Source organism: Durio zibethinus, chromosome 1, assembly GCF_047325235.1.
Source record: "Durio zibethinus cultivar Kanyao isolate XHJ-2024 chromosome 1, ASM4732523v1, whole genome shotgun sequence".
NCBI lineage: Eukaryota > Viridiplantae > Streptophyta > Magnoliopsida > Malvales > Malvaceae > Durio > Durio zibethinus.
This window is the reverse complement of record NC_143162.1, coordinates 7,737,086-7,840,591: the sequence shown is the minus strand read 5'-3', so window position 1 is coordinate 7,840,591 and position 103,506 is coordinate 7,737,086. Positions and strand designations below refer to the sequence as shown.

Below are 103,506 nucleotides of genomic sequence, written 5' to 3'. Positions count from 1 at the left end.
TTTAGCTTCTATAGTGACTGATTGGGGGCACAAGGAAGAAGAGAAAGAAGAGAGACGAATAAAAACCCAAGGGTTATAGCTATTTTAGAAAATAAAAAATTACTTAAAGGCACGATTGGAATAAAAAAATTTAACAGGGATAAAAGGGAAAAATCAAAATACACTCCCATTTTCTCTCTAGATAATTGCTATTTGTATTCCAACATTTACTCAATGCACTTCACTACTTTTAACATTTTTTTTTTTATTTATCATACCTCATACTTAAAACTAAAATTTACCAAAAACACTCAAACACTTTTCTATTTTCTTTTTCACACCCCATCTCTTCTTTCTCACACCCTATCTCTTTTCTCTCCTTTCCCAATTGTAAAGTTTAAAAATTTGAAGCTAAATTCAAAGGAAATTTTACACATTTAAAGTTAGAAAACTTATAATCAGAGGTAAATCATTTGTTTTTTGTTTTTTTTTTTTTTTATTTCAGTGCGATTTAAAACTTTCAAAAATGAATTTTTGGAAGCTTTTAGAAATTTTAGAAATAGATGTTCAGAAGTTTTTAAGAGTTTTTGGAAATTGATTTTTGAAAACTCTTAAAGGTTTTTGAAACTAAATGTTAAAAGCCTTTAAGAATTTTCAGTCGCCCTTAAGAATATATGAAAATCAACTTATCTAATCTTCATTTCCAAATTTTTATTGTTGTAGTTTGATGCCAGAAATTGAAGTTGGAGATATGAAGATTAACTGTAAACAGAAAAAATTTACAAAAAAGACAATTCACAAGAATTTGAATAATGATCGAATATGATTATTTGATTAAAAGGGATAAAAGTTCACCACCAAGACTAGAAACTAAGGGATACATAAACACCATCTTAAGAATTCTAATCAAGGACACAAAACAATAAAAGTTCACCACTCTAGGAAATCTACTTAAGAAATACAAAACTTGAAGAACAATAAAAAAGATTGTCTAAGGATAAATAAAACTCTATTATGCCTTTTACCAAAGAATAATAAAAAATATATAGACTAAGAACATCCCTCCAAGCATGAAAACTTTTCAGATTGCATTGCTAGAATCATGCCTAAAATCATGAGATTTGCATGTGAACATAATCTACCAATTTACTCTTGAACCTAACCATAATCCTATTCATATTCATGATCTTTTTTTTTAGCTGGTGTGAATGCAATCTTCCTATTCCAGCCTACCTTATTTATGTATGAATTTAGACCAAGAATAAGCCCATCTTATTTTTAGATAAGTCTACCTTAGTCTCAGCCCAAATTGTATGATGTGCAGACACTCCAGTGTCAATCTCCTCTAGTTGAAAAAGACTTATCTTCAAGTTTGAACTAGTATTTTCGTCACGATAGGGTGATAAATTAGCAACATTGAAAGTCAAAGATACTCTATAAGTGTTAGAAAGCTCTATCTTATAGGCATTCTCTCCAATGCATTTGAAGACTCCAAATGGACCATTTACCTTAGGTTGTAATTTGCTAAACTTTCCTGGAAAAAATCTCTCTTTCTGCAAGTTAATCCATACTAAATCACCTTCTTTAAACTCTATATATTTTCGATGCTTATTTACTGTCTTTTTATATTTCTTGTTTTGCTATAAAATCTTAGCTCTTACTTGTTCATGTAATCATTTGATACCTTTAGCCATCTCCACTAAATTGATGATTAGTAGGGAAATGAACTATATTTAAAGGGCTGATTGAATTTTTATCATATACCACCTCAAAAGGGCTGCAACCAGTGGTTTGGCTTAGTGAGTGGTTATAGGCAAACTCTACTTGAAGTAAAATAAGATCTCAGTACTTGATATTTTTTCCCATATAACTTCTTAGGAGGTTGCCCAAGCTGCGGTTGGTTACTTCAGTTTGACCATCTGTTTAAGGATGATAAGAAGAACTATACTTGAGATTGGTGCCAAGTTTCTTTTAAAGGGTGCGCCAAAAATGATTAAAAAACTTGAAATCTCAATCAGACACCATGGATCTAAGAACTCTATATAGCTTTATAATTTTTTTGAAATATAGATTAGAAATATAAGAAGCATCTATAGTTTTGGTATAAAGAACAAAATGGGCCATCTTGGAAAAATGATCCACAATCACCATGATGGAGTCTTTGTTCCTCTAAGTTCTGGGTAGTCCAACCATAAAGTCCAAATTAACATTCTCCCAAGAAGTGTTAGGTACAGGTAGTGAAGTATATAATCTAGTGTTTTGGCCATGGCTCTTGACAATGTGGCACATTTTACATCGTTTAAGGTGTTTCATCACATCTCTCTCCATTCTTGGCTAATAAAATCCATCTTACAAAAGAGCAAGTGTCCTGTTTCTTTCAAAGTATCCACCCAGTGCACTATCATGAGCCTTATTGATTAAGGCCTATCTTAAGAAACATGAGCGAATGCAAAGGCTATTAGCCTTAAAGAGATATCCATCATGTAACAAAAATCGATTGTGTGATCTTTGCTTGTATTCTTCTCAAATTCGACCAAAGTAAAGATCTGTCTCATAGAGCCCTTTAATCATATCAAATATAAGAACTTCAACAGCCATAGTCTCCAATAAGGAGTACTTTCAATACAAAGCATCTATCACCACATTTTAAGTTCTCGATTTATGTTTAATAATGAAGTTGAAGGCTTGAAGCAACTCTACCCAAGTTGTATACCTTCGGTTGAGCTTGTGCTAGCTATTAATAAATTCTAAGGCCTCATGATCTGAATATAGGACAAATGGCTTAAGAAAGAGATACTGACTCTAATGGAATAATACTCTATATATGGCATAGAACTCTTTGTCATAGGTTGAATACTTTCTCTTAACATCATTAAGCTTCTCACTGAAAAATGCTATAGGCTTTTCTCTTTGACTTAAAACAACACCTATTTCAGAATTGAATGCATCACATTTCATCTCGAACACTTGATCAAAATCTAGTAGGGACAAGATAGGAGCTTTAGTGATCCTGGTCTTGATGAGCTTAAAGTTGTGTTAGGCTTTTTTTGTCCACTTAAAATCTTCATTCTTCAAGCATTTAATGATGAGAGCCACAATTAAGCTAAAACTCCTAATGAAGTGCCTATAAAAAGATGCAAGGTCATGAAAACTTCGGATATCATGCAGAGATACTGGTGTTGGCCAATTTAAAATTACCTCAACCTTGCTGGGATCCATCTTTATTCTTTTTTTTGACACCACAAACCCTAAAAACACAAGGCTGAAAGTAAAGAAACTGTACTTTTTAAAGTTAGCACAAAGTTTTTGTTATCTCAATATGCAAAACAGTTGGTGTAAATGATTCATGTGTTGGTCCTCATCCTTGCTGTATACCAGAATATCATCAAAATAAACTATTACAAATTTGCCAATATAAGGTTTAAGAATATGATTCATAAATCTCATGAAAGTACTAAGAGTATTGGATAAATCAAAAGGCATTACCATTAATTCATAGAGCCTATCATTTATCTTGAAGGCTATTTTCCACTCATCTCTAGGTCTCATTCTGATTGATGATACCAATTGCGTAGGTCTATCTTGAAAAAAATAGTTGTTTCATGTAGTTAGTCCAATAAATCATCTAAGCGCGAAATAAAAAAATGATAATCAACTGTGATTTTGTTAATTACCTTACTATCCACACATATGCATCACGATCCATCTTTCTTAGGCATAAAAAAGGTTGAAATTGCACAAGGGCTCATGCTTTTACGTACCATTCTTTTTCTCACCAATTCATCAACTTGGCGTTGTAACTCTGCATGCTCTTTAGGACTCATCCTATAGGTTACCTTATTAGGTAAAACAACTCCTAGGATAAGGTCTATGCACTGTTGAATGTCCCTTATTGGTGGTAGACTAGCTGATAACTCTTTTTGAACAACATCATAAAATTCTACCAATAATGGTTGTATCACTGCATGAGACTTTTCACTATCTTTATTCTTCTCAATCAATACCAAAGCATACATAGTAGCACCCATTTTAATTTTTTTTTGTAATGGCCATGGTAAACAAACTGCTTCATTCTCTTTTGGTTGGTTTTGACATCATCATGGGCTTTGTAGGGCCTATGGTGATTTTGCATCCATTATTCACAAATGTATAAGTATTGTGGTAACCATTATAAATAACTTTTTTGTCATAATACCAAGGTCTTTCGAGCAGTAAATGACAAGCATCCATTGGAGCTACATTACACCACATTTTCTCTTTGTATTACTTTATTATGAAAAAAGAAACTAAATACTTCTTACTAACCTTGATTTTATTTTCTTTCTGTAGTCAAGATAGCTTATCTGGTTGGGGGTAATCCACTACTTTAAAGTATAATTTTTGCACCACAAAGGTAGAAACAACGTTTTTAAAATTTTTACTATCAATTATAGCATCACATACCTTTTCATGGGTAATACATTGAGTGTGGAACACGTTTTTACGCAACCAATCTTCTTTCTTAGTAGGTGCAGTACTCAAGCTACATTATATGACTAAGGATGCTCCACAATCACCATAGGTTACCTCTTCTTCCTTTTTAAGGTTCTGATTCTCTTTAGCCAACTCCTCTTTATTTTCCTTAAAGTTTTCCTCTACTAGAGTCACAATATTCTTGTTTGGATGTTTTGAAGTAATGTGTCCAAGCAATTGACATTTAAAACACCTTCTGATTTGTGCACTAGATTAAGGCTTGCTTATTGAGGTTATATTTTTCTTTTGGGGTTACTTTGGATTAGGCTTAGAAGAAATAACAGTTTTAGATGAGCCACCTTTATTGATATATAGCTTTCTCTGGACCCAAATCTTGAGCTACTATCATAAGCCTCTTTTTGTTGTCTCTCCACCTTAAGAGTAATCTTACATACATCATTGAAAGTCTAATAGGGTTATAACAACATCACATTAGCTATCTCAATCTTTAATCATTCAAAATACCAGGTAATAGTTTACTCCCTCTGTTTCACCAATCATACTTTAACATGAGATGGTCAAACTCAACCGTATACTCATTCACTAAGAGATCTCTTTGCTTCAAGTTATGAAGCGTAAGAAAGACATCTTATCGAAAGTTATCTGAGAGATACTTTTTCTTCAACTCTCTTTTCATCTTCTCCTAAGTTACAATTTTTCTTTTGCCTTTTCTTTCCCTTTGCTTCTTCAGATTTTCTCATCAAAAGAATGCATGCTTTTTGAGTTTGATGGCTACTAGCTTAACCTTACGATTTTTAAGGGCATCATGATATTCAAATATGCGTTTTACTGTATGTAGTCAATCTAAAAATTCTTCTGGTTGCATTTTTTCCTTGAACTAAAAAATTTTTATCTTTGGATTGAATATGCTAGGTTGAAGTTAGTTTTTGCATAGATAGTCTCTAACTTACCGTGGGTGAAATAAGGTGCTATAATTAGAATCACTATTATTTTCATGGAATGGATTGGTTTCTCCTTTATCTTTTTTATTTCTCTTTCGTTGTCTTTTTATCTCCTCTCTTTCTTCTTGTATATGCAGTTGATATTGTAGTTGAATGATCTGTTATCGCATCTCCTCTATAAGGGCATCAATTGGGTCAACATTGGTAGTTGCTACAACGTTGGTGTTGACTTCAACATTTTCTGTTGGTGTTTGACGACGATGACCTGCCATAGCTTTGATACTAATTTGATGCTGAAAATTGAAGTTCACCATCAAAACTAGAAACTAAGGGATACAAAAATTTCATCATAAGAATTCTAATCAAGGATATAAAATAATAAAAGTTCACTACTTTAGAAAATTTACCTAAGAGATACAGAATTTGAAGAACAATAAAAAAGATTACCTAAGGATAAATAAAACTCTATTATGCCTTTTACCAAAAAATAATAAAAAATATATAGGCTAAAAACATCCCTCCAAGCATAAAAACATTTTAGATTGCATTGCTAGAATCATGCTTAAAATCATGAGATTTGTATGTGAACATAATTTGTCCATTTACTCTTGAACCTAACCACAATCCTATTCAGATTTATGATCTTTTTTTTCAATTAGTGTGAACACAATCTTTTTATTTCAGCCCACCTTATTTATATGTGAATTTGGACCAAGGATAGGCCCATATTATTTTTGGATAAGTCTGCATTAGTCTCAGCTCAAGTTATATGATATGCAGACACTCCGGTGTCATAGTTGTTTCTCTCAAGTTCACTTTTAATTTTGATAGTATATAAGATAATACAAATTTTAGTTGTAAATTTTAGCAACAATATGACTTGTTATTGGAAAGAATAAGAGAATAAAGCTCATGTTTGTCAAGGATGAGAAAAAGAGAAAAGAAGAAGAAAGGTGTGCGAAGGGGAAAAGGATAATTAACTAATGGATATTTTAATAATTTCATTAAAAGTTAAATTTTTAATAAAATTTTTAGAGTATATTCAGTAGTTCTTAGGGTGCAAATAGAATTCTTCTTTCTTTATACACCTCAACTTTTTTTTTAAAAAAATTTATAAATAAAATTATTTAAATATCTTTCTCATAAATTTTATTAATTTTAGAATGCATTTTCAAGAAGTAATTTTCAAGAATTCATAACACTATTTGAAAATGTATTTTTGAGAGTATTAGAGTGAAATTTTATGAAAATTTATAAAAAAAAAATTTGTTAAAATTATTTATAAATAAATGTAATGAAAACATGTATTATTAAAAAAATCATAAATATTAAAATTAATAAAAATGTTATTTTTATTACTTTTATTGTAGAAAAAGATAATATCTTATGAGATCCTAATTAAATTAAAGACAAAAAAATTAATATAATTTTTTTTTATAAATTTTAAATTTATCATTTTTAATAAATATTTTTTTGTATATTAAAATTTTATAATAGCTTAAATTAAATTAAATTCATTTTGAGAATTTTCTCCATCTATCTATTACAATGGGTTTCTTTAATTAGCATATTAAATGTTGATAAAATTATATAATATTTAGTAGTATTACATATATAATTTTACGAAGTTTTAACTTTTAGATGTTGATAAGATCTAATAGTTATTTCATCGCTCTTTATAATATTGAGATAAAATATTTAGTTAAAGTCATAAAAAATTTTATTATTTCTTTAAAATATAATAGTAAAAATAAATTTTTTTATTAATTTTAAAATTTATGATTTTTTTAATAATAACTTTTTTATTATACTAATTTATAAATAATTTTAATAGAAATTTTTTTATAATTTTTCATAAAAGTTTACTTTTCCGTACTCAAAAATGTATTTTCAAAAAATATTATGATTTTTTAAAAATGATAAATATTTAAAAACGTTGGTATTTAAATAATTTTATTTATAAGAAAGTTAAAAAAAAAAGGGTCGCAGGGAAAAAAAAAGAACGATACATATACTCGCTCCGGGCTAAAAGAGTTCAATTCAAACACCAGTGGTCCATTGAACTTTTTTCTTCAATGAAAATTTAGGTTTCAGCGAGGCCAGAGAGTCATTCACACCGTTAATGATGGTGTCCGAACATCATTGATAATAGTGCCATTGGGCAATAGGTAGGCCTAATCGCGCCCCACTGAAACTCCAGTTAAAATAATGGAGGCCCTATGCTAACTCGCCAATGTCGGAGCGTCTGTGTGGTATGGTCTCAAACATTAGAGATCCCTGGTTCGAAACCGGATTCAGACGTGGTCATTTTTCATTTTTATTCGCATAACATAATCACTGAACCTTCTTAATTCCTTCACGATTCACCATTTTTCATTATTCGACCAAAAAAATCTCTCCAAAAGAACTCTCCACAAAAACGCTTCCAAACAATCTATAGAGCTTTTCCCATAAAGAACTCCCCATCCCCTGCCCTCCCTCACAACAACCGCCATTTCATTGCCCTCAGAGTTTCACTTCCTCGTAAAAGTACTCCTTTTTCGCCGCTTTTTTTTTTAATTTTTTATTTCTAGGGTTCCATAGAGTGAAAAACAAGTAGAGGATCGAACATAATCAAATCCAATGGATTGGGGAAACGTAACCGCAGAGGATCTGATCGACGCTCTTCGTGAAGTTGACTGGTCATCACCGCCTAGACCACTCTCCGAATTCTTCTCCCGTTTCACCGTTCCTCGATCATATGCCAAATGGAACAGCCGCCTTAAATGCAATCTCTACTAGTAAATTTTCTTTAATGTTTTTAATTTTTTTTTTAATTCGAATCAGTTTGAATTTTGATCGCCGCTGTTTGTTTGCCGAGACGGAGAAGAGAAATGAAAAGAAGATCTTCGAAAAAGAAGAGAATTCTTGAATCTTGATCGTGAATGTGCTTTTGCAAAATCTAGATAAAAAATATCATTTCTTTAAGTTTCTTACTTGAATTTTACGCTTTGTTTTTTGGGTACAGCTATCGAACCAATTATTTCATTCTGATTGTTCTTATTCTTGGTAAGTAGACAAAACCTGCAGTGGGGCTCAAATTCATTATTACTACATTCTTGTTTTATTTCTAATTTTTGTGATTTTGCAGGGTTGGGATTCCTGAGGAGACCGGTTGCTATTTTAGCTGCGATTTTAACAGCGCTTAGCATCGCTTTTCTGAATGATAGGTAAGCTATGTTACACCTCCTCTTTGTTTAGTGTTCTGAATTCTAGTCACTGAGGTTGCTATTTTGAATGTTACCTTGGAGATGGAAGGGTGAGTGCTGCGTCTGAATATTGAATGTTACCATATGGTTAGATTTAGTTTTCTCATCCGTGGTTGCTAATGAGTGTTTTTCTGTGCAGCTTTGCTGGTACTTTTAGTGAGAAGGTGACAAGAACTGTGAGGCAATTCTCTCCACATTTAGCAGCTAAGATGAGGCCTCCCCTTACGTGAGTTTGATCTACCTATATTTGTGTCTGCAGAGTATAAAATCTTGATTTGGTTATTAACTGTTTCATTATTACCAGACCTGTTATTCGTGGACATCCGTCAGCTAAAAGAGCAATTCACATATGTGGTTGGCCTCGATGGGTGTTTGTCTTCATAGTCTCTTCTGGTATTAATATGTTTAAGAAATGTTTACTTTCTCAATAAAGCAGAATTAATAAGTTTGTCTTCCAATGTAGTATAGGAAGCAACTAATTTTACCATTCTTGTTGCAGTGAGTTTCATCCTTTGGTATTTGTCCTGTGATCTCTTGACTGTGCTATGGGCACTTGCCATTGCACTTCTTGGTAAGTCACCTCATGTCTTTTTTCTTATTTCCCTCTTAAGCATGCTACTTTTTAATCTAACTCTCTCTCTCTCTCTCTCTCTCTCTCAGCCACCATCCTCCATGCAAGTTTTAGAACACCAAACCTGAAGGCTCGTCTTAACACATTCCGTGAGGAATTTCGTGCTGTTTGGCGCAATTACAGTGAGCTGTAGCTTGCATAGTTTATATCATGTGAGTATATTTGCATCCAATGTTATATTGGATTCTGGTTTCTTTCTTTTATTTGTATTAAGATTTTACTTTGCTTAAGCGGGAGTGCTTGTTTTCTTGTTTATTACTCTAGTTTTCAGCTGTTGATTAACTTCACCTTCTTAATTTTATTAAATTTTGAATATTGTAATATTTACATGCTTCGCTTGTATATTCCATGATCATGGACATTTTATTTCACTGTGATGATATGCACGGTAGTGCATTGATCTCTCCCCTGAATTCTTTCATTTGTCTCCACACATTTATGATGATGTGAAACCTTAGGTCTCTGTATGGTGTTACTGGTTGCTGAGTATCTATAAGTATCATTTAGTGCTTTATTTCCATCTGAGTATGGTAACTTTACTATTGAAATGATGCTTTGTACTCTAGGGTTGAACTAGTTGATAAAACACTTTCTTGTGATAACCTATGTGAATTGAAATGGAGGTATTCGAGGGGTCAACTTTCCAATTTTAACAACTCTCTCTAACCTTCTACGTGGTAGGACTTGGGAGGACTGCTTGTTCAAAATTTTATTTTCATGGTGCTGGTGTGTCGGTGGTTTTAATTTTATCATTTCTGAACTCTGCTATATTCTCTTATAACTTCTACCTTCAATCTTTATCTTCATCAATGTAAATTCTTTAATATTTGATTTATAGTCTGCCTCTGGCATGTGGGTGGTATGGCTTAAAGATGAGGGAGAGTATGTGGTGTTCCATTTTATGAATCTTGTTACTGTTGTCTTTGGTTTCAGGCGGAGATGATTCTGATGATATGAAACTCGTACAGCTTATTATTGTAAGGTTGCATCTAGCTGCTGTTGATGTTTCTACAAAATAATTTCTTTGGCTGGATTGAACTGAAGGCTGCTAATCTTTGCACATAAAGGACAAGGTGTGAACGGTCAGGGCGTCTTTGCTTCTGTAAAGCGGACCGTTTTTGTTTTTTAGTCTATATTGGAGACACATTGGAGGATGTTTTTATTGATACCCCTCCATTAAGGAAGAAAAAACAAAAAAAAAATGCAGAATTTATACAATCATACAATCTGTTAGCTCAAAAATACTTATAGTTCTGGGGCAAGCTGTACTTGATTGTTAATTTACTTCTAGTAGTTTCCTAGTGTGAGTTTAATGCTAAGATAGTGTAAACCTCTGCGTTTAGAAAGGATGTTTGTTTGTTTTGAATGATTTGACGCGTATACATTCATTTCCGGCTATCGTTTATTGTTCCTCTTGTCTATGGTTTCGAATGGGGTTATAGTCCATGCCATTGAAGTCGTTTTTGGCCAAGTGAATGGATCGTTCAAATTTATATTGGATGCGAGATTGGAGATTACATAACAAACCTAGATAACATGAAAAAGGGTGGTGTCTCCTTTTTTAACACGTTTGGATCACTTTTGTGGTTGGGAACTCTTTAATCGTGTCTGAGCCTAAACACTCGGTATTGTCCGTTCAAGTACTCTACTTTGGAAGCGATAAAAGCGGCCAATACTTTCTTTTTCTTTTGGTAATTTCCAATTGCCTTCCCCTTCTACCCCACCTTTCCAACCTGGTCCCCATATCTAGCGACAATGGAATCGAGTCACATTATGCCACTTGCTTGAATTCATTGCCTGGAAATATTATTTTTCGCATTTGCTTTACTCTGTTTTGGAGGTAATGTAAAAAATTTAGGGTCGATATGTTGACTCGTGATATTTTGCCATTTGTGAACAATGTTTTGAATCATCAGTTCCGTGGGAAGTGGAGGAAAGATGGAGCTTTTTTTTTTTTTAAGGTACTTTTGCCAATGAATATTTATATAGGTATTTGCATTATTAAAAAAAAAAAAATTAAGCCTTGCCGTAGAGATTTGATCTTGTAAAGAAGGGTTGGGTTTGTAAAAGCAAGTTGTGCACTAAGCTCTTTTTATCTGCTTTCAGATCCCTCTTTTGTCCCTTACAATGATACCATAATTAAATATAAAAATGAACATGATTCCAATTCCAAAAGCGTGCAATACCTGTTATACTAGCAATACATACAAATTTCTATTTTCGAGAGAATTATCAATGCAGAGAGCAAAGAAGAAGCAGCACGTAAATTCCGTTTCCAAATTGACAACCAAGAAAACCATCAATATTATACAAGTAAGCTATATGTGTGCGGCTTTAAAAAGAAGTTGGAAAGCCTTTTTGCCCCTGGTTAATTTCACAGGCTGTCCCGTTTTATATTGCCTTTTTTTAATCCATGTGCATCACTGTATTTCTCTTTCCTGTCTAAGCAGCCAACAAAAATCCTTAATTATTTTGTACACAAAACAGCCAACTAATGTTACAAATCTTTGTAATGAGAGACAAGAAACTTGGCAGTGAAGTTGTGAGATAATGAGCGGAAGGAAAGGGAAGGAGCAGAGTTGGAGTAAAGGGAGAAAACTATGGAGCATTACCTGAATTGGGCACAAGCTTTAGCATCAGCTTGGGGTTTCATGTTATTGGTAGGTCTCTTGTGCTGTTGCCTCAGCACACAACCACGCCAACATGGTGACATAAACAGCAGCAACGGCAGCTGTTCTTGCTATGGAGGATGTGCTGGTGTTTGATGGTGGTTTCCATCTTCTGAACAGCGCTTCCTTGTTGTTTTGTTTTTTCCCTTTTTTTTCCTTGTTTTGCACACTTATACCTCCATTAGTTTTAGGGGGGGTGGAGAAGAACGTCTGGTGCATGGAACATGAGTTGATTTTGGTTGATCTTTTGAATGGTATGTTTATATATTGCACGGAATTTGTGAATTCAGTGGATTAAGAATTTTTTAAATTTCATTTGTGTTCTTCGTATTCTCATGATTTTTCTTATTCAGAACCGTCTTCTGCTTTAGAACATGAAGAATTTAGTTTATTTTGCTTTAGAACTTGGAAAACTTGAGGAGCGGAGTTAAAGCTGTTTTTTGCTTTCTTTGCCTAAGCGGAAAAAGTTTCATGTTTATTTAAGAAAATGGGACTAGGGTGGGGTCTGAAATATTAATCTAGCCTCGGCTTTGGTGGTCATCTTCGGTTTCACGAGAAAAATGAACTATTGCTGAGACTGGGTGACAGCCATGTACTATACATCTGCTTATCGGACTCTAGATTTCACCCCAAATCTCCCTCTACATGACTAAGGCTGCTTGGTGCTAAAAATGCTTAATTTGATCTGTCCATGTCTCAGTGGAATATACAACTAGTCCATTAAACAAAAGGAACACAAAAATGAATTGCATAGAAGCCGTATCTTAACCCAAACAGGAAGAATGATCACTGCAGCCTTTAAAAAAATAAACATGGTGCCTGTCACGCCAAAGTTTGGCTCAGAGGTTTTAACTAGAACAGGACATCACATAATTAAAAGAAGCTATTTCCATATTTTCACTTTCCAAGATGCTAGGAGACACAGTGGCCGATAATTTTCGTTTCTGCACCTGGCAGATGGCTGATGATCTGATATCTTCGGGCCCTTTGCAACTTGAACTTTTGCTTTCGATTCTCCTTTCAAGTTCAAGATGCATAACCTGGCGTCACCCTGGCAGAATGATTGTAGTTGCAGAAGTGACCCAGGGGCCTGGGCCTGGGTCTGAGCAAACCCTGAATTCCTTTTGAGGATTTTTGTCCAACACAGTACAATTTGGGGTCTGCTGAAGAAGAATGATATTCCTTCAGCATCCACCAAACTGTTCCGATTCAAACTCAAATTTGACTTGTTTTTAATGGAAAAATGGCAAGCAACGCATAGTAAAAATAAGAAAGAAATGCAACCAAGGTGATTAAAAGCAATAATGTTGTAATTTGTGACCATACCTTGCCGAAAAGACATTTTAAATTTTCAATCACATGAACTAACAATCAAAATTAAGAATTAAATAAATGTGACTATGTGAGACACATTCATGGTCTGGAAGGATCCACTAAAATAAAGTTAGAAACACTACATTTCACCTGGGATAAGTATTTTCACCAATTAATTTCTTGCGCATTTCATGGATTACTTTCCAAATGAATCTGCTCAATAAATAAGGAAATATTGCCATATACGTGAAGAAATCAAGAATTTTAGATAATATTACCCGGGGACTTTTCCTTTTTTACTAAATACATGAAGGGATGTTTGGCAAAATCAAATTGCATTTGCTAGCAATACAAATTGATTATAGGCTAAAGGGTTAAAAAAATTCCTAAACTATAATTAAAAAATTATCCAAATCCCTATTTTTTTATTGCAATAAATCAACTCCAACTTTTTTTTTGTCCAGCCTTTATTTAGGTAAAAAAAATAATTTCATTAATTCATTAATTTTTTTACTGGCTAAAATAAAATTTCTTATAACATCCATAAAATAAATTAAAATTTATTACGTAACATAATTAATATATGTAAAAATTAAATAAAACAATATTTTATCTATTTTCTCTCTCTCTTTTTCTAAAATTCCTTTGAAAGTTTAATTGACTATAATTTAGAGGTTGATTAATTAAATTTTGTCACATGACTAGATTCAGTCAATTTAAGAGTTTAATTGAATTGAAAATAAAAAATTAAAGGATTGATGTATTACAATAAATATTAAAAAAATTAAATAATTATTGAATTATAATTTAAAGTAAACTTGACAATTCGTATTTTTATGTCATGTCTAGTGTTGTGTTTAACACATGTAATAACATAAATTATTACTATACGAACATGACACAAATTATAAAATATATTTAAGTCACAAACACAAACATGGTATGTTTATTATACGTGCTATACGTATCACGATACGATTAATATATATACAATTAATTCATTTAAACACGATATAAATAAACACAAATAATATGGATATATATGAATAGATATGACTAACACGAATATATACAAATAGACATGACTAATACGAATATATTCAAAAATAAGACTAAAATAATAAATAATTATAAATTATCCATCATTTACAACTTAATAAACTTGGCATATTAATAATATAAAAATTTACTTGCATATTAAAAAAATAAAAAAATTTGATTCTCATTTAATATGTTATTAATATATATTTAAAATTTAATATATATTACATAACTATATCTATTAGTTTTTAGTGTCGAATTCAAAATAATGAACTATTAAATATTAAAAAATAAAATAATATATATGACTCATATTAATATTTATATTTTATTATATGATTAATATAAAAAATAATTTTATAATAATTATTAAATGAGTATCATAATTAAATATTTAAAATAATCCTTATATGATATTGAATAACTAATTAAACATCATAATTAAAAAATTAAAAATTAAAATAATTTTTATATGTTTGTATTAAATTAAAATAAATATAAAAAACATATTAAACATATTAAATGTGTACTTGTATGATAAGATTAAATTAAACATATTTTTTATGTCATGTCATGTCATGTATTAAACATATAATCGTGTGACGCATTTTATCCAGATATATTTTTCATATCTTATATGTGTTCAGATATGTTAATATGTAAAAGACACCAATTATGTTATATCGAAATTCATTTTGACACAAATAAATAACAAATATATATTTTTTAAAACATGTATATAAATTTTTTTATGTTATTTTTATATCATATCACCTTCTTATATTTAAAATTATCAAATCTAATTTAAAGACCTTTTTAAACCTTTAATCTTAATTACATATTCAATATATTTTAGGCATGGTGATGAGATAAAAACCAATTATGGTACGAAAAAGTAGGAAACTTTTTTCGTGCATTAAAGGAAATTAATGCTAGATCAGAAAACCCAAGTATCCATGCATGATGCATGCATTTCAAAAGGTAAAAACATCACAATAAGACAATTCGTGTATTAAAGGAAATTAATGCTAGATCAGAAAACCCTAGTATACATGCATGATGCATGCATTTCAAAAGGTGAAAACATCACAGCAAGACAATAGAATTCAAGAGATTGGACTGTAGATAAAGCATAATGCAATTAATTGAACTGAATACAGGTCAAATGTCAAAGGGCAAAAACTCCAGGACTCTGGAGGCTTAATTTTTCCAAGTCAATCGTATTTAAAGTTAATCGAATTGATATACTACCAATTAAACACCGTGTTATTCTGGCAGAACCAGTCAAGCTCCGCCCACCACCACGGCCCTCCTACAATCAATTCAGCTTATTTTGCTTTAATTTTTATATACAAGAGAAATTATAAGAAGCAACCCACAGGGATATAAAACACAATGGGAAAACTAGCTTCCTCCATGCTTCATACATACCACTGTTCTTGACTGCAAAATATTTAGGTTTGACCCTTTAAACGTGATGCTCATAAATTCTACTCCATTCTCCATAGTCTTTTTTTTTTTTTTTGAAACTTTCAATATAGTCAAACACGTTTTATGAATTTTTTTGTTTAAAAAGTAAGATAATTAGATAAGAGATTAATTCCAACTTACGTCCTTTCAAACTATAAAAGGAGTTGATGAATAGAGAATTTGTTCATCATCAAGAAATCAATCCTTTTCAGTACATTTTGAAACAAAGAAAGGATGGAACCTTGGGCAATTCCTCTTATTTTTTTCTCAGTGTTCTTCTGTATGATGCTTCTTTTTGCTTGCCTTAGTCGATGTAGTTACCTAGGAAGTAATGTTGGTGGTGGCGCTGCTGGTGGTCATCACTTTGGTGGAGGTGGTCATATGCCTCATGACTTTGGCGGAGATCATGTAAACATAGATATTGGTGGCTCTGACTACGGTGGTGGTGATGCAGGGTATAGCAGTTGGGGAGGCGGAGGTTTTGATGGTGGAGGTGCTGGCGGCAGTGGTGGCGGTGGAGGAGGTTGTGATATTGGTGGTGGTGGTGGTGGTTTTGGTGGCAGTGGAGGAGGTTGTGATAGTGGTGGTGGTGGTTTTGGTGGCGGTGGAGGAAGTTGTGACAGTGGTGGCGGTGGTGGCGGTGGTGGTGGCTGTTAAATGAGACTAAACACGTTTGTTAGAAGGCCAAATGGCTAGCTAGCAAGAAGCAAAGCTTTCTTGGTTCACTGCGTAGGGAAAACAAAACAAATACATAGCTATTTTGTAAATTCTTGCATGAAAATAGATTTAACGGTTTCATTTATTCGTTATGTAAGTAAATACATAGTGCTTTGTAACTACGTAAGCTATTATTAAAGGAAACTGTATATGATTTTTTTTTTGGGTATTTGAGATTTTTAAAATTGAATCTCAATTATTGAAATTTAAGAATTTAACATTTTAATTACAAATTACACTTATTGGTATATGATCATGTATCCATTGAAGTATAAATGCAAGGAGTTGATAATAATTTAATTACATTAATTTCTTAGCTAAATAAATGGATAACCAAGATAATATATATTAATATATATCGGCAAAAATACGAGAATATATAATTATATACCAACCTTTGAGATGAATTATCTAACAAGAATGTCTCTCATAGACAAAGAGTAAAATATAAAGAAAAAATAAATATTTACATTTGATGCATATAAATACATTATCAAGAATAGATGAATCAAATTATATTATTTTATTAATAAATAAAATTTTTTAAAAGTTAAATTTTTGTTTATTTATTTCAAAATTTTATATATATTTATTAATGCGATAACATCATATGATTTACTGACAATTTATAAAATTTATATATTGATAATATATAAAATATAAACTCAAAAAAAAAAAAAAAAGACCTTATCTATAAGTAATTGTTGTTGTTAGTAAATTCTGGCTTGAAAATCGACATAGAAACTTAATTTGAAGAGGTATCGAAACATCATAGGAAAAGAGATTAGGGTTTTAGATAAAGCAGAGTCTTGGGTTTAAGGGCTTAAGGATTAAAACGGTGGAGCCGAAAAAAAAAGAAGTTAACAATGTTTAGGTCAAGGGGCGGACGCATATTTAGAACAGAAGCAAAGTCAACCGTATTTTAAATTGAACAAATTACTAAGATGATTACTTGAACGTCAAGGCCTCAGCGCCCTCTACCAAGTCTTAAAATACTCGTAATAATTGATCGTACTGTCAAACATTGCATTACTTTGGCTGAATTAGTCAACTCTTCGTACAGTCAATTCAGCTTGATTGCTTAAAAGATCATGAGAATTACAGCAAAAAGGAAACCTAAAACCCACAAGAATTATATAAAATAAAATAGCTAATCTACTTTGAAAGGACTAAATAAAATTATTCATACATATATGATTTTTCAACAAATATAAAGATTTAAATTTCATTTGGTAGAATGATGAAAGAAATTTTCATTACTTATATTGCATTTTTGTATGATTAAAATTTTGACGATCTAATTATAAAATAATATTAGGATATGATATGAGTTTTTTTTATCACATTATCAAATGATTCCTTCGTCGATTGTTATGTATATATTGAACTATATATATTTAATTTAATAATTAAGTGCTAGCTCGAGTGAATTAAATAAATACTTTAACATGTAATTAATTTATTTTAGAATTTTAATTCATTAGTATTCTTAAACAAAAGTTCCTAGCAGTTATCTGTTATTTTTTTTTTTGAATGGTCCAACACGTTATCTTGATTAATTTTTGTTTCGAAAGATTAGATTCATAGTCCTAATTCTAACTATAAATGAAGTTGAATAGAGAACTGGTTCATTAATCCTTACTCCTTAGATACAAGAAATAAAGAAAGGATGGAACCTTGGGTAGTTCCTGTTATTTTTTTTTCTCTGTATTGCGCTCCTGGCTGCTTGTTCTTTTTGCTTGCCTTATTAGTCTATCGGGTAACAGAGGAAGCTCTATAGACGGTGATCATGGCGGTCATGGCTTTCGTCGAGGTGGTTACAGGTCTCATGGCATTGGCAGAGGTGGAGATATAAGCATAACAACTACGAGCACAAGGGGAGGAGGTGGTTTTGGTGGTGGTGTGGTGGCGGTGGAGGAGGAGGTGGTGGTGGTGGTGGCAGTGGCTGTTGAGGAGACTGATCTCGTATGTAGAAGACCAAATCTTTAACTTTTAACCGGAAAAGCCAGCCATCTTTATTGGACATTAATTCATAGGGAAAACATATGAAATGTGGAGCTATTTGTAATTGTAAATTCCATTATTAAATGTACATAAACATTTTCATTAATTCTATTATTTTATATAAATATATAAAAAAATAAAATTTTTTACCAAAAAAAAAAAGGTGGATATAGATACCTAATTTGGATCAGGCCCAAATTGGATCTAGTACAAATGGATTAGTTAAACAAAAAAATTTGGATTTAATTGGTTATTATTATTTTTATGTAATTTATTGATTTAATTATTTGTTTTTCTTCTAGATTTTTTTTCTTTCTCATCTTTTTTTTTTTCAGACTAATTTTCGGTTAAGAGATAATAATCAAAATAATTAAAATAATAAAAATATGAATGAACTCTGCCATGAATAAGGGCAGTAGGGAATCATAATTAGATTAAAGCAGTATAGGATCAATTCAACGATTAGTCTGATAATTTAGAAACCCAATCAAAAAGGAAATCCGGATTAATCAGGGATTCTGAGATTGATCCTATAAATACCTATTGATTAGAAGCAAAGAACACACGAAAGAGAAGAAAACAGAGGTACAAAAAAAAAGTTCTGGTGAGTTAGAGGCAATTTTAGGATTTTTTTTTTGCAAATTTTCAGAATTTTTGATGATTTTTTTTTCTAGGAATTTTTTGAAAAAATCAAGATTTCGACAAGCTTTCTGGCCAAACTTGAGATTTTCAGCTAGATTTTTCAATTTTCGGCTAAACATTCAACCGAAAATTGGGTTCTGTTAAAGAGAGAGGGAGAGAAAATAGGAAAAGAGAGAGAAGGAGGAAGAGGCATATGCTGAAAAGAATCGGTTTCAACATTATATACCCTCTCCAAAATGACATTGTTTTTGTGTTTAAAAAAACCCAAGATCCGTGTGTTTTTTATTCAGGTGACCCGACCTGAGCGCAACCCAAACCGCTGACCTTTCGCGTTTTGAGCCATCATTTGTGCCTCAAGCCAAGCTATTTCCAATGCCGAACCGAGTCACGCAAAAGGTTTTTTTTTTTCATTTATTTATTTATTTGTTATTATTATTTTTACTTATTAATTAAATCAAAATTATTTGGTATTTCTTAATTTTTTTTATTTTTATCTTAAATTTTTTATTTTTTTGTCAATGATTTTGCTAAAATAAATTTTTTTAAAAAAATATTTTTGAGGAAAAAGTTGAAAGTATCAATTTTTTCTTGAAAATAAAATTGTTAAAAAAGTTTTAAGAAAAAGTTGAAAGTGTCAATTTTCCTTGAAAATAAAATTTCTAAAATAAAAATTTTCAAAAAGTATTTTCAGGAAAAGTTGAAAGTATCAATTTTTCTTAAAATTAAAATTTTAAAAAAAAAATATTTTGAGAAAAAGTTGGAAGTACTAATTTTTCTTAAAAATAAAAATTATCAAGTAAAACATTTTAAGAAAAAGTTGAAAGTATTAATTTTCCTTAAAATAAAAACTTCCAAATGCTTTAAAGAAAAGTTAAAAGTATCAATTTTTCTTATACGAAAGCAATGGATTTTTTTTTATATAAAATGAAAAGAAAAAGATTTATATCAAAAATCGAATCACTATTTTTTTTCCTTTCTTTCTTTGAAAAATTTTTAAATGTTAAATAATCTGACGACGGAGTCTCTGCAAGGGAAACAATAGTTTTCTTATATACTTTTGAAGTGAAAAATTTTCTTAATTTTCTACTAAAAGTATTGGAGTTAATTAAGAATAATTTTCGATAATTAATTACTTGGTAAGATCTTTAAGGCTTAATGGATAACAAAAAAATTGAGCTGGTACCATCTTCTGATGAGCGTTGTAAGGATGCTATAACCTTCATCACACGTAACCGTACTCCTGAATCCTATTCTAGTTAGTAGACACAAACCTATTCTTTTAGGGACCCTTCGTCAATCTTAGGAACTCTTTAAAGGAATAGATTCATAAGGTGACCAATCACACCTAATTAAAAAAGATTTGTGTCAACTCTTCAAGTCAATGTCAAGGATAGATTCATAAGGTAACCAATCACACCTAGTTAAAAAAGATTAGTGGTGACTCTTCAGGTCAATGTCTAACAATAGGTTCTCTGATCTAGACATTATGACAGTGGATGATCTATTATTTTGATATGTGTACGATTTTAAACAATTGACATGTATCTTGTATTTAATTAATTTTATTTGATTTTACTTAAATTTTAGAATATTTTTATGCATTAATTATATTTAAATTATTTTTAAAAAAATTAAATTAATTACATTTATTTTCTATTATTTTTTTATCTTAAATCACTTTCAATTCAATTAATATTAAATATAATAAAACTTTAATTGCTGACATTATAGGATAATTTTGTATTTTCAATTATAATATTCAACTCTTACATTGGATTTGTGTAAAAAAAAAAAATTCACTTTCCAATTTTGAAATCTGTGACCTATTTATTTACTCTACCCTTTAAGCTGTGTATATACGTTGAATATGTATATATATTAATTTTAAAATGATTAATAAATGATCAAATCAAGTAAAATTAATTTGGAATATATCAAATAAAATGAATTTCATTACCATTATTATACTTGACTATGCTAATTATCAAGTATAAATTACTCTCAATTTAAGGTATTATTACTCTTGATTAGATTCTTAGTTTATTTAAGTTAATTAATCATTTAAAAAAATATTAATAAGAATCATTGAATATGTTTTATAATAATAGAATCAAGATATTTTAAATTAAATTTATTTTACTGTTAAATTTTAAATTTTAAATGCAATTAATTTTAAACACATTAATTTTTTAATTGTCCACATATCGAAAATATATACTATTCAGATTAGATTATTTCTTCTTTTGTTAGAGATTATGACTTTTATATATTTATATAAGATAACGACCATTATAAGATTTACGGTAAATAATAGTTATTTTTACCAAATAATTCAAAAAGGTAATTTTTAATTCAACATTTTACTATGCTATTATTATTTTTTTTACAAAATTTTTAGGGGTGTGAAAGTTTTTTAAAACATTTAGAATAAGTTGAATTATATATATATATATATATATCTATAGTATCATTGGGATTTAATAAAAGTTAAATCCAAATGTGAACATTTATTACCTTTGGAATATATTGAAAAATACAATCCTAAAAAAAAGTTAAATATGCATCATAAATTATTAGTATTATATATATTGAGGCCAATAAGTTTAATTTGTTTATAACAATACTAATAATGTATTTTATCATTAAAAAATAAATTTTTACCAAAATTATAAATATAATATTTCTTAAAATAAAACATGCTGATGTTTTTCTAATAAATACTCTAAATTTTGGCTTAAATTTGATAAAAATTTCTAATTATTAACAAAATTCAATTACAAATTCAAATAAAAAAGAAATTTACTACTCATATATTCAAATATTTGTATTTACAATCATCTCTCAATTAAAATTTTAATTGATTCTATTTTTATTGTCTTTTATTTTAAGATGTTTATAAATTAAATGAACATTATTACTATTTTTTTTTGTGTAATTATTTTTAATCTATTATTATTGTTAGTCAACTATTAGCATTTAAAATTTTTATTTTACTTTATTTGAAAATTATTATAAAATAAAATTATCACATGTGTATCGCACAGGCTTAAATTTAGATGTTAATAATTAAAAATTTGTAAGCATGATTCAAGAAAAAAACACCAAAAAAAAAAAAAAACAGAAAATCTGCTATAGAGTTTTCGTTAAGTAATACATCTATGTCACGTTCCTTTTTCTTCTTCTATTTGTAAAAACTTGAGAGAAACAATTGGAAATAAATTCAAGTTTAAGGTCAATGACTCAATGATTATTACAATTATTGGGAGAATAGTCAGCTCTTTTGCTAGCTTAAACATGCATAGTAAAACTAAAATAGGAGGCAAATTAATCCACGGGGAGAACATGGAATTTAATTCCAACATAGTTTCCTCCAAGCTTCTTCGCTTAGACCTCTCTTCTTTGACTGCAGAACATTCACGTTTGAACATAAAGCCTAGAATTCTAGTACAAGTTTGAAACTTCAACATCCGTGTAACATTTTGCTTTGTATTGTATGAGATATTTCCTCCTCGCTGTCGATATAAAATGAATACTTGATGATCGATAAACATAATTAACAAAGAGAAGGATGCCATTCGAGCTCATAATCTTAACTATTTTTACCTTTGTTGTGCTGGTTATGGTAATTGGTTTTGGTTGCCTCCTTCGATATGCTAAAGTTGCCCCTAGTGACGGTGGTGTTCATGGCTTTGTTGGAGGTACACGTCTAGGAGGTGGTTTTGGCGGCAACAGTGGCGGTGGGGGAGGTGATGGTGGTGGTGGCTGTTGACGAGACTAATCATACATGGAAAATAGCCAGACAGGTTTGAAAAATATAAAGCTTGTTCCTAATTTCAGGATATGATAACTTTATCCAATTTTGTAAATCTAATGTTCTGCTATACAATTTGAATTCAACATTTTTTATTCCTTGATGCAGAGCAAAACAGAAAGAGTTGAATCTTTGCAGACTTCTGCTGATCATAGTTAACAATTGTTTATCAATTCCCTATTACCATGACATCCTTGATTATTGATGTTGTAAAATTAATTACTATTAAGAACATACTTTTTCAATGCAGTGTGTCTATTTTCTAATACTATTAACAGTAACATGATATGTACCAGATAAAACCAGCTCCAAAATTATCCAGACAAGAAAGAAAATGGGTTAATGGCAAGCAATCAAATATGCACAAAACGATCTTAATTGATAAGATCCATCACGACAAGAATTTTAATTTTGAGTGACGACTTCTAATACATGGCATAATTAATTTGCATATGATTGAATTATATATTCCAATTTTTTACATAAAATCAATTTATAATTATGAATTATGAGTAACTGTTATGAATTAACTACAGAGGAAAAAGTTATGAAATAACTAAGAACTACAATAAAAATGAGTGACTAATGTTTTCCCATTCAAAAATTATATTACATTATAAAGAGCTAGAGATATCTTTTGTTTATCATGTATTAGGATAGAGATATCTTGAACATATACATGGTAACGTTAATTTGGTCATCTTTTTAATTGCAAAGTAATGGATGATAATAAGAAAAATATTGTGGTATTTGCTGAGTTGGGATTGAGTTTACTGTTTTACGGAGGTGACTCGTAGCCCACACGACAGAAGGACACTTTGTAATTATAACTGTAGTTTTTATAAGTAGGAAGTTTTTAGAAATCAAGGGAAAAGAGCGAGTCATGAAGCAAACGTACGATGTAAGAAATCTTGAACCATCCTTGTACAGTCCATGCAATTAAAGCAGTTCCACTTCCATCGTAGTAATGGCAAAAGTACGTAGAAGAAACATCGCAGAAGCTAGCTCTCACCATGACTTTAAGAATCAAGTTTTCGACACCTCACATCTGAAACTTGAAAAATCAAAACGAGTGTAACGTATATATGCGTAAAAGAACGAACAGCTATGGGAACTTATTTGCAAGAAATTATGAGTGACGATCGAGCCTTTACAGTCGTGATTGTTGGATTTTTATTGCTCACTTTATTTTGCCATTTAGCTCGTATCAGCAAGTGTTGCCATGACTGTGGAGGCCTAGGTAGTGCTTACGGGGACCCGTTGGATATAGGTGTAAATAGCATATTAGTGCTCAAAAATTATTTCGCTTTAGTTTGGATAAAATTCAAATTTAATTCGATTATTATCGAATCGAATTCGAATAGTTTGATTTATCAAGTAAGTTGAATATAAACATCCTAATATCTCACTCAAACAAATCGTAAAACTAATTGAATTTTAATATTTTAATATATTTTTATTATTTTAATTAAAAATTATTATTTTACTCATATATATATATATATCAATCTGAACTCGAATTAAAATAATCGAGTTTGATATCAAGCATGTAAATTGAACTTACTTTTTATTCAGTAAATAAGTCTAATTGAGTAAATTTGAGTAACTTAATTTTTATATCGAATTGAGTTCAAGCTTAAAAGTTAAAACTTAATTAAGTTTAGGTCATATCTAACCAACAAAATATTATCTATTTTGATTTGAAAGTTGTCATAACATCTAGATCCGGAGATCTATCGCTAGACATTGACTTTTAGGGAGTCGCCACCAATCTTTTTTATCTGTGTGCGATTGACCACCTAAAGAATCTGTCCTTTCAGGGAACACTTAAGTTTAAGAGTCCCTAAAAGAATAAGTTCAGGTCTACTAACTAGAACAGGGCTCGGGAGTTCGATTACGTATGAGGAAGGTTATAGCACCCTCACAACGTCCATCAAAAGATGGTACCAGCTTAATTTAGTATCATCCAATAAGCCTTAAAATTTTACCAAGTAATTAACTATTAAAAATTATTCTCAATTGACTCTAATACTTTTAGCAAAAAATTAAAAAAATCTCCTCACCTCAAGAGTATGCAAGAAAACTATTGTTTCACTTGCAGAGGCTCCATCATCGGATTATTTAACATTAAAAAAAATAAAAAGAAAAAAATAATTGTTTTTATGCAGGAAAAATTGATACTTTCAACTTTTCTCAAAAAAATATTCTTTTGAAACTTTAATTTCGAGGAAAATTAATACTTTCAATTTTTCTTCAAAAATCCTTTTGAAAATTTATCTTTAAGGAAAATTGATACTTTCAACTTTTTCCCAAAAATATTTTTTTGAAAACTTTAATTTTGAGAAAAATTGATACTTTCAACTTTTCCTCAAAATCTTTTTTTTGAAAATTTATTTTTAAGGAAAATTTATACTTTCAACTTTTCCTAAAAAAAAAACCTTTTTTTTTGAAAATTTATTTTTAAGGAAAATTAATACTTTCAACTTTTTCTCAAAAATATTTTTTGGAAAACTTTATTTAAAGAAAATAAAATAATAAAACAAAATAAAAGTGAAAATAAAAAATAAAACAAAATAAAACAAAAAAGTAAAACAAAAATAAAATAAAGATAAAAGAATATTAAACAAACCTAATCTAATAATAATAAATTAATTAATTAAAAAAAAACCTAGAGCGAGTCGGAGAACGGCTCGGCTCGGCTTGACTTAAGGAAGAAAAATGGCTCAGAGAACGCGGCTCGAAATGTCGGCTCGACTGGCTAACTGCTCGGGGAGGCAGATCACGCGCAGGTCAAAAAACGGGTCGACGCTTGGGTCAGGTCGGATCTTGGAAAATGTGTGGATCCTCTAGGTTATTTAACGCAAAAACAACATCGTTTTGGGAGGGTATATAAGGTTGAATCCTTCATTTTTTCTGCAGACCGAACCTCCTCCCTCTCTCTCTTCCTTTCTCTTCTCCTCATTCTCTCTAGAACACCCAAAGAACTCTGGTTGAATATTCACCGGATTCTGGAAATTTTCATCAAAATCTGGGTTTTTTGTCGAAAGTTCGTCGAAAAATTGATCTGTTTCTGGAAATGTTACCAGAAATTGAGAAGTTGGTCGAAAACTTCAAACTTGGCCAGAATTTTCATCGAAAAATTCAAGTCCGCCGAAAAATTCATCGAAATTTGGAAATTTTCCAGAAATTTCCAAAAAAAAATTTCGTTGAAAAATCTCCAAAAATTTTTTTTCCGATTCTAACGCCTGTAAACCCTTTTTAGCCTTCAAATCTCTTCTGTATGCCTTTTTTTCTTAACTAGTAGCTTTTTTTCTCTCTGTTTTTTGTGTGTTTTCTTCTATTCCTGAGGATCCTTTTTATAGGGATTGATCAGAAGAGTTTCTGATCAATCTCAATTCCTCTTTGGATCGAGATTCAATAATTGAATCCAACGTGGACTCTTCTGATTGAATCTCAATCCAATCTTCAACTGGATAAATCAAAAAAATAAAATTAAAATATTAATGAAAATAAGTCAGATAAATAAAAAAATCTAACAGATAAATTAAAATTAAATAACAGATAAATTATAACATATAATCTGATATACATATAAATATTAACAAAAAAAAGAAAAAAAAATAAAGATATATATATATTAATAAATAGTAGTAATGAATAAATAAATATATAAAATAAAAATAAAAGAAAAAAATATATAAAAACAATAATAATAATAATAATAGAAATAAAAATAAAATAAAAATATAAAATACAAAAATAAAAAAAAATAGACTTACCTATTTGGACCAGGCCCAATTGATCCGGGCCTAGACCAAATTGGGTGTCTACAGCTGCCCCTCTTTGCACATTTTCTGTGAAACAGAAATTACGCAAAGACGTAGACACCCAATCAAGACTCAACTCGTCATTTTTTTTTTTAAGATCTGATCAAAACTCCTCTAAGCAGAGGCTCAACGACTTTGAAAAAATAAATGACTCCTCTAATCGGAGGCTCAACGTCTTTGAAAAAATAAATTGCTCATCTAATCAGAGGCTTAACGACTTTGAAAAAATAAATTACTCCTCTAAACAGAGGCACCACGACTTTGGAAAGTAACTTTCTCCTCTAAACAGAGGCACCACGACTTTTGAAAAGTAAATTGCTCATTGACAATCATGTCCAAAGGAGTTGAAAATTATGTTTGAAGGAATTTCAGGAAATTATGCCCAAAGGTCTTATAAATCAACCCTGATACCAAAAGACATCTTATTTCAAGGATTAGGAACTTACCTGACAAGTTTCTTCTCAAATTTAAAAATATCTTCACATCTGTCTTCTCTATATGGGATGTTGGAGCACCCCTGCTTCTTGAATTTATACACTATACTTTCCTGAAAATAGTATATGCTATGCCATGCATATGAATTTCAATGCATGTTATGCAAATGTTGGCCAATTAATTCCTATTCAGTATGGTACTCAAGTTTCTCAAGCTCTTTTCTTAGGCATCAAGCCCTTTGATTCTTCAAAGATCCAATTACACTGCTCTTCTAAGATCGAGCCAGTGTATCTCTTAATTATCTCTTCCACTCACATTATTCTTCCCAGATTCAATATCTTAATCAGAAACTGAACATCTCGATTCTGCCTTTATCACTCTTGACTTATTCAATGTAATGTAAAAAAAATCTTTCATGTTGTTATTCATTCATCAATCATTATTTTAAACTTAAAAAGTAAGAAAGCATTTGTACATTTCTTCCATGGTGAGGTATTAGGAAGAAAAGAATATGAATGGTTGAGAAACAGTCATCAGAAAAAGACACAAAGAATGAAATATAATGTCTCTTATTAGCAAAATGTTGGCTAATTTCAGTCAAAGGAGAATTACAAGGATAAGTATGGCGATAAAGCCCAAAATGAACAATCAGATAATCGTGATAACATATCTCAAAGTTTTTTTTTCTGAAAACCCAACCCTCTGATGTATTTAACAACTTGGAACTCTTTCAAATTTACTAGCCTCCATGTTAGCGGACTTTTAAATTCGATGCTGTATTCTCCTTATCTAAGCTGCCTTTTCAGGTTTTCAACTTAGACAAACCCCCTATGACTCAAATCGCCCTTTTAGGGTTTTCACCTTGAATCCTCCTTTTTCATTCACTTTTTTTTCTTTTTTTCTTTTTTTATTTTTTTATTTTTTCATTTTTTCATTTTTTTTTCAAGCATAGTATTTGTTCACAACATCAGAATTTATAGGATGAGGTAAATCATTTTCATACATCTCAATCAGTATCAGCGCTTCACCCGAAAAAGTCCGTCTCACCACATACGATCTTTCTTAATTCAGAGTCTATTTTCCTCTACTATCGTGCTAGATTGAGAGAATTCTTTTCAAGACCAACTCTCTTTCTCGAAAACAACGGGGCTGAATCTTCTTATCATGAGCCCTCATCATTCTTCTTTAATATAGCTGACCATGGCACAGTGTAGTCAACCTTTTTTCTTCTATAAAATTTAACTGTTCATAACGTTCTCGAATCTATTCAGCTTCTTCCAACTCAACTTCTTTTAAAACTCTCAAAGAGGGGATCTCTACTTCTACTGGTAGTACAGCTTTCATCCCATAAACCAAAGAAAATAGAGTTGCCTCAGTAGAGGTACGAACTGACGTTCGATATGCATGTAATGTAAATGGTAACTTCTCATGCCAATCTTTGTAAGTCTTGATCATCTTCTTCAAAATCTTCTTTATGTTCTTATTGGCTATCTCAACTGCCTCTCCAAAACCAAGTTATGATGCTTGATCTTGTATTGAGTACATATTTCTTGCATCATCTTACTATTTAGATTCTTGGCATTATCTGAAATAATTCTCTCTGAAAGCTCATATCTACAGATGATCTCTCTCTTTATGAATTTACAAATCACAGATCGTGTCACACTTGCATATGATGCTGCCTCTACCTATTTTGTGAAGTAATCTATCATCACAAAAATAAATCTGTGCCCGTTAGAAGCCTTTGGGGTGATTGGACCAATGACATCCATACCCCACATTGAGAATGGCCATGGTGGTGCCATAACATGTAAAGCAGATGGTGGAGCATGGATCTTATCAGCATATATCTGGCATTTATGGTATTTACGAGCATAATCAATGCAATCATTCTCCATCGTCAACTAGTAATATCCTACTCTCATGATCTGTCTCACCATTGTATGTCCACTGGTATGTACCCCACATATTCTATCATGCACCTTTTCAATGATTTTCTTCGCTTCAGTCTTACTTACGCATCTCAATAATACTTGATCCCTGCTTCTTTTGCACAGGACATCTCCATCTAGGAAAAAGCTCATAGCCAATTTTTGGATGACCCTTTTATCATTTTTGTTGCTTAAATTGGGTACTACTGATCCTTAATATACTGTAGGATGTCATAATACCAGGGCTTTCCATCTTCTTCTTCCTCTACATTAGAGCAATAAGTTGGTATATCCTTAACATCTAACTTGATAGGTTGAATGTTAGTATTATCATTAATTTGAATCATTGCAGCTAGAATAGCCAATGCATCAGCAATCAAATCTCTTCTCAAGGTAAGTGGTCAAACTGGATATCTTTAAATTATTTCGTTAACTCTAGAATATACTTATGATATAGAACGAGTTTTAAATCTCTCGTCTCTCATTCTCTTTTCAACTGATATATAACTAGAGCTGAGTCTCCAAATACTTTTAGTACTTTTACTCTTCTATCTATAACAGCTTGTAAGCCCATGACACATGCCTCATATTCAACGATGTTATTTGTGCAATTAAAATTTAACCTTGCTGTTACAAGACAGTATTGTTCTTCTGGAGAAATTAAAATTACCCTAATTCTATGCTTCAAGGCATTAGCAGCTTCATCAAAGTACATTTTCTAACATTTTTCTCTATGTTCCCCTTTCTCCAGTTGGGAAATAGTCATTAGGTCTTCATCAGAGAATTTCAACTTCATTGGCTCATACTCTTCAGTAGTACGATCTGCAAGAAATTTTACTATAGCGCCTCCTTTTATTATTTTTTAGCTCATGTATATAATATCATATTTCGAGAGCATTACTTACCATCTAGTAATTCTTTCAGATAAAGAAGACTTCTCGAAGATATACTTAATTGGATCCAGTTTTGGTATGAGCCATATAGTATGATAGAGCATATACTGTTTGAGTTTTTTGGTAGTCCATGCTAATGCACAACACATTTTTTCCAATGAAGAATACTTGGATTCATATTCCGTGAACTTTTTACTCAGAGAGTAAATAGCTCTCTCCTTTCGACTAGCCTTGTCTTGCTGCTTCAGTACACATCCCATTGAATTTTCACATACAGTTAAGTATAAAATTAAAGGTTTCCCTGGAACAGATGGCACCAATACTAGAGGGTTTGATAAGTATTGCTTAATTTTATCAAACGCCTCTTGACATTCTTCATTCCATTTTCCAAGATTATTCTTACAAAAAAGCTTAAATATGAGATCACATTTGTAAGTAAACTGAGAGATAAATCAAGAAATGTAGTTCAATCTCCCTAGAAAACCTTGAACTTTCTTTAGTGTGCTGAGAGGTGACAGATTTTGAATGGCTCGTATCTTATTGAGATCGACTTCAATTCCTCTTTCACTGACCACAAAGCCTAGCAACTTCTCTGACTTGACCCCAAAAGTGCACTCGACTGGGTTTAGTTTGAGCTGAAATCTTCTCAACCTCTCAAATAACTTTTTGAGGCTGGTGACATGATCTTCATTTTCACACGACTTTACAATCATATCATCTACATACACATCGATCTCTTTGTGCATTATGTCATGGAAGAGTGTTACCATGGCCCTTTGATATGTTGCCCCAGCATTCTTTAACCTAAAAGGCATGACTTTGTAGCAAAAGGTTCCCCACATGGTCATGAAAGTAATCTTTTCTATATCATCTGCAGCCATTTTTATCTGATTATACCCTGAGAAGCCATCCATAAAGGAAAAAATTAAATGCTTAGTCGTGTTATCTACCAGTGTGTCGATATGAGGCAAATGAAAGTTATTCTTTGGGCTAGCCTTATTCAACTCCTGATAGTTTACACACATTCATACCTTTCCATCCTTCTTAGGAACTGAGACTATATTGGCTACCCATTTTGGATACTTAGCCATTTGTAAAAAACTTACATCAAATTGTTTCTTCACTTCTTCTTTAATCTTTAGTAGCATTTCGGGCTTCATCCGTCTCAGTTTTTGCTAAACCGGCTTACATTCTGGCTTTAAGGGTAATCTATGCTCCACTATCTCTGTCCTCAGCCCTGGTATATCCTGCTAAGATCAAGCAAATACATTTATAAATTCTCGAAGTAGATCTGCCAATCGTTGCCTATCTCCTGATGAAAGTGAAGTGCCCATTCTGACCTCTTTTTTATTCTCTTCATCTCTCAGATTCACTAAGTCCACTACCTCCTGATGAGGCTCAATTGGTTTATTTTCTTGTTCAATCAATCTCATTAGGTCTGGAGGCATAACATATTCTTCAGAATTCTTTTCATTGTCAAGTTCATCAGTGTTAATTGAATTCTCAAAGCTAACCTCTTGATTGTTATCATGATTATCTTTATGTTCATTTAAAGATCTGAAATTGAATGAAATGGGATATGTTAGCAAGATGTGCTTGGAAAGATGGAAATGAAGACACAAGAAAAAATGAATGAAAATACATCATTCATATTTTTTATTAAAAATAATAAAAGACAAATGGTCCAAACAAAAAAGATCACCCCAATGCCTTAGGCAATAGCTATTGAGATGTTACAATTACATTGTATTAGAATCAAAAGTCACAAGCATCTTGATGGCACTTCAATTATTTAGCTCATAATCTGGTGGATAAAGATGAACCCACTCCTCTTGATTAAGCCCCACTTCATCTTCAACAGCATTAATGGCTAGCTGGGCAAAAGCATTTTTCACATTTTTTTTCATATCTGGGTACATGAATCCTTCAGGTCTGAAAGTCTTATAAAGTGTGGGATAAATATCAGTCTTGCTATCTTTTTTGATGGCCTTCTTTTGACTTTCCATTCTGTCATCTTATAGACCAGGCCTAACCTGTCGCTATTGTCTATCACCATCGGAGGTTCCTTTATTCCCTGTAAGTTTTTACCTAGCCCTAGTCTTGGATACCAACCCTTGTTGATGACTTGGCTCATCACTATCCCTGAAAAAGATTGATTTTAAAATCCTTCACCTACAGAATTAACCAATTCAAAAGATCGATAGGAGCATTCCAATGCTTCTTCAACAGCTTCTACATATGGAGTGTTTAATGGTTGGGTCACTAGCATGTCTTCGTCCCCAACTACCACTACTAATTGACCTTCTACATTGAACTTGATCTATTGGTGCAAAGTAGAGGGCACAGCTTCTGTCATGTGAATCCATGATCTTTCTAACAGATAGTTGTAGGATGAAGAGATATCTATCACTTGAAACTTTACATTGAAAATGCATGGCTCAATTTATAAGGGTATCTCAATATCTCTCAGGACTTCTCTTTCGGTCTCATCAAAGGCTCTCACAATCATCTGACTGTCCTACATATGAGTAGTCAATGGATAGTCTTGCCAAAATTAACATAGGCATGACATTGATAGCAGAGCTATTATCGATAAGGATCTTGGCTATGATATGGCTCTTACACTTGACTGTGACATGCAGAGCCTTGGCATTTCCTTTTCTCTTCAAAAGAATCTCATCATTGCTGAATGAAATATGATTTAGCATGACTAGATTTCCAGTCAGGTGATTCACATATTCGTTATGTTCCACATATGCTTGATTCAACACTTTCAGCAGGGCATTTTGATGTGGCTCTGAATTCAACAACAGTGATAATAATAATATTCGAGCTGACATTTTATTCAACTGTTTCATAATTGAATACTCACTATGTTTTACCAGCTTCAGGAATTCACAAACTTCTCTTTTTGATATTAGCTTCGGACGATCTTCTTTAGGTTTTATTTCAGGATTATTTCATCTTTCTCTTTCTTTAGCCTTCTCTCTTTTAGCCTTCTCTAACATTTTTAGAGTATAACACCTTCCACTTCGGGTAATACCTCCTACACCAGTTATATTGAAAGCGTCGACTTTGGAGATATCTTTTTCTTACCCCTGAACTACAGTGTCACAGCCATATCTTTAGGGTACAGCTTTATCATCCTTATACGAGAAAAGAGTCGAGACTTTAAAAGTTACTGGTCTGGGGATGAGTTTGTCTATGATTGACTTCGATTTGTTCCCACACTGAATTGTCATTGGTTTTGGAAATAGCTTTACAGGCCTATCATTCATGGACACCTCAACATTCTTTAAGTCTTCTCTTCCTTTATAGACCTTCATCTGATATGAATCCAAGAGTTTTTGCACCTCTTGGTGAAACTGCTCACAAATTTCAATGGAATGGCCTATTATCTCATTATGATACTTACAACTAGTACCAGCTATATGTGCTCCATGATAGCTATGTAGACTTACTAATTGTATCATGTCAACTCTTCGTAAAATATCGAACAATTGGTTGAGAGGTGTCTTAATATCTGCCACTCTTTTCTTCACATGACGCTCTTGATTTTCACTTATAGCATTCACATTATGATTCGATAAAGGATTGCCGCTAACATTCGGTGTAGTCACCCCTCCCATGTCAAAGTAAATCATTCCATCTTTGATCAACCGTTGCACTTTGTGTTTCAGGATGGTGTAATTTTTGGTGGAGTGATCGATAATCTCATAATGGTAGTCACAGTAGGCTGTGAGATCATACCACTTAAGGTAAGGTGGCTTGAGGGGTTCCAATTTACTTGGAGCAATCAAATTACTGTTGTAAAATTCTTTATATAATTCTGTAAAAGTCATTGAAATTGGGTCAAACACAGGTTTCTCATGGGTAGTTCGTTGCTCTCGCGAACCATCAATGGGGTTAGTTGGGCGATTTTGGGGTCTTGGAGTAGGCTGAGTGTTAGGACTGTACATGGTATTTTGAGATCTATGAGGGATTTGATATGTTTTGGGGTACAGTGATTGTACAAAATGGTTGATATGGGTAAGGGGAAGTGTTATTTACAGTAGGATAATATGGCAGATATTCTGGTGGTGAGTAAGGTTGATAGCCTCTAAATTATTGTCTATCAAAGCTCACAACCTGAGCTTCAGTTTCTTTCTTTTTCGGGACTCTCTTGCTATATGCTTCATTTCCTTCTAGCTTGTCATTCTTGATGGCACTCTCAATAATTTCTTCTGAAATTATCATATCAATAAAGTTTTTCATTGCATTCCTTATCATCTTTTCATAATAGGGAGGTTTTAAAGTGCTAACAAACAGCACTGTAGTCTCTTTCTCAGTCAGAAGAGGTTGTACTTGAAAAGCAATATCCCTCCACCTCTAGGCATACTCTTTAAAAGACTCATTTGCCTTTTTCTCCAGATTCTGTAAAGACAAACGATCAGGGGTCAAATCGATAATATATCGATATTGACCGATGAAGTCATGTGCCATATCGCTTCAAGAGCGAATACGGGTTCTGTCCAGCTGAACATACCATCTGGTCGCAGAGCCAGTAAAGCTATCTTGAAAGACATGCGTTAATAGTTTTTCATCATGAGCTACCATCTTCCGGTAATACATTGTGATGTGAGTTCTAGGGCACTTTGTACCGTCATATTTTTCAAATTTTGGTACTTTAAACTTATGAGGAATGACCACATCAGGGACTAGGCAGAGCCCAGCAGCATCAACTGACCCATAAAAATTAAATCCTTCCACAGCCCGTAGCCTTTGCTCTAGCATACTAATCTTAGGGCTTTCTTGAGTTTCCACTCTTATCTTTTCTTTTTCCTTCTCTTTTAAATCATCTAGATCAAAAATTGGCTCTATCGTCTTTTCAGTAAAGATAAAATTTACATAACTATTATAATACCTTGGGTTGGAAGCTGACGGTATTCCAGGATATGTTAGATATATGAAGTGTTACGATAGAACCTCTTGAGCAGACTGGGCTTGAGGTGGGCCAAAACTTGGAGGATATAAAGGGTCAGCCACTTCTTGCAATGGGGAAACTTGTTGGCTTGCATTTTTTTCAACTCTTTTTCCTTTATTCAGGTTATTAAGAACATCTAGAATCTTGCTCAACTCACTTTCAATCTTTTTCTGTGCTTTTTCTATCTTTTCAAATCTATGAGAATTTTTTTGCTCCATTTACCTTGCTCTGGATCTTGTGTTGTATCGATGGACAGGGTTCTCACTAGATGGAGCTATCCTTGAATCTTGAGTACCATATCTTAGAATTAGTAAATTTGTATGACTATCACATGATTACTTTATTAAGTGTAATGAATGAGAATGCAATGAATGAAAAATACATGTATGCAAAGAACATTTACCTTAAAAACGGTGTTCAACTAAAAGATTTCATTTATTCCAAAAAACTTTTATCTACATTGAGTTTATCATCCTAGAATTATAATCATAAAATTGTTTGATCTGTTCATACTGGGCCTTGGCTTCTTCGATGAAGTTCAACAGACGCTGTCCATGTTCTCCTACTGGGGTCACCATTTGTCTCAATGCCTCTGCCTCTGTCTCTTCCACCATCTCTCTTGCCTTGCATACCCCTTTATAGATTTGGGTCGTTAGGTGCTCAATATATTTTTATCTTCCTAAGTTCTCTCTTTTACCATATCAGACTTGGTATGATAATTCTCTATGCTCCCTGACCAATGCAGCAATGTGGTCTCCTTGTTCATTCAACTTTTGACTTAGCCAGCTCAAGTAACTGTTTAACATGTTATTTTTTGCCTGTGTTTCATACTTTTTCTTCTAATTCAGCATACTCTTGCTTCAATCTTGTATTTTTCTCAGTCAGCTCAACAATGGTTATCTCTTTGGCCCTTTCTCTCACACATAACCTTTTATGCTCTTGGTGTAGCTTTGCTAGGTCTTCAATAGCTGTATCACGTTCTCTAGCAATCTTGTGAACTTTAACTTCATGACTTTCGACTCTATCTTTCCACTGGACTTTTTCTTCTTGAAGCTTTTGGATTTCTTACTTTAACTTACCCTTTTCAGACTCAAATTCTTTTGTTGCCAACTTTAATTCTGATAGTGTCTTTTCAAGTTTTTCTTCTGTTGGTGGTTGAGAGATTTCATAAGTGAATACTATTTTTTGTCTTCTTTTTGTTCTCCAAACCAAGTACCCTGGGGTGACTCTATCAATAAATGGTCCATGACTCACTCTTCGGGGATTTTTTTATGCTTTAATCATCTCATTCATCTTTTAAAATGCTTTAGGCTCACTGTAAGAGAAATCTAATTGATAAAGCCCATAAGTCATAGGAATGAATTATTCTTCCCCAAATTACCTTCTTACTAAGAGTGGTGCATAATTTATTACTCCCCACATTGATACAACATAGGCTCACGATTCATCCATGGGGCCAACCATCTCACCTTGGCGCTTTTCAACTTTTGTAGAAAAGTTATCCATTCTTGTTTAGACTTTCGTTCGGACCACCCACTTTCACAGAATTCCTTGATCGAAACACGATTACAGATATAAAGCTTCGAGAAAGCACCATTTCCCTTTTCAAAATGGCTTTTCATCCATAAGTACAATAATTGTATGTAACCTATAAAGCGCCCTCCATTTCGACAATAATAACTCAAAGATCTGATAGTCTCTGTTAATATTATCGTTGAAAAATTATAGCCATTGATCACACTCTCAAAGAAGTCAACCATTGCTATCTCAATATATCTCAAAACCTTTGGAAAGATCACCAGTTCGTATATGGCCAAGGTAAATATATCTAACCCCCGTTCTTCATTGGCATGTTGAATCAGAAACTCATGAAAGAACTTCCAAGGTAGGCAAACTTGTTCTTGTTTTTTCTTTGTATGAGAATCCACAATTTCCTTATCTATCCCCATGAGTCGAGCTAGACCTTTACAAAATCTTGACTTGTATTTTTTGACATATATCTTGTTAGGAGCTTTGAGGTATAAACCTAACGAAATTGAATATTCTTCGATGGTAGGAGTCATATCTGCTTCATTAAAGATGAAATACTTATATGCAGGATCCTAGAATTATGCTGCAGCTTTGATTAGTTGATCATCAACAACCACTGCTAGAACGTGTGCTACATGCCTGTGTCTCTGACAAAATTGCTCTTGTCTTGACGGACTCATTTTCTTCTAGATATCAACCAAATCCTCTAAATTATTCTGTTTGAAGAGGATAGATGTTTCTTGAGACAGAGTAGAATCATACCCGATTGGTAAGCAATCTCTCATCTTCAGTTGAATCTTTTCTAACTGGACCCTTACTTCATTGGGTATCCCACAGGGTGCTAATACGGATGAAGAACAAACTACTCGTTCATTAGAGTCCATGAAAAAAATTTGTTGAAGATCGTTTTTAAGCAAATGTTCTTTATGCAACTTTATGATATGCATATGAACCAATGCAAAAGAATAAGAAAAAGGTTAGTATACCCAAAAAAAGAATAAATAAATAACTAAGTAAATTTAAACATCACACAGAGTAAAAGGGATGAATCATATGCTTTTGGTCAATTCTAAAAGGGAAGAGTGACAGCTTTATCTATAGGTTAGGCACACTTAAGGTTCACTATATGATGTTTTAAGGTCAAAGTCTAAAGGTTTCCAAACTGCTCCTTACATCCTTGTCTATCACAGACTAGTAAGGTACCCTAATCCTCACCCATTACAGGCTACAAGCGAAAAAGGTTCAATTTGAGTGAGAGTATTTCGCTAGCCACTGCGAAGGCATTAGACCTCACGAAAGCAATAGGTACTTTACTCCCTCCTAGAGGGACGGTGCTCGGGTGTAGAGCTCATGTTATGCACATGCATATGTATGACATAATTAATAAGGTAAATAAACATGAATGAATAATAACACATATATACAAAGAAGTTCAATTTTATTAGACTTTTGGATAACACAAATTATTTGCTGGCTTGACTCTCAAAGTCTCCAGTGGAGTCGCCAAACTGTCATAACGTCTAGATCCGGGGATCTATCGACTTTTAGGGAGTCGCCACCAATCTTTTTTATCTAGGTGCGATTGGCCACCTAAGAAATATGTCCTTTCAGGGAACACCTAAGTTTAAGGGTCCTTAAAAGAATAGGTTCAGGTCTACTAACCAAAACAGGATTCGGGAGTTCGATTACGTGTGAGGAAGGTTATAACACCCTCACAACGCCCATCAAAAGATGGTACCAACTTAATTTAGTGTTATCCAATAAGCCTTAAAATTTTACTAAGTAATTAACTATTGGAAATTATTCTCAATTGACTCTAATACTTTTAGTAAAAAATTAAGAAAATCCTCTCACCTCAAGAATATGCAAGAAAACTACTGTTTCACTTGCAGAGGCTTCATCGTCAGATTATTTAACATTAAAAAAAAATAAAAAGAAAAAAATGATTGTTTTTGTGTAGGAAAAATTGATGCTTTCAACTTTTCCCCAAAAATATTTTTTTGAAACTTTAATTTCGAAAAAAATTGATATTTTCAACTTTTTTCCAAAAATATTTTTTTGAAAACTTTAATTTCGAGAAAAATTGATAGTTTCAACTTTTCCTAAAAAAAAGCCTTTTTTTTAAATTTATTTTTAAGAAAAATTGATACTTTCAACTTTTCCCCAAAAATATTTTTTGAAAAACTTTATTTAAAGAAAATAAAATAATAAAACAAAATAAAAGTGAAAATAAAAAATAAAAAAAAAATAAAGAAAAGTAAAACAAAAATAAAATAAAGATAAAAGAATATTAAATAAACCTAATCTAATAATAAAAAAATTAATTAATTAATTTAAAAAAAAACCTGGAACGGCTCGAAAAACGGCTCAGCTCGACTTAAGAAAAAAAAACGACTCGAAGAACGTGGCTCGAAATGTCAGCTCGGCTCAACTAACGACTCAATGAGGCAGATCGCGCGCAGATCGAAAAACGGGTCGACACTCGGGTCGGGTCAGATCTTGACAAAACGCGCGGATCTTCTAAGTTATTTAACGTAAAAACGACGTCGTTTTAAGAGGGTATATAAGGCTGAATCCTTCATTTTTTTTGCAGACCGAACCTCATCCCTCTCTCTTTTCCTTCCTCTTCTCCTCTTTCTCTCTAGAACACCCGAAGAACTCCAGTTGAATATTCATCGGATTCTGAAAATTTTTATCGAAATCTGGGTTTTTCGTTGGAAGTTCATCGAAAAACTGATCGATTTATGGAAATGTTACCGGAAACTAAGAAGTTGACCGAAAACTTCAAACTTGGGCGAAATTTTCGTCGAAAAATTCAACGTCCACCAAAAATTTCATCGAAATCTGGAAATTTTTCAAAAATTTCCAGAAAAAAATTTCACCGAAAAATCTTCAAAAAAATTTTTTTCGATTCCTAAAGCTATTCTAACGCCTCTAAACCCTTTTTAGCCCTCAAATCTCTTCTGTATGCCTTTTTCTCTTAACCAGTAGTTGTTTTTCTCTCTGTTTTCTGTGTTTTCTTCTATTCCTGAAGAGTTTTTGATCAGAAGAGTTTTTGATCAATCTCAATTTCTCTTTGGATCGGGATTCAATCATTGAATCCAACATGGATTTTTCTGATTTAATCTCAATCCAATCTTCAGCCGGATAAATCAAAAAAATAAAAAAAAATCAAATAAAAATATTAATGAAAATAAATCAGATAAATCAAAAAAATTAACAGATAAATTAAAATTAAATAACAGATAAATTATAACATATAATCTGATATACATATAAATATTAACAGAAAAAAAAGAAAAAAAATAATAAATATATATATTAATAAATAGTAGTAATGAATAAATAAATACATAAAATAAAAATAAATATATATATATAAAAACAATAATAATAATAGAAATAAAAATAAAATAAAAATGTAAAATACAAAAATAAAAAAAAAATAGACTTACCTATTTGGATCATGTCCAATTGATCCGAGCTTGGACCAAATTGGGTGTTTATAAAAGTCTTACAGTTTTTTTTCACTCACTTTGGATGTAGCATTTAACTCTTGAACTTTCATTTGGTGATCATTTTAATACCAATCATGGAGATCTTATCCAATTTGTGATGTATTATTCATTTTAATTTGAAAATCTTATGATTGTCTTATAAAAAACATATCATAAGTATAAGGTTAGATCTCTAAATAATATATATCAATATTATTATTATATTTATATATATATATATATATTATATCATATCTTCATATTTCTCAATATAAGATTGGGGAGATTATAATGTAAGATGACGTCTTTGTCTATAATTAAATGTTGAGATTTTAGACACAACTTTCATTGTATAGCAATTAATTCATAAAAAAGCTTAATACTAATTATGAAGACTCGCAACTAATTTTTTAAGTATTATTTATTTTATTTAAAAGTTTTGATAATTTTATTTCACAAAAAATATCTTATAAATACGAGTTTAAATATCTTTATTTATATATATATAAAAATAAATATGGGATTGAAAACTTCATAATATTGGTGCTATTAACGGAGAAGGAATGGGTGGACATGGGGACAGGGATGATGGTAATAGAAGAGGAAGTGCCAAGGGGTTTGGGGGTTAGTGATGGAGGAAGAGGAGGAGGAGGCTGTGGTGGTTGGGGTTTTGATGGTGGAAGTGGCGATGGGGATGATGGTGGTGGAGAAAGAGGAAGTGGTGTCAGTTAAAAGCCGGATACCAATATACCATAGAGCCAAGTTGGATAACTTTCGTTCTACTCCCAGTTAAATCATTATTAGTATTAGAGATTGCCCTTGATGTAATTAATTTACTACTATTATTACTCCATCGATTTAGGTTTTATCATTCTCTCTATATATATATACGAAAATAAAAATCCCAAGTGCAAGCTTTTTTTTTTTATCAAAAATTTATTCGAAATGACATCATCTTTATTAATAAAATGATATTTATTGATGGTATATGCATTTATATATTAATAAAACATCATATATAAATTTTTTTTTAATCTCAGGCAAGTATTGAGACACTCGAAAGTACTTAGGATTGGAAATATTTCAACTTTCAATCCCTTCAGTGATAATTTTGAAGTTGCTTTTGAGTTAAAAAAACTGTTTTGGAAGGCGTGAAATTGCTTTGTCTTTTGAGTGAAAAATAGCAAATTGACCGTTTGATTAATGAAAATACATTTTCCTTTACTGGTTGTCGCACACTTGACAGTCGACAGTACAGAAAACAAGGCTTTGTTTTGTACAATTGTCGAAGCTTGAAATTCTTATCAGTAACTGAAATTGTAGTTTTGTCTTTGCACTTATCGGGAAAAAGAGACAAAAAGGCAAATGATGAAGCAAACGTGGCAACAGAAATCTTATAGTAGCCGCAACAACTAACTAGAAGAGCCATTCATGAAGCTCTGACTGATGCCTCTTTAAGCAGAAACTTTTCAGCAGGTCGTCCGCAAATCTTGACATAAATTGGAAAAACCAAACGATTTCTGGAGAACTTCTTCGCCAGAAAAATTAGAGTTATAATGTATTTATATCATATAAAATATTTAAAATTTATATATTTATGTTATATTTTATATAAAAATTATGTATTATAATTTATATTAATATAAAATATTTTTTTTATTTTATTAAAATTTATATATAATTCATACTAAAATTTTAAATCATATTATTTTTATATTATATTTTAAATTATCTATGTAAAAATAATGACGAAAACCTAGAAGAGCATACTTTAGGCCTTTCTACGGTCGCTTTTAATTTCCCTTATGGGTTGCACAAGCACATCTGATAGATGCAAGATACGATTTGGTATGGGCGATGGTCCTAGGGTAGGCGGCAGATAATTGGTTTTGGTGGTGGTGAGCAAGGGATGGGGCTACAGTGGTGGTCGTAGTGGAGAAGGTGGGGGTTATGATGGTGGTTGAGGAGGAGGTGGAGGGGGAGCAGGTGCTTGTCAGAAACTGGATTGAGATGGTTTTAACATTTCGGAGAGTTCCATGCTTCCAAAACAATCGCTCCTAAGGCTAAGCACCATTAACTAATGCTACAAATACTAAACACCATACCAAAATTAAAAAGATTATTGATGGCCTTTGCTTTGTGACACGTAAAACAAATAATAGTTGGACTGTTTGAATCCATGACACAACCAGATGCTAACCAAAGTAACTAATATTTCTACTTCAAGGCCTCAGCTTCAGTAAAACACAATTTCTTTCACACAGAATGAGAATAGTCCATTTCAAGCAATGCTATGAAGTAAGCAAATCTGCAAAGCAAGTTCGCCAATCGAATAGCTCAAGCCTTGTAAATTAGGTGATGGGCTCCAAAAATCAAAATTACATATGGATAATGTTTTTCTTGTTTCCATTTACACTCATGTACCATAGCTCCGATCTCCTGCATCTCCAAGTCCAGGAATGATAAACCTGAAAGCACCGAAATAACAGTGGTCAAACATACAACCCACTCAGAATGTCCATAAGCCAAGTCCTGTGGAATGACAGAGCTTACCCTTTCTCATTGACAGTGGGATCAATAATTCCAGTATACACATGAAGTCTGAAAATCACAAAACCAGCAAAAATTTAAAATGCTATACAACTGCACAAGTTACTATACATGGATTTTATATTTGAACTTTACTTACCCAGGAAATCTCTCGCTGAGCTTTTGAAGAGCTGGAGGAGCTGCCAGAGCAGATATCTGTAATAGAGCAGCTCCATTAATTAGTAAGTTGGCATAAAAAATGTATAATGAAAATGACTGTTTCTGTCTAAGTGAGTTGAAGATAGGAAAATATAAACAAGATAATCACATTTGATCTAGAGTTTTCGCGGTCTGCGTTTGCTTGACACATAGGAAATTTAATAGCTGAGGCTCGACCATTAAGAGGGGTCAACCTATCACAATTTTATGGAGGGGGTATGTAAAAACTTCCAAGAAAGGCATGGTCTTCTATTTATTTATGTTGACACAAGAACATTAGAACAATAGAATAATCTATTAACGGCAGTTCAGCCTGATGCAATAAGATTTGATATCATAAAACAAATGCATTAGTAACAAAGTAGGAATGCAGTAATTAACTACGTATCTGATAAACTGAAATCTTTAACACAGCACAAGCATTCCAACTGCTAAAATATAAATTCACTGAGAACAGAAAAGATTCTTCCAAATTATTTACCACTTTCATTTGCTTGTTGTTAATTCCACGTTCCCTTAAGAGGTCAAGTGCTGCCACAATTGTGCCGCCTGAAATTTTTAACAAGACAATTAGCAAAAAGTTTGCAACAGAATGAGCCTCAGTCTCAGGAAAAACAATCACTTAAAACACAATGCATAGAAATGTAAATGCACTGCTACAAGGATAATAGTTATATAATCTTCATTTTGAATGCAAAATTAATGATTTTCTTCACTTTGATAGCTGAAAAAAGAGGGAACAATGCCAGAAAGCTTTTTAGTTATATAGGATGGGATTTCCAGCTGTTTATTGAAGATTAGTACCTGTTGCCAGCATAGGATCTACCACAAAAACTCGAGATCCTTCAGGAAATTTATCAGGCAGCCTGCACAGGACATTAACATAAGTTACACGAACACCCTAACATAAAATGTAAACAGCCCATAATGAGACCCAACTAAAAATTAAGCCCGCACTAAAGCAAAGCAAAAGGATGAAATGAAGCTGACCAAACTAGAATGTTGCAGTTCTAAAAAGGTTTTTCTTAAAACGAAACGATACTTCAACTGTAAGGCAAAGTTCCAATTAATCATGCTTTGAAAACGCTATAAGGTAGGAAACACATAAAACCAAGAGAAGTGAAGTAAATTCTTACTTATTTAGATAAACTGTTGGCAAAAGTGTCTCTTCATCTCTGCTTACCCCTTCATTCACAAAACCATTAATAATCATCAACAAGTAAACTGGTTGGCAGCATAAAGAACATGAAGTGCTGATAGCTAGTCTTGAAGAACAAGTAGGAATCAAAAGCCTAAATAAAGAACCCTTTGAAATTTGAAACACATGAACTATAGCAATTTTTGTGGGTTGGGATGTGGAGTGGAAAAATTGTAAAGATTTGCGTCAACTTTACCTAAATGGTACGTTTTCGTAGCTGGCAAAATGGATGACGCGTGTTCAGCCAGAGCAAGACCAGCTCTCAAGATTGGAACAATCTGAGAAAACAAAAGAATAAAGTATTAGTTATTGGCTCAAAATAAACTTTTGCTCATCCAACAGAGACATCAGGAATATAATAGCCAGAAGTAGAAACTAACCGCTATAGGTTCCCTTGGATCGATAAATTCAACTGAAGCAATAGCCATTGGTGATTGAATCTCTCCTGTTACAGTAGGCTGCCAGCAGTAAACCCCAAGATATATAAGTTCCATATAGAAAAATACATCCTTGATGCCAATACAATTTAGCAGGAAAAGAAGACAAATGTAAAATTTTCCCAAAACAAGAAAAGTTAAGACGTGGAATATTTTGATTGAAAAAAAAAAAGGCATGCACAATGTAATAACTTACCAACCAATCCCTTGAAGCTTCATACATAAGTAGCCTCCCCAATTCAGCCATAGCATTTCCTGAAAACCAGAAAGAACAAAAAAAAAAAATTGATATCTTATCCTAATCCAAGACAGGCTTATCATCCTATACTTTAAAAGAAAAAGATTCTGCAACTGACCCAGATAAGTAAAAGCTAAAGAAAATCTAAACTGATGCTAAATTCGAAGAAAACTCACTGAAAATGGAGCAAGGAGTTTGCTCATTTCTCAAAACCGAAATCCAGTGCTTAATCAAAGGATGTGGAGGCACAAACACCTTAAAAAACATAAAATATAAATCAACCCAAACTCAAAAACAAAGAAATTACGCCGTTTCAGCCTAACAAAAAACAAAAAGAGAAGAAGAGAACTGACAAGCATTCTATCCTCTGAAATAGACTTTTCCTCGGTGGCCATATGAGAATTCACCGTCACAAAGCCCATTCGCCGCCTCCGCAGCCACCGAGAAGTCGAAAAAGAAAGCTTTTAAGAAAGGAAAAGGGAAGATTAGTCGAGTTTAATGAATAAAATACGTTTTTTATTGTTAAGTTACAAGAATATTAAAAAACAAAAAAAGGGTGGGGGAGGGAGAGATTACCTTAATGGGATTGTTGGTGTTAGGTTTAAAAGGAGGAAGGAGAAGAATAGGGTTTTTGAAGGGGTGGGATGTGGGCACGAAACGCGGCGTATCGGAAGAAGAACACCGGAGACTAAAATTAATGCGGCACGCCATGCATCCGATGATATCGATCTACCAATTGCAAAATACTACTACTACTAGTTTACTCCCAGTTGGAATTTCTTTTTCGTTTTGCCTTTTGCGAGCGATAAGACTTTTTCTCCCTTTTGGATCATATTTTTGGGTCCAGTTTGGACCATTACTGCCCATCATAGCAGACTTCGGGTCTCAAAACTCAAGTAGATTTGAGTTCTGTTTTGGGGTTTTAGGTTGATTTTAGCCCCAATGGGCTTGTCTCTTCTTTGATTGGTTCATTGCCTCTTTTTGCATTGCATGAACTATTCCCCCTTTTCCAATCAGGACACCGTCTGCGGGAAACTACAGGGTTTGGTGAGAAACTTCATCTGGAAAAAAAAAAAATTTACATGTGAAATCAGGACTTGGTGAAGATCTTTCTCTATTCCAAAATCATTGTTCATTAGTAGATAAAAAAAAAAAAAAAAACTATTTTGAAGTTCTGAAATCCAATTTTTGAATCAATAATTTTGTTACGAACAAGGAAATATGTGATTTCTTGTTAAAATGTTTGATTTTTAATAATTAAAGTTAAATCTTTAACAATTTCAAAAAAAAAAAAAGCTAGTCACAAAATTATATTTATGTACTTGTGTTTGCTTAATTTTTGAGTTTGAAATGCACTTCATGGCAGTATAGTTGCTCTGTTTTATGAGTACTTCTGTGCATATCTATACTACTATAAATAAAAAGGATCCTTCGAGGATTTTCGGGTTGACAAATGTTTTTTTTTTGGTAAAATTTTTATATTGGAAGGGAAAGTAGCAAAGCAAAAAAGAAGTTGTCGCTTAATAATGGATTACTTAACCAGCTTTGTTTCTTTCTTCGAAACTTCTTTCCCAGTTGATAGTTATATTTACACCCGACTTTCGAAACTTCTTTTCTACTTTGTATTATTAATGATATTAAAAATAGTTTGAAAGAAAGGAAGGCTAAAAAATTATTAAAAGGTCAAGTCAATGTCAATGTCAATGTCAATGTGAGCTTAAACCCATTCAAAGCAAATATGTTGCCATCCCCAATGCAGGGTTCCACTTGACATTTCCATTTAACTCCTTGTTTTATTTTTATTTTTTGGCTTTGACCTTTTTTTTTTTAATTTTTTTTTTTAGTTTTGTTGGTTTTAATTGCCTATTTTAGTATTCTTAATTATGTTTGGAAAGATTGGTTAATGAAGGCGTTAACTTGAAATCTCATATTTGACTTTCATTTTTTTTTTTGTTTATTTTTTAGCTATTATCTTTTTTTAATTAAATAAATATTGTAAGAAAATTGATCACTGGAGTTAGAGATAGCAAAAAAATTAAATTTTACGAGATTCGACCCGCCTTGATCTAATAAGGGTGGGTTTTTGTTTTGAAAAATAGGATCGAGTCAAGGTTGAGGCTTTTTTCTTTTTATGAAATCGAAGTTGGATTGAAGGTAGGTTTAGAGTTCTCTACCCTAACCTTTATTAGGATATATATAAAAATATATTATATTATTATTTAATTTTATATTTATATATTATATAATAAAATTATTATTTAATATCTAAATTTAATAAAAATATTACATTTATTATAATTAAAATTTAATTTATATTAAAAAAATAATAACCATGATATAAATTTTGCAAGAAAGCTTACCATTGTTAATGCCACGTGCCAACTCAACTTTATTATTTATTTATTTGTTTGTTTTTTGTTTTTTATTTTTGTTTTTAGATGTTTTTTATTTTTTTTAATGAGATAAATTTTGCAAAGAAAAAAGCCAATGGAGGTGTCTACATGGCACTCCACTATAATTTTTTACTTTCACCTTTTCTTTTTTTTTTTGTATTTTTAAATTAGATAAATTTTACCACAAAAAGAGTTAGTAAATAAGGATGACAAAATTATCTATATTTGACGAGTTTTTATTTGCCTAGATCTGATAAGGGGCGATATTTTTAAAATCAAAATAAAGCTGAGGTGGATTTTTTTTTTTAAGAAAACAAAATTGGGTCAAAAACGGGTTTAGGGTATTTGACCCCGATTCACATCAAAGTGTATATTAAAACTATATATTTTATTATTTATTTAATTTTATATTTATATAAATATATTAATAAAATTATTATTTGATACCTTAATTTAAAATATTAACTTAATAAAATACTACATTATTTTATATGGTTATACCTTAATGTTCAAGCTTATTGATACATATAGTTTTGGCATTATCATCTTTTAAAAGATTATAGTTTTTTTAGAGTCTATTTAAATAAATGATGAAATTCAAAACAATGTTAAATGTGAGATTAGTTATTTTAGTGGTAAAATTAAAATCAATAATAAAATATGTATTTAGATATAAAAATAACAATGACAGTGAAATAAACTATAATAAGAATAGAAAATTATTATTAATGACATTATTAGAATAAAATTTGTATGTAATAAATAATTATTAAATTATTGTAAATAATAGTTTTATGAAAAAATTATTAAAAAGTGACAATAAAAAATTAAAACAAAATTTATTTATTTATTAGTTTACTATATAATAATAAATTTTTTTATCAATTTATTATGTAATAAAAAATAAAATGAATTAAGAAAAAAAAAGAGTTAAGACATTTTTGGGTTAACATTAAAACTTTAAGGTTAAAAATGGGAAAAAAATAAAAAAAGTCGTGGTGCGACTGACTACTGGACCTTTTATGTCTGGTGAGCAATCGCCACTTGCCTCACTGCACTGGAGATTTGTTTGGGTCTCAAACGATTAGTGGGCACAAAATTTGATTGCAATTGTATCTGGTGTGATCAAATCCAAACCAAATTTTAGTGTAACTAATTATATTTTGAATTCATTTCCTACCAATTAATATGTATTTTAGATAGCATGATTGATGTTTTGAATTTCAAACTTGACTTTTTATTTTTTTTTCCTTTGTTCATTTTTTTAGTTTTTTTTTTTATTTAGATAAATTTTAAAATTAAAAAAACAAGTTGAGATGTCCACGTGACATTATCATTTGGATTTTTTTATTTGTTTAACTTAAATCTTCATAAACATTATTGTCCATACATAAAATAAAAAAATTAAATCCACAAAGCACGGACATACTTCTAGTTTGTTGAAAATATTGGATCTAAGAACTCGCTGAAGGGCCGATCCTCCACAAGAATTAAGCCAATTGGCAGTGCCAAACTATGATTTAAGGTGTATTTTGTGTCCTTTCATGCTTTACTGTGTTTGACACGATTCCTTGCGGTATTAGTCCTTATCCAGGTACTGTGTTTCTCTATCCTTAATAATTGTTTACTAGAGATACCAGTTGCCTGTCTTGCTTTGTTTCTTCATCAGTGAGATGAGCCTGCTCAAATTAACCCAAAACATATATTTCCTCAAATCAATACCTTGTCTTTCCTTGCAAAACTGTTTAAACTACTAATGTTTAGGTTCACTCCTCGAATTAAATCAACAAGCAACGGAAATTTAGTTAAATGCATGCTTTCAACGATAATTATAAACCATATATGAAACAGGTAATCACAATTACACATTAAGTTACAAATCTCCAACAACTGTGAATCAACACCGTGATGGAATCAAACATCCGAAATATTAAAGAAAAGGAAGGGTGTACAAGGGAGAAATGGTTTGGCAAAAGAGCCAGAAAATTATTGTCTTTTGACAAGTACAAACTACAACACCAAGTGCCTGAAATTGCTCTTAACAAACAGTAGGTGGCAGATTACTGTATTTTTTTTCCCTTTTCTTTTTGTAATTTTATAATGATATTTTACGTTGAATCATGCTTTGGGTGACTTTTGATTATTGCTTGTCGTAAAAGTATAAAGTTGAATTTTTTAAAGTTAAATAATTTGATGAAATGGCGTATTGTTGGTTTCGAGCACACCAACAATTCATTCTAAATTACCCCCTTTGTAGTCGGATGGAACAGGAATCAAATGGAAATCTGTCATTTCCTTTGCAAACGACAAAATCCAAACGCGACATGTGAATCTAGATCTGCCATGACATTTAAATTATTGACAAAACACTTGTCCTAGAAAAGATTTGTTTTTGCCCGAAAACTTTCTGCTGGGGAAACCCGGGATTGTTCCTGAGCAAACTTTCAGCTTTTGGAAGGCACAGACAATGACCCCTGATCACCAGTTGGCTGTGAAAGTGGAATATTCGTGGCGTGTATTCGCCCCCTGAAAGCAGAAAAGAAATGTCCAAGAGAGCCGTGAAAGACTTTAAAAGAGCAGCCCAAACCGCTAATCCTCACGACTTCCCGGTACTAAATGTCGTTCATTGAATTTGGTGGCAATCATGTTTTGTCGTCCACGAGAGTACCATGGAGTACGTGGCCATTGCTCTTATTGGAGGGTATAAATGTCAAAGCCAAAAAGGCTGATTTTTGAATTCTGCGTTTTCGAGTCGCCCCACAAACAAACTGACAAAAAAATCAACGTAGAAAAAAAAACGTGTTTCGATGTGACATGTCCATTCCATAGAATTTAACGAAGATTTCTTAATCAATGTGAGGCGCTTTGCTGTTAAGATTAGCTATAAGCAAATACAAAGTTTCTCTTTAAGCCCGGATTTCATTTCCCCAAGATCAGTTTTTTTTTTTTTTTTTTTTTTTATGGATTTTAGTTTTTATAAATTGCTCAATTTTATTTTAAAATAAAAATTAAGTAAATAGTAATTCGGGTAATTGGATTTAATTGTCAAAACTAAAAGATAACATATTTTCAAAATTTATTCTTATTTGAGATATATCTGATAAGATCATATATATTCCTTATAAAATATGAGTAATTATCATGTATTCAAACTTGCAAATATCTTTTTATTTTTAATTTTCGTATAAATAATCATGAATGGCAAGAGAAACTGAGAAAATATAGAGAATTAGACATGTTTTACACCCTCAGTCCCTCACTTTAGAAAGAGAAAGCCAGAAAGGGTTCAATTTTTTTGTTCAACCAAGTAATTGTATTAATTAGTAGTGATTGAGTATTATATTATTAATTCAAATTATACATATGTTGGTTATTTTAGATTGTGAATTTGAAGAAATTTAAATACTTAATATTTTACGAGTTAAATAGATAGATACTAAAAATAAAAGTAAATTAATATTTTTAAGTAATTAGTCTTGCAATATTATTTCAAATTCTCCAATAATCTTTTAATAAATAAATTTAAATATACCAATATAAAATATAGGTCCTTAAAATATCTTATCTACTCATAAAAACTGTACTTTCCTCTATACTATAAGAAATCATGTTACAAGACAAATCAACATTGACTTCCAAATTTATTTTAAAAAAAAAGAAAAGAAAAATTAAGTTATAAATTTATTTATAAATTTATTGAAATACTTATTGTTAAAAAATAAAATTTTTAGAACATATTATGAAAATTTAAAATGTATAATATTTTATAGTAAACATAATTTGACAATCTCTGTATTAATAATTTTAATAATTATTTTTTATGTAAAACACAATAAATTTTGACTAAATATTTATTTGAAGTAAATAAATTAAAAATTATATTATATTTTATCTTTAATTGATTGCTATAAATATTTCGTTAACCAAACTTTTATCTATTTATCTTTAAATTGAAATTTAAAAAAAAAATCTGTTTAAAAAGAATATATCATAGCAGAAGAAGGAGATAATGGAGTAATAAGTGAAACTCTCAGTCTTAGTTTTTCATTTTATCTTCCGTGTGAGATCTGGCCGATTCTGCGCGATTCTCTACGGACTAATCTACGTTGCACTCCACGACAACGACAACAAAAATCATTTTTTATTTTTTAATTATATTTTTTTCGGAACTCTATTTATTGAAACCACTTCGACTTGGCCAACCGCTGCCTCATATTCTTCGCAGCCCCTCTCTCAGTCTCTCTCTCTCTCTCTTACACTCTCGTACTCTTCCCCCTAAAATAAGAACTGAAGCTTTGAGTTGATCGACCCGACTCAGCGAGACTCACTCGCTTTAAAATTGACCCCATGGATCCTTCCCGTGCTTTTGTGACAAATGTCAAGCGTCTCATTGTCAAGGTTTCTGTTTTTCTCAAATATTGGTTATTATTATTATTTTTGATAATGTGGTTTTGATTTGAAGTTTTTAATCAAGGACTAATTTTGATTTATGGGTTTTGATTAAAAAAAAAGGTGGGAACAGCTGTGGTGACTCGAGCTGATGGGAGATTAGCAGTGGGAAGGCTTGGAGCTTTATGTGAACAGGTAAATATTGAAAGAAGAAAAGGGCACAATGGGAATTATGAGATTTTTTTTGTCACATTGTGCAACATCTCTCTAGGAAGGGGATGGTATGGCTGACAAATTTGTTAATTTGTTTTTATGAATCGGTTGCTTGCAGCTTAAGGAACTAAATTCTCAAGGGTATGAGATTGTTTTGGTCACTTCAGGTGCTGTTGGTCTTGGTCGTCAAAGGCTTAGATACAGGAAATTGGTTAATAGCAGGTATCAATTTCTTAAATACCCTTTTTGGGTGCATCATAAACATCACAGTTATTGCCTTTCGAGAAAAATTTTAATTAAAATATTTTCGTATTTGTTTTGTAGTTTGGCTGATCTTCAAAACCCACAAGTTGAACTTGATGGGAAGGCTTGTGCCGCTGTTGGGCAGAGTAGTTTAATGGCTCTTTATGACACATTGTTTAGCCAGGTTAAAAATAATATGATTTCTTGTCTTGCTTATTATGCATTTGGCAGCCTTTTTTTAAATGTTCAATTGCATTAATATGATACTCAATCTTTATGCAGCTTGATGTCACTTCTGCGCAACTTCTTGTGACGGATACTGATTTTAAGAATGCTAGTTTTAGAAAGCAACTCTCTGAAACAGTGAAATCTTTATTAGCTTTGAAAGTTATTCCTATTTTCAATGAGAATGATGCAATCAGCACTCGAAGAGCACCTTATGAGGTATGCCATCTCTTTCCCCTAAATCTGAATTCTCTTTTGCTGTTCATTCTCTTATAGCTACGTGTGCCTGCTAATAGTCTTTTGGCTTTTGGTCGTGTCCTAATTTTGGAATAGGTTGGCAAAATCAGTTTATACATATGATATCTCATGTCTGTTTCCTAGATGAGGATTTCAGCTTTTGGGAGATAGTGTCAGTAACACATATGTGCCCGTAAGAAGAGTTCAGAGGGGACTTACAGTCCGTTAGGTTTTCCTCATCTATCAGTTCACTGTCCATCTAGTCATATAGAATGGTGCTTTTAAACTAATTACTAGAGTGACCAAGAATGAGAGAGCTATCCAACACATTTCCATGCGTCACACTTGGGATATTAACAGGCTAATGTAAAACCTTTTCTTTAGGTCTTTTGTACCAAGGCCTTCCAATTCAAGCTTCCTCCTTTTGTTGTGTGTCTGAAGTGTCAAAAAAAGAAACCTTTCTGTTTGTTCTATTCTTGCTTTCAAGCTGCTTCTTTTGTTTCTGACAAATTGATTGCAAGTGTTTTTCAGGATTCTTCTGGTATATTCTGGGATAATGACAGCCTGGCAGGTCTCTTAGCTTTGGAACTAAAAGCTGATCTCCTTGTTTTGTTGAGTGATGTGGAGGGCCTGTATAGTGGACCGCCAAGTGATCCAAACTCAAAGTTGATCCATACATATGTAAAAGAAAAGCATCAAGGAGAAATAACATTTGGAGACAAGTCAAGGCTGGGTAGAGGGGGTATGACTGCAAAGGTTAATGCTGCTGTCTGTGCAGCTTATGCCGGTGTCCCTGTTGTTATTACTAGGTACAGCCAAGATCCAACTCCACAAACCTATTAACAGATAACCATGTGATTCATATTCCTGACAGTTTAACAAGCTTGTTTAATTCTTGATAAAATTGGTTCATGCTAGTGAGTTTTTATAGGTTAATTACTAAGTCCTCGTGGTGGGTTAGCGAAACCCTGTTCCATTGAAAGAATATAAGTAGCCACTCTGTATCCTTGTTAATTCATTAGAATTCCACTTTTCCCTTCATTTCTTATTCTTTTTAAACCTTTTCTTTCTCTTTTTGGAGGAAAACATTGTTAAGGTGTTCCTGTGATGAAAATATTCTATGATTTGAAGAGTATATCTATGTTATCTATCATTGGGTGTCTAATCATTTTTTTATTCACTTTAATAGTTAGTATTTCTAAGAGGAAAGGGTTCTCGTTTTTTACTATGAATTGTTTCATCATCATACTCCTCATTTTGCTCTACTTCTGGTTTTGAAGTGGCTATGCCACTGACAACATTATAAAGGTACTTCAAGGAAAGCATATTGGTACCCTTTTTCATCAAGATGCACACTTATGGACTTCAGTTAAAGAAATTGGTGCACGTGAGTTGGCAGTCGCAGCACAGGATTGTTCTAGACGGCTTCAGGTGGGAAACATCATTTCTTCCTGTAGTCACCATAAAATCTCTCTTTTAGGCTCCATGTTCTATTAGATGAAGAAGTTAGGTATGAATGTTTTTCTAAATGATCTTAATTGCAGGCAATGCATTCTGAAGATAGGAGGAAAATTTTGCTGGACATAGCTGATGCCCTTGAGGCCAATGAAAGTTTGATTAAGGTTGAAAATGAAGCTGATGTTGCTGCTGCCCAGGATGCTGGATATGAGAAATCACTAATATCTCGTTTGTCCCTGAAGCCTGGAAAGGCAAGCATTTGTTGATTCTTGGATTTTTGTGATCGTAGATAAATCAATTTTCAATTTTGTGTGTGATTGCTGCCGTTTGATATCCAACCCTGTTCCATTAAGTCTTTTGCACAAGCACATTCCTCAGGTTTCATGCAAGTGATTTTGTTTTACAGATATCTGGTCTTGCAAAATCTATTCGTGTACTAGCTGACATGGAAGATCCTATCGGTCATGTTTTAAAGAGAACAGAGGTTAGAAAATCCTTAAAAATATTTAAGTAGGAGTGTGTCGATTTGTTTTCCTCATCACCTATTTTGACCCTTACTTTGACTGCCCTTGTCAGCTTGCAAATGAACTCATCTTGGAGAAAACATCTTGTCCTCTGGGTGTCCTGCTGGTTGTATTTGAGTCTCGACCTGATGCCCTTGTTCAGGTAACGGACAATGACTTTTAGTTATGTCAACCTGTATTGTTTAGCTTATAAGGTGTTGGTGAGATTACAATTTCATCTGAAGAATTCATGATTTCATGTGATCTTGGGGCTTCAATTTCTCATGTTTCTTAATTCTTAAGGATGATTAGCCAGCCAGTTTTGGTGGTTGATTGTGTTAAGTTGATTTCTACATGATCCTAGGTCCACTAAGCAGTTGTCTTGTTCTATTTCATGCAAGTGAAACGCCATCATTTGTGTCTTATTTCAGTGACAGATCATCTACCATTTGACTTTGAGCGGATGCCCACATTATGTAGGGTCACATTCCTTCTTCATACTATAGAGTCTACCAGACTGCTTTCTCTTGCTAGATCAACATGAGATATCGCAGTTCAACACTGGTCTATTTGATTAATGCATGAAGATTCTTTTCATCTTTCTGTTCTCTAGCTTTGGAGTATTATTTTTATGTTGTATCTTATTTTCTACCATTTTTATCTTAAACTCTATCTTTGGTATCTTCTTTTCTGTGATTTTTATCTCAATCTCTTTGGGTTCATAATATTTTCTTGATTATTTTACCATAATTTTCTTTCCCTTTATGATTTGACAGATAGCTGCACTAGCCATTCGAAGTGGGAACGGCCTACTGCTGAAAGGTGGCAAAGAAGCTAAGCGGTCTAATGCAATCTTGCACAGGGTCTGATTCTCTGGGCTCCTGCAAATACTTATACTGAGCATAAACCTTGTTGCTTTTCTTTCTCTTCTCCATTTTTTTTCTGCTTTAAATAATATCTTTTTCTATATTGTTAGGTCATTACTTCAGCCATCCCAAATAATATTGGTGACAAACTTATTGGACTCGTGGCTTCAAGAGAGGATATTCCTGATTTACTTAAGGTGATTTGCAGGATTTAGAGTTTATGACAGCTCTTTGTTATGTGATTTTTTTAAGCTTTCTATTTTGCCGCAGCTCGATGATGTTATAGATCTTGTGATCCCCAGAGGCAGCAATAAACTTGTTTCTCAAATTAAGAATTCGACGAAAATTCCTGTTCTTGGTCATGCTGGTAAGAAAAAATTTGCCACTTTGATGATCCACGAGGTAGAGCTTCAACTGAGCTTTCAACTTTTCTTTACAGATGGAATTTGTCATGTATATGTTGATAAATCAGCTAAGGTGGATATGGCCAAACTGATTGCTCTGGATGCAAAGATAGATTATCCTGCAGCATGTAATGCTATGGTAATTTCATTTTACGTCAATTTCTGCTTCTGTTCCCATTAGCATATTTGACTTTGTTAAGTGCATATTTCATTCATATGCCATTCTGTTTCATATCATAATTTATCCTGCACAATTCTCTTAATTTTGTAGTTTGTTTTGAAGTGTCTTAACCATGCTGTCTTCAGGAAACACTTCTAGTACACAAGGATTTGTCAAGCAATGGTTTGCTTAATGAGCTTATTGTGGAACTCCAACAAGAAGGTATGATTATGTGAATGGCTTTCTAACTACCTAGTGCATTCAAGTTATAAATCGCTTACAGTTTTCTAGTATGCTAATTCATTAAATTTGGTGGTTTCATAGCATTGTTCTTTCATGATCATGTAACCCAATCAGTTGTGAAGCTTGTTGTGCAATCTAGTTGAGAGGGTGACTCAAATATTGACTTCACTTACTAAGCAATAAATGAAAGAGAACTTCAAATGCAGAATTTTGTCTAATATGAAGCAACATTAGTTAATTTTAGAGTGGAGATATCTGGAGATAAGGTGAACTAGTTATGGATTTGCATAAACAAGTATGTCTTGGCAAACTTGCACAGATAGAGAAAGATGCCAAATTTAATCGGTGCTATGTTTGACAGCATATAACATGAGAATGTGACTTTGTCATAACAACAAAGAAGAGAAGCCTAAAATTTTTTATCTGTTTAATATAAGGATTGGTCACTTCGCAATACTATGCATGATCGGAATGGAAGTACAGAAAGTTTGTGTTAAATCATGAAAGTAGAACATATTTGTATCTGTGGGTACGGTTCTGTTTGAGGCTGCTAAGTAAAATGCATCTGAAGGTCATTGTATTTTCTTTTTTCTTCACTTTGCTGAGTGTGTTGCATGTGGCAAAAGTTATAGCAATTCCCAGAAGGATTATCTAGAGATATGTGAACTATTGTGGGATTATTTGCAGGTGTTACCCTTTACGGTGGACCAAGAGCGAGTTCCTTGTTAAACATTCCAGAGATACATTCATTTCATCATGAATACAACTCAATGGCTTGCACAATTGAAATTGTGGATGATGTGCAGGCTGCTATTGACCATATACATCAACATGGAAGGCATGTCATGTCTATCAGAACTCTTATTCGTTTTCTTTTCATTGCTTTATTTGTTCCAGTGAATACTTTAGCTGCCTTTCTCTTGATTTTAATTGACTTGCTTTCTCTGCAGTTCTCACACTGATTGCATTGTCACGGAAAATCATGAAGTTGCTGAAATTTTCTTACATGGAGTTGACAGGTAGGCTTACTTCGTGGGTTGAAGTTCTACTTTATTTGGACAGTCACACACGTGTTCTATATGACTTATCTCATTATCACCACAGTTATTCGTGAAGTGATTCTTCTCTTGCCTGGTAGTCATGTTTGAGTATATAGATACATTAAGTTGTTATTGTTCTCATAGTTGAGCCAATGATTTGCATTCCTTAATTTGGGTAACTATTTTTCGTTCTCATTGTTGGGTTAATGTTGGTGACATTGCAATTTGACTATCTGTTCCTGTTACAGTGCTGCAGTATTTCATAATGCAAGCACACGATTTTGTGATGGAGCACGATTTGGACTTGGTGCTGAGGTATTCAATCTTCCAAATTCCTAGTGTTGGACAACATGGTCGATTTTATGAACTGGTTCTATTTGATGCATGGATTTTAACAGGTTGGAATAAGTACTAGTAGGATCCATGCCCGAGGTCCAGTTGGAGTTGAAGGATTATTAACAACACGATGGTATGCAAGTTTCTGATTAATCTTTCTTCCTAAAATTTGTCATTATTATCTGGATTGATTAACATATTTGTTGTTGACAATGAGAGCATGAATAAAGTTCTACAGTTTAGTATGCTTCAGTTTTCATTTGCAATTTTTTTTTTTTTATAGCAGTTAACTTCGTTTAGAGCATGATCTGCTTAGCATGCTCTTCATTCTTCATTTGCTTAATGTGTTTTTCATTTACATGCATTTTTTTTCTGCTTTTCTATCCCTTACTTCTCTAGATCTTGATTTTTACGTTCTCACTTTTCTTTATACAAAATTTCAATTTGCTTAGACTAAAATGTTATGTCAACATGCAGTGGATATTAAAATCTTGTAACTATGTGCCTGTTAAAAATTGTAGGACTTTGAGAGGTAGTGGCCAGGTGGTGGATGGTGACAAAGGGGTCGTTTACAGCCACAAGGATCTTCCCCTGTAAACTCAATAGTCTGTTTCAAGAAATGCAAGCAGTGTGGTGTTTTTTTTACCCATTTTGGTCTTATAGTGCTAAGTGTTACTTTCTATCATGTAATATAATACTCTGCACAACTGCTTCTGTAACTGCGGAGCGCGTTACTCTAATTTTTTTCACTTTTTACCCTTATCCTATCCCATATCTAAAATTTGCAGACGTACGGATCTACACAGGGCCACATGTTAGTTTTTTTTTTAATTTTTTGACTTTTTTTAAATATTTAATTTTTAAAATTATATAAAATATATTTTTAAAAATTTTTGTGTGAAATTTATTTATATCAATTTTTTCTTTCACTTTTTTTTTTAATATTTAATAAATATTTTTTTAATTTTATTATTTTTATATAAGACCCATTTGATATTAAAGATATGTGTTTTTCTTTTCTTTTCTTTTCTTTTATTTTTATCTATTTACTAAATAATTTTGTATATTTTAATTTTGTTATAAGAATTGATATCAAAGCTATGTTACTTGTCAAATTAAAATTTTTTTATTTTTTATATTTATTTATTGATTAAAATTATTTTTTAAAAAAAATTTATATAATTTAAATTATTAATGTAATTTTTAAAGATATAATAAAATATTTTAAGTTTAATTTTATAGATTAAAAATAATTTTTTTTACTTTAAGAGGATTAAATTATTTTATATAAAAAAATAACAATTTTTTTTATAATTTTATAATTTTAAATTAGATACAAAATTTATATAATATAAAATAATTATTATATTATTTTATTTATTATTTTATATATCAAATATGATCTCAAATTTTTATATATAAATTTGTGTTGATGTACGGATATACTTCTTCATGATTGGCTATCATTTTTCTTTTTCTCCGTGTGACACTTCTTCCATAGTTGGCTTTAATTTTTTGTTTCTTTGCGTGACGCAAGTCACTTTTTTTAACTTTTGACGTATTTAATATTTTATAAATTTCTTGTTCGGTGGAGACTAATGTTTATGTTTTTTTTTTTTTTGTAAGATCCACATTTTCGTTTTGTGTATTTTTTTTTTATATATTTCTTAATTTTTTTAAATGTGGAACTCAATCTTTTATTATTTTTCCATCGGGATCATTTTTTTTTTTGTTTTTTTTTTTACTTTTTTCTTTAGTGCCACATGTTTTTTTTTTAATTTTTAACTTGAATAAATATTTTTTATTTTTTAATTGGGACCTACTTGAAACTAATTTTGTTTTTACAAAAAAACTTAATTAATCCTTGCTATATTTTTTGGACCTATACCAAGAATATGTCACATTTTTTTTCAGTTTTTAACTTTTGTTTCTTATATATTTAATAAATAATTTTTTAAATTTCATGTCTTAGTGGCTCACTTTGTATCAAAGATATGCTCGGCCTATTTCTTTTTCGTCATTTTTTTACTTTTATTTTTTTTTCTTCATTAAATTACTTTATCTTTTAATTAGATAAATTTTTTTAAAAAAGTCAAACTATGTGTGCAAGTGGCATCCTTTTTTTTTTTGTCCTTTTCGTTTTTTTTTAAATTAGATAATTGACAACAAATATAATTTGTAAATTAATTAAAAAAAAAGTTAATGGAGATAATAGATAATAAAATAACTCATATCGATTGGTTTCTATATGTGCAGATTAGATAGATATGCTTTCTTTTTTAATAGGTTCGAATTGAAATTTTTTCAAAAACAACCAAAGTCAAGTCCAAGGTGAGTTTATAGTGTTTCATTCTTCTTTGATTATATATATTAAATTATATTTTAATTATTTATTTATTTTTATATTTATATATATATGATATTAATAAAATTATTATTTAATCTCTTAATTTAATAAAAATATTATATTTACATATAATTATGATGCAATTCATTTATTGTATAAATTTGAGTCATTTTAATTTTTATTTAATCCTCATTTAAGGCTTTACCGTGCCATGTTTCTTTTTTATGGTTTTTTTTTTTTTTTGCTTTTTCTTTAAAATTTTTTTAGACTTTTTATTTTTTATATCCATAATATTAATTTTGTAGATTTTGGATGAAGGCAAAGGTGTCCACATGGCACCCCACCTTTCCTCCAAAATCTATATTTAAATTTTTTTTTGTTATTTTACTGTTTGATTTTTTTATTAAGATGATAAAATAATCAAAATCCAATATGTTTTAATCAAGGTTATAAATATCATATCGCATAATATTTCGGTTTTTTTTTTTTAAATGATATATGTTGGTACTAATTGTTTAGATATATTATTTCTAATTTTTTGATTTAGTATAAATATATTTATAAATATACATGAACTTATACATAAAAATACTAGTAATAATCTACAAAGTAAATATGCAATATTTTCAAAAATCAAATAAATAAGTTTAAAAGTATAAGAAATAATATCATCAATTTATCATGATATTTTTAAACACTTAATCTAATTATATAATATTTCAATAAGTAATTTTTTTTTCATATAATATTAAGATAAAAATAAAGAGATGAGAAAAATAAACTTGACTCTATGATTATTAAACTTTGTAGAGGGAGCGTGATTGTTTTCTTAAAAGAGATTGAAATACTTATGAATTTAAGTTCAAAAAAATAAAGTATAAAAAAAAGTTATAATAAAAAATAAAGAAAATCAACTTTCAAGGGTTATTTTGTCAATTAATTTTATTTTTATTAGGTTAAAAATAATCAAATAAGAATAGACAAATTAAAAATAATAAAACATATTTCATGTTTATGTACCGGCCAAAAAAAGCAAATTTATCAAAATTCAGCTAAACTATCTAAAACAAATAAAAATAACCAATATTGCCCGATACAAAGCTCAATATGAAAAATCACCTTTAGATGTATCTGTTTTGGTATAACTTGAGTATACCAATCAATACAACCAATATTGAAACGAAATTAATAACATTGATTTTGATTCACCTAAGTCCAATTGATACAATTTTTTAAAATCAAGGTTTTTTTTTTTAAACATTGAGATTAAATCAGAGATGATTTAGGATATCCTGTCATGTCTTAGGTATTTATAAAAATATATTTTTTATTTTTTGATTTTATATTTAAATATATGTATTATATTAATAAAATTATTATTTTATACTTTAATTTAATAAATCTATATAGTATCCCGTTTGACTTACTTTTTTTTCTTTTTTTTTGTCATCTCTTTTGTTTTAGTTTTAGTTTTTTTTTTAGTTTTTAACTTTTTTATTAGATAAATTTTGTAAGAAAAAATTAATTGAAATAAGAATGATAAAATAATTATTATCTAAAGGGTTCTTATTCACGTTGATCCAATATATGCAGTTTTTTTTAAAATCCAAGATCGAATTAAGATTATTTTGAAAATCAAGCTCAAGTCGAAGGCGAATTTAAAGTGCTACATCCTGTTTCAAGTATATTAAAAAAATATATTTGATTATTTATTAAAATTTATATATATATATTATATTAATATAATTATTATTTAATATTTTATTTCAATAAAAATTATACTTATACATAATTAAGATATAATTTATATTAAATAATTTTGATCAATTTGGGTTGGATATGGATTATACATATATATATATATATATATATATATATATAACAGGCTAAGATCAGGTATTAATAAACAATAATTCAATATTGGGTCAAAATTAGAGTTGAGTTGAATTATTAAAAAGATGAATTATAATTGAACTGAGCATAAACTCGTTATGACATGGTATCTTTAAATGGATGTGTTCATTAGCATCCTTATTAATTTGGTTGTTTTTTTTCCTTAATTGCTTGGGTTTTTTTAAATTTTTTTTAATTATCTATTTTAATATATTTATATATGTTTGGAAAAATAAATTGACAACAAAAGTGATCATTTGACATTCCATTTTTTTTTCTTTTTTTAATCCTTCCTTTTGGTTTTTTTAGTTTTTTCCTTTTTTATTTTTTTAAATAAAATAAATTTTATATAAAATGGAGTCAGTGAAGGTTGAGATGTTAAAACAACACATATCTAATTGTTTTCAATCTGATTGGAGTTAGTCGAGTCAAGGTTGGATAATTTTTCCTTTATGAAAAAAGAGATCAGGTCAAAAGTGAGCTTAAGGTGTTTTGTTTCACCCCCTCTTAAGGTATATATATAAGAATATACATTTTATTTATTTAAGTTAATTATATATATTATATTAACAAAGCTATTATTTAAAATATTTTTTAATAAAATACTATATTTAAATATGATTAAGATGTAATTTACATTGAAAAATTATATTTCATGAATATTATATTATTAAATTGATTTTTGATTAAATCAAATTGAATACGGGTCATAAATATGTTGAGTTGGGATCAAATATAAAAAGTAATAACTTGATACTGAGTGAAAGTAAGGACAAATATAAACCCGCTCTTACCTAACCCTTTAGCATCCTTAAGTGAAGGTGTCAACATGATACCCTCATTTGGTTTTTTGTTTAATTTTTTTCCTTTTTCTTAGGCATTTCTTTTTTTTTTTTTTTTAGTTTTAGCTTTTTTTAATTAATTATTTAAATATTTTTAACTATGTTTAGAAAATAAATTTGAAAACATGGATTTCTTTTTGAATTTGTTATACAAGTTATCGAAATGAAATGTATATATTATCCATAAATTAGTTGATATAATTTCTCTAATTATTGCTTTTATTCAAAAATTATAAATGAAATTATATTTACTAATTTATTAAATTCAATATTATTGAATACAAATAAAAAAATTTTGATCCCAAAACAAATTACGTTAGTTTAGATAAATTTTGTGAAAAATTAATATAGGTGCCCATGTAATACTCTAATTTGTTTTTTTTTTTTTTGACTTTTTTAATTAAATAAATTTTACAACAAAAGAAGCTAAAGGATAAGAATGATCAAATAATTTATATTTGATGGATCCCCACTTAATTGAGATGTCTATATAGTACTCTAAAGAGCTTTCTTTTTCTTTTTTTTTTCTTAAATGTTTTAATTTTTTTTCTTTGATTTTGTCTTTTTTTTAATCTTTTTAATAAAAATAATTTTGTAAAAAAATTTATGTATGTGTTTACATGGTACCTCATTTGGTTTTTTTTTTTTTAATTTTTAATTAGATAAATTTGTACAAAATATGTCAATTGATAGAGATATCAAAATTATTTATATCTACCGGGTTTTGATTTGTTTGAATCCAATAAGGGGTGATCTTTTTAATCGAAATTGGGTTAATATGGATTGAGTTTTTTTAAAGAAAAATGAGATTTGATTGAAAGTGTATTTACAGTGATTTATCCCAACCCTTTTTAAGTATTTATCAAAATATATTTTTTATTATTTATTTAGTTTTATATATATTATGTATTATAATAATAAAGTAATTTTTCACCTTAATTTAAAAAATTTATATTTTAATTCAATGTAGTGCCATCTATTAGCTTTTTTTTTTTTTTTTTACTCATTTTTAGTTTTTTCTTACTTTTTTAGTTTGCCATTTTCCCACTTTTTCCATTTTTTTTTGTTTTTTTATTTATTTTTAGATTAATTTTATGAGAAAAGCATACCAACTAAGATATCGACATTTCATTCCTATTTTTTTTTAATTTGATAAATTTCATAAAAAAAATACAATGAATAGGTATAATAATACAAAAAAAAATTTTGTCTATGATTACATCAAGCAATTTAAAACAAAGACACAATAATCTCGTACAAAATCGTTATGAAAAAGATATGAAAGTGACATATGCTAAAATTTTAATAAAAATTATATAAGAGTTTAACATAAATTCAAAAATGTATTTCATATTTTTTTTATATCAAAATAAATTATAATAAGTAATTTTCGTATAAAATATAATATGAATTTTTATTATTTTATACAACACAAACATAAAAATTGTTAGGCCTATCCGCTGTAACGTGGGGCACCTTTCTAGTTATTATTATGCTTTCAAAATTTTTCTTGTCTTGAATCTAGATCATGTTTGACACAGAACCTTTAATATTTATATATGGATCATGCTTGACGCAGAACCTTGTACATTTGTCTTATCTGATGGACAGGTATTTTAAGATGCATCTTCTAGAAGTGTTGGCTGGATGAGAAGGCGAAAGGTGACAAATTTAAATTCTGACCACTGGAGTGAAATATAACAGCAGATTCATTCGTGACAAAAGAAAAGTTCAAGTCCAAGTCCAAGTCCAAGTGACATGCATCATTTGAGACCAGAACACCTATTCTGCATTTTAAATGAGGAACCTCAAGGTTCACATTTTGGAGTATCACGCGCAGAAGGTCGAAAGTAGAAAAGCCATTTATTAATTAAGCTCAGCTTAGAATTTAAACGATAAGTACCCAAAAGGCCAAGAATTCATTGTTCCTGAATTAACACAGAACTTTGCCAAAGTACTCAGAAATGGAAAAACTAGAGTTCAGAAAGCGACTGCTGTCTATGACTTGACTATTACTCTGAATCAAGATTGTCCTGATTAATCTGCCAACGAATTGATTGCGGAAACTTGCCCCTGCCTTGTTTTTGTGCAGAGAAAGTGGACAGCATAATAGAATCTACAGCTTATATTTCACCATCCCACAGTTCTTCGAGGCTCTTGTAAGGACTACAAGTTTCATGTATAGCAAATTCCCCTCGGAGGAGCCTTTGCTGCATAAGAAAAAACAGGACTTATTCAGTGATGGGCAATTGAAATTCTTTATTATGCATGCATGTTTGTCCATGTGATGAGCCATCTCTTCCCGCAAGATACAAACACGAGACAAGGCATGTTTACCTGGTGGATGCCTGAGAATTTCGAGAAGAGCTCAGGAGGTATGGACCAATCAAACAAGTTTAAATTTTCCTTGATCCTAGACTCGTTCACACTTTTTGGAAGGACACTGTGTCCACTCTGAATACCCCAGCGCAGAGCAACTTGTGCTGGAGACTTGTTAAGTTTTTCAGCACTCTCAATCAAAATTGGTTCCTTCAAGATTTCTCCTTTAATCCAAGACCCTGGAGATCCTAGAGGGGAATATGCCTGGAAGAATATTCACGATCATATGATTCAAAAATCAAGGATTTGTGAGTATATTATGATTAAAACTTAATAAGGGTTTTACCGATAGATGAACTCCAGTGGACTTGCACAAGTTGTGTAGCGCAGGCTGCTGCCAAACTGGGTGGCATTCTACCTGATTGACAGCAGGAGGAACTTTTGCAAACTTGAGCAGGTCCTGCAGCTTCTTAGTCGAGAAGTTGCTGACTCCAATGGCCCGAGCCTGGCCAGATGCATACAAGCCCTCCATTGCACTCCATGTCTCTGGAAGACGAAGGGGAGCCATGATTTCAGGCTCCCATCCTCTCATTCCAGGCTTTGTACGAAATGGCCAATGTATCTGTAATGTAAAGGTCAAATTTTGGTGTTTTTCATCATGATAACGGAAATAAACTAAAATAGCAGATTTTCATTGATGCATTGAGACAAGATGAATTCTGTTTTCAGTGGTAATTTTGAAATCTTCCTATTAGAACTAAGGGCAATGAACATACAAGATACAGATCAATATAGTCAAGTTGGAGGTCTTCAAGCGTTCTGGTTAACGCCTTTGAGACGTCTTCAGGTGCATGGTCGCTACACCTGTCAAAAAAAAAAAAAGGAATTTGAAGTCACAAGAGGCAGCCAGATTCTCTAACCTGAATATAAAATCTGGGTTTCAAAGCTTAAAGTCTTTCTGACAGCCATGCAAACTATTCCTTTATGCAATCAGAGCTCAACACCAAAAAGGGAGAGAAATATTAAAATAGATACCATAGTTTTGATGTGATGAACAATTCATTGCGCTTCACCAGTTCTGTGGAAAACAGTCCCTTCAATGCAAGCCCAATCTACATTTCATGAAACATATGCAGCAAAAGAAACAATCAGCTATATCTAGTGACATTTGTAAACAAATTTGGAATTTTTTATTTTTTAAAAAAAGGGACAAGTTTACCTCTTTTTCATTATCATAAATATGGGCACAATCGATGTGCCTATAGCCAGCCTGCACAAAAATGGTACCAGAATATTCAAAGCTTCAGCAATTACTTTCCATTTTAACAGTAATAAAACTTGAAATTCATCTGAACTATATGCTTTCTGCGGCAATAAATGTACCAATGTTCAATCTTGTTATACTACAAAATTCCATCTAGATCCTCAAAGTACATTGATGAAGCAACTAATTTCTGGGCAGAATAAAATTGATGAAAATGGGATCGTTCATGAGTAATGAAGGGAAAACTTATAGAATTGGTTCTAATACAAGGAAGAGCAGGAAGAGAAACATAACAAAGGCGATAAATTAAAGATAAAACCTTGACTGCAGCAATGATAGCTTCACCAACAACACCTGGAGGAGCTTTCCATGTTCCCAAACCAACAGATGGCATCTTAGCTCCGGTGTTAAGTTCAAAATAAAAAGGTCCATGTCCAGTTTCCTTCTCCATTTTTCTCCACAGGAATAACCGAAACAAAGAGCAAACACCCAATTACAGTAATCAACTAGCAGTACTATATTGCAATGCAACTGAAAAGGAAACAATTTCAAAGACATAACTTGTTTGATCCGAATAATAAGCAGTGGCTCTTTGGAATAGGTTTGTGGCAGAAAGGGAAAAAAGATAAAAACCAGATTAGAAAATCTCGATTCTTCAGCTCCAGACCCCGAAACTGGTGGGATAGTTTAGGCTGATCAGGTTGTCATATGTCTACAGAATTGCACATGTAACATGTTTATATACATTGATATCGGAAGTATCAGATTCATTTATATTAGAATCCTAGCATTAACAAGTTGGATCTTTCTAAGAACTCCAAAAAACAAGAAAACGCTTAAAGAAAAATGCTCATGGCATACGTCTCTTAATGAAATTGCCGTTTCCTACAAACCAGCTATAGAGGTTAAGCAAAAATTAGGCATACCAACTCTCAATAAAATATACCAACACCTTTTTGTGATGAACAGTCATGATTTACTTAGTCTAAGTAAGAATGTGAATGGCAAACCTGAAATTAGTATATTATTGTATTTTTTTTCTTATAAAAGTATATTATTGTATTAGATCAATGAAATTGGTGAGAAAATTTATATCAACTTAATTAAAACTTTTTTAAGCAAAAATAAGAGGATATTTTTTTACTGAAAATTTTAAAATTTAAATACTGATCATTAAAATTAAAAACCAAATACTTTATTAATAAGTCATGTTAGCAAAATAAGAAGGTGTTATAAGTGGGCGTTCAACTTTTTTTTTTTTAATCAAATTACTTGATTTTTGATTAATTGGGAACTCTGATAACTTTGAGCATCTTCCTTTGATACATCACTTTTTAATGATGTGATTGGTGTTTACATACAAAGACTTGCAAAGACTTGTTAAGTAATTGCAATATTGCAGGATATAGGCATATAACTTAATATAAATTGGGCAGTTTAGCGGGATTAAAACATTCTTTAAAACTAGCATCGCTCACGTTTTTTTTACGGGTCTAATTTTTTCTTTTGTAATTAATAATATTAAATTTAATAAGTCAGTGCAAATTTTGTTACAATTTTTTAGAAAAACAATGACTAGTAAAAGTTTATTAACTAATTTATGGATAATATATGCATTTCATTCTTATAATTTGTATAATCAACCAAACTTAAATGTATTCTTTCAAATTTATTTTTTTAAACATAATTAAAAATATTAAAATAGCTAAATTTAAATAAAAATGTAAAACTAAAAAAAAAAAAGAGGCCCAAACCAAAAAAAAAAAAAATCAAATGAAGATGTCATATGGACACCTCTACTTAGGGATAGTAATAAGTCGAATAAGGGTAGAAGTGAATCTAGAGGGAGGCTGCCACTTCCCCCCCCCCCCCCCCCAAAATGAATAATTTGGCCTTTCTTTACGAACAATTGTAATGATACCGTGAATTTTATAAATTGTTAAAAAATTTACTTTTAAATACAATAAATAATTTAATTTTTTTCTTTTTCAATAAAAAATTTCTTTTTTAATTTAATTATTATTATTTCATTGAATTTTTTAGTTCCTTAAAATAAAAAATTCTTTTCAATTAATTGAGCTGTTGATATTAATTATTATGTCAAAATATTTATTTATATAGGGAAAAAATATAATTAAAAGAATTCAATTACCTACCTATATTGTGCACATAGAATTATAAACTTAATTGTATATTATAATTTTTTTGTTTTTTTACCAAAACTTTTCATTTGTAAAACTCAACCTTTTAACGTATTATTTTTATTCTTTATTTTTTAAAAAAATTATTAGTTAGATTTTAATTGTTCTTAAATATCCAATCAATTTCTTTTAATCATAAAAAAAACTTAATTTTTTTTTATTTAATTACATTTATTATTTTATTTAACATTAATCTTTTTATTAGATTTTTATCAATTCATCTTACTTTTGTATCAACCCCTCTAAATTAAAAAACCTGGCTTTGCCCTAAGTAAAGATAGATTTATGTTCATCTCGATCCTAATAGGATATCATATTATTATTTTTTATATCCAATCTCGAATCGACATATATGCTTATAATCCACACCCAGCTTGTTTTGACCAAAAATCAATTCAATAATATAACATTCATGAATATTTTATTTTTTATTTCTAATCTATATTGAACCCTTTATTTTACTATTTATCAGTGCATAAATTCTCTTGTAATTTTTAAATATCAATTTTAATGATATATCAATCAATCAAAAGGATAATTGACAATATAAAAGACATCTTAATTATATACAAATATATTATTTTATTAAATAAAATGTATTAAATAATAATTTTATTAATATAATAATATAAATAAAATTAAATAAATAACAAAAAATATATTTTTATTTATATGTCATGGCAGAACAAGACAAAGCATTCTAAACTCACCTTCAATTTAACCTTGATTTTAACTAGATAAGTCATTCTACCTTTGACTCAATTCCAATTTTAAAAAATGGTCTTTATTTGTGCCATAGGATATGAGTTGCTTTGACACTTTGCCTCGACTGATACAACTTAAAGTAATTTAAAAAAAAACTGATCCAATCTTAGATTTAAAAAAAAAAAAACATATATATTTGATCAGGGTGAATCAAAACAATATAAGTGGTTTTATCATCTTTACCTTCATTAATTTTTTTTACCAAATTTATCTAATAAAAAAATAAAAATTAAAAAAAAACTAAATAAAAGTGCCATATAGATTTATTAAATTAAGATATTAAATAACAATTTTATTAAAATAATACATATATAAATATAAATTTAACAAGATAATAAAAAATTATTTTTATATACTATCCTGAATAAAACGAAACATCTTAAATTTGTTTTCAACTCAACCTTAATTTTCAAAATTAAAATAAAATCTCAACTTGATATCCATTTTAAAAAAATGCATCAATCTAGAACGAATCAAAAAACTTTATGTTTATTGACTTTATTCTTACAAACATTGTTTAATAAAAATAAATGAAATCTTTTAATAAAAAAAATCAAAAAATAAAAAAAAAATGTAGATTTTGGAGGAAAGGTAAGGTGTCACATGGACACCCCCCACCTTTCTCCAATTTCTACAAAATTAATATTATAAATGTAAAGTACAAGAAAATTCATGATAATTATAGAAAAATTATTATTTGATACATTGTAAATTTTTAATTTTATAAGCGGTGCTAAGAAACTTACACATGTTTCACTTTTTAATTAGTTTTTTTTTTTTTTTTGTAAATTATAAGTGCAAAAGAAATTATAATTATAATCAAAGATTATATTTATATAAGAAATCAAATATTTATAATCAAATATTATATTCATATGAAAAATCATTGAATAATCAAACAACAAATAGAATATAACTAGACAAATGAATATAAAACTAAATCAAATTCACACAAACTAAAACAAAATTAAATAAATCTATCGTAAAATTAAACTAAACTCGTACGTATTTGAATTTGAATATAAAATCTCATGATCCTATAATCTCATCTTTACCATTAAGCCAAAAGAGTTTTTTTAATTTTTTTAATAAACTTGGTATACGTTAACCTTACTTGTAAAAAGTGTAAAAACTTTTATCACTTTGACTAGTTTTAGTCAAATTAGTTCAAAATTAATTTTAACAAATAAGATAAATCTAGAGAGAAAAATTTGTAGATGGACGATGATCTTTCCAAAAAAGAAAGATCAAGAAAACACTAAGGGAGAAGAAAGGAGTCAGTGATTCTCAGCAAACCCTTAGTTAGAAAAGCAAAGTAATCATCAAGGCATGAAATATGATACTAGTAATAATATTTAGGTCCTTTATGAGCAATAAGATAATTAGGGTCATCTATCTTCTTAATAGACAGGCTACGAATGAAAATCTGTCAATCTGTCGTGGAAAAAAAGTGACACCAAACTCCAAAGAAAGACCATTTCTTTTCAACACATTCATGGTAAATTAGATTAATCATATCTGTCATCCGATGAAGTTCCATCATGGGATCCTAATTCAGCTGTGTCATATTCATATTCGGCCAATCACTGTACTGGACTATTAACCTTGTCGTCAACCAAAACTTTTTTACATTTTCATCCTGATATTTTCTAAGGCCGGCGTTTGGGCGTTTTTTGTCCAATTCTACCGAAGCAATCCATTTGAATTGCAACGGTGGAGTCGTTCCCACCTTCAAAGGGAAAAGATGCTTCTCTTGGCATGGCCAATCTCAGTCATTCATTCCAAAATAAAATGAGATATAAGAAGCACGAAAACTGCAAATTGTTTGGGTAGTCTGTGTGCCACAAACATGCATGTCAACCTTCAAATTTCAAGGTTATTCATGGCCAATTAATCCAAATTCCAGAAAATTAAATGAAACCGAGATGAAAATCAATAACGGTTTATTATAGTTGTGTAGCACAAATATTCTTTAGTTGCTGAACTGATAGACACAATCTGTATCGAAAGAAGTACCAGAAACCTCCCTCTTTGTTCTCCCCCCACCCCAAAGGGCTTCTTCTTTGATCCAGAATTCAATCGCTCAAATCTCACCATCCCAAAGTTCTTCAACAGTTTTGTATGGGCCGAAAGTCTCATGAACAAATGAAGTTCCCCTGAGCAATCGTGCCTGCATAATTGAAAATAGAGCATTATTCAGGAGAAATGATGGTGGAGCAATAGTGAATCAGAATTTAATCAAATGCGTCACTAGTTAGCATTCACTATTATTGAATACCAACAGTTATTAGTAATGTAATAGCTACTAGCCTGTTCAATTTCAGAAAACTTTGCAAATAAGTCCTCAGGAATAGACCAGTCAAAGACATCAAAGTTCTCCTTGATCCACTTCTCATGTGTGCTCTTAGGAAGCACACTATGACCCATTTGCAGACCCCAGCGAATGACAACTTGTGCAGGACTTTTGCCTAATTTCGTTGCAATCATATTTAGAATTGGATGCTTAAGAACATCACTCTTGAGCCATGTTGTGCCAGGAGAACCCAGAGGCGAATATCCCTGAAAAATTATATATATACATACCACTTCATTATTTTTGACTTACACAATGGCAAAGCCATATATTAATATTTGCCCAATCAAAGGCATTAGAAGTCTCTTCTTGTAATTGAATCAAATAATAGTCTAACACAGTGAAACAAGATTAGAATGCTCACCGATAAGTGAATTCCCTTGGATCTGCAAAATTCATGTAGCTTAGTCTGCTGCCACGAAGGATGACACTCAACCTGGTTGACAGCTGGAGGAACACGCGCTACCTCCAGCAAATCTCCCAATTTCTTTGAAGAGAAATTACTAACGCCAAGAGCCCTAGCTTTACCAGAGTCATAAAGCACTTCCATTGCTTGCCATGTACTAGGTATGTCTGGCTGAATAAGGTTTTCATGCTTAAAACCAACCGACCCTTTCTTCATCCGAACGGGCCAATGAATCTTAAAAACAAACACCGTCATATTAGTCACAATTGAAAAATATCTTCAATAACACATCAGGATACTCCAACGTCTAATGATGAAAACTCAACAACTTTAAAACGTGATTCTTAAAACTAGATAACTGCAAAGGTAGCAAAACTAAGAAGACTATATGATCAGGCAATAATTTCCACCTAGGATCAATATTGAATGACCCTGTGTTTAGAACTGCCGTAAACCAGCACACTCAACAGTATAATTAACAGTGAAATGGGTTAGACAATGTAGGTTGGATCAAGCAATACATACAAGGTATAAATCAACGTAATCAAGTTGAAGATCCAGCAAAGTCCGGTCTAATGCTGCCGGCACATCTTCGGGTGCATGATTACTACACCTGTGCATAACTTAATTTTAGAGAGTAATTTTTTAATAAAAGAAAATCCATGGATAAACAGAACATAAAAGATCGAAAACGAACCAGAGTTTGGAGGTGATAAACAACTCCTCACGTTTGACTACACCATCTTCAAACAGCTTCTTCAAAACCCCACCAATCTAAAGCAAATAGAGACATGCACGCAATAATTTACTATTCAATTAATAAAACAAAAATTTAACTTTAACTATTCGACTAGTATTATTTCTGCATCCAAACACCAGCTTTGCACTCTTTCTTCTTCTTCTTTTTTTTTTTTTTGTAAAATACTATAGAAAAACCTAAACAACGATTGGTCGCACTAAATAAAGTAAATAATTTTTTTCTTTTGCAAAAAAGAAGGAAAATTTTGTGGCCAAAACAGGGCATAAATCTACCTCCTTTTCGTTTCCGTACGCTTGAGCGCAATCGATATGGCGGTATCCAATCTGAAGCCAACAGGAAAACAAACATTTAATTATCGAAAGTTTTTTCTTTTAAAAAGAAAAAAATATCTTTTTTTTTCTTTTTGAGAAAACCGAAAGATGTAACAGTCAGCGAACCGCATTTCCAATGAAGACAAAACAAAAAATTATGAGGAATGATACGACCAACAACAGCGTCAACGATATACCTTGACGGCAGCGTCAACGGAGGCGCCGACGACGTAAGGGTCAGCCTGCCAAGTTCCCAAGCCGACGGACGGAATCTTGGCTCCGGTGTTCAACACGAAGAATCTGATTTCATTCGCCATTTGGAGAACACAGAGGAAGCGCGTAGACTGGACGCAAAATGCGAAAACGTGAAACACAGAGAAACGTAAGCGAGTGACTGAAACGAGAGAGTGACAACAACTAGAAGAAACGGACACTGCCACGCGGAAAACTTTATTTTATTTTTTATTTTTTAATTGAGAAGAGGGGATCAATTGAGAAATTTCATCATTTTTTCTGCCACATGCCAGTGAAAGACGACAATTGGTAATTTGACGGTGGTGATTTTTCCTTATTGTGATTTGCTTTGTTCTGGAAAAGGAAAAGTGGGCCTAAAGTTGAAAAGGCTACGGCCTGCATCTGTGGGGACCTTTTCTAGGATTTTGATTTTACTCCTATTTTAATTTTTTTTTAATTTTTAGTATACTTTATACTCTAAAGATTTATTTATTTAACTCGTTTGAAAATAATATTACCATTTAAATTTTTTTAAATTTGTAATTTTTAAAAATTTGATCAACTTGTAGGACATATAAACTAATACTCAATTGGTATTTATTTTTAAAATTATTAGAAGCAACCCTTATATTATTATAAAAAATTTAAGTTTAGTTCTTCATGCATATAATATGATAAGATCTTAACTACAAAATTTAATTTTGAAATGTGTATGTATTGTCTAAAAAAAGCTTATGAAAGTACATCCATTTAGTTTATCTCATAATTACTTTTATGAAATTATGTCTTATAATAATTGTAGATATAATCAAACTATTTTTAACATTTATCACGTAAAAAAATAATAAATAAATCTTCATAAGTCGGCATTGATGGAACTTGAACATAGGTGGGGTACAAAGAATTTTTTTTTTAATGGTTGATAAGAACTCATTTGGCAATGAAAAATGGAAAAAAGAAAAGGACCTCATTTGACCCTTGTTTTGTGGAGTATTGTTGTTGATCAGAAAAATCAGTGAGATTCATTGGTCGAAATAGCCTAGTTTGTTGGTGGGGAATTCTAGCATTTGCTTGGTCCCGACTAAGGACAAATAGCTTAGTGACACAGCTCTGGTGGAAAATGACTGAGGTCGGCAACTAGCCGTGGTCCCTGGTCCATTTAGGGTGACAACATCCAGGACCTAATCATCCAACCTTCTTATCTGTTTTTTTCCTAGTGCTATTTTGCAATGGAACACTTCAAATTTTTCCTAGCCATGTGAGCAAAATGAAAAGATAAAAAATCCTTGATTCATCCAAATAACATTGGAAGTTATATTATCAAGCTGTTGACTCGAGGCAATAGAAGTTACACCCACATGGTATACTGCTGCTTCACTTATTTTAGTACTAGTACTTAATCAAGTATCAGCATACCAACAATGAAATCTGCTTTCCAAATGCTAGCTACAGCATTTTTCTTATTTTAGTACAACTAGTGGTAACTTTGCTTGATCATTAGGCTAGGCTACCAAACTCCCATGTATTTTCATATCTCACCATCCCATAGTTCTTCAACGCTCCTGTATGCACCATATGTTTGGTGGACGAAGAAAACGCCTTTGATCAGCCTCTCCTGGAAGATACAAAACATGAAATCAGTAATCTCGACTAGACCAAAAGCAAGGTCCTCTTCGGACCTCAATGTTTTGGAACCCTAATCTCCACAAATAGAATTGAATTAACATGACTTGCCTGCTCAATTTCAGAAAACTTGACAAACAAGTCTTCGGGTATAGACCAATCAAAAACATCGAAGTTTTCTTTGATCCTCACTTCATTTGTACTCTTAGGCAAAACACTGTGACCCATTTGCAGCCCCCAGCGGAGAGCAACCTGAGCAGGGGACTTGCCCAATTTCTCTGCAACCATAATCAGCACTGGATTCTTGAGAACTTCGATCTTAACAGTTCCTGTGCCTGGGGAACCCAATGGTGAAAACCCCTGAAACAATGACCATTAATATTCTTAATTTGTTAGTATTACGTTAGTTTATTCAGAGCAAAGTTAATTTGCATGGTAGAAGCAGAAAGCATAAACATCAACCTCAAACTTCAACTTGAGTTGGTTACTTTTGTTCAACCATAAATACCATCATAAACTTAACTTACTAAAGTATCTATTTATGCATACTCACAGTTAAATGAATTCCCTTAGATTTACATAATGCATGTAGCTTAGGCTGCTGCCATACGGGATGGCATTCCACTTGGACTACAGCGGGAGGAATGCGAGCCACCTCCAACAGATCTCCAAGCTTCTTCGAAGAGAAATTGCATACTCCAATAGCTCGAGCCTTCCCAGAGTCATAGAGTGCCTCCATTGCTCTCCATGTACTGGGTATGTCAGGTTGCGTTAGGTCCTCGAGTTTAAAGCCAACTGCTCCCTTTTTCATACTGACGGGCCAATGAATCTTCAAATGTTTAAGAAACACCATAGTAAGAAAACATTTACAAAATGTGCATTTTTCTCCTAGGCATAACAGGGAAAAAAAAGTACCATAGACTTTGAGATTGGCTAGTTGTCAAATTTTGTACCTTCTTCTAACATTATATCAGTTTGAACACAAAATAAACTAGGAAAAAACATGTGTAATTGTCAGTGGAATTTAAAAAAATGGTTGTCTTAAAATCTATACTTACAAGATAGAGATCTAGATAGTCCAGCTGCAAGTCTTGCAAGGTACCATTCAATCCCTCTAGTACATCTTCTGGTGCATGATTAGTGTTCCTGACGAAAATTTATTGAATTCACTACAAGTCTTCAAATTGGGTAACTTGAAACATTGAATAAACTGAATGAACTACCCAAACTTTCCACGGAAGTTCTGATTGTCAAATAGCAATTTCAATATACAAATGATTAAAAAGGATTTTGAAATTGAGACAAACCAGAGCTTGGAGGTGATCCAAAGATCTTCACGCTTCACCACACTATCTTCAAAAAGCTTCTTTAGAACAAAACCAATCTGCATAAACCAAATTGTTGAATCATTAAAACTGAATGCATCAAAGGTATGTGCAACTCCAATATACATTTAAGAAGAAATAGAAACTCAACTTCAATCAATAAAGATGACAAACAAGTAAATTATGAAATGGTATTACGTAATGACCTCTTTCTCGTTCCCATAGAGTTGAGCACAATCGATATGCCGGTATCCATGCTGCATTAAAACAGAACAATTAACAGGCGGTCTTCCATTTCCCAAAATTTTCTACTCTTTGATATAATTTGCTGATTTGCTAATACTTGAATGAAAAGAGGACTTTTCCCATCCAAACAAGAAGAATGTTTATTGTTTATTTTCCTTCAAATAGTATTGGTAAAGTTTTAATGGAATATTTTCATGAATTCCAAACCTTACCTAAAACAAACCCAGTAAGTATACAGTTAGAAATTTTGAGTCAAACGTCAAAAGCCTTATAATATTTAAGTATTTTAAGAGAGATGCAAAACAAACATCTCCACGGGTCGTGTGCATTAGAAAATTATCCAAAATCAAGTTTACCAAAACAGAACAGGAAAAAGAAAAAATTAAGAGAAAACACTACCTTAATAGCAATAGCAACGGCATTGCCGACAACTCCAGGAGCAGCCTGCCAAGTTCCTAGCCCTACCGAGGGCATCTTAGCCCCTGTGTTGAGCTCAAAATATCTAACTGCCAGAGCCATTTCCGCCACAGAATCATATGACCAATGGAGTCTTTTATATAGAGGAAGCAACAAAAAAGACCAATAATAGAGTCAATGAGCTTGAAGAGTAAGAGATAAGACATAAGACATAATACATTGTACATGGTAGGAGAGATAACATTAGCTACGAAACAGAATCGTGATAAGCTATGTCCATTCATTTCACGAGTGACGATTTACTCATAGCATCATCCCTTCGTACACGTGTGAGTTGTGACTACTCACCGGAAAGCTTTGCGTTTTTCTTCTTTCTGTTTTCCATTTTTTTTTCATGTCATTGATTATTAATGTTGGATTATGGCTTGGTTCAGTGATTGGCAGCTATTTTGATGCAATGGCACCATGGCAGACATGAGACACCTTTGACAATTGAACAAAGGGCGCTCCCTACCTCTTTTGACTAGAAACTTTTGCTGAGTTTTTTTTTCCTACTAGCATGATCGGTGCATATTGCCATGGATCAAAATTTTTTTTTGTTATTTATATTTATCGGGTAATTTATTTAATTAAAAAATTAAAAATTAAAAAATTAAAAAAAAAATCAAATGTAGGTGACTGGTGGATATTTCAGTTGTTTTTTTTTTATTTAAATTTTTTCTAATTAAAATAATAAAATTAAAATTAAAAGGACAAAACCAAACAAAAAGTTTATAAAGAGTGCCACATTATACCTCATTAAGCTTAAAATATTAATTCTTTAAATTAAAATATCAAATAATAATGTTATTAATATAATAATAAAATTAATAATAAAACATATACTTTTATATATAACTTGAATTAGGTCAAGATAGAGCACCTTAAAACTTCCAAACCAATCTTATTTCTTCCAAAAAAATTAAACTTGCCCCTACTCTATCTCAACTTAAAAAATCATCTCCTATAAGATAGAAATAAATCGAAATCTATCGAATACAAATTGTTTTGATATCTCTATTAATTGATATATTTTATTGTAAATTTTATTTAACTAAAAAATTTCAAAGGAAAAAGCAAATGGGTGTGCTAGGTAAACACTTTCATTAACTTTTTTTTCATAAAATTAATTTACTTTAAAAAGGTATTAAAAAAAAAGAAAATAGAGCTTAATGTATTAAATTAAGGTATTAAATAATAGTTTTATAAATTAAAAAAATACAGATGAAAAAGGAAAAATTAACAAAGGAAAAAAAAAAGATCATCAAGATGTTACGTGGACATTTAAATTGAGTTTAGAATATTAATATCTTAAAATTTAGGTGTCAAAAAATGATTTATTTATATATATATTTTTATATATACTATGAGTGGGTTGAAATAGAATACTCTAAATTCATTTCTGACCGTCTTCATTTTCTTAAATAAACACCAAACTCGATATCAATATTTTACAAAAACATCCATATCGAATCAAGACGAAGCAAAATCTATCAGTTATTTATTGTTTTACTATCCCTATCAATTAATTTATTTTGTTATAAAATTTATCAAAATAAAAACAAAAAATATGAAAGGAAATAAATAAATCGGGGTGCACCGTGAACAACTCTATTGACTTTTTTTTACAAAATTTATCTTACAAAAAAAGCAAAAAAAAGCAAAAGGTAAAACCAATAAAGAAAAGAATTGCCCTACTATCTAATCAAGTCAAATAAAAATCCGATATGAATTATTGTGTCATTTCTATCTGCTGATTTCTTTTGTTACAATTATCTAATTAAAAAATGAGAAAAACCAAATTAAATTATTACTTGGACAACTCCGATTATAATTTTTCCAAAACAGAAAAATAAAAAACCAAACTAAGTTGAAAGGTTGAAAAAAAGGTATATATATATATATATATATATATATATAAAGTGATACATCAACACTTTAAATGAAGATCAAACAAAAGTCAAAATGTGTAAATTTCATATAGTGGATAAATGGATGTATTATATTTTAATTATGAATAAATATAATATTTTTATTAAATTAAAATAATAAATAAAAGTTTTATTAATATAATATATAAATATAAAAAAATAAATATTTTAAAAATATAATTATATATATATATATATATATATATATATATATATATACATACTCGGAATAACACAAAAATCCTAAACCTACCTTTAACCAACCTTGATTTTAAAAAAGAAAAAACCTCAACCCTATCCCTAAATTTTAAAAATTAGCATATATTGGATTAAAGCAAATCAAAATTAGTGAGATATTACTTATTTTGTCATTACAACATCTATTGTCTTTTTTTTTATAAAATTTATCCAATTAAAAAAGTCAAAAACTTAAAAAAAAAAAAAAAAAGGAAATGGCCAAAAAAAAGTCAAATGAGGATGTAAGGTAAATTTATTAAATTAAGATATTAAATAATAGTTTTACTAACATAATACATATATAAATATAAAATTAAAATAAATAATAAATTATGTATTTATATATGTCAAGACGAGATAAAATACCTTAAACTTGCATTTGACTTGATCTTGATTTTTTAGAAAAATCTTTGATTCAATTGTAAATTTAAAAAACACACCTATTGGATCTAAAGAAATTGAAACCCACCAAATATAGACCTAACACATAATAAGAAAAATGAATGAAAAAAAGAAAAATACATTTTTAATTAATAATACTAAATGAGTCTCACACATAAAAATTTTTAAAATATGAAATTTTGATTAAATATTAAAAAAGAAAAAAATAAATTAAAAAAAAAGGAAATGTATTGAAGTGTGACATGGCACCCATAAAATCTTCGTATATAAGCATGATTTAAAGTATAGTCAAAGAAATGATAAACCAAAAAAGAAAAGAAAAGAAAATAAAGCCAAATGAAAGTGGCAAGTGAATTTTTTTAATTAAAATATCAAATAATAATCTTATTTATATAATACATGTATCTATAATTAAATAAATAATAAAACATATATTTATATCATAGATTTAAAAAAATAAAAACCAATAATTTTTTTTTTAAAAAAATGGGAATTGGTGTGCTTAGGAAAAAATTTTAAAATAATGATGGGAAATGGCGAAATATTTGTTAAAAATTTTTTGTTTTACCATCTTTATCTATTGTTTTTTTTTTTTTTTTTGCATAATTAACTAACTAAAAAACATAAACAAAAGATGAAAGACAAAAATAAAATGAAAATAACACGTAGATACTTCAATTAATCTCATATTTCCACAATTTATTTTATAACAAATAAAAAACTAAAATTGAAAAAAAAATATGAACAAAAATGAAAAAAAAAATGAACAAAAATGAAAAAAAAAATAAAAAGAGAACAAAATAAAAATAATAATGAAAAAATTCATAAAGAGTGTCACATAGACACTCCAATTAAGTTTAAAATATTAATTTTTTAAATTGTGATATCAAATAATAATTTTATTAATGTAATAAATATATAAACATAAAATTAAATAATAATAAAATATATATTTTTATATATACCTTGAAATGATTTAAGATAAACTACTCTAAATATGCTTTGGCTTCGATCTTTTTTTTTTTGTAAAGTATTCATTTCATCTTAATTTGATTTCAATAAAAAAAAAAAAAAACCTAGCATCTATTGGATTGGAATAGATCAAAACTCGTTGAATATGTATTATTTTAAAATCTCTATTAATCAACACATTATTACAAAATTTATCTAATAAAAAAATACAAAAAAACTAAAAAAAAAAATTAAATGAAGATATCACGTGGATACCCAAATTGACTTCTTATTATCATAAAATATATCTAATAAAAAAATCTAAAACAAAAGACAATGTAAAAAGTAAAAAAGAACAAAAACAAAAAATAAAAAAGTAGTTCATTGAAGGCATCACATGAACACTCCCTATTAAGTTTAAAATATTAATTTCTTAAATTAAAATATCAAATAATAACTTTATTAATATTTTATATATAAATATAAAATTTAATTAATAATAAAAAATATATACTTTTATATATAATTTTAATTGAGTTAGGACAATGCAATCTAAACACGCTTTCACCCCAATATCATATTTTATAGAAAACTTAACTTGTTTTAATTTGATTTTTATTTAAAAAATCATCCCATATCTAATTAGTATCTATCGAAATCCGTCAAATATGAATTATTTTGACATATTTATCAATTATCACATTCTATTACAAAATTTATCTCATTAAAAATAAAAAAGGCAACTAAAAGAAAATGAGATATAATGTGGACATCTCTATTGCCTAATTTCTTTAACAAAATTAATTTAATAAAAAATATAAAAAAAAAAAAAAAAAAAAACTTCATTGAGGTATTATGTGGACATATTAATTTTTAAATTAAAATATTAAATAATAATTTGATTAATTAAAAAATAAAAATAAGATCACATGTACACATTTATTTATTTATTTTTAGAAAAATAATTTTATTTAAAATACAAAGAAAGAAAAAATTAAAAAAAGTACAAATAGAAAAAAGTTGAGTTGTTATACCACAAGCAATGATGAATTTTTTTAAAAATTTTATATTCTAAATTTTAAAAGAAGTAAAAATTAAAAAAAATACTAAAAAGAAAAACCAATCCCGATGTGATGTTGACACCTCCACTTTCCTTTTTTTAATTATCAAATAGATTCCATATTAAAAAAAATTTTATAAAATATCACAAAAATATTTATTAAATATCAAAAAAGAAAAAAAAATTAAATGATTTGATACATGATATATTCTCGATATTAAGTGAGTCCAAAAAACTTAAAATCTAAAAAAATTCATTAAATATATAAAACAAAAAAAAACAACAAAAAAACACATAACATATTACTGGTATCAAGTAAGCTGTATTCAAAATAAATTAAATACTAAAAAATATTTATTAAATATTTTTTTAATTTAAAAAAAATTTGATATAAGTGCATCTCAAACAGAGAAAAAAATATTTGAAAATTTATATATTTTTATAATTTTAAAAATATTTGTTAAATATTAGAAAAAAAAAATTAAAACACCAAAAAAAGAAAAAAGGCAAAAAAAAACATGAGCGCAACTCTTGACTGGCCACGGGTAATCCGTGCAAAAGAAATATTTATAATTTGGAAGATTGGATTTCGAAAATGGGTTTTTTAATAATTATTCTTACATTGGAAGATACCATCAAGTTGTATTTCACCATATCTGTATCCAAAATAGTAGAATGCTTAAATACTAAATACTGTTCCTTCCCTTATTTTAAAATTTAGCAGCAGCATGAAGCATTTTTACAAGAGCTAAGGTATTTTCTTCCGAAACAAACGCGTATGTAAAGGACAAATTGTTTAGGCTCTCAAGCTTTCGGCGTATGTTCAGATCTCACCATCCCATAGTTCTTCCAGGGTCCTGTACGCCCCGAATGTTTCATGCACAAACCAACCGCCGCTGATCTGCCTTTCCTGGAAGACATAAAACAAGTAATAAATAATCTGAATATTAGGCCCAATAAAGTAGGCCGACGAGGCCCATAAGAAGAAGATTATCCAGACTGCCACTTGTCCATACATTACACTTGACCAAATCCACGTCACACCTTTAACACATCCAGCAGGATGGAGGCAAAGATATAAAAGACAACAGTGAAGGCTTGGAGGGACATTCCCATTCGGCATTGTCCAACTCCAGTCTCTCCTCTTTGTTATTCACTATTTCTCTTCTCAGGCACATATTGACTTGAGCATCAAATTGTATTCGGTGCTTCGTGACCTTTTTCTTCTCCTTCACAGGTCATACAGGTACACCAGTTTAGCCTCCGACAAACTCTATTCTCACTAGACTAAGAATTACATCAACGCTAAACTAGACCTAAAGCTCAAGTGTTTTGGTTATACGCTATAGATCTACAATAAACCAGCCATGAAAAAAGGATAAGTAACTTACCTGCTCAATTTCAGAAAACTTGACAAACAAGTCCATGGGTATAGACCAATCAAAAACATCAAAGTTTTCTCTGATCCTCTCTTCATTTGTACTCTTAGGCAATACACTATGACCCATTTGCAGCCCCCAACGAAGAGCTACCTGAGCAGGGGATTTGCCCAATTTCTCTGCAACCATATTCAAAACTGTGTTCTTGAGGACCTGCGTCTTGACAGTTTCTGTGCCTGGGGAACCCAATGGTGAATACCCCTGAAACCACAACAGGTAATTCTCTATATATTACACAAGAAACAATGAGTGTTTGGAGACCAATAAGAATAACACATACTACAACATAATAGCACATCCTGAGCCTCCTTAAAGCTTTTCATCTATATGAATCTTAAATTTCTTTAGATAGGTTAACTTATCTGGTAGAAGCAGGCAACATAAATATAAATGTGAATTCCAACCTCATGCTTTGTTGCTTTCATACTATATATATGTATACTCACAGTTATATGAATTCCCTTGGATTCACAGAATGCACGTAGCTTAGCCTGCTGCCAGACAGGATGACATTCCACTTGCAGTACAGCAGGAGTAACATGAGCTACCTCCAACAGATCTCCAAGCTTCTTTGTAGAGAAATTGCTTACTCCAATAGCTCGAACCTTGCCTGTGTCATATAGTGCCTCCATTGCTCTCCATGTACTGGGTATGTCAGGTTGGGTTAGGTTCTCAGGATTAAATCCAACTGTTCCCTTTGTCATGCTGGCAGGCCAATGAATCTTCAAACATTAAACAATCAAATTATCATTCATTAAGAAATGATGAATAAAATTTCCTTCTGTTAGTGAGGCCAAAATGCAAGAAACATGGTTGTGTTAATATTTCTACATACTAGATAAAGATCTAGATAGTTTAACTGCAAGTCTTGCAAGGTACTCTCTAATGCCTCTGGTACATCTTCCGGTGCATGATTATTGCACCTGCAGAAAGTTGTAATTCATCCGTCGGTCCACATGACAAGCCTTAAATACTTGACATAACCTATGGCATCTAAAAGATTTTTAACTCTACACTCAAAAATTCAATTTTGAAATGGCAATTTCATATATGATATATGTAAAACACTTGAAAGGATTTTGAAATTGAGAAAAACCAGAGTTTGGATGTGATCCAAAGATCTTCACGCTTCACAACACCATCTTCAAACAGCTTCTTCAGAACAGAACCAATCTACGTAAACCAAATTATGGGACATGAGTAAATTTTATTTCCTATTATTATCATTCATCAAAATCAAGGCACGGCAAATATAAATTAAACTAAAAATAATAATAATAAAGGAAGTACTACGTTAATGCAAAATTGGCTTAAAAAAATGAAATTCATCCAGGAAAAATAGTTGAGGCAAAAATCATTACCTCTTTTTCATTCCCATAGACTTGAGCACAATCAATATGCCGATATCCAAGCTGCATTAACCCAGAATGATAAGCAGCTATTCCTCTATTTCCCCAACTTTTCATAATAACTTTTTATTTTATTTAATTAGGATCTTTTAGGTACTTGGATTTTTTGAATAGAGGAGTCAAGTAAACACCCCACAGTTTCGGCTCCCAGAAAATTATCCGGAGAGACCCAAATATGAGAATTGAGAAATACCTTGATAGCAGCGGCAACAGCATTGCCAACTACTCCAGGAGCAGCCTGCCATGTTCCCAGTCCAACAGAGGGAATCTTAGATCCGGTGTTCAGTTCAAAGTATGGAATTGCCTGACCCATTTCCTTTTTTTTTCTTTTGTTTATAGAGACATTCGATGAATAGCTTATGGGGACAGCCGCAAAAGTAGTTAGGAATAGCGTTAAAACATGTTTTTAACCTTAAAACACAAAAAGAGTTCGTAAAACGTAAATATGGTAATGGTCTCTCCGTACACGTGTGAGTGATTAGTGGAAGCGTTAAAACATGTTTTTAACCTAGAAACATAAAAGAGTTAGTGCAAGCGAATAAAATTTTTGATAAATCATTTATAAATATATTTAATTTTTGTTTGTTTATAATTATTTATTAAGTTTAATAAATGATCTTAAACATCATTTATACATTTTTTTATTAAAAAAATTGAACACAAATAATTATCTATCCATTCATTTATATTTACAAATAAATTTGTTTATAGTTCGTTTAAAACTCATTTTTTTATTATTTGTTTGTTATTCATTTATAATAATAATAATAAAATACATTTTTATCCTTTATTCAAATTCTATTTTAAGGTTTGTTTATGTTTATTTGGTTTGTTTATGTTCGTTTAGGGTTTGTTCGTTTAAATTTATTTGATTATAATTTATTTATTATTTATGAATATATTCATTTATATATGTTTGTGAACATGTTTATTTAATGTTCATAAATGAGCTTATTTAACTTAAATGAATGAATACGAATCGAACATGAGCAATTTATTATTTAAATGAATGAACATATACAAATAGAACAATTTTCTTAACGAATACAAACCAAATATAAAAACTTTTAAAAATAAACGAATAAACATAAATATAAGTTCATTTGTTTATGTTCGATTTATTTGCAATCTTACATAAATGTGATCCCATCGTACACATGAATACTCAATAGTATGATTGTCCATTTGTCCCGACAAAGGAAAATCTTACTTATGATAGATACAGTTTTCGTGGTTAATTTATGTCAAGGAAACAATTCCCAGGGATATGCTCTTCCAAAGGAACAAGTTTACTTATAAATGAAGATTGGCCCCATAATTTTTATTTATGTTTAATTCATGAAATTTTACATTTTATAAAGAATATGATTTAAAAAAAAAAGTGATATTAAAAAATGTGTAATTTTTGAATTTTTTTGAATTTAGAAAATATAATATTTTCGTGTTTGGTTTTCGAAAATATAAAATTATCTAATAAATTTTTATACTATATTATCTTTGATAGTAAATAATAACACGTGATATTCATAATATTAATATATAAATAATGTGTTATCATTCCTATGCAGAGAACATGTTGATTGACCTTCGCGTAAGGTCAATGTAAGGGTTAAAAGAGGGTAATAAACCCCTTCTTAAGGTTTTTCGAAACTCTACCTCGTAAAAAGATTTTATGTGTAATAATATTAAGTAAATATATTTTAAAATTTATATGTAATAATATTAAATTAAGATATTTTACATTTTTTTTTAAATTTTCAACAAAAATTGTTTTTTTTTTTTGTTTTAGAAAATCATCTTTATTAGATTTTGAAAAATATATATTTTTATATTTTTAACTAAAATTACGTTTTTTATCTTAGAAAACATTATCTTTTATTGAATTTTGAAATATATTTTTTTTCATGTTTTAAAAAAAAAACTGCATTTTTATCTTAGAAAACATCATTTTTTTCAATAAAAACTATGTTGACTATCTTAGAAACATCATCTTTATTGAAACATGAAAAATATATTTTTCATTTTTTTAACAAATATTATATTTTTATCTTAGAAACGTCATCTTTTCAACAAAGACTGCGTTTTCTATATGAAAAATATCGTCTTTTATTGAATTATGAAAAATATTTTTTTATGTTTTCAACAAAAATTGTATTTTTTATTTTAGAAACATTATCAGTTTTAGATAATTAATTATTACAATTTATTGACATAAAATTTTTTTATATTTATCAAACAATAAGTTTTAGATAATTAATTACTACAATTTATTGACATAAAAAAATTTATATTTATCAAGCACTACTTTTTTTTTTTTCATAAAAACGTATTTAAAAATATTTTAAATATTTTGTTCTAAATATTATATTTATTATTACGTTTTACGTTTTCATACTAAAAAATGTTGTTGATATTGCAAATATCAAATTTATTTTGTTATTTTTTAAAATAATTGATTATGTTTAATATGTAAAAAAATGTAATACTTATAAAAATAAAAAACTATAATTTATCAATGATTACGTTTTTATAATAAAATACAAAATTATTGATATAGCAAAAATTTTATAATTATCAAATACTACATCTTTTGCATAAGAAATGTAGTTGAAAGTATCATAAATATTCTATTATAAATATTATATCTATTATTATATTTTCATATTGATATTGAAAATATCTAATTTATTTTGTTATTATTTTAATTGATCAACTAGTTTCATACATAAACAACGTAAGGTTTTTGAAAATAAAAAAAAATTTAAAATCTTAAATTTACAGTAATCTACTGCATTTTTTTTTTAAAATGTTAGTTTTATTATTTAATCTTCTATATGTTCAATCATGTGCTAGGAATGTAGTTTTGTCCAATTGTGTGGCTATGAATGTAACTTTTTGTATTAGAATGAATCTCAATTATCACAAAATTATGTTGATTTTCAAATGTAAAATAGACTGAAAAATTTTATTATTGAAGTAAAAAATGAGACAAATTTTACTTTTTCTAGGAATCTTAAAAATTCTCAAGAAGAGGTAAATTTCTGAATTCAAATTATTTGAACAATGATGGGAATTTTAGAATACCCTGGAACTAGATATTGTGAACTAAACCAAAAAATTAGATTACAAAAAGTACAATTCCAGAAATAATTTAGTTTTCCCTTGAACCAAACGCCTAATATGTTTGGTTTGTGAAATAAAATTGAAAAAGAATGAAATTGATATTTTATGGGAACAGAAAATAGGATAAATAAAATTATATATATAATGAAATTTAGTTTATTAGAATGGAATAGAGTAAGAATTAGGATTAATTTGTTTAGTTAGTTCAAAAAATATATATATAGAATTAGTTTAAAGACCATTTTATTATTATAATTTTTTATCAAAATTAATAATTAATAAAATGAATAAAATATTAATAATAATTCAAAATTATTAATTAATATTAAAAATAATATTTCAATTAATATTAATTTCATAAAATTAAATATTAATTTGATCATATTAAATATTAATTAATAATAATCAATATTAATTTAGTAATATTCAACATTAATTTAATATTATTAAATATTAATTTAATAATACTAACTAATATTCAATAATACTAAATATTATTGAACAATATTAAATATTAATTTAATCATATTAAATAATAAATTTAGTCATATTAAATATGAATTAAATAATATTAAATAATTTAATAATATTTTAATATTAAGTATTGAATATTCATTTTAATAATACTTTAATATTAAATATGAATTAAACAATATTTACTGTTAATATTATTTTAGTATTAAATAATGATTTAATAATATTTTAATATTATTTAATTGATTTTCAAATATTTTAATATTAGACATTAATTTTTTTAGAAATTTAATATTATTTGAATAATATTTGAATATTATTTAATAGTAATTTTGATAAGATTTTATATTAATATTAATTTAGTAATATTTTACTCCCTTATCCCATTTTCTTTGCCTATCTTTTTTGAGATGTTCCAAAATTATGTCCTTTTTTTTAACATCTAAATCTCTTACTTTTTTTATATTTAAAATTTTTTTTTTACATTAAAAATAATGGAACTTTAATTTTATAATTTTTTTTTAAAATTTAATATTACATACATTAAAGTAAAAACTTTTTTTTTTAACTTTGTGAAAGTAAATACATGACAAATATTTTAAGATGGAGGGAGTAATATTTAACATTACTTTAATATTATTTTAATATATTTTAATAATATTTTAACATTAAATATTTTTAATAGTATTTTTATTTTAATATTATTTAACTAATGTTATCTTATTTTATTATCATTTAAAAATTCAATGTTAATAAAATAATTTTAAAAATTTTAATATTAAGTTAATAATGTTTTAATGTTAAATATTATTTTAACAACATTCTAATGTTATTTTATATTAAATATTAATTTTATAATATTATTTAATTAATTAAGCTAATATTTTGATATTATATAATATTATTTAATTACTTATTTATTATAGTTTAATTTAATTAATATTAAATAATGATCTAATTAAAATTATAATTAAATATATAAGGACAAAATTGTTCATAAATATTATTTTTAATTCTTGATGGACAAAGAAATGCAATTCTTAGAGGAGAGTAAAGAATTGCTATTTCTTGTTTTGAAGGAATTGTTGATCCATAAAATAATTATAATTTACTAAAAATATGAACCAAACAATAAAATTTAAAAAATCATAAAAACAACGTGGGGAAAAGAATTACAATTTTCTCTAACCAAAGATGCTGTTAAAGTGTGAACTAGACTCTGCTACCGGTCAAAGTTATGTTGCTTTTGAACCTTTTATATGATTCTTGTATGTTTTATATTTGAGATTATCAAAAAATTTAAATAAAGATCATTAAAATGAAAAATTCAAGGTCCAAAACAATTACGTTGATGAATGACCCGCATAAAGGGATCTTAAATATGCTGTATTTTTTATTTTTTGGTTTCACCTGTCCCTTCTTTTGTTGAATGCTAGAAGGGTTAATACCCGATTGCATTAGCTAGAGCATTAGATTGATGATTTCTCTTTCATCTTCCTCAAATCTAGCCAGCGAGGCTGACAAAATGATGAAGTTTCTTAACAGCGGATAGCACTCAAGTCAACGTTTAATATTTAGGTCCAAAATTAGGGCACATTCATGGCAATTCAAGAGAAACGATGGGGCTCTGCATCAGTTTTCAAGTGTTTTAACCCACAGTTATTGCATATACCACCATCTAGATATTATTTCCCTAGGCAACAAATCAAGCCACTTTTAGCTGTGTCTTAAACTTTCAATGACCCAAACTTGCAATTGGCAACGCAAATTCAGCAAAATTACACACAGCACACAATGATGAAGATACCCTTTATTGCTTTTTTTTTAATATCGTTTAGAAGAGTCTGCAGTAAATATTCCATACATTTAGGCTCACCTTATGCAAAGAACTCTGATTCCTTCATCCTAAAATGCATTCCTGATAGCTCTCGTTGCTTTATTCTAAATTTCATAATCTTTTGGATTTAGCTACATGCAGGTAGGCATAAACACTGAAATTTAGTAGCATGTCAACAACAATTTCGAACATCTCTCAGCTCAGATTTCATCATCCCATAATTCTTCAATGGTCCTGTATGCACCAAAAGTCTGGTGTACATATTCACTGCCTCTAATTAGCTTCTCCTGCAATGAAAATCCCAAATTCAATACTTAGAACAACTGAAGACCTTTCCTCGGTTGAAAACAATTCAATTTACACAATCCAAAAAATAAATAAAATAAAAAAGATGGAATCCTGACTAAAAGGTATGTCTTGATCTAAAGATTGTTCAGATACTATTATACCATAGGCTTCAAGATAAAAGCTGCATAGGCTTCAAGATAAAAGCTGCATAATTCTTTTATTCCCTTATACACATGCGCACAGACACAAAATATGCGATCATGTGAAGTCTCAGAAAATTGAAGTTACAGGAAGCACCAAAACAAAAAAGTAAGCTAGCCAGCAGTAAACATGCACATGTGAGAGAGACAGAGAAAGAGAAAGAAGCAATGATAAAAACAAAGTGAAATTGACACTTGCCTGCTCAATTTCAGAAAACTTGGCAAACAAATCTTCAGGTATAGACCAGTTAAAAATATCAAGATTTTCCTTCAGTCTGGCCTCACTTGTGCTCTTAGGCAGTACAGTATGGCCCATTTGCAGTCCCCAACGGAGAGCCACTTGCGCAGGAGATTTCCCCAATTGCTCTGCAACCATTTTAAGAACCGGATTCTCCTGAACCTGTTTCCTGACATTATCTCTACGTTGGGAACCCAATGGTGAATATCCCTGAGACCGAAAGAAATTAACAACTACTACCAATACAAAATTATACAATCAAGATGGAGTAGGGGAAGATGAGAAACCAACAAAAATTATCAGCCTGACCAGCTGGTACAAAAAGGAAAATGGAATTCATCAAGTGATGGCCTGTTTCTTTCAATGAAAACACAGCACAAGAAAATTTTGTTGCTTCAAATCTTCAAACTCACCGACAAGTGAATTCCCTTGGATTGACAATATTCATGCAGCTTCGGCTGCTGCCATACAGGGTGAAGTTCCACTTGATTGACAGCGGGAATTACGCGTGCTACTTCCAACAGATCTCCAAGCTTCTTAGAAGAGAAGTTACTCACACCAATAGCCCGAGCCTTGCCAGAATCATAAAGTGCCTCCATTGCTCTCCACGTACTGGATATGTTTGGTTGTGTGAGGTTTTCGGGCGTAACACCAATTGAACCCTTTTTCACACTGGCTGGCCAGTGTATCTTCACAATTCATCACAATTAGCAACAAATATAGCTCTTTCATAGAAATTATCATGATGAACCATGTCAAAATATATAAATTTAGCGATTTGACACTTGACTCCAAAGAACATCAAATTAAACAAACCAAAAAGCAACTTCTGGAACATAACTCATTTCTCGAATGAAGTATACAGAAAATAAGAGTTCTGTGCTATACATACTAGATAGAGATCCACATAGTCAAGCTGCAAATCTTGCAAAGTTCTGTTCAATGCCTCTGGTACATCTTCAGGCAAGTGATGGGTGCACCTGATCATCATTTTATTAGGATTTGATAATAAAACGAATCCAGGGAAAGGAAAGAAACAAAATAACTTGTTCAACTATTTTAAAATATGAACTTTCAAGTAGAATTTCATTAACTTTTCACATCCTAAAACCAAGTTTAAAATAATAAAAAAAAAAGAATAAAAATTAGGGGGGCAAAAGAAAAGAGAAAAGGAACAAACGGGAGCTTGGAGGTGATCCATAAGTTCTCACGCTTCACTACACCATCATCAAACAACTCCTTCAATGCAATGCCAATCTGCATATACCAAACAATAATTAATTATATGAAAAAAAAAATGCAAATTAACTTTGGGTAAATTTATTATATCAAGACTGAGAAACTAAAGAGAAATTGCAAATTTATCACCTCCTTCTCATTGCCATACATAGAAGCGCAATCAATATGCCTATACCCAACCTGAATCCAGCAAAGATAATCCAATTCAACTGAAAATCACAAACAAAAACCCAAAAAAAAAAAAGAAAAGAAAAAGAAAAACAAGAAGATACCTTGACGGCAGTAGTGACTGTGTTTCCAGTAACAGCGTAAGTGCCGAACCCAACCGAAGGGATCTTAGCTCCTGTGTTTAATTCAAAGAACCTGATTTCATCAGCCATTTTTTGACAACTATTGCAGACTGGGGAGAGAAGAAAGCAAACAAAACCAACACTGAACGAACGATTCGGTCTTCTACAGTTTCATTTTCACACTTTGACTTATGTACTGTTTTTTCAACATATTAGTGGTTGAGAATGCTTGAACCGAAAGCTCCTGATGACCACTTGTTCAGAGATTATTGGTTAGTCAGAAATTCGGGGGTAACCGTCCCCATTTCCCATGGTTAGTGCCTTAGAAATTAATTTTACCACTTTAACCTTAACTTAAAAATGTGAAAAGGTAATGAAAGCTTCCTGTTTTATAGCGTGGAAATCAGAGGAAATGAAATTAATTTTAACAACATAGAGGAGTTATCTATTGTGATAAAATTAGAGGGGGGGAAGACATCTCCTCGTTCGGAGACATAAATACGGTGTAGTTTGGATCTCGTTGTCTGTAAACGATTTGTTTCGTTCCAATTTGATTTCAATTAAAAAAATTAGCATCTATTGGAATAAAATATATCAAAATTTATTAGACATGAATTATTTTATAATCTTTATTAATTGACATATTTTATTACAAAATTTATTTTTAAAAAATAAAAAAATAATTGAGGGTATTATTTTGATATCTGAGTTAATCTTTTATTATTTCAAAATATATCTAAAAAAAAAAAAATCTATAACAAAAGACAATGTAAAAAGTAAAAAAGAATAAAAACAAAAAACAAAAATAAAAATAGTTCATAAGAGGCATAATTTAGTCTTTATTGAGTTTAAAATATTAATTTTTTAAATTAAAATATCAAATAATAATTTTATTAGTATTATATACAATACAAATTTTAATTATTAATAAAATATATATTTTTATATATATTTCTAAATGAGTTAAGATAATGCATTCTAAACACGATTTTATCCCAATGTCATATTTTATAAAAAACTTAAAATGTGTCAGTTCAGTTCTTATTTAAAAAATCATTTTATATCTAATTGGGATCGATTGAAACCTGTCATATATAAATTATTTAGATATTTTTATCAATTTGTACCTTTTATTACAAAGTTTTTAATTAAAAATAAAAAAAAAGAAAACAAGAAAAAAAAAGGAGATACTATGTGAACATCTCTATCCGTCTAATTTTTTTAACAAAATTAATTTAATAAAAAATATAAAAAAAAAGAAAAAAAGAGTTTATTAAGATATTATGTAAACATCCTAATTTTTAAATTAAAATATTTGAATAATTTAAAAAATAAAAAATATGATACCACATGTACACATTTGTTTGTTTATTTTTCAAAAAAAAGATTTTATTAAAAAAAGAAAAAAAGTAAACAAAAGTAAAAAAAAACAAAAATAAAAATAAAATAGAAGAAAGTTGAGTTCATTAGCAATGATAAATTTTTTTGAAAATTTTATTTCATGAATTTTAGAAAAGGAAAAAGACCAAAAAAGAAAAAAGCAATCCCACACCTCGACTTTCTCTTTTTAAATCATGAATGGACTTTATATTAAAGAAATTTATTAAATATTAAAAAATTTTTATTAAAAATTAAAAATGAAAAAACAGCAAAAAAAAAAAGTCAAATGATTTGATGCATGGTATATTTTCGATATCAAATGTGTTTAAAAAAATAATAAAATCTAAAAAATTTCATTAAATATACATAAAAAATAATAAAAAAACACATGACAATTATTGGCATCAAATAGATTGCATTCAAAATAAATACTATAAAATAACGAGAAAAAAAATAAAAAAAATGATGTAAGTGCATATCTCACACACAAAATAAAATATTTGAAAAAGCATATATTTTTATAATTTTAAAAATATTTGTTAAATATTAGGAAGAGAAAAAAAATTAAAAGCGAAAAAAGTAAAAAAAAAAAAAAAATAGCAACTTGAGTGCAACACGTGACTAGCCATGGGTTATCCGTACAAGATTAATATTTATAATTTAGAAGACTGGATTTCGAAAATGGGTATTTTAATAATTATTATTACATTGGAAGATACAGTTCACCATATCTATCCAAGATAGTACTATGCTTGAATGGTACACACTGCTTCCCTTATTTTAAAATTTAGCAGCAGCATGAATCTCTTTTACAAGAGCTAAGGTAATTTCTTCCGAACCAAACGCGTATGTAAAGGACAAATTGTTTAGGCTCTCAAGCTTTAGGTGTACGTTCAGATCTTCCATGGTCCTGTATGCAACAAATGTTTCATGCACAAATCCACTGCCTCTGATCAGCCTCCCCTGGAAGACAAAACAAGTAGTAAATAATCTCAATGTAAGGCCCAATAAACTGGGCCCACGAGGCCCATAAGAGGAAGATTATCCAGACTGCCACTTGACCAAATCCACGTCACACCTCTAACACATCTAGCAGGATGGAGGTAAAGATATAAATGATACCAGTGAAGGCTTGGAGGGAGATCCCCATTCGGCCTAGTCCATCTCCACTCTCTCCTCTTTGTTAGTCACTGCGTCTCTTATCAGGCACATATTGACTTTAGCGTCGAATTCTGGAGTCCTAACTCCGGTGCTTCCTGGCCTTTTTCTTCTCCTTAACAGGTCAAAGAGGTGCACATCAGTTTAGCCTCCGACAAACTCTATTCTCACTAGACTAAGAATTACATCAACGCTGAACTAGACCTAAAGCTCACGTATTTTGGTTATACAGTTTAGATCTACAATAAACCAGCCATGAAAAAAGGATAAGTAACTTACCTGCTCAATTTTAGAAAACTTGACAAACAAGTCCACCGGTATAGACCAATCAAAAACATCAAAGTTTTCTCTGATCCTCTCTTCAATTGTACTCTTAGGCAACGCACTGTGACCCATTTGCAGCACCCAACGGAGAGCTACCTAAGCAGGGGACTTGCCCAATTTCTCTGCAACCATATTCAAAACTGTGTTCTTGAGGACCTGTGTCTTGACAGTTCCTGTTCCTGGGGAACCCAATGGTGAATACCCCTGAAACCACAACAAGTAATTCTCTATATATTACATAAGAAACAATGAGTGTTTGAAGACCAATAAGAAATAACACATGCTACAACATAATAGCATATCCTGAGCCTCCTTAAAGCTTGTCATTTATATGAATCTTAAATTTCTTTAAATAGGTTAACTTATCTAGTAGAAGCAGGCATCATAAATATAAATGTGAATTCCAACCTCATGCTTTGTTGCTTTCAGACTATATATATGTATACTCACAGTTATATGAATTCCCTCGGATTCACAGAATGCATGTAGCTTAGCCAGCTGCCAGTCAGGATGGCATTCCATTTGCAGTACAGCAGGAGTAAAACGAGCTACCTCCAACAGATCTCCAAGCTTCTTTGTAGAGAAATTGCTTACTCCAATAGCTCAAGCCTTGCCTGAGTCATATAGTGCCTCCATTGCTCTCCATGTACTGGGTATGTCGGGTTGGATTAGGTTCTCAGGATTAAATCCAACTGTCCCCTTTTTCATGCTGGCAGGCCAACGAATCTTCAAACATTAAACAATCAAATTATCATTCATTAAGAAATGATGAATAAAATTTGCTTCTGTTAGTGAGGCCAAAATGGAAGAAACATGGTTGTGTTAATATTTCTACATACTAGATAGAGATCTGGATATTTCAGCTGCAAGCCTTGCAAGGTACTCTCTAATGCCTCTGGTAAATCTTCCGGTGCATGATTATTGCACCTGCAGAAAGTTGTAATTCATCCGTCAGTCCACATGACAAGCCTTAAATACTTGACATAACTTATGGCATCTAAAAATTTTTTAACTTTACACTCAAAAATTCAATTTTGAAATGGCAATTTCATATATGATATATGTAAAACACTTGAAGGGATTTTGAAATTGAGAAAAACCAGAGTTTGGATGTGATCCAAAGATCTTCACGCTTCACAACACCATCTTCAAACAGCTTCTTCAGAACAGAACCAATCTACGTAAACCAAATTATGGGACATGAGTAAATTTTATTTCCTATTATTATCATTCATCAAAATCAAGCCACGGCAAATATAAATTAAACAAAAAATAATAATAATAAAGGAAGTACTATTTTAATGCAAAATTGGCTTAAAAAAATGAAATTCATCCAGGAAAAATAGTTAGAGGCAAAAGTCATTACCTCTTTTTCATTCCCATAGACTTGAGCACAATCAATATGCCGATATCCAAGCTGCATTAACCCAGAACGATAAGCAGCCATTCCTTCCTTTCCCCAACTTTTCATAATAACTTTTTATTTTATTTAATTAGGATCTGTTAGCTACTTGGATTTTTTTAATAGAGGAGTGAAGTAAACACCCCACAGTTTCGGTTCCCAGAAAATTATCCAGAGAGACCCAAATATGAGAATTGAGAAATACCTTGATAGCAGCGGCAACAGCATTGCCAACTACTCCAGAAGCAGCCTGCCATGTTCCCAGTCCAACAGAGGGGATCTTAGCTCCGGTGTTCAGTTCAAAGTATGTAATTGCCTGACCCATTTCCTTTTTTTTTTTTCTTTTTTTTTTTTTTTAAATTTTTTATAGAGACAACCGATGAATAGCTTAAAGATACAGCAGCAGAAGTGGCCATTAGAAGCGTTAAAACATGTTTTTAACGTTGAAATATGTTTTTTAATTTTATAATAATAAGTTATTTTACGAAATCAATTTATTTAATTATTTTAATAATATATTTGTATTTTTTAATCACTATGTTTAAAATTATTAAAATTTTATTGTTTACATCTAATAATATGAATTTTATAATTATATTCATCTTTTTGCATTAATAATTTTTTATTTAGAATCTTTTAATTTAAAAAGATTAATTCTTTTACATTATCAAGTTAACTATTTAGTTTAATTTTTTACCATGTTTGTTCTTACTTTTTAGTTCGTTTAAAATTATTATAATTATTTTTAAGGTAGTCTGACACAAAATGCTATCAAATGTACGATTATTTTGGTTATTTTTATTTTTTATATTAACATTTAATTTTTGATTTGTAATTATTTTTTACTTATAATAATAATTTTTTATATTATTAATTTAATTATTTACGTTACAATAAATTTTTTTACATTTGTTTTTATCTTTTATTATATTTTAAATTATTGACCACAACTTTTTTCTTAACGTGTTACAATATCTCTAATATACTTTATGTCCAATGATATAAATTTTATGATTATTATAATATTTTTACGTAAATATTTATTTTTTTATTAAATTATTTTTTTATTTATAATAATAATTTTTTATGTTTTTACGATAATTTTTTTATATTATTTATTTAATTATTTATGTTAAAATAATATTTTTTACGCTTATTCTTATATTTAATTACGTTTAGAATTATCATAACTTTTTTTAGAGTGTTAAGATAGTTTTAACATATTTTACACTAAATAATACTAAATTTACAACTATATTTTTACCGTACAATACTTTTAATACATTTTACTTTAAATTATATTAATTTTATGACAATTTTTACATTTTTACGTTAACATTTTTTTATTTAGAATTATAAAAAATTATAATAATAATTTTTTATGTTATCAGTTTAATTATTTATATTACAACAAAATATGTTATGTTTGTTCTTACATTTTATTATATTTAGAATTATCACAATTTTTTCTTAAGTATTACAACACTTTAAATATATTTTACCTCAAATTTTATCAATTTTACGATTATTCTCATCTTTTTACTTTAACACTTTTTTTTATTTAAAATTATTTTTATTTGTAATACTAATTTTTTTTACATTAAAAATTTTTATGTTTCAATAATATATTTTTACGTTAGTTGTTACTTTTTATTACGTTTAAAATTATTATAACCTTTTTTGTTAAGGTATAATGATATTTATAACTATTTTACGTAAAATAATATCAATTTTATGATTATTCTTATTGTTTTTTGTTAACTTTCATTTTTTGTTTAAAATTATTTTTTATTTGTAATAATAATTTTTAACATTACTAACTTAATTATTTATATTATAATAATATCTTTTTACACTTATTGTTACTTTTTATTAAGACATTTTAACATGTTTCATACTAAATGATTTTAATTTTTCAATTATTCTCACATTTTTATGTTAACACATATTTTTTTGTTTAGAATCATTTTTATTTATAATAATTATTTTTTTATGTTGCTAACTTCATTATTACGTAATAATAGTATCTTTTACACTTACTTTTACCTTTTAATATATTTAAAATTATCATAACTTTTTTTTAAGGTATTATGATATTTCTAATACATTTTACGTAAAAAAATTAATTTTATGATTATTCTTATCTTTTTATGTTAACACATATTTTTTTGTGTAAGATTATTGTTATTTATAATACTAATTTTTTTTACATTACCAATTTAATTATTTACATTTTAATAATATTTTGTCACACTTATTGTTACTTTTCATTATGTTTAGAATTATCATAATGTTTTTATTAAGGTGTAAGACACTTGTAACCATTTTACTCAAAAAATACTAGTTTTATGATTATTTTCACTTTTTTACATTAACTTTTATTTTTTGGTTTAAAATTATTTTCTTATTTGTAATAATATTTTTTTTACGTTATCAATTTAATTATTTACGTTATAATAATATTTTTTTACACTTGTTCTTACTTTCGTTACGTTTAGAATTATCGCAACACTTTTTTAGAGTATCACAATACTCTCTTAGAGTGTTACAATATTTTAAACACATTTTATTCTAAATGATACTAATTTTACAATAATTTTCACCTTTTTACATTAACATTTATTTATTGGTTTAGACATATTCTTTGGGTTTAAGGTAATAATTTTTTTACGTTGTCAATTTAATTATTTATGTTACAATAATATTTTTTATGCTTGTTCTTATCTTTATTATCTTTAGAATTATAACTACTCTCTCTTAGGATATTACAACACTTCTAACACATTTTATGTCAAATGATACCAATTTTACGATAATTCTCACATTTTTACATTGACATTTATTTATTGGTTTATAATTATTCTTTGGGTTTAAGGTAATAATTTTTTTACGTTGTCAATTTAATTATTTATGTTTCAATAATATCTTTTTACACTTGTTTTTACTATCATTACGTTTAGAATTGTTACAACACTCTCTTAGGGTGTTACAACACTTTTAATACATTTTTATACCAAATGATAATAATTTTACAATAATTCTCATATTTTTATGTTAACATTTATTTATTGGTTTAAATTATTCATTGGGCTTAGGGTAACAATTCTTTTATGTTATCAATTTAATTATTTACGTTATAATAATATTTTTTTATGCTTGTTTTTACATTTATTACGTTTGGAATTATCACAACTCTATCTTAGGGTGTTACGGCATTCTAACACATTTTATTCTGAATGTTATCAATTTTACGATAATTCTCATATTTTTACGTTAACATTTATTTATTGGTTTATAATTATTCTTTAGGTTTAAAGTTATAATTATTTTATATTGTCAATTTAATTATTTGCATTACAATAATATCTTTTTATGCTTATTTTTACCTTTATTACGTTTAAAATTATCACAATACTTTCTTAGAGTGCTACGACACTTTTAACATATTTTATATCAAATGATACTAATTTTACTATAATTCTCACATTTTTACGTTAACATTTATTTTTTGGTTTATAATTGTTCTTTGGGTTTAAGGTAATAATTCTTTTACGTTGTTAATTTAATTATTAACGTTATAATAATATCTTTTTACACTTATTCTTATTTTTATTTTGTTTAGAATTATCACAATACTCTCTTAGGGGGTTATGATACTTCTAACATATATTATATCAAATGATACTAATTTTACGATAATTCTCATATTTTTACGTTAACATTTATTTATTAGTTTAGAAATATTCTTTGGGTTTAAGGTAATAATTCTTTTACATTGTCAATTTAATTATTTACATTACAATAATATCTTTTTACGCTTGTTCTTTCCTTCATTATGTCTAAAATTATCACAACTCTCTCTTAGGGTGTTACAACATTTCTAACACATTTTATGTCAAATGATAATAATTTTACAATAATTCTCATATTTTTATTTTAATAAATTCTTAATTAAAATTTTTTAAATATTATATTATCTTATCCTCTTTCTTAGAAATTTTAAATAGTTGTTTTCCTGAAAGAACCTCTAAAGATATTTTATCATTCATTCAGTTTGTAATTTCTATTTGTGATTACCTACAAATTCTTTATACGTGTTTGGTAGAGTAAAATTAACTAAAACTAATTTTAATACCTTATTAAGCTCTGGGTTAAAAGCATTTTTCCCCTTTTATATCACACAAGGTTAGCAATTACTAATTTTTCATAAACTAATTTTTTCTCATCAAGAAGTGATGAAAATGCTTTTGCAATATCTCCTTTAACCTATCAAAAATAATAATTTTAAACATAAATATTCTAAGGATATATGAAACCAGATATCTACAATATGCATATACAATGAAAATTGATATTTTCTACCTCATTCATCATTTTCATATTCTTCTCCTTTTTCTTTTCATTACAAATTGATTTGCTGTAAATAGATAATTTAATAAACAAAATAAAAATGGTAATCTAACTCCAAATAATTAGCTATCTTACTAATTTTGAGTTTATTTGTGGAGGATAAATTATTAATAAAAAATTACTCTAAATCAAAATAATTAACTATTTTTCTAGTAAAACATGTAAGCATTTTTAGGTCGCTTTGGATTTCAAGGTTTGTTAATAACTAATTCTGCATGCATAGCCTCCTTATTTACTATTTTTTTATGATCTTCTTTGCAATGTCCTGAGTCATTTACTTACACACTTTTGTCCACTTACTCTGTTAGCTTTAAATTAATTTTTATTTTGAAATGATAAAATATTAAGTTAAATAAATTTGATCAAGATTTTGAAAAAGATTTATTTAATACATATTTTTAAGTTTTTTTATTTTGATACTAAATAGATAATATAATTTTTAAAGTTTAAACAAACCTGTCTTTGTTTTCATATTTCTCAAATTAAATCTATCTTTAAAGTTTATTTATTTGAGCTTAAATGAAAGTTCAATTGTTGTTTTTAAAGTGAACTTGTTCATATTTGGCTCAATACAATTTTGATAATATTGGTTTTGAGAAATAGATTAACTTAAGAAAGTTATTTTATATGAACAAAGTATTTCAATATTGAACTTGTTTTATTTTTTTAGTATTAATTTATAAAGTTTTAATATTTGAATTTTATATGATTAGAAAGCTCTTTGAGTCTACTTTCTAATGGACTAAAAAAAATCAAAATTCAAATTAAAAAAAAAAAATTTAAATTTTTACTAGATACTATGCAATTGTCTAAAAATTACACAAATAGTAGATTTGAAAATTTATTATAATTTGTATACAATAAATTAGGTTATGAATTTTATATGGATAGAAAGCTCTTTAAGTTTAGTTCTAAATTTTCAAGTGGCTTTTAATTTAGAGTTGTATAACTCAAGATACGATCAAATAGTAAGTATAGTACAAAATAGAAGACTATCAACAGCACTATTTATTTAGAATCATTTAGTATATAAAATTTGGTTGACCCAATCGATTGGGTATCGAAACCAATTGATCTTTTTAGCTGTAACAATAAAAAAATTGAGTGAAATTCAAGAACCAATGGATCCTTTATCAAAACCAATGGATCCATTTGTCTCAAACAAGCTTCAGTAGCTAGTTTCAAAAGAGAAAATCATGTGTTTTCATTCTCCAGCAGTTAGTTCCTCAATTCTTTTATAAATTAGGCATTCCAATACACCAAGAAGCTTGAAGAAGCAAGAGAGTAAGCACCAATAAGTTATATTTTTATTTTTTAAAAGAAAATCAAGTGTTTTAGAGCCAAAATTTCATATTTGTTATGTCCAAGCCATCTTTGTTGTATTAATTCATCAATATCCTTGTATTTCATTAGCCAAACACTTAGCCTTTGAGAGGTGTTCTAGTTTGCATTTCAATTGAGTGATTTTGTAATAAAGAGGTGAAGTGTCTTCTAATATTTGTGAGATTGAGAGATTGCTACTTAACTAAAAAGTTGAGAGTGTTAGGTTGCCATCTAAGCCTTAAGAAAAAGATAGAATTATAATTTCAATTCAAAAATAGTGGATTGGAGCCTTAGTGTGGATAACCAAGAGATAGGATGTAAGTGTCTTGAAAAAAATGATCGAACTTTTATAAATTTTTATATTTGATTTCTCTATCTCTATATTTTTTACATTTATTATTGTTTATATTTGATTCTAGGCTCATTAATTATTGTTGATAGCATCATATTTTCATTAAAGAGTATATTGTTTTTAATCTTACATTCAATTTTTTTGAAATCATTATTTAAAAAGATTTTAGAGAAATCCAATTTACCCTTCTCTTGGATTATAACTCACCCTAAAAGCTAATGAGCTCCTTTGGAGCAACAGACTCCTACAAAAATGTTATGATAATAAGCAAGTTGGTAAGAAAAAATATATAATTTCATTAACATACAAACTAGTATAACTTATCAAGAAAAATAAAATTGCACCCCCCATCTCAGAAAACCATGTAAACTATATTTGAAGAAACTTGTATTTGACACTCAGCCAAATAACATGCCATTGCTCACATTTTCATGAGTCTTTGCTAAATGAGGGAAACTTTCAGCGCAGCCCTGAATTTCATTAAAACTCTTAATTTTAATAAAAGTATCAGCCCACAAAAAAAAAAAAATTTTACAAGTCACAGAAAGGGCAATCAGCTACACGAAAAATTCAGCTCACCAAATCAAACCAATTAGGCCAAAACATGCACGTAAAGAAACATAGTCTAGTAGCATTAAATTTTTAGCTTTTACTGTAGCAAACTCAAAAGCTAAGATCATGTATTTCAGGAGATTGCTTTATTGCGTTGGACCTGGTTCAAGTCATCAACAAATATTTCAATAAGTGAATAAAAACCTTTTTTTATTTTTCCAATAATATAGTATAAATAGTCATGTATATAGGCATGGCAATAACATCAACAGCTATCAAACTGGATGCTGCAGCAGTAGCGCAGATGCAGAAGCTCAAAAAGCTTCATGAGGATTTAATAGATGAGATGGTTGGGTTGGCACGGCAACTTAAAAGAGGTAGCCTTGGTTTCCAGCATAAATAAATTAAATAACACCATTGAACCGTTAAGTATATGACCAAAGATAGGAACTTGAAACAAAAATATTTCATGCCCCTTTTCTTCATGACAACAACAAACGCCCATGCATGGACCAATAGAGAATTTATAAAAAGATAGGCAAAAAAGAGTTGATCGTTTCGTTGAGTAAACACTTTATTTTGTTCTGTGAGCATGCTTTAAATGTGCATTTAATCACCACTGTAGAAAAATATCCTCTTTCAAGCCCTCCACATGCTGACATGATTTAACAAAATATACTCTTTCAGGCTGTTTAAGTGAAAAAAAAAATCAATTAATCGGAGAAGCTTTCTTTTTTCAATTTCCAATTATTTTGTGGGACTTCATGATTGTCACATTGCACTTTTTTTTAATAA

The 103,506-nt window shown here is 29.8% G+C and overlaps 8 protein-coding genes, 1 long non-coding RNA gene and 1 pseudogene across 12 annotated transcripts; 3 read left to right on the top strand and 7 right to left on the bottom strand.

The window, feature by feature from the left end:
* The first annotated feature begins 7,430 nt into the window (after positions 1-7,430).
* Positions 7,431-10,641, top strand: LOC111311978 (PRA1 family protein A1-like). Its single transcript, XM_022911871.2, has 8 exons — positions 7,431-8,173; positions 8,401-8,441; positions 8,524-8,602; positions 8,781-8,867; positions 8,946-9,034; positions 9,141-9,212; positions 9,302-9,424; positions 10,206-10,641. The coding sequence occupies exons 1-7, from the start codon at positions 8,016-8,018 to the stop codon at positions 9,403-9,405; spliced, it is 630 nt and encodes a 209-aa protein (XP_022767606.2). The 5' UTR covers positions 7,431-8,015; the 3' UTR covers positions 9,406-9,424; positions 10,206-10,641.
* Positions 10,642-22,499: 11,858 nt separating this feature from the next.
* Positions 22,500-23,185, top strand: LOC149520319 (uncharacterized). The gene is made up of 2 exons (XR_016342302.1): positions 22,500-22,932; positions 23,049-23,185. It is a non-coding gene; the product is annotated as an uncharacterized LOC149520319 (long non-coding RNA).
* Positions 23,186-42,209: 19,024 nt separating this feature from the next.
* Positions 42,210-45,442, bottom strand: LOC111311099 (uracil phosphoribosyltransferase). The gene is made up of 12 exons (XM_022910473.2): positions 45,214-45,442; positions 44,991-45,098; positions 44,814-44,892; positions 44,596-44,654; positions 44,343-44,420; positions 44,159-44,240; positions 43,901-43,949; positions 43,569-43,630; positions 43,246-43,313; positions 42,706-42,761; positions 42,570-42,617; positions 42,210-42,484 (listed from the first exon to the last, which is right to left on the bottom strand). The coding sequence occupies exons 1-12, from the start codon at positions 45,346-45,348 to the stop codon at positions 42,433-42,435; spliced, it is 876 nt and encodes a 291-aa protein (XP_022766208.2). The 5' UTR covers positions 45,349-45,442; the 3' UTR covers positions 42,210-42,432.
* Positions 45,443-51,234: 5,792 nt separating this feature from the next.
* On the top strand, positions 51,235-58,114 carry LOC111311098 (delta-1-pyrroline-5-carboxylate synthase-like). The gene is made up of 20 exons (XM_022910472.2): positions 51,235-51,428; positions 51,543-51,614; positions 51,751-51,854; positions 51,957-52,059; positions 52,158-52,319; positions 52,869-53,146; positions 53,618-53,768; positions 53,882-54,046; positions 54,202-54,279; positions 54,372-54,461; positions 55,075-55,161; positions 55,275-55,361; positions 55,435-55,531; positions 55,604-55,707; positions 55,875-55,950; positions 56,659-56,809; positions 56,922-56,990; positions 57,260-57,326; positions 57,410-57,480; positions 57,869-58,114. The coding sequence occupies exons 1-20, from the start codon at positions 51,378-51,380 to the stop codon at positions 57,942-57,944; spliced, it is 2,139 nt and encodes a 712-aa protein (XP_022766207.2). The 5' UTR covers positions 51,235-51,377; the 3' UTR covers positions 57,945-58,114.
* A 6,184-nt stretch (positions 58,115-64,298) lies between these two features.
* On the bottom strand, positions 64,299-66,773 carry LOC111311097 (NADPH-dependent aldo-keto reductase, chloroplastic-like). Its single transcript, XM_089761923.1, has 8 exons — positions 66,646-66,773; positions 66,332-66,543; positions 65,968-66,018; positions 65,784-65,860; positions 65,525-65,612; positions 65,095-65,370; positions 64,767-65,012; positions 64,299-64,639 (listed from the first exon to the last, which is right to left on the bottom strand). Exons 2-8 carry the CDS (start codon positions 66,461-66,463, stop codon positions 64,553-64,555), a joined length of 957 nt encoding a protein of 318 aa, XP_089618049.1. The 5' UTR covers positions 66,464-66,543; positions 66,646-66,773; the 3' UTR covers positions 64,299-64,552.
* A 4,131-nt stretch (positions 66,774-70,904) lies between these two features.
* LOC111311977 (NADPH-dependent aldo-keto reductase, chloroplastic-like) lies at positions 70,905-73,245 on the bottom strand. The gene is made up of 7 exons (XM_022911868.2): positions 73,006-73,245; positions 72,770-72,820; positions 72,435-72,511; positions 72,263-72,350; positions 71,696-71,971; positions 71,289-71,537; positions 70,905-71,148 (listed from the first exon to the last, which is right to left on the bottom strand). The coding sequence occupies exons 1-7, from the start codon at positions 73,123-73,125 to the stop codon at positions 71,062-71,064; spliced, it is 948 nt and encodes a 315-aa protein (XP_022767603.1). The 5' UTR covers positions 73,126-73,245; the 3' UTR covers positions 70,905-71,061.
* A 1,087-nt stretch (positions 73,246-74,332) lies between these two features.
* LOC111311975 (NADPH-dependent aldo-keto reductase, chloroplastic-like) lies at positions 74,333-76,764 on the bottom strand. Its single transcript, XM_022911865.2, has 7 exons — positions 76,636-76,764; positions 76,197-76,247; positions 75,973-76,049; positions 75,724-75,811; positions 75,219-75,494; positions 74,777-75,025; positions 74,333-74,657 (listed from the first exon to the last, which is right to left on the bottom strand). The coding sequence occupies exons 1-7, from the start codon at positions 76,753-76,755 to the stop codon at positions 74,571-74,573; spliced, it is 948 nt and encodes a 315-aa protein (XP_022767600.2). The 5' UTR covers positions 76,756-76,764; the 3' UTR covers positions 74,333-74,570.
* A 5,105-nt stretch (positions 76,765-81,869) lies between these two features.
* Positions 81,870-84,535, bottom strand: LOC111311976 (NADPH-dependent aldo-keto reductase, chloroplastic-like). Of its 3 annotated transcripts, XM_089761911.1 has the most exons (8): positions 84,315-84,535; positions 84,074-84,124; positions 83,809-83,885; positions 83,548-83,635; positions 83,159-83,434; positions 82,665-82,913; positions 82,290-82,502; positions 81,958-82,183 (listed from the first exon to the last, which is right to left on the bottom strand). In XM_089761911.1, the coding sequence occupies exons 1-7, from the start codon at positions 84,432-84,434 to the stop codon at positions 82,320-82,322; spliced, it is 1,044 nt and encodes a 347-aa protein (XP_089618037.1). In that variant the 5' UTR covers positions 84,435-84,535; the 3' UTR covers positions 81,958-82,183; positions 82,290-82,319. The 3 variants fall into 3 exon arrangements, with proteins under 3 accessions (XP_022767602.1, XP_089618037.1, XP_089618043.1); XM_022911867.2 differs by lacking the exon at positions 82,290-82,502 and having other exon boundaries at positions 81,870-82,183; XM_089761917.1 differs by lacking the exons at positions 83,548-83,635; positions 83,809-83,885 and having other exon boundaries at positions 84,315-84,514.
* A 4,978-nt stretch (positions 84,536-89,513) lies between these two features.
* On the bottom strand, positions 89,514-91,975 carry LOC111311096 (aldo-keto reductase family 4 member C8-like). The gene is made up of 7 exons (XM_022910470.2): positions 91,793-91,975; positions 91,650-91,700; positions 91,462-91,538; positions 91,174-91,261; positions 90,695-90,970; positions 90,243-90,491; positions 89,514-89,842 (listed from the first exon to the last, which is right to left on the bottom strand). The coding sequence occupies exons 1-7, from the start codon at positions 91,898-91,900 to the stop codon at positions 89,756-89,758; spliced, it is 936 nt and encodes a 311-aa protein (XP_022766205.1). The 5' UTR covers positions 91,901-91,975; the 3' UTR covers positions 89,514-89,755.
* Positions 91,976-93,863: 1,888 nt separating this feature from the next.
* Positions 93,864-96,553, bottom strand: LOC111310631 (NADPH-dependent aldo-keto reductase, chloroplastic-like; annotated as a pseudogene). The gene is made up of 7 exons (XR_016342719.1): positions 96,280-96,553; positions 96,039-96,089; positions 95,773-95,849; positions 95,512-95,599; positions 95,123-95,398; positions 94,628-94,876; positions 93,864-94,153 (listed from the first exon to the last, which is right to left on the bottom strand). The product of XR_016342719.1 is annotated as an NADPH-dependent aldo-keto reductase, chloroplastic-like (transcript).
* Positions 96,554-103,506: the final 6,953 nt, after the last annotated feature.

Coding starts and splice junctions, on each gene's coding strand:
- LOC111311978 (XM_022911871.2), top strand. CDS start 8,016: ATGGATTGGGGAAACGTAACCGCAGAGGATCTGATCGACGCTCTTCGT. Junction 9,035..9,140: donor TGTCTTCATAGTCTCTTCTG/GTATTAATATGT, acceptor TTCTTGTTGCAG/TGAGTTTCATCCTTTGGTAT. Junction 9,213..9,301: donor ACTTGCCATTGCACTTCTTG/GTAAGTCACCTC, acceptor TCTCTCTCTCAG/CCACCATCCTCCATGCAAGT.
- LOC111311099 (XM_022910473.2), bottom strand. CDS start 45,348: ATGGCGTGCCGCATTAATTTTAGTCTCCGGTGTTCTTCTTCCGATACG. Junction 44,241..44,342: donor ATCCAAGGGAACCTATAGCG/GTTAGTTTCTAC, acceptor TTGTTTTCTCAG/ATTGTTCCAATCTTGAGAGC. Junction 42,485..42,569: donor CCCACTGTCAATGAGAAAGG/GTAAGCTCTGTC, acceptor CGGTGCTTTCAG/GTTTATCATTCCTGGACTTG.
- LOC111311098 (XM_022910472.2), top strand. CDS start 51,378: ATGGATCCTTCCCGTGCTTTTGTGACAAATGTCAAGCGTCTCATTGTC. Junction 52,060..52,157: donor ATGACACATTGTTTAGCCAG/GTTAAAAATAAT, acceptor ATCTTTATGCAG/CTTGATGTCACTTCTGCGCA. Junction 54,280..54,371: donor ATGTTTTAAAGAGAACAGAG/GTTAGAAAATCC, acceptor TGCCCTTGTCAG/CTTGCAAATGAACTCATCTT.
- LOC111311097 (XM_089761923.1), bottom strand. CDS start 66,463: ATGGAGAAGGAAACTGGACATGGACCTTTTTATTTTGAACTTAACACC. Junction 65,613..65,783: donor TTCATCACATCAAAACTATG/GTATCTATTTTA, acceptor TTTTTTTGACAG/GTGTAGCGACCATGCACCTG. Junction 65,013..65,094: donor CCACTGGAGTTCATCTATCG/GTAAAACCCTTA, acceptor ATATTCTTCCAG/GCATATTCCCCTCTAGGATC.
- LOC111311977 (XM_022911868.2), bottom strand. CDS start 73,125: ATGGCGAATGAAATCAGATTCTTCGTGTTGAACACCGGAGCCAAGATT. Junction 71,538..71,695: donor CCAAGGGAATTCACTTATCG/GTGAGCATTCTA, acceptor ATAATTTTTCAG/GGATATTCGCCTCTGGGTTC. Junction 71,149..71,288: donor AGTTTTCTGAAATTGAACAG/GCTAGTAGCTAT, acceptor TCAATTATGCAG/GCACGATTGCTCAGGGGAAC.
- LOC111311975 (XM_022911865.2), bottom strand. CDS start 76,755: ATGGCTCTGGCAGTTAGATATTTTGAGCTCAACACAGGGGCTAAGATG. Junction 75,495..75,723: donor ACTATCTAGATCTCTATCTT/GTAAGTATAGAT, acceptor AAACATTTGAAG/ATTCATTGGCCCGTCAGTAT. Junction 74,658..74,776: donor AGTTTTCTGAAATTGAGCAG/GCAAGTCATGTT, acceptor TGTATCTTCCAG/GAGAGGCTGATCAAAGGCGT.
- LOC111311976 (XM_089761911.1), bottom strand. CDS start 84,434: ATGGGTCAGGCAATTCCATACTTTGAACTGAACACCGGATCTAAGATT. Junction 83,636..83,808: donor TGGATCACATCCAAACTCTG/GTTTTTCTCAAT, acceptor AACTTTCTGCAG/GTGCAATAATCATGCACCGG. Junction 82,503..82,664: donor AGTTTTCTGAAATTGAGCAG/GTAAGTTACTTA, acceptor TGACCTGTGAAG/GAGAAGAAAAAGGTCACGAA.
- LOC111311096 (XM_022910470.2), bottom strand. CDS start 91,900: ATGGCTGATGAAATCAGGTTCTTTGAATTAAACACAGGAGCTAAGATC. Junction 90,971..91,173: donor ACTATGTGGATCTCTATCTA/GTATGTATAGCA, acceptor TGAATTGTGAAG/ATACACTGGCCAGCCAGTGT. Junction 89,843..90,242: donor AGTTTTCTGAAATTGAGCAG/GCAAGTGTCAAT, acceptor TTTTCATTGCAG/GAGAAGCTAATTAGAGGCAG.